The sequence below is a fragment of the Leopardus geoffroyi genome, chromosome E2 (assembly GCF_018350155.1).
Source record: "Leopardus geoffroyi isolate Oge1 chromosome E2, O.geoffroyi_Oge1_pat1.0, whole genome shotgun sequence".
Taxonomy (NCBI): domain Eukaryota; kingdom Metazoa; phylum Chordata; class Mammalia; order Carnivora; family Felidae; genus Leopardus; species Leopardus geoffroyi.
The window spans coordinates 20,863,629-21,007,807 of NC_059335.1; the positions used below are offsets into that span (position 1 = coordinate 20,863,629).

General features: G+C 47.2%; 1 long non-coding RNA gene and 1 other non-coding gene across 3 annotated transcripts; one reads left to right on the forward strand and one right to left on the reverse strand.

Annotated features, from left to right (window-relative positions):
• Window positions 1-17,563: 17,563 nt before the first annotated feature.
• Window positions 17,564-103,284, forward strand: LOC123579067. 2 transcript variants are annotated; one of them, XR_006702609.1, is made up of 5 exons: window positions 17,564-17,817; window positions 80,817-80,921; window positions 85,891-85,943; window positions 96,420-96,490; window positions 96,724-103,284. It is a non-coding gene; the product is annotated as an uncharacterized LOC123579067 (long non-coding RNA). The 2 variants fall into 2 exon arrangements; XR_006702608.1 differs by lacking the exon at window positions 85,891-85,943 and having other exon boundaries at window positions 17,566-17,817.
• Window positions 67,233-67,395, reverse strand: LOC123579499. The gene has a single exon (XR_006702803.1). It is a non-coding gene; the product is annotated as a U1 spliceosomal RNA (small nuclear RNA).
• Window positions 103,285-144,179: the final 40,895 nt, after the last annotated feature.

Here is a 144,179-nt window from a genome sequence, read left to right on the forward strand (position 1 = left end):
GCAAAACAAATCCCTGATTCTTGAAATCTCCAGTGCGTTCTTCCCCCATCTGCCCCATGTCAGTAAAGGGCAGCTCTAGCCACCCAGTTGTGCAAGCCAAATGTCTAGGACCTTGCGTGGCAGGCGGACCGTGTCAGTGGCCCGCGTCCTCACCCGTGGCCATCCACCTTGGCATTGTTGCTGCTGCTCTGACTCCTGGGCCCGTCCTGTGACTTGCTGTCACCTGGCGGTGTTAACGAACAGGATGGAGGCAGAGGCACACAGACACGTTTTGATGGGGCTCGTCTGCTTTTTGGCCTTGGCCTTCACCTTGGGACCATGCCCGCTGGCCTGAGGAGGAGGAGAGCCAGCTAGCCCCTCTGTCCCCATCGTGGTCGACGGCCAGCCCACTGATGGATGTGCGAGCAAGCCCTGTCATGACCAGAACTGTCCAGCTCAGACCCGTGAGCTAGACAAACCCCCGCGGTTGGGGTCTTCTCACCCAGCGTTATGGTGGCAAACTCAGGCACCGTCCTCGATGCCTCCTTTCTCTGCAAGGCCCGCCTCCTGCCACATCGTCCCTATGATACCCTCTTCTCTTCATCTCCCCTGGTCCCCAAGCTGCTGTCATTGCCTGCGACTGGTCACCTGTACCCACTCTTTCCCACTCACGTTCCCTTGGCCCACCTGCAGCCCGAGGGGCCTTTTTGGCAACAGTCATATTGCTCATCTGCTCGGGACCTTGGGAAGGGTTTTGATTCATTTAAAACATCATCTGTTGACCATGGCCTACAGGGCTGCAGGTGGTCGGTTCGCCCCCTCCTGTGATCCTACCTTTCTTGCCCTTACTGAGCTTTAGCCACAAGATCTCCCTTCTGTGCTTTGAGCACACAACTCTCCATCCTGCCTCAGGGCTCTTGCACTTGCTGTGTCTGGAGGACGTAGGCTGCTCCTTGTCACTGGTGTCTCTGTCCAAATGTCTCTTGCTTGGAGAGGCCTGGGCCCAGGAGATGGGGGGTAGGGGGGGATGGGGAGCTCTCTCCTTCTAGCACAAGCCTCAGAGGCACTCTGCTTCTAACATCTGTCTGATAGCTCAAACTTCTGATTGGTCCAGCTGAGACTGGACCGTGCTCTAGGAGGATTCTCCGAATAACCAGGGTGAAAATCCAACTCACAGCCACACACGGGGTGAGGGGCATCCCATGGATGGCAGAGCGTTCTCTGGGGAAACCGGAGCCGTTGACTGCCCTCTCTGGAGCCAGTGACTCCATTGGGGGGGTCTGGCTGTCTGGCCGGGGGTGGGGTGGGGGTGATGTCGGGGCTGCTCTTAAAGCCCCAGTGAGAGATTCGGGGCTGAAGTCCTGGCCTGGGTTTGGATTTTCCTTTACTGATCAATCCTCCTCCCCCTCCCCCTCCCCCGCTCTAGATTTCATGCTCCCGGACTCAGGTCCACCTTCCTGCAGCTCCTGGGACCCAGGCTACGCAGCGTGGCGGTGTTCCCTGGACTTCAGCCCCGAGGAGTGCCCTCCTCTCAGCACGGGCTTCGCTGTGTGGCGGACTGCGCCTTCAGCCCTGTGCTGGCGCGAAGCCACAACTCAGCAACGGCAACAGGATGACGTTGTTCCCGGAAGCCCCGTTATCGCTGAGGCCGCGTCTTCCGGGGCACACTGAAATTTTGGGACCTAGCTCTAAAGACACCAGGCGAGTCATCAAAATCTTTGCGTCAAAATCTTTCCTTCACTATTGTTGGGAGGTGCGCTTCCTTGGGAGGAAAAGCCTAGCTCTGCACTCGGTGGTTGCAGGGTCCTGGAGCGCCTCGAGTGGCATCAGCACAGCGGAGCCTGGGAAGGAGGAGGTGTTGGGGGGTGGTGTAGGGGTGAGTGTGTGCCTCCCTAGGGGAGGCTCAGGGCCAGCAGTCTGGGGATCGAGTCCTGACTACGCGTGTCAACTTTAGCAAGTCCTTTGAATCTGTGGTTCTCAAATGGGGGTCCTTTGGGCACCCCCCGCCCACCATTGGACATTGTCTGGAGACAGTTTTGGTCGCCACCGTTGGGAACTGGGTGCTACTGGGCATCAGAGGCCAGGGAAACGGCATGATGCACAGAAGTGCTCCGCGCACTGGAGAATTTTCTGGGTCAAATCGCTCCGCGCACTGAAGAATTATCCGGGCCAAATGTCAATAAGTGCTGAGGTCAACCCTTCCCAGCTGCATTTCCCTCACCGGGGGATGCGCTTCGAGGGGTGTGAGGGAGTGAGGACGGGGGTTTGTGAAGCACAAATGGCTGTAACGTCTGCACCGCCGACTCCGGATCCTCCAGCCACGGAAACACTCCACCCAAACAAACAAGCAAAACAAAAAAGAAAGGAAATAGAAACAAATATGGGGTGGTTCCACTGGTTTCACCCACTTTCCACCCACTTAGTGTTTCCCCAGAATGATCTTTCTGGAGGGAGGAGGTCAGAGCGTGCAGGTGCCCTCTGGGGGTCTCGGGTCCTCCTGCCCCTCAGAGCCAGCCCCTTAGCCCTTGGAGGGAGGTCCTCGTGGTTATAAACATTTATAATTTACAGGTTTCCTGTGGGCAAGTCGGCCACGTCACCTGGTGCTTGAGGGAAGAAATAGAGGTTCATCCCAAGGCTTGAGGGACACCTGTTCAACAGGCACTGAGTGAGGGGCGGGGTGCTCTTCTGTGTTCTAGAGAATTCCCAGGGGCTTCCAGTTCAGCGATGGCCCCATAAGGGACTTCAGAGTTGTACCCATCCACTGAAGCCACGTAGGGGACAGGTCTACCAGCCAAAGGGAGGCTGGGCCGGCCAGGGTGGGCACGGGTTCCAGGGAGCTGGCTGTGCCCAAGAAGGGTTGTCACTGGTGTTCAGCTTGGGGGTGGGGGTGGTGGTGTGTGCTTTGTCCTCGAGGGCATGCAAACTTGGTTCTGCCCTGGGAACTTCAGGATCTAATGAAAGAGCAGCAATTTCACAGGCAGAGGAGTGCCCTTGGGCTGCTGGCCACCTGTCCCTGTCATCTTCTGGGGCTTCTCCTGAGCTCAGAGGCACGAGGAGCCCCTCGTAAGCCACTTCCCTTTTCTGTCCCCGCCGCTGCCATGGCTCCAGGCCCTGGTGCGGGGCTCTGGGCGTGGATGGGTGCTTCTTCCTCGTGAGGCGAGCTGCACCTGTGCAGGGAAGGCGGGACACAGGTGGACGGGGACACCTCCCCAGGGCCTGTGAAGCCGGCATCTCCACTGGCTCCAGCTCCTGGGGCAGGAGGGTGTCTGACCACCCCAGGGGACCGGAGAGAACCGGGGATGCCATGGGACCGCCCCCTCCCCCCCCCACAACTAAGGGCCACTCTCCAACAGCTCTAGAAGGACGGGAGGAAGCTAGCCCCTTGGTGCGCAGGTGCGTCCGGGTGAGGTCTTCCGACGAGATTTCTGCCGGACTCCTTTTTGTGTCTCTTAGTGCATAGAGAGGAAAGATTTCCACCAGCGCCTGTAGTTCTGGGAGGCGGTGTCCAGATAGTTTCTAATTTTTTTGACTATTCAGTAAGACCAAGGCAGAAAAGGAGGGGGTGGCCTGGGGTAAGCTGTAAGCTGAAGGTTAGAGCAAACGCGCCGTCTGGGCGCGCCCCAGACCTTCTCCCTCCACGATAACTACAGGGGACGTGACGACAGGCTTTGGAACAAACAAATTGCGGTCGTGTTGATTGATGTGGGTGGTGTAATGAAAGTTGGAAAAACCCTGAGTGAGTTGAACTTTGTACTTTATCTGGTTTTCTGCTTGGAGCTAACAAATGCTCTCTCCCTAACAGCGCTGGGTAGTTTCATCACAGGCCAGAAGCAGGGTCACTGCGTTGCGTGCGCGACCCGCGCAGCTGGGAAGTGTGTTCTCTTACTTTCTCTATTCGAAGAAGACTTACGCTTTCCTCTGGTAAGCCTAGAGAAAATACCGTAACCCCTCAGACAGTGACATTACTGTCACCTGCTTAAAATAGTATGACGTTCCTCAAGTCTTAGAATACTCTCCAGGGCTCTCTGTTTTCTATGAAAGCATTTATTTCAGTCAAAATCCTTCATGTTCTGCTCTACTCTGACACTTCACCAAAAAGAGAAGATAGCAACTCAAAACCACAATGTCATTTTTAAAGGGACTCTCTCTTCTCCACAAATAAACCTTTTTTTTTGTCCCCTGGGGTATTGCCGGTGGGTAGGTGTGGCCTCTCAGCGGTCCCTATGACCGCACATGCCTTTGGGGTCAGGAGCCTGCCTGGGGGTGGGGGGGGGTGCTCCAGCAGCTGGTGGGGACGGCACCCCCTCACCCGGCCCCAGGTCACCGTCACTGCCTGCGTCCACCTGCGTCTTTCTTCTCCCCGACGGAGGATGGGGCCAGGTGCTCGACCCCGGCCCCCCTCCTGCCTCCCGCACGTCTCATCCTGGAGGGCTGAGGGGCCGCCTTCATCACCCGCATGATGAACCTTTTGAATATTCGGACGTGGGCTCCTGGCTGGAGATGTCATGTCTTCCCTTCTGTTGTTAGTCCGGAGACAACACGGCCTCCCCTGGTTTACCTGTGTAGTCCCAGGGCGTCTCAGGTGCCAGGAGCCGCTGCCGTGATGGCCTCGTCTCCTGTCAGATGTGGTTGGCGAGAGACGAGGACAGCATGACCACTGGGCACCGCGCACTACAGAGGTCAGCTTGCAAGGACAGCGGGACGGCAGTGATGTGGCCGTGACTAGTTGTCAAGCGAGTGGAGAAAAAAATCGGGAAGGGGGGGGGGGACGTGGCAGGCAGGGCGATGGAGGAGGGGTGGGGGGGCACCGGGAAGAGAAAAGTCCTGTCATCCCTGATGAAATATTCAGTGTTATCGGTGGTGTTCCATAACGCTGTTTCCCCCAAGGGGGTGGATTTCTAGATCATTCTTCAGGCCCCTTGCAGGCGACTGGAACACTCTGTTTAATAGATTGGCGGTGCTCATCAGAGACATCTATAATGCATTACCAGCGGTTTAATGCTGGGGGACGCTGGAAGGTCCGAGTGGGTTTTATCGTGCGTCAGCATCACGCACGCGCACGCGCGTGCGCCAGCAGCCCCTCGCACCCGGGACATACGTGATCTCTGCCCAAAATGACTTTTGCCTCCGGCACGCCACCTTTTTAAGCCTATAGAACTCCGAAACCGCCGTATAGTAACAAGTTTGTGAGATTTTGGAAAGGAAAGCACGGTAATGATGCCAGTTCTTATGATCATAAATAATCATAATTAACAGGACTGCTGTATATTTATGTTGGTTTGTTTTCAGACACTTTTCATTTTATTTTGAATTTTTTCATATTGTGTTGACTTGAAACACTTCTGTCTATAGTGTGGCGTGCTCTGCAGAACACTGGGGTAGCAGCATGCTGTATTTGTCCTCGGAAACAGACCACAATGACGTGGTGACTCCTATCTGCTGGCAGATAGGCAGAATGGAGATATTAGTCTCACCGAGACTGCTGCGTATTAGGGAGAGAGGATCAGAGCCAACGGTTCCGAGGTCACTCTCGGCCCAATCACGTTTTTCTGACTCTCCTCATGCATCTAGGAGGCTGCTATATGCATATTTTCCAGTTTAAATTCTTGATAAGCTCGGGTAGGATAACTTGACTATGAGTAATTGCTCTGTGACTGAAGGTGTATGATGACTCATGGTTAAAAGCCTGGGAGGGGGAACGATAGCTCTCACTGTGACACTGAAAGAGAGGCTGTGGTCTGGGTCCGTGGTGATCAATAATCTATAACCCATACATTGATCCTGGGGGGAACGGCGTGGCGAAATGCTCAGAAAATATAATGTCGCGTGACCGTGGAAGTGCTCCCCGGGGTTAGAAATGAGACCTCACTCTCATCAATCTGATGCCAATAAGCATTTGATTGCTTTTCTGGGGGCAGAGCACATCCCCCGCTGTGGAGGACCTTTTTGGGGTTGCGAAATTATTCCTGGGTCTTTCTCCCTCTAAATTTCCCCCTCTGAGGAGGGACGGCCACCTGGACACTTCATCTGTGACAGTCACCCCCTCCTGACTCCCTTGCTGGGAGGGAGCGGCGGGCTCCGGCGGGGGGACCGCAGACAGCTTCAGAATGAAATGATCTCGCCAGCTAGAAGAAATGAAACAAAAGTTTGTTTTTCCTTCTTTCTCTCTCCGGCTTTCCCTGGGTTGTGATTTCAAACTTTTAATATGTGCATACTGGTGAAACATTGTCCCTACTTAAATTATTTGTCTCCCTGTATGGCAGTTTTGTTGGGAAATGAACTATTCATGTAGCTTTTAGAGTCACCATGGGTTTACATTTAAGCCTTAGGCCAGGTCTACACAGGCAAAGACCACAGATGATTATGATTATGGTTGCAGGCTCGCCTTTCTTGTGATTATCAGGATATTTCATCCAGAAGCAATAGCAATTTTATTCTTTTTGCTAAATTTGTTAATTCCGCCTCCTCTGGCCAGTGGGGGCCCCCTAGCCACAGCCTCAGTGGATGTCGGGGTGCCTTGCTCCATAATGTTCTACTGTTGAGCGCACTTGGGTCCCAAAGTGCAGGTGGATAGTGGAAGACCCCAAAGGGGGCCATTCGGGGCAAGGCAGGACGGGTGGGGAGCGAAAGGGAGGGTTGTTGAGGGATGAGAAGCGGCGAAGAGAGTCCCAAGGGTCTGGGTGAGAGGGAGTGGCTGAGACCCCGCCTCCCCTCCCTCGACACTGCAACAGGATCCTCTCTGGCGCCCCCTGGAGGTCTGGGGAGAGGGCACAGGCAGCTACCATGGAAACACCCACTGGGGAGCCAAAGACAGGACACAGGAGTGGTGGTGGTGGTGGGGGGGTGCTGTGTGGTGTGTGCAGCAGGTTGATGGAGTGATGTGTGTGTTTGAACAAACCTCCCATTGAAGACTTCTAGGAATAACTGGGGGAGGGGGTGCTCTGCGGAAGGCAGGGTGTCGGGGGAAAGCTAGGATCCAGAATCGAGGCAGTGGGAACCACAGGTCATTGTGTTTTGGTATTTAATGTCAGCGTGGCCCCATTTCAGCCTCCTGGCTGCCGGGACATGTGGACGTACAATTTCCCAGCCTCACCCAAGGCCAGGCAGCCCGTTCCGCTCCCTGTCCCCGCAGGTGTGGGCCGCCGTGTCCCCGGGGCAGTGCCAGGTTGCATTTCCACTCTTCACGAAATGATGGAAGGAGCTTTGCTCTCAGCTGACTCACTAGTTCTCTAATCAAGTTGGATCCCAAGTCCCAGTGAGCGATGCATGTGCGGTGTCGCTGAGAAAATGCCATTATCATTAATCCGGATATTCTGATGAACTGGCAAAAATGGAAATTGTCTTCTTGCTTACTGTGTCAAGCACTTTACATGCTCTGTTTCCTCCTCCTAATGGCTCTCGGAAGCAGGGGAGTTTCTTCGTACCCATTTTACAGATGAAGACATCGAGGCTTGGAAAGATGAACCGTCTTGCCCCGCAGGTGCAGCAGGGGTTTGAGTCCCAGCATTCAAACCTGTTCTCTCGGTCTCTTTACGCATGGCAGAGACCTCACCCCCGTGTATTTTCACATGGACCTTGCTCGGCTGGGAGATAAGGACACTGGACTACGAGCCAGGAAGCTTCATTTCTTTCATCTCTGAGTTGCTCTGTGGTCTTGAGTAAGTCACGCTGAGTAAGGCTCTTTGGTTCTCAATTTCCTTATCTGTCAAACCGAGGTGTGGACTGGATTGACCCTCCGAAATCCCCCCGGTTTCCAGGTCAGGATGTTCTCCTGAAAATGAAATTCTAGGACATGACCGGGGCATTTCTTGAGTCCTTCCAGGACTCAGCAAGCATTCAGGTGCTCCTGGTTGCTGTGGCGTTGTAAAAATTGCCCCAGATGTCATATTTCTTCATCGATGCTTCGGTGTCAGAGGCCCAACAGGTGGTACTGAGGGCCAGGGAGCCGGCTTTGGCAGGGACAGAACTGGGGGCAAGTGCTCTCCCTCCCTGTGGATCTGCTGGCCTCTGACTCCAGGGCGGAGGGTGGGTCCTGCCTGCTGAAAGAGCCCCGGGGAGGGATCCTTGTGCAAAGTACTTGCAGAACTCTTTGCAGGCAGATGAGTTTTCTCTAATCTACCGTTGACTTTTGCTTTCTTGGATATTGAACTTTCTTAAGGTGCAGTTTATTAATCAACGCTCTGCCTAGAGCTGCATGTTCCTTTTTACTCAGTGTCAGGGGCTTTGTTCATTGAGGGGAGCTGAATTCGGAGGCGTTTTGAAAACTCTTTTTCAGAGAGCTACCGCATTTTTCATACCTCGGGCTGAATGGAGATTTTGACCCTGTTTGAGACCTCTGTGCTGGTGGTGATTGCCCCCAGCCCTATCCATTTCCAGCCTTCTCGGCCCTTCCCGGTGCCCCCCGAGGCTGTGTGCATGGGCTGCCCTTGCTGGCTGATTCTAACAGGACTTGGCCATCGGGAGCCCCGGCAGGAAATCAGAGGCAGGAGAAAGAATGAGGCGGGCATGCTCAGTATTCCCTGCCTTGGGGCACCCCACCCAACCTCAGCTCTTATCAGGGAGTCGTCCTCTGAGGCTCCTGTGTGCACTGGCTCTGGGAACACTGATTCCTCCCTGGTCCCTCTGGGGGCCCCACTGTCCCTGGTTTCCTCCCTTCACTGAGCCCACACTACTCGGAGATGACTTCCATTTCCTGCGGTGCCCCCCACCCCCATCAGCCTCTCTCACCTAGCGGTGCACCTGCTGATAATCATACTGCAAGGGAAGCAGGGCAGGTAAGGGTGTTCACCGAGGCAACTAAAATCCCAGCTTGTGCTGATGGCCAAAGTCCCAGAACAGTTCTGCGCTCAGCCGAGTCACAAACTAAAGTCTCCTTTCTCCAAATTCGGTTTTATTTCCACAAGTCTTCCCACCGAATTGTTAAGCTAACTAAAAACTTCTGAGTGTTCGTGACAGGAGGGCTTTCTTAAATATTTAGCTTGGCAAATAGAAGCCAACCGGGCATATAATTCACGAATTTTCCAATTGTTTCCCCTGCCAAAGGCAATGACCCTCATTCAGTCTTAAGTGAGAACCTATAAATTTTAAAGAATATTAATGATATCGAGATACCTAGGAAGATGGTTATTTACCCTGTTGACCAACATGAGAATACAAAGTAAATGATTAGCGAAAGACAAGCGGAATGTGTATTTACATGTTATGATATATGCAGGGCTAAAATGAGTGGTACAAATGTATTTTTAATTTGAGTGTATTTATTACTTGTGAAAGTGAAGACTAATTATGCTGTCTGGATTCTGGCATCTGAGAGGGGCTCCTGCGGAAGCTCACCACCCCCCCTTGCATTGCTTCAGACACCGAAGGCTGCTGCTCTGCTGGGGTGGGTACTGGGACGGGTCTCCAGAAGGATACTTGAAGGACGAAGGGGAGACAGATTTAGCTTCCCTTCAAATTGCCCAGCCAGGTCCGTGCATAATTGCGACTTCCTCCCGCAACTTCTCAGTCTCACATCTGAGGCCATAATTCAATGCCTGCTCGGTGGACATCAGAGGGGGCAGCCCACCAGGAGAAGCACGTTAGGTGTGGCGAATCTGTCCACCGAGGTTTTAAATCACTGGGCTAACGCCGATGTCGTTGGAGTCCTGGGCTGTGGGTAGGCCCCGTGTTATTGGGAGTCATGGTGAATTCTAATTATCGGCTCCAACTGGCATCCAAAGGCAGTTGCAAACTTCAGCCAGGGCAAAGGATGCCCGATGAGAAGGAGAACTCAGAAAAGAGGTGGAGAAGGATGAAGTGGGGTATCCCCTTGGCGGAGGTCATGCCCCTGTCTCTAGAAACTCAGGCCTCCAAGTGGCTTGCTCCTCCTCTCTACCCTCTGGTCCTTATCAGACCGAGATCTCTGCAGATATGTGTGAACCGAGGGCTTCAAGGCCCTAGTCAGGGTTCACAGTGCACAGCAGAACCATCTGGGGAGCTTTGGAGAACCCCAAAGCCTGGGTGGTACCCTGGATCATTTATATCAGAGTCTCTGGGATGAGGTTTAGCTGATTCCACTGTGCAGCCACGGTTGAGAATCACCATCCTAGGTTGTGGCCGATGTGCACTCTTGCTTGCTGTCTCCCCTTAAGGAGGAATTTTACTGGGGCCTGGTGGGGGAGGAGCGGCACTTACCGAAGGCAGCTTTTCTAGGGTGGCATTTGTAAGCTGGAAACCTTATCACAGGTTTGATTTTCAAGCCCACAAATCCAGAAACTAGGCTTTATTCAGATTCTGAGAGGGAGCTATCTTTTGGGTATAGACTCACATTAGTCAAGGTCCTGAGACTGATGTATAAACCCAGAAACCCAGTGTGTTATGTAACAGTGACAAAGATAATGGTACAAAACCTGGGCTTCTTGCATCAGTATGCGCTGGTCTTTCTTGGAGCCAAGCTATTTTCTTGCAGCCGTGTTTTCTATCTTCCCCCTTAGACAGGTAGTTGCCCCCATAGGTGAAGTGGGTCAGGCTGTTTGTCTCAAACAACATATTCATTCGGGTAGGGCCTTTCCGGAAGAGTTTGATTTTTAGCTCTGCTTTCCTGCATGCCTGATAAACTCAAATTTGCTTAGGAAAAATGGACTGTGCTGGTTTCCTTGGCCCTCCAGGCTGCTAGGAGACTCGACGTCTCCTGGATACCTCCTTGAACAAGTGGCAGAGGAAGGAGAAGGGGGAAGTGGGAGAAGGGCGATTCCCTGGTGCATGTGGATATTTTCTCGGGCACTGCTGTTTCTCGGTGTGGGAAACCACACTGAAACCGAAGGCGGCGAAGAAGCCACACAGGTGGACGGGGCCCATGGGAGGTCACAAGGAAGCGGGAACTTGGGGAGAAGCTGAAGCTAGGAGGCAGAGAAAGCATGCCAGCACTTAGAAGGGCACTGAGGAGAGAGGGGGTCTCGTGAGGACAGAGCTGATGTGCAAAATGGCAGGCATGCTCTGCTGGGTCAGTGGCACTGTATCTTAGACCTGGCTCTGGAGAGGTCGTTCAATGACAGACAGCACATTCGCCCCACAGCGTGTGGCTCAGGGACGAGTAGGAGGGCCCCTCCTCTTGGATGGGGAGCTCCTTCCCCAGAATCTGCTTTGTGTTTTCCTGTGTTCTATCGGGACTGCCCGTGATTTCCACTGTTCCCCCTCTGGACTTGGGGGTGAGCCTGGGCTGTGCGCAGGGCTGAAGGGGGCCTGGCCGGGCCAGGCGTGTCTGCTTTGCATGGTCCTAAGCTGCTTCCTGGGGGATCCCTGTTGGAGATCCCCACAGCCAGCGGCTCCCCACAGAACAATGCTGGCCGGGATGGGGTGTGCTGGCTGCTTTAGAAAACAAATAAGAAAAGCTACCTTTTGCATTGTCTACACCAGTCCTATTCAGTCATAGCTATTACTAATAGAATAAATGAAAAATGCATTCCTTTAACACCGTCAGCTCACGGTGATGTGCATCTTGAGCTGATTTGCAAATGCGAGGTTCTAAGTGGCGCGTGGTTGGGAGCAGTGAGCTTCTAATGTTATGCTGCTGCATGGGCAGCAGCCGAACCTATTAATGAACTAATCCTAGACTCTCCAGCGGAGGCCGTGGGGGCTCCTCGGTGCTGCACTTTGCATTTCAGCTAAAATCAACAATGTTAAAGAAAGAAGAATTTAAATGGATTAGGCTGCTGATCTCCTGAATCAGACACTGTGCTCGGCCCCTGCGGAGGAGGGGGACGTGTGTAGAAGATCTCTAGACTCCCGGAAAGAGACGAAAATTTTGCTCGCCCTGCGCGGGGCAACTTGCCCGATCACTCGCCAGCTGGGGGGGGTCAGAGTTTCTGACCCTGTAGCCAGACCTCCCTGTCCTACCACTCACTCGCTGTGTGGTCCTAGGCGAATGACTTAGCCTCTCTGTGCCTCAGTTTTCTCATCTGTGAAATGGAGTAGGGATAAAACTCATATATGATGGCTGATCTGAGGGTCCAAATGAGTTATTTCAAGAAGGACTTGGAAGTGCTTGGCACACAGGACACATTCTGTAAAGGTGTGTTATGACAGTCCGTGAATTCCACAGATATTTATTAACTATCTGCCATGCACCAGGCAAAACTCTTAGTGGTTGGAATTTAACTTGAGCACGTGTGAGTTCTTGTCCACATGGGGTTTACACTCCAGTTGGCATGATGAGAAAGAGGTGATTTCGGATTATGAAGAGCAGTCTGAAGGAACTCCCAACCTTAGAGAGACGGGTCACAGAGGACCCTCCTGCGCAGAGGACGTCTGAGAGGAAGCCCGGGTGTGAGTCCCACTGGGGACTGAGCGTGGGCTGTCTAGGGAGTGGTGGGAGACTGGCATGAAGGGAAAGATGAGGCATCAGGGCACAGTCATGCTGGAGAGGCAGGGGGGGCCCGGGAGGCCCCGGTGAGGTGCGTGTGGGGTGCCCCTGGGTTCTCTTCCTTTCCGCTTCGTCTCGGAGTAGAAATAGCCCAGCAGACGAACCCTCTGAGAGCTAAGCACACTTCCAGCTCTGGCTCGGGGCCAAGGAACTGCCGGGTAAAATTGCCTTTTCAAATTATCCGTGGGCTTCTGTGGAGTGACGTTTCAGGAAGTGACCTGCCAAACGCATAGTTTAAAACCTGCTGTAGTTCCGTGGTGAGGACATTGTGCACTGCTCTGTTCCCTCGGAGGGGACCCACCAGAGCCGTGTCTCTTAGGCCTCAGCTGTAGAAGAAGCAGGTTCGCAGCTTTTTTTGGTTTTTATGGACAGAGAGTTCTCCTTGATGGCTTTTGTTTCCCTCTTCGCTCTGGCCGCCCGGGGAAGCTCAGAGCCACATTTTCTGTTCCCGTCTGGGCGCTGCAGGTCTGTGTGACTATGTGTTAACCTCATTTCTGGCTCGGGCGCTGACTTCCCTACTCCTCCGTTACCCAGCTCCTTCATCCACTTCCTTCGTCCTTCTGTTTTGTGGACATCTTTTTGAGAAGGGAGTGAGGCAGAGAGGAAGGCAGGGGCACCTGGCTGGGAATGCAGTCAGGAGTAAGATGCTCCTGCCATGAAGGTGGATGCCAGGTGGGGGCGCTCATCTTCCGGGGAAATGGCCTGGTGTGCACGGAGTCGGGGGACGGGGGGTGGGGGGGGGGTGGGGGGGGGACCCCTGGTGGGGGGACCTGCCCCGCTTTCCCTGCAGCTGGTGAGCCTTGGCAGCTTGTACTGGGGCCTCTGACAGGTGCCTTTTGGAGTTGGAATGGCTTGCTGTGTTTAAGGGATTGTTCCATGTTTAAAAGTACACATTAAGGGGCGCCTGGGTGGCTCAGTCGGTTAAGCATCCGACTTTGGCTCAGGTCATGATCCTGAGGTTGGTCAGTTTGAGCCCCGGGTCGGGCTCTGAGCTGACAGCTCAGAACCCGGAGCCCGCTTCTGATTCAGTGTCTCCCTCTCTCTCTGCCCCTCCCCCCCTCATGCTCTGTTTCTCTCTGTCTCAAAAATAAATAAACATGAAAAAAAAATACAGCATGGCCTCCAAAGCTAGCCAACCACTTCATCTGGCATTCAAGTGAAGAAAGAACGTCCACCAAAGATGGCGGAAAGGCTGGCCTTGCGGCACTTACCTGGAGAGGGTGGGGTGGTCTCCAATGCTTTCCTGACTTAGGGACCTTCGAGGATAGTTTCGACCCCATCCCAGATTCCCTCTGCATGCTGCCGACTTTGGGACCTAAGTGCACATGAGTGCTGACCCCACTGTCTGGGTAGACCGGGGAGGACGGTAGGAGGGTAGAAGGGATGCCCAGCGTGTCACAGCCCCGCTGGGCTTTATTATCCCCCAACGGAGCTGCCCTTAGTGGACCCCTTGGTTGAGTGACGCTCAGCCCTTGCCAACCAGGCTCTGACACCTGCGGTCTCTCCTCCCAGGGCAGTGCAGGCTGCTTCTCAAGCCAACCTGGGACAGCAGGGCATCGCGGGCCACCTGTTGGAAGACGGGCTTGAGGCTGGAGGCCGGAGTGGGTTGTCTTGGCTACAGGTTGTGGGTCTGATACGGCTTCCTTCTACTGAGGGAATTCCGTTATTCCTGTTCCCCGGCTGTGGGTCATTTCAGAAAAATCCCTTGTGCTGTCAATGCTCAGGCCTACCTGATGTCAGTGCAGAAATGGCTTACAGGGGCACGTTCCCACTGCTGGAGGCATGCTCTTCCTTCCCAGAGGAAGGAGAGGTCACCCCTTGGGTCTTGGAGCCCACGAATACAGCTGAGGCCCGGAAAGCCCAGAAGTTTGAGTGTCTGAAGATGGGCCCATCAGCCTTAATTTGCACTGCATCACATTTGCAAGTTGCAAAATGGAATTTGCAATTGCTTTTTGGCAATGTTCAAATTAGCACTTCTTAGCATATTAATGAACTACTTTTTTTTTTTTTTTCATTATGTGACCAATTTTAATGTAAATAGCGGTCTCAATGCAAGGATTAGGTCAGTGTTTCGGGAGAATGGAGTTCCAGAGCTTTCTGTGGAGGCTAAGAATCTGGCTTGGGGCGGGCATGGCTTCAGCGCAGAGTGTGTGGATTTTTCAGACCCCCTGTCTGGCAGGTGTAGGTCCCAGATGAGGTCTGCGGCTTCTGGCTCAGGCAAGACACAGGACAACCATGAGAGGGGGTGCAGGGCCCGGGCCCGAAGAGGCTGGTGACTCAGCTTGTAAGGAAGGAGAGGACGCTCATCTCCATGTCCCAAACAGAGGTTAAATGTAGGCCGCGTGGATCAGATCACTTTCCCTGCTACGAAGGGAGCAACTTTCTTCCAAATAGGTGAAAGTCAGCTATGATGGGGTTCTATGCGAATTCCCCTAAGATGTTTTCCTGTATTGATGCTCCTCTGGGATATGCTTCACGTAGTTGGTCCCAAGTCCCGAGAGCACACTGTCCATAATTTCATCCAAGCGTTTTCTGGAGCCATGTCAGGAGACACTGGAAGAATCCCTCCTTCCCAGGATCTCGTGGCTCTGGGGCAAGAGCAGTCCAGGGGTGGGGCCCAATGCACAGAGCAGAAGAAACCAACAAATGGGGCGTTTAACTATGTCCGGAGACCACAGAATTGTATACTGACTATCTGTCTGCAGAGCCGGTGGTCAGAGAAACGGGAGGTCTCAGTATGGGCTCCCAAAACACTGGAGCCAGACAGACAATGGAGCCCGAGACTTCTGCCTGGGCGGTCTTCAACTGGCCACGGGGCTGACTGGAGACTGTGGCCTGGGCCCTCTGGGAGGGACGGTGAACACAGCCGCACCAGGCTTTCAAAGGCCAGAATGGACCCCAAGTTTTCTAAATGGCAGCGCTTTCCTGGTTCATTATTCAAAATGAACTGATTATTCATCCCCAGCTTGAATTACCAGCTAAATAGTATTTTCCTGCTGAGTGTACATTTGTAATGCTATCCATTTCATCCTGCGTGATAGTATTACATTCCAGGGGCTTCAGCTACCTATTCTCTACTATCTATAGATGGGTGCGTGGGTGTGCTGATTGCATTTTAAAAACAAGAGTTTGTGTGTCTGATGGATCTGGAAATAATCAGTAACTAAGGTAGCAGAGGGGGGAAAAAAAAAAAAAACCTCCAGCTCTTGATGAGTAATTTTAAAACTGTGAATACTTCACAGCTTGATAGATTCCCAGAGAATCTATCCTTCAGTCACAATGCCTCCCAAAATGTAACCGGGCCAGTAGGTGCCTTTTTTTTTTTTTTTTTTTTTTTCTGCCTCCTATCATTCCTGGGACTTCCCAGTAAGCTTTATGCGCCCATCAGTCTGTCAGTGAACAATTTGCCTTAGCCAAGCCTCACTCTTCCAGGAAAGCCCAAGTCAGTCAGGCCTGTCAAACCACAGGTTATCGTGGTTCATGTAACTGAAAATCCCAGGGGGCCGAGCTTCAGGTAGGGCTGGATCCAGGGGCACGAACACTCTCAGTAGGGTTTACGTTTGATTTCCTCTCCCTTGACTCCATTTCCAGGAAGCTTGGCCTCTCTCTTTTTGGTGGCAAGATGGCTGCCAGCAGCCCCAGACATTTAGCTACCGTCTCAGGAGCTCCAGTGGAAAGAATCTCTTTTTACACAAAGACCTATTATTGAGTCAGGCTGGCCCTGAGTGGGTCCTACACCCGCCCCTGAGCCAGCCACAGTGGCTGGTGGAATGTGATGTCCTTGTTGTCGCGGTCTGGGTCACCCGCCTATTCCTGAAGCTCCCGGCGGCTTCGGCTCTACCCAAGACCACACGGATTGAGCAGGGGGGAGGAGAGAGTCCTCGGGGAAAATTGGGATGCTATTTCCAGCCAAAGGAGGAAAGCGGCTGGGCAGGCAAAAACAACAGATGCCCACCCCAACAGCTTTTCAGTTAACTATTCACAGAAGTCCAGGAGCAAGTTATATCCAGAGAACAGAAAAGGAGTCTGATTCCACTGATTTAACTCTATTTTCTCAGTGAGTGGTTGGCCCACAGTCTGCGGGTTTCCTTTTATATGGATGCTAGTAACTTTCACCCTTATTTGCAAGCCCATGGCATCTGCTGGGCTCACCTGGCGGAGGCTCAGGAGCTCCCTGTGCTGGGGACAGATTGGATGGGAAACCTTGCTCTGTCCCTGGCTGGGGGGTCAGGCCGGGTGCCTCCACCGGCTCCTTCCCCTCCAGCCTCCTGAGTGCGGAGTCCGAAACAGGACTCTAGGAAGAGTCCCAGACGTTGGGTGCCGGGATGATTTCTGGAACATGTGGCTCCTTAGGTGGCTGTCCAGCTAGGCTTTTCTCCTTGAGCTCTGGCAGCTTTGACCATCTGGGTCCTGGAAATGCTGGAGGAAATCACACCTCGGATCTCTCCATTCAAGGGCTATGGCTGGGAGACTGTCTCTCTGTGTCTCTTCTCTCTCCTGCTCCAGTCTTCGCTTTCTCCTACCCACACTCCCTTCTCTTCTCCATCCTTCCCTCTTTCCTAAGCACCTCCATCTACAGGGCCTGGAAGGAATCGCTGATGGCCTCTCAGCCCCTTAACTGGTGCCACTGCTCTGTCCTCACTGGGCGGCCATGGGCTGGGGTGCAGCACAGTTGGGTCTGGGGCAGGGGTGGAAGGAAGAGCGGTGGGAAGGAGCCAGAGGCCGCCCTCCCACTACTGGGACCCCACAGTCCCAGCCCGTCACCTCGGGACTCCTGGACGAGTAAGCCTTTGGCCACATCCTGAAGGGCTCACTGGGCCGTTGGTTCGGCCAGGAAGCGACCTGCATGGTGTCTGACCTCTCTTCCCTGCTGCCCGTTCAGGGTTCCTGTCCCCTCAGAGGCCGGGCCGAATCCCGTGAGGACGATTCACAGGCAAGGGGCCGTGGACACCTCCTTCCCACTTATTAGGGCAGAATCGCTCTGATGAAGCAGCAACACCCCACCAGAGCCTCATTATTTTGGGCTTCATTGAAATGCGCAGAGAGCCGTCCTAGTACTTTATGTACTAAACTTAACCACAGTAATGTATTCAAATCATTCTGAATTTATCTAGACTGAGCACCCTTTCATCGTCCTCCTCCTCCTCCTCCTCCACATTTTTTTTTTTTTTAAAGATAGCAAATGTGCTTTTTGAGACAACAGCTTAGGGCCACCTACTCTGCACGGGAGGGGACAGGTGGCCCCTTCCAGCCCCCCTCCTCAGCAGTGGCCACCCAGGGCTTACCTCATGGCGTTTGGGGACCCGTGGTGCTCTGTCCTGGGCTGTGTCCTACCTTAGTCACTTCTTCCCCACATCCCTGCCCTTACCGGAAACCCGTCTGTGAGAGAAGAGAGTGCGGAGGGCAGAAGAGCCCAGAAGACAGACTGTGCCTGGGAGGTAGGAAACCGGTTCTCACCCCAGTTTGGACGCTGATTTTTGGGGGGATTTTGGGACACTCTGCCCTCTTTTCTGGGCCTCAGTCTCCTTGATATGAAAACTCACGGTGGTGGTGAGGGTGGTGTCTTACAACCGGTTCAGGGGCTTGTAGGCTGGAGTCCAGGCGTGACCCTGGGGTGGTCCATAGACCTCTTGGAATTGCAAGGGATGTTGTGCTTTCTTCTGGGCGGGGGTGGGGGGTAAGTCTCTAGTTTTCACTGGATTTTCAAAAGGCTCTTGTCTAGCAAGGGACTAAGATGTCAAATATTTATAGGCACTCGGACCCAGGCACCTTCGTGTGCCTCTGTCCAACGCCCTGGGTTTACAGAAGGCACCACGGAGGCTCGGAGAGGGGATTGGCGGGAAGCTGGGCTCGGTTCTGGGGGGCTCATTGGAGACTGATCCTGGCGGAGACCCAGCTAGGCCCTGCTGGACTCTCTCCTAGAACCTTCCAGAGGGGCTCCGGGGGTCCCAGGGGAGAGGGGATGAGAACATGAGTGAAGTAGGAACCACGTGCACACCAAAGCTTTTGGCCAAGGGGACCAGAACTATGTGGAATTGGTCAGTGGCCATCGTCTGTGGTGGGTTTTGATCTTCAGGTCTGCCTCCCAGCCACAAAACGGAAGCTGTGGTCCATCCGCCAGGGCACTTGGCCGTAGCCGAGGACACGCGGCCACCCCTGGGCCTTCTCTCTCTGGATGTGGACTGGACTCTTCATTTCCGTTGCTATCAGCTCCTCGACAGCTCCAACCGACTTCGGTGTCCCAGGGTCAAGCCACATGAATACGTTGAGCTTCCTTGAGTTGATGGCGGGGAGGCACCTGCTCTCCCCGTCCCAGGCAGAATCGTTTGCTGTTCGTTCAGCTGACTCTGGAGTTTTCCTCCTGCTCTCTGTTTAACCGTATCTCTCTGGCTGGAGACAGACCACTGTGGGCCACGCTCTGGGTGGTCTTGTGGCTTCTTCTGATGTAAAACAGCTGAGCCCCCGGGCTCCTCCCGACCTGAATCTGTAAGTGGCCCTGCTGCAAACACCCCATGGCAATTGGTGCAGCTGGGTCTGGAGACCAACCAGGAGGGTTGGTCCTGGGTCCCAACCAGGAGACCCTGCACCTGTCACCATGCCTGCTTGTCTAGAAACCATGCTTCTCTGCGGCCTTTGCCAGCCAGAAAGGCCTTTCTAAGGCACCTTTGCTTAGTATTTACCTCCAGTCCTTGAGCTAAATCATGCTTCGCTCTCCAGTCATGGAGGGAATATTAATATAAAGGGTTTTTTTTTTTTTATAATTTAGTTAAAAGATATAGTCCTACTGTCTTTCAAAAGCCAAAGGCGAGCTTGCTCTGGTTATGGAGGTGTTATCCTCTATAGCCGAGGAAGAAGTTCTGTGTGCTCACCATTAAATACAATTTTATAATGAAAATTTTGTCTTATGAAGGTGAAACTTTGAGAACATATTAGAATTCTCATTTTTTTATGCACAGCAATCAAATGACCTTTCCTATACTGCCACATAAAGTATGGATTTAAAGTTAAATGATCCAGTCAGCCATTGAACATTTTCTTAAAGAGTAATTTCTTCTGTAACTATGGATGTTTACATATGGTTTTCTTTTTGGTATTTACCTTTTAAGAATTGAAGAAAAACTGACATTCTTTTTTGGAACTGTATTTTAATAGCCTTTGTTTATTTTTAATATGTGGTGTTCCAGGCCCTTGCTCTAATGATTTTTTTCACACTGCATTGATAATTAAATTCATTCATTTTCCCAGCTGCACAATCCCTTTAAATAAAAAGTTATGGGTAATAACACCTCTTACGCTCAAAGTACAGAGGAGAAAAGGGCATATCAGGGGCTCTCTGTCGAGGGGAGTCATGCACACTACGCGGGTCACGGGTCATGGCGAAAAAAATACGTGCGGGTTCTCAGTTGTTCGAGGTTTTCTTAATTCCCAGATGATGGCCCCGGGGGTTTTGATTATATAAAACTGGCAAATATGATTTTTTCCCCTTTATGTTCCCAAAAATGTAATTTATCCCCATGTATCCTGTTCAGATTTTTCATCCTTCGTTGTATCAATCACGTCATCAAAAGCACTAAACGTGTTGGTTTCTCTTAAACGGTTGGAGACAGTTTGCTTGCTGTAACCAAGTAGCATCTATAGAAGGAGGGCAGTAAAAGTGAGCTGAGATATTTAGTGACATAAAAAGAACCATGTAGATTTGTGAAAATGTAAAACTGTGATCATGGAACAGGTTCTTGAAGTAATGAGAGAAATACTTCGTCCCTGGGCTGGCGATCACTTGTAGCCTCTGTAATTTCATGGACGCTATAAGGATTTGGTTTTTACACATTTTAATTTAGTCCAGAGATGTTCCTATTTTAATTATCCATACACAAGGGCACAGTATCTTTCTACGGTTATTGCTATATGTTACATTTATATACAGCAATAGCAATTTGAAAAAAACCCCAACAAAATGCTTTCACCTAGATGACCAAAGGGTTATATACTCATTCGTTTTAATGACACCGTATGGACCTTTGCATTCTTAAATAGAATTTTTAAATACACGGGATGCAAACACTCACGGATGTTCACACAGACAGTTTCACACAAGAGAAGAGAAAGAGAATTTGTTCAACATCCCTTTTGTGAAGGGGTGGGAGCCGCAGCCCCTGAATCGTGATGCCTGGGGCCCCCGGCTTTCCTCGTTGAAACCAGAGGGCACAAGATCGGGGAACTTGAGAGCAAATTGATTCCCACTGAGCTTCCCGCTATCACCTTTCAATAGAGAAAAAGCCATTTGGAGAAATGTGATATTTCAACTATTGTATTGGGCTCAATCTGTAGATGCAAGGAAAGATAAAAGACAAAAAAATATAGATAACGCATAAAATAAATACGTATATAAATATATACCTCAATGTATTTATATTTATGTATATTTATAATATACAATAAATTATATGTGTATAAACGTTATATACAATATATTAAAAATATATCTATATAAAGAACAATCTGATGGAAGCAAATGTTGACAAAAGCGAAAATTCAAACCACCCAGGTCACATGCTATCGTGCTGCTGTGAAAAAGTGATTCCCTTACAACCAAGGGGTAATTCTGCCTCCTTCCAGGGAGAAACAGCAAGCAGAAATGGGTCACGTTTAAGCGAATCCCGGCAAACCCTTCTCTCCCGAGAGGTTGTGGAATATCTTGCTGGGCTAGAGGGGGGATGCTTCCTCTTCTGGCAATTCTGCAGGAATTGCCTGCGGGCCCTTCCCAGAAACCCTCCCCTCCCCCCCATTGTCACATGCCCTGAGGAGAGCCTTTGGTCCCACGGGCCAGCCCCAGGCCCCCAAGACAAACATGGTTCAGCCTCGCCCTGCTGGAGACCATGCTGACCTTCAGCTTAACCCATTCGTCTGTTTAATGGAGAGACACCTGGCTTGGGTAAGGGGAAGAACAAAAGAGTTCATATGTGAGCTTCCAGGATCCTTGGAGGAAGATCCTAAGCCAGGATCAGAAAATGGGCATCTGGGGGTGGGGGGTGGGGGGTCCTAATCTACCCACAGATGTGTTCTGCTTGGTTCTCAGATTATTGAAAACCAACACGACTTTGTTGCTAACATTTAATAACTGGAGATTTTACACAATTATCTGGATTTCGTGCTTCATTTGAATGTCTGGACGTGTCGGGAACCTTGGGTCCTTGCGTTCATGCAGAACAATCCATCAGAGCTGACCATCTACCCCTTCAGACGGCCTGGACCCCCCACCCCCACCCCAGGCGTCCACAGCCCCTGTTCCCTGGGTCTCGCACCCTCGGGCTTTCCCACCTGGCTTATCTGTCTGGCTTTTCTGCCGCTGCAGGTATTTATAAAACACCGGTGTCTGTGTGGGGACGGTTGGCCCCTGCCTCGGATGGCCCTACCTCCCCTCCCCTCCCTGTGTAGCCAGCTGGGATTTGTAACCAGTGACAACTGGTCTAAGAGTGTCAGCCATGTTGCTCAGAGGTGGGATCTTTCAGATTGTCCCCTGAGACCGTGCTCTTTCAGCGCAGACACAGCCATGCTTCTGAGGACACGATCCTCAGAGCCTTCTGGAAGGCTACGGAGGTTGACGTGTAAGGGGCTTACAGCACAGCTCCCTTGCAGTCTGAGACAGCTGCGGTGTAAGGTTAGATCCATGCACCTGCCTTAGGTACGAGGGCATTCCTTCTGCGCTTAAAGATGCTGCTGCCCTTGGGGCACCTGGGTGGCTCAGTTGGTTAAGCATCTGACTCTTGGTTTCGGCTCAGGTCGTGATCTCACGGTTCATAAGATTGAGCCCCGTGTCAGGCTCCGTGCTGACCGCATGAAGCCTGCTTAGGATTCTCTCTCTCTCCTCTCTCTCTCCCCGCCCCCCCCCCCCCCACCTTACATACACATGAAATAAATAAAATAAAAATAATTAAAAAAAAAGATGCTGTTGCTTCTGACATTGGCACTTGCTGAGGTCTGGGGTCTCACATGCTGTTCGCAATGATTTAGTTTTTTCTTTCCCTCCAGTGGTGGCACAAGGTACCTGCATGCTCAGGGCGTCTCCGGGTACTCTTGTCTGGGGTAAGGGGAGGAGCCCAGGAGTGTGATGGCTCTTTGCAATGCCACCCCAACAGCTAGCATATAGCTTGAAGGTCCTGTTTATGGTCACTCTGTCCTGCTGGCCTGGGAGCTCCTGGAGGGCGGGGCCTGTGTCATTTTCATGTTTGTATCTCCAGCACAGACTCCTGTAACTGGTGCCGACTAGATGCCTGGATGGATAGGTTAATGGTGAATTGCTTTTGTCTTCTCTGTGCAGTGGGGGCAGGATGTGGAAGAGCAGGCTTGTGAAGCAGGTGCACAAGTGGCCTGTGCTGGGGGAGGTGTGCCAAAAAGGTCCAGGGACCGGGGTCCTAGGCTTAACGCTGCCACTTCTCAGCCACTGCCCCTCCTAAAAGAAGGAGGGACTGAATCGGATTGTTAAGGTTCTCCTGCCTTTTGAACCTCTTCATTCCCCTCACCTCTCCACGGCCCCTCTGCTGTCTGGTCAACATAACTGCCAAGTCGGACCCTGGAACACAGTTTTCTTGAGGGCCTCTGAGACCTCACACGGACTTGGGCTGGAGGGACCGTCACCTACCTGTCAGTGGGGGCTACAAAGCCTTCATATCAGTGAGGACTGGCTATCCCCAAAGCGGACACGTGGCCTCTACTCTTTCTCTGCCTTCTCCAGGAAGCACCCCCACCTGAATCCCACAGCAGCCGTTGTTGGCGGTAGGACCTGGCTCCTGGGCAAAGGGGCCTGGACCTCAAGGCTCCCCTGTGCAACTCCACAGCGAGAAGGTGTTTGCTGAGGTGGTAGGCCCCCAGGAGGAGCCCAGGCTGGCTTTGGTTTTACCAGAAATCCGCCTTCAAAGGCTTTGTTTTCTGTACCTTGTGTCTAAGGGGAAATGAAGAGCCAGTAAGGACAGGGGCTGTCTCGTATCACGTTCCACAGGGTCCCGTTCAGGCTACGAAGGAAAAGGATTTGGAGTGGGTTTTGAAGGGACGCCCAGGGCAAGGGAACAAAACCCTCTGGCCGAGGAGCTTTGGACAGAAGAAGGGTAGATTCCCTAACTGCGTCGACAGCACAGGCTTTCTGAGAAGAGGGAACTGGAAAAAGCCGAGGACCGGAATGCATAGGATGACTGAAGGAGTTCTTGGCTAAAGGTCTTGGGGGAGAGGAAGCCTCTTCTTGTGTTGAGACTAAAGGCTTCCTGGAATGGTGTCAGAATAGAAGTTGGAGGGTCACAGACTCAGGTGCCAAGGCAGGCCAGATGGGATGTAGTGAGGACCCCAGGCTGGCGGTCTACCACTCTCCTGTCTCTGCCTGGCTGGGCTCTACCAGAATGGGAACCAAGGGAGGGAGGACCAGGCACAGGCCAGTCTCTACGTGTCCTGGGAGGCTCACCTAGACGCATCTCTCTGTCATCCCCGCCCCTGCTACCCCTCTTCCCAAATTGTTGCTGCTTAACTGTGCCCATGTCATGCTCCCATCCCCCGAGAGCCCCTAGTTAACCTGGAGTCGTGTCCGTCTGGGCATCTGGGTTTTTCTTGCCTTCTGCTGTCAAGAATTTATGTGTGTTTTCTCCTCCGTCCCTGCCGACAGGCAAGCATTCTGTGCTGGGCTCCTTCAAACGCCCAATGTCTTTTGTGGCCAACGGTAAGGCTGAAAGGCAAGCCCTGTGGGTGGGCCCATGCTGCCCAACTCTTCTCCAAGTTGGGAGAATGGGGCCCGACTCTCCACTTGACAAGAGAGGACACGGCTCTTACATTCTGGCTCTGAATCCCCACAGCGAATGCCTAGGTAGAGAAAGTGCCAGAGGATGGGAATAGAGACATTGATGGCCCAAGTTATTCACTGAAGATGAGGACAGCATAAAGCTGACAGTGAAACGAGTAGCTAAGCTCCTTCTGGCCCCACAAGGGAGGCCAGCTCCCTCCCAGCTCCTCTGGACTTGGCCTCTGGGCAGAAAATCTGTTCCGGGCACCTTCCAATGCCTTAGGCCTCCCTTTGTCAATATAGTTAGGGAAGAAAAGTCTCAAGGGGCCCCATTGCTCAACCCGTCCCTGAGGAAGTTGAGCTCAACGCGATTGTCTAGTTAAAAGCGGAGATCTCTCTTGGAGACACTGGCCATGGATATCTCACAGGAAAGACCTAGTTTGAGAAAGGGTAAAATGGGGGTGCCTGGGTGGCTCAGTCGGTTAAGCGTCTGACTTGGGCTCAGGTCATGATCTCACAGTCTGTGAGTTCAAGCTGCACGTCGGGCTCTGTGCTGACAGCTCAGAGCCTGGAGCCTGCTTCAGATTCTGTGTCTCCCTCTCTCTCTGCCCCTCCCCTGCTCATGTTCTGTCTCTCTCTTTCTCAAAAAGAAATAAAAACATTAAAAAAATAATAAAAAAAAAAAAGAAAAAGGGCAAAATGATAGACATGGATATGTGGAGTGCCAAAGTTCTTATCAAATGAGAATGGACTAAATCTGAGAATGAAAAAAAAAAGAATTTATGTGTATTTTGCTCCCCACACTTCCCCCCCACATGCACACACACGCACACAGACTGAGCAGACTGTAACATATCCCAGGGCGAGGCTGAATACTACGGTCCCCATGCAGTCCCCGGGACTGGGCAGTTCAGCAAGGACCAGTGCACCCACCTTGCAGGTGACCTGGTGAGCTCGATGAATAGTTGACCTCCGAGATTTTGCGGGCCTGGGATTCTAATTGTGAGGGCTAGGCAAGACCCATGTGGGACTGTTATAAATATATGGTCCTGAATTTGAAGCAAACATTGGGTCTAAACAGTCTGGAGGTGGTTGGAGCTCCAGCCTCTCGAAATCTGGCTGTAGAATTATGATTTACTGAAACACAGGAATGTTTCGCTTTTACTGCTCAGAGCTTTCCATCCCTAGCTATTTGTTTTACACATTTTCCCCATTAGAAAATGAAGCAATTAGAAGACAACCCGGATTGTTTTGCATTTAGGGGTTTTCACGTATCTGCTTGGTAATTTCATATCGGTAGCAGTTTGGGCTTAACATCTTTAAAGAGCCTTGTTTGGATTTGTCTGGGTAATGTTTTCCAGTTCAAAGTAATGTTCGAGCAGTAAGCAAATGCTTGGCAAAACTCACATCTATTAGCCTTGCCGTTCACACCTGCAGTTTCTCTCCATCCAGGTGTGGGGTTAACACAAGCGCCTCAGGTATTTGCAAAGATTCTTTAGGTAAAAAGAAAAAAAAAAAAACCGAGATCTTCATCAGAAATTACCTTGCTAGTAGTAAAACCTAAATTCACAAGGATTTATAAAAAGAGATGTCTTTTAAATGCCAGGCAAGAGATTTGGAAGCATTTTGGCAGATCGGGATGCATGAGACCAACCTGTGCCAGGTTCTTCTTACATTAATAAATATTCATTTTGTTTTGTTGGGGGGGGGTACTCCAAGTACTTAGGCAGAGGGTCCTTTTTGTAGAAGTAAGATCTATTTCTATAGCGAAAATTGCAGGTTCTTCGGTATCAGGTATTCTTTTCTAAAAATGTAACTCTTTCCTAACAATTCAAATCTCTGATGGGATGGGTTCTGTTACGGCCTCTTCTTCCCGCATGGAGCAAAGCAAAACCAGGTGTGAAAACGTACACTCTCTCCTTCTCAGCCACCTTGGTTTCTTTGGAGGGGCACGCAGAAAAAGCTTCATTCAATATTGATAGTGTTTTGATATGTTAAAATCAACAGCAAGTCAGGAATCTTAGATAAATTGTGTATAGATGGCATTTCCCCCAATTTCATCTCTTTGGACCGGAAGAGTCAATATTTTACAGGGATTTTCTTCTCTCTTCAAAGCCTGCGGTCAGTCTAGCTATTACACAGAGCATGTCCAATTGGTACCAAAGTGGTTCCTCCTGAAACGTCCATGAAGACGACATTATTATCATTTAAAAAAAAAAAAAGGCTATTTTCCACTTGTGTTCAATTTAGCAAATTTGGGGGTTGAAAAAAACCCTTAAAATAATTCTCCTTCATCTGGCCGAGAGTAACATTGCTCGTAATAGGCAAAAATAAATGCTTTGTCATTTAACAAATATGTTAAACCAAACCAGCAGATATATTCCAAATATATTTCACTTAAATTTATTGGAAAGGCAGAGAGAGAGAGAGAGAGAGAGAGAGAGAGAGAGAGACATATGGAGAGAGAGAGAGAGTGCGCGCCTTAGTTGCAGCTGTCTCCAAAGAGTTTGGGCACAAATATTCTTTCATTCCTTTGCATGATTTCGATAAAATTAGGTCAAAGAAATGTTCATTTGAAAACAGTGCTTTGTCATATTATCTACAACACATGTCTAGCAAATTTATGAATCCAGCATTCATCGGCGTGAAGTTCCAAATCCTAATGAATGGTTTAGACAGCATTGTCATCAATTTTCCGCAGGTGCAGCTGAGGCAATCAGTCACTTCAATCAAAAGCCTCCGTCAACTTGCGTGGCGCTGTCATTTTTTACACTCGGATTGCTGAAATTAACAAAAACGATCCCTCCCTGGATGCCGGTACACCCTCCCGCCTTTGGGTGGCGCTTTTGAGCAGCGCTTTGCTGCAAGCCAAGCCGAAGATTTCACAGCATTCTTTTCTCCTTTTTTTTTTTTTTTTTTGTACTTTATACTAACATAATATTTCTTTTGTGATATTATGGAGATAAAATTGCACTGTGTGTTTTAACACACATTACAACAACCTCTTAAGGCAAAAAAGTAAATTCATGCAAATAAGTTATAGAAAGTGGAAAGATTTGTTGCAGGGGGGTGGGGAAGGGGGTGGGGAGCCCGGTGAGAGCGTGCTGGGAAGGCTCCGGTTACCTCCGCAGTTGTCGGGATCTGAACTTCCCTGCCAAATAGATTGTAATTTGGACTCTGAACTTGGCAGGGGTTGCTTTAAGAATTAAAATTTAGGAAGCAGGCCACCTTGTATTTCCTTCTGAGTTTGCCTTTTCCCTTGCTTCCCACAGTGTCTGGACCTCTTCTCCAGGACAGACTTTATTGGCCTCGGGAGAGGCACCTTTTATTACACTATGGGTGATGCGAATTATATTCCTACCTTTGCAACTATTGACCTGCTTCTCCTCAAAGGGTTAACTGCGTCTTCAAATCGTCTCTCTTACTCTAAAGGACTCCGAAAGGATCCAAAGAAGGGAAAGCTTTGGCTTTTTATATCATTGAAAAATAACCTTGTTTCCAAAACTCTACAATCCCTGCAATATAAAGAGAGAGCAAGAGATAACTCTGCGTGTGCCAAAGAGCAACACTCCTGTCTTTATCCCGAGAACACCACCAGGTGCCTTCTAAATCTTTAAAATATATGGACAGACAGAAAGCACTTAGCATCCGATCCTCCGTGATGAATAGAGTTAACCTTTGTAGTTTGCCAAAAGTCAGTAAGTTTTTCTTTCCCATTTGTTTCAGGAGAATCAGGAGTACGATTGCAGGTAGGACCAGATAAACTCACATTGTCTTGGCCTTTTTTGCTTCACAACAGCAGTCAGATTGCTCACAGCAGCCGGTAGGAGATGTGCTAATATTAACTTATTTAAGTCATCGGGTTACCTTTATTGGCAGAAGCACTGTGTACTTATTAAACTGGCTTGAAAAATATTTAGGCGTCTTTCCCTTGCAGATGTCACCGATGGTCAATTACCCCAACATTTCTGCGGCCACGTTGAAAAAGACACGTGGTTTCTGAAGAATGCAAATTCTAAGGTATATAATAAAAATGTACTTTTTAATAACTAGTTGTGTCACTTTGCAAATAGCTTTGATGTAGGATTCCTGCCTGCATAAAGTTGAAGTTACATCTGTGTCATCCTTACCTGCGTTTATGATACCTTCCCTGAGAGAGCAATTAGGGGCTGGTGGAGGCTGGAGTGTTAGCTAATATTTGAAACTACATGTGCGTCTGCAGCTAAAGGGGGGAGAAAGGGCTGTGATCATCTGTGAATAGAGAAGAGAATTCTAACAGCTCCCACCTTTTAGACACTTGATGAAAAATGCAGTTGGGGGTGCCTGGAGAGTCTCGAGGGGGTGGCTTTTCCGCTGAGAAATGAGGACTAGCACACGCAGCCAGCCGGGCTTGCTGGAGGGGAGCCTACCTTGTGGCTCCTTTTGGTGGAGTTTGAAGTTAAATGGTCCTGTCTGCTTCTTCTCTTGTTGTGTCACTTACTAAAGATCCCTTGAAATGCACCGTTACGGTTTCCTTTTAGTTGATTAAAACAGAACCAAACTAGTCAGGGTGCATTTTAGCTACCTCTAATTTCTTACAAGGGCCTATGGAATAGATCTCTTCTTTATTATTTTTTTTTATTACCAAAATATAAAAACATTTGACTCGCTATCACTCTTAATGTAGCTGCGGATCTTGTCATAAAAGGTGACGTGAAATCGAGTGTCCATAAATCAAGCAAATGGATGCACAAGAAGGAATCAACCACACATAGAGTCGCAAATACGTAGCGTCTTAAAGGAGATGCTTTTGTACTGTGTGTGTGTGTTTTAATATTCTGCTTTCCATTAGGATGTCCTCTGTTTCTACAGAGAAGGCGAATATTTCCATATTTGATTTTTTCTTTCTCTTACAATCCAGAAGAGAATTTCTTTGTTGTTGTTGTTATTTTCTTTCCACAATTAACATTGCTCCCCCCACCCCCCATGAATATATGCGGTGAAGAGATTCCAGCGTGTTTTGACTAAGCATGCAAAATGTTTTATTAATCAGAGCAATAGCGTAGAAATGAAAGCACTACGTCTTTAAAAGTGCCTGGGCGTCCAGGTACACGGGGAGATGGGTAAAACCGTTGACCAAGCACAATGTACGTAGACAAATGTCTTCTCATTGTGTGATGCGTGAAGGCCATGATAGATGGCTTCTAACAACAAAGCGTGGCCACCGAGACAAAATTAGTGTTGTTTTAATTACCAGTGTCTGTAATGTTATCTATCCATAACTGCCTGAAATAGACCGTCACAGAGGGTCAGAAGGCGACCCCAACGAACACTTCCACACTGAGCTTTATCGGCTCTCCAGTCACAGCGGCGCGCTTAGAAAAAAGTTTAATGCTTCACTCGAAACATTTACTTATGGCAAAAAATTGTTTCTTGTTTAGGAGAAGTGCCTTTATCTTTTTCTTTCAAAGCGGAGAAACAAGCAGATCTTATTAAATGCTATTTGGAGGTCAGAGTAATGGGCAGAAAATGGAACTGGCCTTGACATTCTTCAACGAAAGTTTACACTCTTGGAGCGGTGTTTTTTGTCAGTCACAAATAGCATTATGACACTAATAGGAAGGAAGATTCTTTATTTTTGAAACCTCCTTGAGCTGAGATGGGCCGCTCTTCAGACATTAGTAAGTGTGTATATTGTGCAGATGAAGTATCCCTTAGTTTCTGAGCTTGTGGGACATGAAAGATAGGCCAGCTTTTGAAAATGGCCTGCGTGGCACATGCTATAAATGAGCAGGGAAAGCAATCGAGCTAATAGATTACAGTAATTATCCAATCTTTGGCTAGTTTGTATTGGCAAACTATAAATACAGTACACATTAGAACAAGGTGCTTACAGAATGTACATGAAAGGTCATTGTAATTTGCAAGTCGCTAGTCATTAGAATATGCTAAAAACCATTGCTTCAGGGCTCAGATTTTAATGATGAATACATTGATTATTAAGTAGCAGAGGAAAAATGTACAAGAGCTGCTGTGGTGTAATGATAGGTCGCTTTATTTTGGGAAGGAAATCAACTCAGCTTCAGAAGGCATGCATTGAGGAATATAATTGCAGTGAGGAAAATTCCTCAGAGGAGCTTGGCACATATTAAAAGCAAAAACTTGAGACATGTTTGTGATAAGATTACTAATAAATCTCTGGTAAGTCTTAGACTCCTGACAATAATACAGCAACAGAGTACTTCATCTTCTCCAAGCTTTAGAATTTAAGATCAGTCACAAACAATCTAAATTACGACGGATGCTAGGCAGATGCAGTACTGGACGATGTTGCTCGTCATAAATCTCTCGTTCCTTATATGCAAATTAAACTCCATTTTAAAAGATAATTTTTCACATGGCGATCGCCTTTATTTGCAAAATGCTGGTGATTTTTAATGGGCAGAGGAGAAGGCCAGGCTCCAGATCTGGGAATGATTTCGTGCGAGAGGGGCGGCAGGAGTTCGTCACGTGGACACTTCAGGTGGGGCACCGCCAGAGACTTTGGGGAGAAGTTACCAACCCGGGGTGGCTTGCACACCGACTCGTCGTGTCCGACAGCTGCCTCGGCAACTGACCTCTGGGGGCTCCCCGGGTTCCACCCACGCCGCGAGGCTTTCGGACTTTATTTTTTTTTCCTTTTTGCATTGCAGAGTGGGGTGTCAATTCCCGCGAGTGGTGGGATGGGGCCGTTTTCTCCCACAGCCCCCTCCTCCCCCAGCGCTAGCTCCGCCCCGCAGAGCGCCTGCGCCCTGCACCCCAGTCTCGGTGCCCCAGCTGGCGCGTGATCGCCCACGTGGCTTTCGTAAGCATCGTTTGCACAAAGGGAAGTCGGCCTGGAAACGGGCCTGTGGTCCTGAGCGCTGTGCCAACATCTATTACTTTCTTTTTTTTTTTTTTTTAATATATTTTTTAATTTATTTATTTTGTTTGTTTGCATTTTGGAGGGAAAGCAGATTACATCTGTGTCGGGATCGACAGAGGGGGAATGGCGCGTTTCTGCAGGTCACAGCCTGTACTCTTGAAATGTTTGTCTCTCAAGCACTGACTTTTTACTGTGGGGAAGTTGGTGGGAAACTTGGAAAGAATAAAACTAATCGTAGAAGAGTGGAGAGCGCCTGCCTTTTGTGGGGTGTGGCATTCCACTACGTCATCCATCGATGCCTCAGGTTTATAGGAAATGCTGGGCTCCTGGGGGGAGCCAAGGGGCAGTGAGTGTGGAGGCCTCTTCAGGTCCCCAGGGGCAATGATGCTGCCTGGCGTAGATCTGGCAAAAGACCCAAGTCAGGGGCTTACACACCCCACCGGGCTCGCCAGGGCAGCTTGGTAGTGGGGTGCTGGGGACAGTTTCATTCTTCAGGCGCCTCCAAAGAGATATCAGGACAGAGGCACGAGGTGTCCAGCGTATTCCCTTCCAGGCAGCCGCGCCAGGCCGGAAGGCTGGGACGGTGCCTGTATTTCCCTGGTGCTACGGGGAGGCGGGGGGGGGGGTGTCCCACTTATTTTTCTGTTGTTTTCTTGGATATATACTGGCAGGTCCCAGGGAAGTATTGTGAAGTCTTTGTGCATCTCTTTGTTTATCTGTCATTCTATCCCCACACCGTGCGTGTACACACACACACACACACACACACACACACACTCACTCTTCAAGTTAACGGACTTAAAACAAAAACCAAGTGCTGTTGATCAGCGCTGATAAAAACCCTTGCCAGGGAGGAAGGGACCGGCGGCTCCTCAGGGGCGGATGCCGTGAGAACCAGGTGGCGCAGCACATCCCTCTGGGTCCTGTGTAGCCCGTGATTTCATCAGCCTGTGCATTAAGCGGCAACACCGCACAAGGGTAAGAATATAAATATGCTTTACAATTCTCAGCTCCCTATCATAAGAATGCTTCCTGAGTGGATGTAAATTTACAACAGGTGCTTATCAAATGTGAAAATGCTTGCAAATCAGAAACAAACTTTAGGGCTGTGAACATATTTCAGTGATGGCTTTTGCAAGGGCTATGCTTGATGCTGAGCAATAATGTTGTCCCTCTTTAGTTTCTACATGAAGTGTCTTTCCATGGTTTGCCACAGGGAAAATTATGATGGCTGAGCCTCAGATTCTGGTGTTAAGATGCAGATTTGTTTAATGAAATCCGTATTTACACTGGGGCACAAATACAGCCGATATGTCCTGAATTCACAGGAGAGAAATTTACTTTGGGGACTAATATTTTCATTAATTGCATGTTTCTACCAGAAGGCAGGAATCCTCTAACCATCTCTACAGAGTCCGTGATAGAAACGTTTTTCAACCATCCCGTTCCTGATGACTAAAATGTGTTGTCTCCATAAAACAAGGGGATGGCTTCTTTTCCTGGCTTCCCTGCTCTGAACAGTGAATTCCTCAGTATAATTGGGCTTTGCATGTTTTTTTTTTTTTTCTGAACTGCACTTTTTTTTTGTAGCTTTAAAGGAGTCCCCACCCCTTTGCCCCCCCCAAATCTTTAAGGTTTGCTTGCAAGATGTGCTTGTTGTGCACAGAGTAATTAGCCTGTTACGGAGATATTAATTAACATGTTGGAAATGTTTCCTTTATTAATGAGAAATTCACACATTCTATTTAAATTAATTTGTATAGTTTCAAATTAATTTATTGTGGCCTTTGATGACCTCAAATCTACTAAGACAAAACTGGAGTATTGTACTAACTGTTAAACCATTCATTAAACATTTTATGCAAATAGTGTTTGTTTATAAACAAATTAACTGCAAGGATTTTCAAAACAGGTGCTGTGTTGTGAATGCGTACTAAATGATGTGGTACTGAAAGAATTAATTAGACCTTCAGATGTAATTAGTTGCAATAATTTGCGTGATTAGCGGCTTGGTTAAGAAGTAAGACACACGCATTGTGATGCACGGGAGAGTCACTGCCGTGGTTTTGTCTTTCATATGGTGAGGATGAGCCTTCCCCATGTTTAGGAAATTTTTCAAAAAATTGCTGACATAGCTGGAGTTAATTGCCAAGTGTCCTGTGGGGGAAAATGCTTTTTTTTTTTTTTTTCTTCCTCCCCTCTTTCTTCCTCGGCTCCTTGCAATGTGTACCACTGGATGCATGGCTGTTTGTTCGCACCTTTATGAATTTTTAAAAGAGAAAGTTGTTAACCCCAGATCTCTTGCGCCCCAGAGGAAATGACGACACTTAACACTTTGAGGGTTAAAAGATAGAGCACGATAATTATAAGCAAATGAAACACGTCCTGCATTTCAAGATCGGCCGTTGTCGCTCAGGGAATAGCTGCGGTTATTTTGTTGACGCCGCTGTGGAAGCATCTTGCCTTTCCTCCAAAAGACGGGCCGCCACTGCGAACAGTTTAGTCTGATGGGCCGTGGAAACTGGTAATCGTCACTGCTGATGGCTTGTTTACAGGATGCTCGTGTTCTAGAGGCAAAGCCACCGGGATGCCCGGACCGTAGCATTCATCTGGGTTTATTCTCTGGGGCCACGTTGCAGGGACATGCTTCTCCAAGTGTCGGGGACCCTCAGACCCCTGTCCTTTCTGCTCAGGGTTGTTACATAGCGCGATCTTACTTTGGAGAATCCTGGTGAAAAAAACAGACTAAGACTATTTCATTCATTCATTCATTCATTCATTCAAAAATATTCTCTGTGCGCTCTGGGGATGCAGTAGTGATTGATATAGATTGAGATAGTGCTTATAGCTTTTCTTGTGGAGCTTCATGGAGGGTAGAGACAAACAAATGGACGATATATTTTGGCTAAGTTCACCTAGGATGGAAATATAAAGAAAATAAAACCCAGTGATCTGATGGAGAATGATTAGGAAGGAGTAAGACTAAGTCTACGTGGGTTCTGGGGTTCTGAGCGCATCCTACTTGCTTGTAGGGTTTGATCCATTCTGTTGCCATAGGAAACCTCTATAACCGTAATATGTGTGATATTACTTGTGTGTGGGTGTGGTCAATGACACCGTATATGCAGAAATACCCAGCATGGGGCCTCCTGGCAAATAGTAGGTGCACAATAAATCACTGATGGATATGAATCTGGATCTTGCTTGCTCAGTCTCTTGGGCACATTGCTATGATTTCTACAAGTTCTGGAGAAGAGCTTGGATGACTGCTTCCCTTTAGATCATACAATTCCTTTTGCAGCGGCTGTCATTCCCATGCCATTTCCTAGGCACTGGGGCCATCCTATGCTGAAGGAGACAGGATAGAGGTAGCGGGTGATTTGTGAAGGCGTGGGCCTGGGGTCTATTAGTTAAATGTGTGCGTGTGTGCACGCGCACACACGCACGTGTGCACGCGAAAGGTGTACCCTGCGATTCCCAGACCCTATTAAATGGTAGAAGGACTTTCACATTTTATGGAAGGCTCCTTTAGCAAGGGAGACTGTGTTAGCTAGCCCCTCCACTACCAGGCTGAATGGCCTTGAGCAGGGCTGGGTTGATGTCCGAGTTCCCTTCCAGCTCTAGGAATCAATGATTCGACCCTTGACCTTGGAAAGATTGAAGATTGGGGGACAAAAACTTAGGAGTTTCCCTAAGACCAAAGCTTTCCCTCCTCGGAATTTCTTGGTGGGTTTGATTCATCCTCATTTTCAGCTGGCGTTTGCAAAGCAGCCTTTTAAATAGGTCCTTTTTGGATGATGTTTGAACTTGAACAAAATTAGCATTTGTGTGTCATCAGTAGCTGCCGTGCATCATTCTGGGCAGTGAAGGATGAAAAGTCAAAGAATGTGGGCCTCTTGATTAAAATGAACAATCAAGGAAAGTTCTGGAAGATGGATACGTATAGCTGGCCTGTTAATTTATGTGGACTCGATTCCAATTGCAAAGGGACATTTTTTTTCCCCCTCTGAAACTTTTAAGAAATTAGGTTTTAAAGCTGAACCGGTGCACCACTCAACTTAAAATAGAAGAGAATTTGATTTTATGTGGTGCCTTTCCCATTCCGGTACTCTATAATATTGCACGTCGAGAGCTCCTGGTGGCAGGGAGTTGGGGAGGCAGGGCCCTTTTGAATGATTCCTGAGAACAACCTTTGCTCAACACTTGGAGAAGCACTTCCTGTGGGGGTTTTATAGCTTGTCTGGTCTGGGCCTTTGTACCTCTGTCCTACCCTGGCCCCGCGATCGCTGACAATCATTTACTGAGGTCTTAGAAGTTCTGCCCCGGAGCTGAGTTCTGTCCGCAAATACCACCCCGTCCTGCAAGATTCAACCGGAATGTTGTCTCCTACCCCACCCCAGGTATCACTAGTAATCCCTCCCTCTGAAATAACCTCTGTGGCAACGTTTGCATATGATCACCTTTGTGTCTGTCCTTGGGAGAGTAGCTGGCCTTTACTGCACCTGTACCGTCCACGGCAGTGGGACTGCTATCAGGATCACCTGAAGTTAGAGAGAAGGGGAGCGTAAACTAAGTGCCCAGCACGCAAGCACTTGACGGGAGGAAGTCGCATGCCTCCTTGCTCCTCCTTGGGGAGGAGAGCTGATTGGTAGACCCCAGACAAATGAAACCCATCTCCCTCCCACGGGCTTGCCTTCATGTCTTTCTCTCCCAGACTTGCCTTCATGTCTTTCTCTCCCAGATGGGAGGAAGGCTTGGAGCCTGTCGTGGCTGGTTCTGATATCAGATATTCTAGAAATTGCATCCGATTGCAAGAGCTACTGCCTTTTGAGAACACAGACATTGTTCACATGCTACAGGGGAGACCCAAAGACTAATCCTAGCCATTCTTAGTGATGTGTCACTTCTCTGTTCTGAGCCTCAGTCTCCCCCCTTGGAGAATGAGCAGTTCTTGTGCGTTAGAGTTCCTTCCATTTCTCTGATACTTTATGGGCCTATATTTGGTTTGAAACAACTATAGAAGATAGGAGATAAATTTATAGGAGATAGATTAGCCCAAGGTATTTCCTTTGCCCTCCTTATGTCCTCTCTAATTTTGGGTAACACATTTATTTTGGGTCATTCTCTCTCTCTTTCCCCCTACGTGTGATAAATGAAAAAAAAAAAAAAACCTGTTTAAAATAGACTGTGTAGAATAATATTTGGATTTGAGCAGAATTCTATTCAAATTGTGTGCTCAGGTGATTCCTGCTTAAGCATGTTTGGGGTGAAAAAGATTTAGAAGGGGATATTCCCTCAGACTTAGGTAGCTGGGGCTGGAGAGAGGTTGTAATAAAGGAGGTGAGTATCCAGAGAAATCCTGTGCGTCGTTTAGGGTCTGGCTGCTCAGGACACAGAAATGGTGACTCTTTGGTGGGAGGTCTTGGGTGATGTTAAAAATGAGGAAATAATCTGAAAAACTACAATGATTAATACTAACGCTCGTCTTCACAGAGCCATGAGATCTGTAGTATCTACAAAATATATGAGGCTTCGGTTGAAGTTTTTATCGGAGAGATGCATCTGGGGCTCTATTTAATCTTCACTCAGCTGAAGGCAACCTTGAGGGCTGGATGGAAGGGGGTTGAGGTAGGCGGAGAGAGGGCTGATGACAGAGAAGCAATATTCTTGCAGAGGTGTCTGGGAAAACTTGGCGTCCTGTCTTGGCTTGTGGAAAAATGCAGTAGGTGAGGCTGCCGGCTTGAATGGCACCAGTCCTGAGTGTTCATCTCACCTGGACTCCTTACTTGACTGGTTGACGTCCCTGTGCCTCCATTTGCACACCTATCAAGGGGGAATGATGATCTCTACCGTGAAGGATTGTTGTGAGAGTGGAGAGATTATGTGCAGCTGGTACGTCACAGGTGCATTGTTCCTAAATGGATTCGTATCATCTCCTTTGGTGTTCAAATGCCCGTTCCAGCTGGGGTTTGTCCTTTCTGGCCTCTCCTCACACTTTTTTGCAGTGTTGGTTGCTTCGGAAAGTGCCATGGCTATCAGTGGACTGTGTATCTAGTCCGCATCTAGTGTAGGTCCCAACCTGAACATCTCTGGGTTAACACTTTGGAAAAGCAAAGAGAAGGAGTTAGAGGTTTGTGGAGTGTAGCACTGAAGTCAATGTCAATGTCGTGAAGAAGCCAAATGATGCCATCGGTGTAGGAATTCACACATCTTGGCCTCGAGACGGGGTTATGGGCAACGTCCAGACAGTGCCCTCACCAGGGGCTTTGTTTCTGCTTTTCTGCCTGGAAATTCTTTCCACTTCTGAAGCATGAGAAAGACTCCCTTAACATTGCCTGTCATGCAGTTTCCTTTGCAGCAACTCTCTCTGGAGCTCATGCCCCACGTTTCCTACCACTGGCGAGATGGAGGGGTTGCGGGAGAAAAAGTTTCTCTGGTTCCTAAGCATCAGCAAATTTGAGTACGTGTCCAAGGTAATTGTATTAGGCAACGTGCTGGTCCTTCTCTAATGGTCTTTATGAGCCCCAATGATAAAGTGTGTATGTTCCAATGATTATAGGAGTTTTATTTTCATCTGTTTTTTTTTATTGCTATAAATATTTTGCATTTACCAAATAAAGTGGTTGCTATGTAGAGATCATAACTTCTGGGACCGAAATTTGCTTCAGATGATAGGCAAATTATAGACTACAATATGTGATCAAACAGCAGTATGGGGAACTTAAATAGAGTGAGCCCTGAGGACGGAGGCTGCTTAAAACTATGGGGGATGGAATAAATGGGAGTTTTAGCAAAGCTATCGCTGATTCCAGCAGATAAATTATGCTCTGCCTTTTTGTATCTCTTTGGGACTGTACTACATAAATTATGACCAAATATAATTTAGGCTATCAGCCTATATTTCTGAACATCCATCTTGTACATTTTAAGTACAAAATTACCATTTTGCAGAAGTATAAAATTGAGACAAATTTTTTTCCATCTGTGCATTTAACTTCTGCATACTTTATAGCAGCTAAAGGGTTCGAGAGGACCTCATTACCATCCAGAGGGGACGTTAGCCCCGCGACTATATAACTGTATTAAGATCTACATAAACGGGAATAAAGTTCGAGGGACAGTGGAATGTGGAATTATATATTCTTTCTTAAATGGAGATGTAACTTTTACATAAAACTGCTCATCTCTGCTTTCCTGAATAAGGGTAACTGTTTATAAATTCAAACTTGCTGATGAAGGAGGCTGTGTTTGTGAAAGCCCCTTCAGAACATACAGAAAAGGGCAGGCTCTCGGTGGCTAAGGGGGCCCCCATGGGGGTCTTCCAGAGACTTCTAGGCTATTGGTCTGGACTTGAATTCTAGTATGGTCCACGGAGATGGCAGGAGCCGCCTTGGAGCCCTGTTCTAGTGTCCCCAAACACTGCCTACCTCAGATTTTTGAGTGATGTCAGTTGGGGACCTCGCATAACTTGTGCCCATCCACCAGGGATGAGGCTCTGGGCTCCTTGCTGTGGCTTCTCAGGAGGCTGGGTGGGGGGCTGCACTTGACTAAAAGCAATGAGGACAGGAGCGGGGCCGAGTTAGCTCCCTTAACTACAGGTCTTCCGAGGGTGCCTAGCAGATCTCTGGCCAGGCCAGAGCAGCATACCCCATGATTTCCTCAAAACTCTGGGTGACCAGCTTGGATGACCATCATTGCATTGGAGGATGACTTTTTTGGTGTGGGACTGCTATCTGAGCTGGAATGGAGCTTCTTAGGGCATGCACCATGGATGATGGCAGACAGGGACAAAGTAAGACTTTAGATCCTTCAGGCCAAGTGGACAGCACTGTTCAACCTTTACTTCCTTGCCCTTCACTCCCTCGGATACCATAGAGAGTTCTCTTTGAAAGATCTTAGTGAATTTTCTCCCTTCATCTTTCTTGTTTCCGTATAGGACTCCTTGACTTTTCACCTCTCTTTCAAAGCAGTTTTTCTTTATTCCCGTGTCTTTTCTCTCCAGTTCCACTTTGTCTGTCACACTGTCTCTCTCTTTCGTGGCTTCTCTTCTTTCCCACCTTTCTCCCGATGGCCAAGCTGCAGAATGAATGTATATTTCATCCAGATAAGGTGGATCATTGGTCTGTTCAGCGCTCTCTACAAGCGAGTTCTGTTCAAGGTGCCGTGGGAGGTATCCCAACATTAGTCCTCAGAGGGCTGCGTGCAAGTGGAGAGAAAAAATGGCCAGGAGGCACAGAGAACAGACAGTAAAGGGCTCTTGTGCAGCAGGAGGTTCGGGTGGAAGTCCTCTGGAACATTCAGACCCAGAACAATGACCCTGGGCACTGGTAGGATTTGTTGCACATGCCAAATAACATATTAGAGTCCTCTTTCCTCCCGAGTTTGGGGGGAATCAAATGAGATCAAAGGGAAGAAGGGCTTTGAGATGAGGCAGATACCTGGCCCTGCTTTGTAGGGGTGGTTTGGGGAGGGTAAACGTTCCAGCTGCATTTGTGAGGGAGCGCACTGCTCCAAGAAGGCATCAATAGAAAATTCTTCAGGGATAAGGTCTGATCGTATCTAATGTCAAGGATTTCTCACTTTCCACAGGGGACATAAGCTCACAGAGGTGCTCAGGGGACTGGATCCAGGATGACTCTTCTGAAGGGGCTTGGGGTCCGCTGTAGGACCCCCAGCAAGTCTTGGGTTCTGTGAGTTCAAAGTGGAAATGCATCCATCAGGGGAGCCCCAGGTTTTACCTCGTGGATGAAGTGGTTGGAGGAGAAAATGAAAAGAAGCAGAACTGGCTGAACCCTGAGAACCAGACTCTTAAGAGCCCTGAGGTAGCCCGAGCCTCAGGCAGAGGATGACAACTGAATTATTCCTTTATTCCCTATTGAATGAATGCTAATTGAGGACTTTGTGCGAGCCAGGCATGTGCGACCTCAGCAACGAAGTTAGATCCAAGAGATGTAGACCATGAATAAGAGTTAGGATAAAGAAGTTACAAATTCCACGTGGTGATAATGGCTGTTCATGTTTTCTTTAGAAAACGACACAGAGAAATCATTTAGAAAGTGACAGAGGGTGGTGACTCCCCTAGAGTGGGTGGCAGAGGTTGGTGACTCCCCTCTCTGAGGAGGGGACTGGTAACCTGCAGCCTGAAGATGAGAAGGAGGCAGCTGCGGGTGGCTGACCAGCAGAGGCCTCATGGGGAGGGCCCAGGTAAGGACTGTGACACCCTGTCTCAGCTTACTCATAAGAGTTCTGATGACAGCCACATTAGAGCCTTGAATGAACCCCACCTTCCCAAAGCCACACAGATAATAATAAGTGACAAAAAGGGCATGTGGAGGCAAGCTTCCTGGTTCACACTTGCTTCCACTGCCCTCTCTGTGGGCAGACAGAGCTTGTAGGAGGTATGGCAGAGAAAAGCAATGACTGTGCATCATCCCCATGAACTTTGACCGCGGAGTGACATCAAACCCCTTAAGGAGGGCACTTCTTCCAACGGCCATCTCTCAGCACGTTCCCAGGGCTGTGACATCGCATAACTGCAGGGCTTGCCCCATCCCCAGTGGAGTGGATGTGAATGGGGGCCTTCCCCGTGCAACAGGAGTGGAGCCACCCCATGGCTCACGTGTGCCCTGGAAACACCGAGCGCAGAGAGCCAGAGGCCGGTTCTGCTCATCCGTCAACATTCAACTCCTCTCTAAATCAATGGCTCAGACCCAGAATCAGTGCAAGTGGAGATCAGCCTAGAGAAGGGCAGGTGGACATGGCCGTGCTGATTGTGGAAAGGAGGGTGGCTGACTCAGATCTTCCCTCAAATGCCAGGATCTTGCCCTTGGCAGAGGCTGGATTATCAGAGCTGAGATGGACTCTCACCTCTCGTCGGAACTGGGGGAATGAACTATTAATTTGACAGGAAACATATAATGACCCTGACCCGGAGACGTACCCATTGGTGCTATCAGTACACTCTATCTCCATAGTCAATCACTCTCAGAAGCCAGACTGTAATCTGAAGCAAAACTCATGAAATCACCACGAAGAAAAGTCCTAGACATTGTCCTTATGGTGAGCATATTCTTTTGTTGAAGGTAACTGGAGATGTCCAGCCAGTTTGGACCTTCGCCTCAAGTCTGGGAAGAATTTGGGCTGGTGCAGGGAGAGAGGGGAGGGGGAAAGGGTGGGAGAAGCAAATGGAGTGGAAACCTGGGGAGCACCAAAACCCCGGGGCAGGTTGACAACTAGGATGCCACAGGTGGAACTGAGCCCAGTGGTCAGGGAGGGAAGAAAACCAGAGGCCAGGGGGATAGATAGTTTCAAGATGGCGGGAGTAGTTACCAGTGGTAAGTGCGCTGAGATGTCAACACTATAAGGATTCAGAAGTGTCCTTTGGATCTGTCTGCAGGAAGGTCATTGGTGACTTGAGCAACTGAAACTACACGCGGTCGAGGGTGGCTTCTTTGTTTAGGGTGGGAGAGCCTTGGCCAGTTATGATGCAGAGAATAGAGAAGAGGAGAGAGAAAGGACTGTGGGAGGCAGGAGAGAGCAGGGTGGGAAGGCTGGTCTTCAACAGAAGGATGGTTGGGTGGGGCTGATGGGAAGGAGGAACAGCCATGAGCTTTTCTAAATCTGCAGGTGGAAGAACTGGAAAGGGTCACAGTAGCATTGGGAGGAGTGAGAAGCTGTTGGGAGACAGAGGTGGGAAGCTCTGTTGGGAGCATCGAGGGCAAATCTGAGATGGGAGGCAGGACGTCACTCGGCATGGTGCCGTGACTTTTATCACTACCGCTCAGCCGTATGGGTTTGGGGAAGGGGAGGAAGATTCAGCAGGATGGAATCTTCAGGACGAAGATTCCACCTGTGATGGTCAACAGGAGGGAGAAGATGGAGGAGGTGAGGGAATGAGCTAAGGGCTGAGAGTAGTGACTTTAGACCAACCAGGCGGACCCTGGGCTGCGCTGGGCAGAGCAGTGGCGAGGAGGAGCTGCTGAGGGAGGGGAGAGTGAGAGCAAGTTCCCAGGGCTCTCCAGGAAGTCAAAACCAGGGTGTCTGAAGACTGGGAGGCGAGCAGCTGCGATCCGACAAGTGGATGCGGGGGTGAGAGCAGCCTCCGTGTGCTGACCACACCCTCCCGGGAAACTCTGGGCCGGTGGCGGTGCTGGAGGCACAGTCCAGCTCGAATCCTGGCTGTCCTGTGTGAGCTTGAGTGACATACTTCACCTCTCTGGGTTCCCCCTGCGAACAGGAGTAGACATGGTGCAGCTCCCATGATGGGCTTGCAAGTTGCCATAATGCACAGCAGAAACATGTTGGGATTGAAGGAAATGACCCGTGAGTCGGCCTCGGGACAGGGCTTGGGTGTGTGATACTTGAGAAATAGTTGCTGCTGTTAGCATCATCATCATCGTGACATGGAACCAGGGTTCTGGATGGTTCTGTGGCAAGGGCTGGGAGGGTGCTCAACACCGGGAGAATGAGGAGTGGGGAGGCACAAGGCAGTGCAGGGGTGGGAACAGAAGGAGGTTTAGGGGCCGGGGTGTGGGGAGGAGGGCTGACGGGTCCCTCAGGCTGGATGTTACAGAGATGGGAGCTTGCACGACCCAGGGTGTCTGGTCGAGGCCCAGCCGAGGGTCTCTTGTAGAGCCTGGCCAGGTCTTAGGGAGATGGGCAGGGCCCCATTCCCGAGGTGTCTGGAGCACGGGTGGGCACATGCCCGAGAGTGTTGTGAGGCAGAGATGGGCCATGGGGGATTTACTGTCCCTATAGACCCAACTGTTCTTCCTTCCTTGCCTTGTGCCTCAGTTTGCCCATATGTGGGATAAAGAATTAGAGAGGTGGGGTGCCGGGGTGGCTCAGAAGATTAAGTGTCTGACTCTTGGTTTCATCTGAGGTCATGATCTCGTGGTTTGTGGGTTCCAGCCTCGCACTGGGCTCTGCACTGTTGGCACGGAGCCTGCTTGGGATTCTCTCTCTCCCTTTCTCTAAAAAAAAAAAGAAAAAAAGAGAGAGAAAATGAATTGAAGAAGGTGACTGACTTCTTGTACTTCATCCTCTGATTCTGTCTTCCAGTCCTGGTGTTTTGCTGAAAAGCCACTCTACCTGTCCTTCCTGCAGGGTGGGAAGCTCCCGTTGACATAGTCACGTGGTCCCAGGGGCAGCCTATGTCTCTCCCAATGGAAGGATGGTGCTTCGTGGCCAACCATGATTCAACTCTTTGCACAGATCAAGGATGCTGCGGTATAAAGCACAAACATTTTTGGAGAAGACTTTCCCTGAAAGAGAGATGACTCTATGGTGAATTAGACCCACAGGACAGTGGGGAATGTTATGTAGATTTTCTGATGGCTCTTGGAGCAGGGTCTGTTAGTGCTCTTACCTGACAAAACCAAAGGGGCTGGGGAGGGACGGAGGGCCAGTGCAGGGTGTGGCCTCACGGTCCAGGCTTTTTCTTTCAGTGTCCAAGACCTTGGCCTCCGCTTTCGATGGCAATCTTGATCCTATGCTTCCTTATCAAGTGGGATGTTGTCCTCCTCATACATGTGGGGACAGTGTGGAGGCTGGGAGGTCATTCCTGGCACCTCCCAGCAAGGGGCAGGGAAGTGAAATACAAATTGAAAATACTGGGGTGCCTGGGTAGCTCAGTCGGTTAAGTGGCCGACCCTTAGTTTCAGCTCAGGTCATGATCTTACGGGTTTTGTGGGTTGGAGCCCCACATCGGGCTCTGCACTGACTGGGATTCTCTGTCTCTGCCCCTCCCCTGCTCATGCTGTCTCTGTCTCTCTCAAGATAAGTAAACTTCAAAAAAAAAAAAAAAAAAAAAAAAAGGAAAATAACAATTGCCAAAGCCAAATTCTTTGGGGCCGTGTGGACTGTGCCTGAAGGCTCCACGTGTGCGGGCTAGCACATGGAGGGTCAGTCTGTGCACTCATCCAGAAACCAAAGCCCTCTCAATGAGGATGAGGCTGGCCGGCCTCTTTCTCCTGCCACGCGACTCGGTGATTTTGTCTCCCATCCTGTGCTTTGTTGTAGGAGAGGGGGCCAAGTGGAGCGGGGAGCCCGCAGAGGAATGGCATCTTGCCCTTGTTTGTCGAGCACCCTGTTTGTTTCCCACACAGAACAATGACCTCTCTCGGAAGCCCATGCTTTCCAACTTCACCGAGGGTTACTTTGCAGCCCTGATTCCTCCCCTGATTATCTTGAAGCCTGTCAAGCTGTAAGGTTCTCCCTCTCCTCTTTGCTCTTTCTTCCTAATAGACATGAAACAGTCCAGTCAATAATATTTTACTTGTCTTCCCACTGCGTGTCTCTTCTTCTGATCAGTTTCGGCGGGTTTGACTGCAGAAAGTCAGAAGGGAGGTTAAGATCTGAAAAGTTCAGCCAAATGTTATCAGCCTCAGAGATGTTGCTAAGGGAAAGGCCCCCCAGCCCTTGGCGACCGGAGCCAATAATAGCTGCGATTCGCTGATAGCATCAACGCCTGTCAAAGAGCCAGGCGTTTGCGGTTCGTCTGTAAACGCAAACACCTGTATCCAGTCAAGCTATGATGGTTATCCGCTCTTTCCCTGTCATTCCCATTGGTTCCTTGAAGGGGCTGCCAGGATGTTCTAAGCTGTGAGTTGATTTATAAAGTGAAGGGTCTCTCCGAAACTTTGGCACGGATGGGGAAATTGACTAACGCGCGCCTCTCCTTCGGGGGGTGACAAGGCGTTTTGACAACGGTTAAATCGACAGTCTCTTTTAATTGCATTTTTGAACCCGTGGCACCAACCGCCCGAGCTGTGGGAAACGGGGGCTGAGGCGGCTTATACTGCCCCAATAGGCCCCCCTCCAGAGGACGCTTGGTACTCGTTTGAGATCTTTGTGTGTGATGAATTAGATCAAAGTGACTAATAAATAGTGTCCGTGGAAGCTCTTCAGAGCACAGTCTACACATAGCTGAGATAACTTTCAAGATTGAACAGGCAAGGTTCAAACTGTGAGATGAAGGCACAGACGGCCATGTGTCGACCCATCCAGCCGGGGCGCCAGGCCATCCTCAGTGGAAGCCTCGTTGGCTTCGGTGCTTGGGTCATCAGCCACGGTGACCCGGGGCCAAGAGAAGCCTCGCGGTCACGTCGCACCACCTGCAGGCTGCGCCCTCCGCCCTCCCACGCGGACGCTTTCCCGGGACGCACGCTCGCCGAGGAGCTCCGCCCACTTCCGCTCGCAGGGTCTGAGCGCGCATGCGCTCGGGTTCCACCGGGGTGAGCGGCCCCGCACAGCGGGGGGTGAGGGCGTGGCTGTCAGTCGGCTCCACCCTCTCCTCCACGTGGTCGTCTGCACGTGACTGTTCGTGTGGCACATCCTGTCCCCTATGTTTGCTCATCGTGTGTTGTCCTCAACTCACTGCTGGGGAGGGACGGGGAGCGGATAAATGATTGGGGGACTGGGTCAGAGAGGGGCATCCAAGGATCGTGGCTGAGGGCAAGTCTCTGGAACAGGCTGGCCTCTAGCTACCATGTGCTTGATCCATGACCTTCTCACACCTCGGCGAGCTGCTGCAAAAAATGGATAAAGGTGGTTGGCACTGTGCTTGTTGTGAGGATTATAGGGGCTAATGTATTAGGATGAATAATAGAAAAAATGGACCCACAAAAGTGGCAGTTTCTTCAGGCAGTCATACGGGAAGCATTAGCAAGACACCCAGTGCTGGTATTAGCTAGCGGTTTGTCCTCCACCTGATAACTGTCACCGTCCATCTTCCAGCCTAGGCCTCCAAGGGACGAAAACTCTAACTTGGACCTGAGATTCATGAAAGACCTCAGCTGTCCACATGACATCAATTTGGAGCAAGAAGAAAAAAAAAAAAAAAACAAAAACAACCAACAGTGAGTTAGTTAATAACATCCAAACCAACTCACCTGCATAACACTGCACAGAGGCATCTCAGGCTCCCCTTGAAAGCCCGGGGCAGGTGGGTGGCTAATTTGACCAACCTCAAGGCCGGCTTCCATGCTGTGTATCCTTTGGATCTGTGTGAAGGTGCCCATGATACTCTATGGCTTGTTTTTATTTATTTATTTATTTATTTATTTATTTATTTTTGAGAGACAGAGCACATGAGCAAGGGAGGAGCAGAGACAGAGAGAGGATCCAAAGCAGGCTCTGTGCTGACAGCAGAAAGCCTGATGCGGGGGCTCAAACTCATGAACCGTGAGATCGTGATCTGAGCCACAGTCTGATGCTCGACTGACTGAGCCACTGAGCACCCCATCTGTGTTTTATTTATTTATTTATTTTTTTTAACGTTTATTTACTTTTGAGACAGAGAGAGACAGAGCATGAACGGGGGAGGGGCAGAGAGAGAGGGAGACACAGAATCGGAAACAGGCTCCAGGCTCTGAGCCATCAGCCCAGAGCCTGACGCGGGGCTCGAACTCCCGGACCGCGAGATCGTGACCTGGCTGAAGTCGGACGCTTAACTGACTGAGCCACCCAGGCACCCCCCTATCTGTGTTTTAAAGGATTGCAGGCATGATGCTTCTCAGGGCTATGAGGTAAAAAAAAAAAAAAAAAAACCCAAAACTTTGATTTTGGTTTTTTGCTTACGAAGGTCAGGGTATACTGGTTGTATACTTTAATTGTTCCCCTATATTTTAATTAAAAATACAAGGACTGCCAGGGGACTGTGCACTGGCAACATAGGCTAGGGGGGTGGATGTCATACCATGTTGGAGATTCAGGTGAAACACTGTTTCTGGGGCCAGCTGGGGCTGACTGGCAAACTTTGTAGAAGTTGCTGGATTGGAGCTGTCTACCATACCTCTGTGCAGGGAGGGTTTGCTCTCTCTGCCCATTGTTGTTCGATCCCTTGACTCAGGCCCTCATTATTCCCATTAGCATCGTCTGGAAGCCCTCAGCCTCCTGGTACGAGGTGGATTCGCTCTCCACTCTAAAACTTTGAGGCTGTTGGATTTGCGTGTTTTGGGAGGCTTAAACTAAAGACTTAAATGTTAACGGCAGTGACGGACTCGACCCCTTTAATACACACAGTTTCATTTCATTCCAGACGAGCATAATTCCTTTACAGAAGCATGATTTGAGAGGGAAGGGCCGGGAATGTTCCAAGCTGTGGATTTGCTGCACGAGGGTGGATGTGCCTGGGAGCAGCTTGGAAAGTAGGTCTCTAGGGATGGGAGAAGGGGACTTTTGACCAAGGCGGGTGCCCCCACTCACGTCCAGAGCGAGCCAGCTTCCCGTGAGGGGTGTATGTAAGTGGCAGGACAGCCCTGCCTTACGTTAGCTAATAAGGGGGTGACGGAGTATAGCAAGAACAGCCCATATTTGAAAAATATTTTTTCATACTTGAAAAATCGACTTTTATTTTTCAGATCTTTCAATTAATACCAGTTTCTAAAGCTAACCTGGAGCTATAAGTAATTAACACATCATTAATATTTATTCTGTGGCTGATAATTTTCTTATTTTTTTTTAAGTTGACTCTCGGGGGAATTTCAAGCCCAGCCCGGGAAGATTTGCCATGCAGGTGAGGGACCACACAGGGGCGGCCACCTGGAACCTCCGGGCCACCGCTCCTGCTGTCGCCTGCTCGCAGGGCCTCCCCCCGCCCGGAGGATGCAATCTCCCACGCCAGAGTGGAAGTCACAGCGGCTGCACAGCACCTTGGCGGACCCTCCCACAGCTGTAGAAAGTACACGGCTCTCCTTCCCAGAACCGGTCTCCTCGAGAACTGACCTTTGAGACCACGTGCTCCGTAGTGTCTCAGTTTTGCTTGGTTAAACATGGAAAAATGTGCCTTTGGATAGAAGCGGCATCCCGTCTCCGATGCATTGCTGGCCGGTTTACGGGCCTCGTGGCCCTGCGTTAGGAGTTGAGTGATGCCTGCTGGTGCACGAGGCACCGCCTCCCTAACCACGAGGAAGGGGCACCATCCCCTCGAGTCCCCCGGCATCTGTTGGGAAATAGCTTCCTTTGTGGCAGACGAATGAATGTTCTCCATATTTCTCACAAAAGGAAAAGGGTTGCATGACGGAGGTTAACATAACAATCTTCTCTTATTACAATGATTTATGTGTGCATAACTTCAGCGGCGGAATGTCATCTAGGAGGTCTTTAATTGGCAGACTTCAGGGACCACAGAGGGAGATGACAGAGAGAGCTCTGGAGAAATGAGAGTGTCGGCTGCCATTCCTGGCTCATCCCCACGGAGAGGTCTAAATAAATCTCAGGGGGAAGGCAGTCAACTTTTAAACTTTTTATTAACCTGATCCCTGCTAATGAAATACAAAGGGGAGGAGATGATCTCCGACTTCAGATGATTTGGGTCTCGTGATGCGGCAAATGACTGCCTAGGGTTCTCGAGACGACGGAACATGAGTCCTCTGGCAATTTTCGTTCCAAGACAACAATACCTCAGTTTGCAGTGATTATGACTTCAATGAGTCACTGGGTCTCATCGTGCCACATAGGATACGATCCTGTATTTTGGGGGGATGTCAAAAAATGTATTTTCTCTTGTGAAAATATTGTAAGCCCTTGGAAAAAAGGCGGTGTTTCAAAACAGAGTCGTTTGCTGCCTTTGGCCCTGTGGGGCATTTCCGGGAGGAGGCTTGGCCCCACTCCAGGGTTGCTGGCTGGTTTGGAGGTAAGGAGGCTGCAGCCCCGGGGAGGGGCTTCGTGGACAGCATGTTCCAGTGTCCGTGTCACTTTTAGGAATGCTGTGGTCTTTCTGAAATCATGATGGGTGACTTTGTTTTTTTTTTTTTTTTAATTTTTTTTTCAACCTTTATTTATTTTTGAGACAGAGAGAGACAGAGCATGAACGGGGGAGGGTCAGAGAGAGGGAGACACAGAATCCGAAACAGGTTCCAGGCTCTGAGCTGTCAGCACAGAGCCCGACGCGGGGCTCGAACTCACAGACCGCAAGATCATGACCTGAGCCGAAGTCGGCCGCTCAACCGACTGAGCCACCCAGGCGCCCCTTTGATGGGTGACTTTGGAAACATCTGTGTTTATATTCCCTCAGAGGTTGCCGGGGCCTTTCTAGGCACTGAACTCCACCACCTGTGACTCGGTAGTTCCCAAACCGGGGGCCAGGCTCCTTCATGGAACACCGGGCTTTTGACAGAGGTCTGACAATTTATAAACTTTCACTCCCCCCCCCACCCCAAATCCTAGTGTGCCAAAAAATACAATGTCTTCAAGATGGATTTCCCCCAAAGCCAACCTCATTAACAAAGAACGGGAGTGCAAGCTGTTTATTCGACTGGTGATCCCAGGACGCCCTGGCAGGTAGAGGTAGGGAAGGGAGGCGTGATGGTTAATTTTATGTGTTCACTTGGCTGGGCAAAGTGCCCAAATATTTGCTCAAACGTTATTCTAGGGGCGCCTGGGTAGCTCGGTTGGTAAAGTGTCCGACTTCGGCTCAGGTCATGATCTCACTGCTCGTGAGTTCGAGCCCCGTGTCGGGCTCTGTGCTGACAGCTCGGAGCCTGGAGGCCGCTTCGACTTCTGTGTCTTCCTCTCTCTCTCTCTGCCTCTCCCCCACTCGTGCTCTGTCTCTCTCTCAAAAATAAACCAACATTAAAAAAATTATTCCGGATGTTTCTGGATCTTTACTATTTAAATGTGTGGAATTTGCGTAAAGCAGACTACCATTCATAGTGTGGGTGGGCCTCATCCAATCAGTTGAAGGCCTTGGGTACAACAAAAGACCGAGCTCCCCCAAGCAAGAAAGAGTTTTGCCAACAGGTGACCTTTGAACTTGAGCTGCAGCACTGGGTATTTCCTGAGTCTCCAGCCTGTCAGCCCACCCTGTAGATTTTGAACGGCCAGCGCCCATACCACAAGCCGATAAATTTCTCTCTCCACATATACGTACATATCCTATTAGTTCTGTTTCTCTGGAGAACTCTGGCTGATAGAGGAGGTTGTTAGTCCTGGTCTCTGGCCTGGAAAGGGAAGAGAGGGAAGCCGATGCGGGCTAGGTTAATGAGCAGGTTTCTGCTTTGGGCAGTGGGGGCTCAGTCAGATGGGAACTCCAGGAGAGTATAAAACAAGCCTGAGAGTTGTTCCCACTGAGTGGGGAGATGGCTGGAGTGTTAACCCACCAGCTTCTATGCCATTGGCAGAGTGCTGTCCTGGGAGCATTAACTCTCTGGCACCTGCTTGCCGCAAAAAACCCTTGGCCCCCGTACTAGCACTGTGACCACCAAGAAATACGGCAGGCCACGGGAGAGCTACGTTCCAAAGACGGCCGTGTTGGGTCTATAAAGCTTGATGCTCAAAAAACCTTTATCCTTCAAAATGATCGACTTCTACCTTTGGTGGTGGTGGCTTCTGCAGTTCAGGAATGCAAGGAATGTATTACTCGGTATATCTTTGTGATACGAAAGATTCCATGTGTGACTTTGCCGTAGCTTAGTTTTGCCTCGATTTGGCCCGTTGGTCAGTACGCTTTGGATGCAGCTGAGTGGGAGGGAAAGACAGATAGACTCTGTTGATGATTCATCCACATGCTTGGCACGTGTGAGGACCCAGAGAAGGGTTAAACCCAATGTTGTTTGTATCTAGAGGCCCCGGGGCGCATGTCTTGAAGGGTATAGTCCTTGGTTGAAGGCAATACTTAGTTTCTTCTCTGTAGGTAAACTGTTTTCCTGCTGTTTTCCAAATACCTGCAACTAAGTGAGCTCGGGCTCCACCATCTCTTAAACTGACTCCTGTTTCTCAGTCCTGCGTTTCTTTCCTTCCCCAAGCCAGAACCCTGGGGCCAGCTCTGACCCTTTCCTGCCATTCTAGAGAAGCAGTCATAGCATCCCAGTCTTTCTTCCTTTGAAGGCTCTCTCCATCCTTAAGAGCCTTGACTGTTGTTACTATTCGAGAGGAAGATAAGGCTGCTAGCCCACGTTGTGCATTAAAAAGGTTCCTTTGCCTGTAGCTCAGATGTTTTAGGGGTCTACCACGGGGAAGGTAGGCTGTTTGCCTGCCCGCATCTCTGGGGTAATGGCTATACGGTGCCTACCTGTGAACCACTTGAAATAGCTCACGCATAATAGCGGGTAAAATGCACCCAGAGTAATCATTTCACATGTTTAACAACCGATGTGCCAACAGGACCGCCAGGCTCTGCCTCGACAAGCTCCAAAGGGTGCCATCTTTTCATGATCTTGCGGGCTGGGGGAAGGAGCCCTTTAAAACTCAAAGTGGTTTGGGTGTTCTAATGGCCCTTGCTTTCCTTTTGTAAAAACCCGTGTGTCTGTGGGGCTCGCGTGCCAGTACTCACAGGGTGACAGCAGTGATCAGAAACATAATTTTCAATATTTATGATTGAAAATGTAATTTAGAAATGAAGGAAAGGTCACTTGTTCCTCCTTAGCTTGAAGTGAAATCATTGTTTTGAGACGTGTTCGCTATACAGTTAATCTGGCCAGTGTAATTTACCACACCGTGGCTGAATTGTAAGTCTGGTGCTCTATTCATCAAATAAGAATTATTTGTGCAAAATGCATATGAATTAGTAGGCGTTGTGTGGAGCCGTGGTGACTTAATTTTAGAAATCTGGAAACGGCTCCACGGGAGGGAGTTTAGTGAGCTGAATCTATGGCAGGTTCCATCAAGGGTCACCAGGTTAGCTGACCAGAAGTGGGGCTCACATATCAGGTCTTTGGAACCTTCTCTCACCTGCCTGTGAGGCACAGCTGCCCCTAGCCTCTTTGGACTTGATCACGGGATGTCAAGAAACTTAAAGGAGAAAACCTGTGTCATGCTGAGGCATGCAGTTTTGGATTGCACTCTGTGTGTGTTTAGCTTTTTATTCTGAAATAATTTAAGACGCACAAAAAGCCTAAAAACGGCAGTGTCAGTCCCTGTGAATTCTTACGCCAGCTTCCCCCAACGACGAGATCTTATGTGACCACGGTGCATTGTCAAAACCAGGAATTGACAAGGGCACAACGCTATTAACTATGCTGCAGACCTTGCTTGGATTACCTGTGTAGGTTCTTAAATTGCACGGGTCGCCAGCATTTCACAGTCGGGGGAGGTCACACGGAAGGCAGACTTGTGCACACTGAGCCTGTGTTCTGCAAGGAGACAGCCAGCAAGAGCCGCGGACTGGTGGCCCTTCCTGGAGAAGGTACTCCGTGATTTCCTGTGGACTCACCACTCTGTGCTGCATACGCCCTACTTCCTTTCCTTTGGTCATTTACTCTGCCGTGCAGGCACATGAGCTGGTGACCCCTGTAATAATTGTGGCAAGCCCCCCAGCGGGATGCTGAGATGCCTTACTACTAGAGGAAGGCTTTCTGCTTTAAGGTGCCTGCTCCCTAGGCTTGCTCTATTTGAAGAGGAGCAGGCTTTCTGTCCACAATACACGGATGTGGTGGACTGCGGGGCCACCTGCTCCCAACGGTGAGGGTGTTCGAGAGACGTGGCGTGCTGGTGGCCAGAGGGCAGATGCAGAGGATTTTCGTTAAAAGCTCCGGGTATTGCTGCAGGAACGCACACGTTTTGGGCGTTCGCAGGATCCCTCCCGGGGCGTGCTAGCCCTCTGACGGAGCTGCGTGGTGTTTTGAGGTTCATGGCCACCCTTTTGCAAAGCAGTGGGATAGCTTTGGGGACAGGCGCACCCTCTCACATCTCTCCTGCGGTGGGCTTCAGTCCGTAAGCAAACTAGGCACTGGATTTTGGTGCCAAGGACACTTTCCTGCCTTTCCGAGGGCAGGGAAGGTGGAGGATTTGATGGAGGTGCCCCGGAAATGCTGTGCCTGGAGAGGTGTCAGCAGAGCAGGGACCGTTGTCTCCTCCCCAAACTCAGTTTGGCCAACACCTGTGGATGCCTGTGATGTACCAGGCTCAGTGGCAGGTGCTGGTGTGGTCACAGATGGATAAGGCACAGCCAGTGTCTCAGAAGGGCTCTGGGAAAGATCCACCTCCGTCACTAATTAGACCGACAACAGGGTACGGTGGGCGGCTTTTGACCAGGACCCGGCGAATACTGCACGACGTCAGCGTCTGGGGCTCTGCGTCCAGCCGGCACTTGGAAAGCACGTGCCTTCTGCAGCACAAAGAAGGGTAACGAAAGCGGCAGGTATTTTCTAGCAGGCTGTGGGGGAAAGAGGCTGGGAGGACGGCGGTGGTGGAAGTGGAGAAGGAGATGAAATGAACATCTGTAAAGCATGACACACAGAATTTCCTTAAGGGTGCCCCCGTCTCCACAGAGCTGCTCTTTCTCCCTGGCCTCACGGTGTTAGAGGATTAGTTCTGGATTCTCTTAGTAATTAATAGCATTTAAGTTCCAGGGCAGTCAGTTTTGATTAAGCAAACATTAAATTAATCCAATCTGCAAACACTTACTCTCCAAGCACTACTTGGGGAAAGAGGCGGCTGGATGGACAGAAGGATGCATCCTCATTGGATTGCTGGCCACCTCCGAGTAGTTACAGCTGGATCAATACGGCTCCTAGAGCTATAATAAAATGGCTTCGACATGCTCATCTGTGGCTGAGAACACAGTATACACATTGATTTCCTGGCCTGATCTAACCCATTTACCTATTCAGCTACTCCGTTCAGGAAGGTGGAGGGGTCCCAAGGCCCAAGGGAGCAATGATGCCTGTAAGTAGGTTAGCAGATGCTTGGGAAATGTCTTAATCGGCTGCACGGCTCTTCTCGAGGAAGACGTGTTTCCTTGAAAAGAAAAGGCCTCCTTAGGATCATATTGGCTTCATCTGGGGAAACGTTGGGAGTCGAGGTGTCACCTTTCCCGCTTGTCAGGATTTGCCCTTCTCATCATTTAAAACTTGGGTTGTCGAATGATTGCCTTAGCTTTGTGGAGCGTCGGGGGGCTTAGGCTCAAGCTCATTCCAGGCACGTCTTCGAGTCTGACTTAGGTGAATTTGGGGGATCTCCTAGAAAATGCACCCGGGTTGCTCGGACAGGAAGCGTGTCTTCCTGTATCTAATTTTGCTTTCCAATATGATGTTTGATGTTTAAAAGACAGAGAGGCTGTTTAATATAAATTAGTGAGACGGCATGGTGCATCGCATTTAGTACTTAATGTGCTTTTGTTAAATAAAGAGACTTGTACTTTAAAACCAGTCAATGGGCTCCTATAAATAGTCCCGTTATCCATAATACTCAATAAAACAAAGCTATTATCGTCACAGGCATTTTTAGACCTTCAGGGATATGCCTGCTTTTAAGTGGATGCCTTTGGGCTGGTACGATTTTATGCTTTGAAAGTGTTCAGGTGGGTTTCAGGATGGCCCGAAGTCATCCTGAGCCTCCTGTGTCCCCCGGCTGTGGTCAAGTTGGGTTTGGTCGCTTTGGGTGAGACACAATTTCCTGGAGAAGAGAACAAGATGGCTTGTGGGCCATAGTGGTTTTCTTTTGTCTGTCGCAGCATCTGGCAAGTGCCGTAGGGTTCCCACTTAGCAAAACTAGCTGATGTTTAAGGCCCGAGGGTGGAGAAAGGGGCTCGATCGTTGCGCCAGAGACCCACCCGGTCCCTGGGCTCCCCATCTGGGATTTTGTGCAGGTCTCCTGAGCGGTGGGGGTGAGCCTGAGGATTCCACGGAGGAAGTGGAGCTTAGTTTGAGAGCCATGTGGGGCGCCTGGGTGGCGCAGTCGGTTAAGCGTCCGACTTCAGCCAGGTCACGATCTCGCGGTCCGTGAGTTCGAGCCCCGCGTCAGGCTCTGGGCTGATGGCTCAGAGCCTGGAGCCTGTTTCCCATTCTGTGTCTCCCTCTCTCTCTGCCCCTCCCCCGTTCATGCTCTGTCTCTCTCTGTCCCAAAAATAAAAAAATAAAAAAACAAAAAAAAACAAAAAAAAAAACCGTTGAGAGCCATGTAGGAAAATCCACAGCTTAAAAAAAAATCATCACTGGCTACAAATACCTTCAAAACCACGCTCCCCCTGAGAGATCAAAACAAATGTCAAGTCTGTACCATTTCCATTCCTCACCTGACATCCTGAGCAATCTTTGAAGATCTTTTCCTTGCACTCAGGCTTCCTTTTCGAGTGTGTTTCTTCATCTGAGCAGAGCCCTGCACTTTGCCACTTCAGAGTCTGAAGGTGGCTCCAGGGTCATCCCGGACATGTTCCTGCTTCTGCTTTGGCCACATGCTAAAGCTCTTGACAGAAGTCCAGCCCTAGAAGCTTCTTGCATGGGCTGGACATCTGCAGTCTTGTTTAGCTTGCCATTGCCAAATTGTGTTCAGGTAATGGCGGTCAGTGGTGAGACACTCACCACTGTCACCTGTTACAGCTGGGGAGAAGGAGAGACCGGGTCAACTTTCTTTACCTCCCTTAACCAACCAGGTAAGGTTTTGTTCCCTCTGTGAAGCACCTCTTACCTCCTCATTGTTTCCTGGAATAGAGTTTGGGAAATGGTGGTTTAAGATGATGTCAAATTTATTCTTTGCCCTCATGATGAGGATTGATCATGTGCTGATTTGCATGGACTAACTCCTTGACTCCTCACAAAAATCCTAGGAGGCAAGGGGCCGAGGGGCTGTTATTGCGTCCCCCGTCACACTGTGGGAAGTGGGACTCTCAGAGGTTGGCAACGTGCCCAAGGTCATATGGCAAGGGCATGGTAGAGCCAGGCTTTGGCCCGCGCACTGCCCCCCCCCCCCAATAGGAGGTCTTCTGTATAGCCCAAGCACGTGGCCACCCCACTCTTCTGCCTCCAAATGGGCCATCCCCACTCATTTCTACATCACCCGACAACCTAGGTTCTGCTTAACAGGCTCCGGACACGAGGCTGAATGGCTGACTCGGGAATGCTATTGACACAGGTCCCGAATACCACGTTCCTCCTTTGCTTCTAGAAGCCTCCCAAGATATACTGAGTGTCTTTGATCGCTGCCTGCATTTGTTCATATTCTCAGAAATAGCTAGGCCAAGTGAGGACAACACGTATGCTGCCGTAGAGACCTCACGTCTCCACAGTACGTGCAACCCTGCTCTTGTCCCCTGGCTGTTCAGCTTTGTCCTCAGGGACAGAGGCAGTGAGTGAAACGAAGGCTGTGTGGCGGATCAACCTTACACCAGCTCCTTCCATCCCTTAAATGATTATAGTCCCTGTTAGATGTCAACTCCGGCTTTTGATGTGGCATCCTTTTTATTAGGCTATATAGAATGCAGCTTTTAATATCAGCGTGTGTCTTACGTATATGTTCTGAGACCACATAACGTTAGAAGGTGCTGGAAAGAAAAAAAGACGCCGGGATCTTAAATGCGTCCAAGTGCCTTTATGAGATGCAATCAACCATGTATTAATTCCCTCTATCCATCATTAGTTGAGTGGTGACAATATATGCAAAAGAAAAGCAGAACCTGGGTAGTAAGGTAGCGAAGAGGTTTTATAAATTAGATTATTTGAGTATATGATTCCTCAGATAGAAGGATATTGTCCAAAGGGCTCTTTAATTATTATTCACTTCCTTTGGTGCGTGAGAGAATATTGTCCGGGCCACAGGAGCACTTCACTGCAGCTGGATTAAAGGAATGACTGGTCCTAAGGCTGCGTCCACACTGGCACAGTAGGCTGCGGGGAAGGCATTTCTACCACTCAGTGCTAGGTGGGTGCTTTCGAAGGGAAGAGGTGTTTGCTGATGTGGTCAGTGCCCATTAATGGCTGGACGATTGTCCTGAGCATTCTACCTCTGCAGGTGCCCGGGGCTGCCCTGAGTCCCAGTCTGCCTCTTCATTAAGGGCATGTGCTCTGGCCAAGTGAGCTAACACAACCATCTCTGCCTCACATTTAGCCTGAAGAAGCCCAGCCATCCCAGACAACTTTCCACTTTTAAAAACATGTGAGTTCTAAGAATAAAACCCAAAGAAAACAGTAACAAACAAGAACACCCTGATTTCTAGTCCTTAGATTCCTGCGGCAGGTGACTGACTTACTGCTCGTGTTTGCTTAAATGCAAATACATCGGTGACGGAGTGCTGGAGTGCCGTGCTGGGGTGTCTGGGCTCCCTTACTTGGAATATTTTAAGAATGTGCCCACTTTTTCTGATGATGTAGGTTGTGAAGAAAAGCTGAACTGAGAAGTTTTCTCGAAGGGGCGGTGGGAGATAAGACCGTTGCAGTGTCACGACTGGGCAACGTGCCTGAGAGCCCTCAGAGCAGCAGGAAGGGGAAAAGCAAATTTGATAACTTTAAAACTCGGAATGGACCTCATGGGGAAAAATCTGGTACCCTTTTAGGACTCCCTTGAACTTAATGCATGTTTACTATTTAGAGTTTTAATTATGCATTGTGGGGGAGGGAAGCTGGGGAGCCCTGTTCTCTTTCCCATAATCTTTCTGGGGCTCAGACATTCCGAGCGTCCATCTGACACTGGGAGAAGCTGCCAGAGACGTCCCTGCCACACTCCCCCCTCCCCGCTGCTCCCCACCGGGCCCTCTCCTACTCTCTGCTTCTGTTTGCAAGGGGTCTCAGGGCACAGCTGGCCAGCTCCTACTGCTCACTGGGAAAGAAAGAGAGAGTGAAATTTCTGAGTAAGGTATAGACATGTTGGAACACTCTATTGTACACCTGAAGCGAATATAACATTGTATGTTAATTCTACTTCAATAAAAAAAAAAAAAAAAAAATCTGATCAGTGGCCGTGAAGAAGGAACAACAAAATACCGGGAGATTTTACTTATTGTAACTGAGCGCCTCCATCTTTGTTCCGGGTTTTTGGTTGCCATGTTTACTGACCCCACCCATAGGGGTCATTCATGGAAATCCTCACCCTGCTCCCCACTGGCGTTCTGGGCGGGGCCTGGGGACTCCATCGGAGGTCTCCGCGTATGCTACTCCTGAGCACTGTGATTTGGCCAAGGAATTATCTCTTTGATGAACCATCTATGTTAGCCAGACAGGTGAGGTATTAATCTATCTTATTAAAAAGGATCCTCCCTGCCGACATATGGGGTAAATGGGTGTTGGATGAAGAGGGGCGGGAAGCAACATCCACTTTTGCCACCTGCCCTGCCCCCACAGCTTCTCCGCTGATGTTCTGTGATCCTCGGTCTCTCCTTAAAAATCAACATTCTTGATTATGCACGCTCACGATGAAAAATTTAGAACATACACCTAAAGAAAATTATAAAATTAAAATCATCTGTAATCTCAGCATTCAGAGATGGGAACTCAACCTTTTGAAGTACATCATTCCATTGTTTCCTATGCACATAGGAAATGTTTCCTATGCACATGTTTCCTAGAAATAGAGATATAGCCACGTCTAGATTTCTGTTTGGAAATGAATCACAGTTTGTATTCAGTTCTATTATGTGGACTTTTCATTTAATACTTCAATGGCTTCCCTTGCTATGTTCAAATTCTTTTGTAATATATATTATATATTCACTCACTATGTCATGATTAGGATTTTGGTCACAATCAAAATCATGATGATTATAACATTATTTTTAATCGTTAATAGTTGCCTATTATGCGGAAATGCCTTCTGGTTGGACATTATTATCATATAATAAATTTTCTTTGATTTCGAAGAGGTGGACTATTTAAAATGTTCATTGGACCCTTGTGTTTCTAGTTTTGTGAATTCCTGTCTTTTATTTGGCAATTATTTTCCCATGTGATTTGTAAAAAATGTTATGTTTTACAAGCATAAAATTTTTTTTTTAAATTTTAGAGAGAGAGAGAGAGAGAGAGAGCGCGTGAACAGCCGACAGGGGCAGAGGGAGAGAAAGCCTGATGCCCAGCATGGAGCCTGATGTGGAGCTCGATCCCACGACCCTGGGATCATGACCTGAGATGAAATCAAGAGTCGGACACTCAACCAACTGAGCCACTCAGGAGTCCCACAAGTTAAAAAAAAAATTTTATGTTGCAATATGTTTTTATTTAATGTTATCAAAACTTTGTTATAGCCAGATAGAGCACACATATAGAAAAGTACACTGAGTAGAAACATGCAGCTCAGTAATAATCCCACGTGAAAACCCATGTAGCTGCCACCCAAGCCGGTGATCTGAAACCTTCCCATGTTTCTTCCTGCTCATTGCCCTCTCTTCTCCAGCAAAAGCAAAGCAAAGCAAAACAAAACGCTATATTAACTTTTATGGCATGAAGTTCCTTGTTTTGTTTTACAGTTTGCCACTCAAGCATGTATCCTTAAGGACCTTCAGTTTTGTTAGTTTTTTGAACTTTATAGAATGAGACCATGCACTGTGTTCTTTTCAGTGTTGTTGGGTTTGTAGATGTAGATCCTTCCTTTTCATTGCCCTGCAGGTTTCCTTTTTTTGTTTTTTTTTTTTTTTTTACTATGCCACAATATATATTTCCATTATTCTGTGGATTGGACATTTAGATAACTTCCAGTTTTTGGTGCAATGGCTGATGTGCCCATCAGTATTCTTGTATGTGTCTCTTGGTGCACATACGTGTGCATTTCTTTTGGGTGTGTAACTAAAATGGTGCAAAAGCATGGGTGAATTCAGCTTGGGTATATATTGCACAACCATTTTTCCAAAAATGGTTTTCCAAAATGGTTGTGCAATTTATACCCCACTCAGAGTGTATGAGTGTTCCTGTTGTTCCATATCCCCAACAAAACATAGTATTGTTAGTTTTTTTAAAATTTTTAAATTCTATTCATTGAGGTGTGTGTCTAGTGGTATCTCCTTGTGGTTTTAACTAGCATTGCCTAGATGACTGATGAGGTAGGACACCTTTTCACATGTTTATTGGCCATTTGGATATCCTCTGTTGTAAGAGCCTGGTCATGTCTATTCTGGCTTTCCTTTTTCTTATGGCTCTGTGCTTTTGGTTAACAGTTCTCTGTTAGTGTTATGTATGATGGATACCTTCTCATGATCTATTGGTTTTCTCCCCTTTTGGTGCATTTTGATTAACAGAATTTCTTGTTTTAATGTAGTAAAATCTATCGTGAGGTCCTAAAGACACTCTCCTATATTGTTTTTCATCAAGCTTTATCAGCTTGCCTTCTATCTAGATCTACAGTCCTCTGGGAATTGCTTTTGGTGGATTGTATGAGGTAGGCATTAATTGTTTTCCTTAATAAATATCGAGTGGTTATATTGCCATCTCCCTATGACTCTGAAGTACCATTTTCCCACAAAACAAAGATTTCTAAAAGCATGGATCCATGCATGTTCTTTATTTTGTTCTCTTGATTAATTGATCTGTCCTTGAACCAAGGCCATGCTGTTTCAGTTAGTGTAGCTTTATAATAATATCTTGATATCCAGTAGAGCAAGTTTTTCTTCCCTTTATTCTTTAAGACTGTCTTCTCTATTTGCATTTTCAAATACATTTTGGGATTGGAATGGTGGGAAGAATCCTAAAAGGGCCCCAAGATCTTGCTTGTGATATTCACACCCTGTACAATCTCCTCTCCTTGACTGTGGTTAATAAAATATGGCAAAGGTGATGGGGTGTCACCCCCATGATTAGGAAATACCTACACACATAACACAGTCTTTTTAAAAATTTTTTTTAAAATTTATTTTTGATAGAGAGTGCACACATATGAGTGGGGGAGAGGCAGAGAGAGCAGAGAGAGAGAGAATGGCAAGCAGGTTCCACACTGTCAGCACAGAGCCTGACGTGGGCCTTGGTCTCATGAACTATGAGATCATGATTTGAGCCGAAATCAAGAGTTGGATGCTTAATCAACTGAGCCACCCAGGAACCTCTGGTCTTGCTAGCAGAAAGTAGAAAGGCTCTTCTCTTGGCCTTGAAGAAACAACCTGCTATTACATGAACTGACTATAGAGAAAAACATGTGGCAGGAAACTAGGCAGCCTCTAATGAGCTTGGAAGAGAACCCTGATCTCCAGATGAGGACACATCCTGGCCAGCACTTAGACTGGATCCTTGTGAGACCATGAACAAAGGCCCAGCTAAGTTGTGCCTGGACTTCTGATTCACACAGAATGTGAGATAATGAGCATGAGCTTTTTAAAGCCTCTGATTGTGTGGTAACTTGTTTCATGGCGATAGAAAATGAATACAACCAGCTTGTCCAACTTCTAAAACAACAGAAAAACTAACATGGTTGAATTTTTTATTGGGATTGCACTAGATACACATTTTGGGGGAAGATTGACATTTCTGAAAAATGGAATTTCTAATCTATGAACATGAAATATCTCCAGCTTTTGTAAATTTTTTTTTTTTAATTTTTTTTTTTAACGTTTATTTATTTTTGAGACAGAGAGAGACAGAGCATGAACGGGGGAGGGGCAGAGAGAGAGGGAGACACAGAATCAGAAGCAGGCTCCAGGCTCTGAGCCATCAGCCCAGAGCCCGACGCGGGGCTCGAACTCACGGACCGTGAGATCGTGACCTGAGCCGAAGTCGGACGCTCAACCGACTGAGCCACCCAGGCGCCCCAACAGCTTTTGTAAATTTTTATCAACAATGTATCTTAGCTTTTTATATGGAGCTTGTCACCTTTTTGTTAGACTTATTACATTTGATATTTACTTTTATTGAGGTTTGTTGTAAAGGATGTTTATTAATTTTGTTTTATCTTTGTGACTTAGAAATAAAAAAGCAACATTTTTTATCTCGAATGTAGCGATGTTGCTAAATTCATGTGTTCATTTTTACCAATTTGCAGGTTCTTTTGGATTTTCTGTATCCACAACTATTTACTTACTTTCCAACTCATGTATTTTTTTTCTTTCTTGACTTACTGTCAGTTTTGGAAACAACCTTTTGAAAGCTGGTTCTTCCATCCCATCTTGCTGAGTCGTGGGCCACAATCTTTGATTGCTCTCTGGGCCTCCGTTTCCCACTGGTCATGGCTTAGTAATTCTTCACTATTTTGTTAACTTTGTGTTTCCTTAGTTTTCATTTTTTAATACACCACCTAGTTTTTCTTGTTGCGGGAGAGACTGTAGAACAAATAATCTATTCTACCATTGTCAAAAGTGGAAGTGTCACAATAATTTAAAAAAATGTTTACCATCCTATTGAGGTATAGTTTATATACTGTAGTATCTGGAGATTGTAAGTGTACAATTCCAACGGGTTTCAGTAAATGTGCAGAGTTGTACAAAAATAATCACAAGCCAGGGGGCACCTGCGTGGCTCAGTCGGTTGAGCGTCCAACTTCAACTCAGGTCATGATCTCACAGTTTGTGGGTTTGAGCCCCGCGTCAAACTCTGTGCTGACAGCTCAGAGCCTGGAGGCTGCTTTGGATTCTGTATCTCCCTCTCCCTCTGCCTCTCCCCTGCCCACATTGTCTCTCTCTCTCTCTCTCTCTCTCAAAAATAAAAATAAAACATTAAAAAAATAATCACAATCCAGTTTTAGAACATTTCTATCACACATGACTATTTGCAATCAAATCCTCATCCCCAGCTTTCAGTCCCAGATGACCACTGACACACTATCAAGCACTAGATTTGCATTTTCTATAAGGTCCATTTAAATGGAATCATACAACACGTAGTCTTTTGTGTCTACCATCATCTCACCATAATGATATTGAGGACCCTTCATGTTGTTCCACATAATGATTTGTAGTTTTCAGGGTCCACGTTTTGTAGTAATAGTTTTATAGTTCCAGTGTGCAAATCTTGCACTTCTTTGTTTATTCCTAAGTACTTGTTGTGATACTATTATGAATGAAGGTTTTTTTAAAATTTTATTTTGGATTTTTTATTGCTAGTATATAGAAATACAGTTGATTTTGTATATTGATCCTGGATCCTGTGACTTTGGTGAGCTATTTTATTAGTTCTAGTAGCTTTTAATGTTTTTCTCAAAGAGATTTACTCCTTCCTTCCCAATCTATATGCATTTAATTTTCTTTTCTTGCTTTATTGCATTGGCTAGTCTGCTGCAATGGTGAGTAGAAGTAGCAGTAGACATCTTTGCCTTATTCCAGCTCTTAGGGAGAAATCATGAAGTTTTTCATCACTCATTATGACATCAGCTATAGGTTTTCATAGATGCCTTCATTGGGATTAAGGAAGTTTCCTTCTATTCCTGGTTTATTGACAGTGATTATCATACATGAATGTGGATTTTGTCAAGTTGAGGAAATTGGGTTTTTGTTCCTTTATTTTATTAATATTAATTGATTTTCAGATGTTAAACCAATCTTGTCTTCCTGGAATAAATACCACTTGAAACGTTGTATAATAATCCTTTAAGAATGTAGATCAGTTAATCAAGGATTAATTAATATTAATTTCCACCAAGAGTTTTTTATACTTTTATTAGTAATATTGATCTTTAGTTTTTTTTTTTCTTGTGATTTTTTTTCTGACCTTGATATCAATGTAATACTGGCTTCAAAGAATGAGTTTGAAATGTTTCCTCTTCCTATATTTTCTGCAAGATTTGGTATAGGTTGGTATTGTTTCTTTAATATTGGTAGAATTCATTAATGTGGCCATCTGGGTCCAACCTTTTACTTGTGAGATATTTAAATTATTAATTCAATTTTTTACTTGTTATAGTTCTTTTTAGATTTTCTCTTCTTCAGTCAGTTTTGGTAATTTGTGTCTGTCTTAGGAATTTGTTCATTTTATCTAAGTTGCTTAACTTTGTTGGCATCAAGTTGTTCATAGTCTGTCTTTGTAATCCTTTTAACTTTTATAGGTTTGGTAGTTATGAAACCTCTTTAATTTTTTGGTAATGTGTGTATCGTCTCTCTTCTAATTGGCCTGTCTTGATAATGGTTTATCAAGTTTGTTAATCTTTTTAAAGAGTCAGCTTTTTATTTCACTGATTTTTTAATATTTTCCTCTTTTTCCTTTTCCTTGATTTATGCTCTAACATTTATTATTTTCTTTCTTCTTGATTTGGGTTTAATTTGCTCTTCTTTTCTAGTTTCTTAAGGTGGAAACTTGGAGTCTGTATTTGAGGTCTTCTCTTTATTATGAACTTTTAATGCTATGAGTTTACCACTGTTTATTACTTGCATTCTACACATTTTATAGCTTTACTGAAACATAATTGATGTGTAATAAGCTTCACATATTTAAAACATGCAATTTGATATTTTGACATGTGTATAAATATCCAAGAATCACATTCAAGATAATAAGCGTTTCTGTAACCTTCAAAAATTTAGTGGTTCTTTGTAATCCTTCCACCCACTCTTCCTTGTTGCTTCTGATTTTTCTGTCCTGTTATTCTATTATTTAGAGTGAACTATTGAACTATCCAACTATAATTACTGAATTCTCTATTTCTTCTTTCAATTCTGTCAGGTTTTTCTTCTTGTGTTTGGAGGCTCCATTATTAGATTCATACACATTTACAACTTTTATACCTTCCTGATGTAGTAAACCTTTTTATCATTATGAAATGTCTCTTTTTCTCTAGGAACATATCTTGTCTTCAAAGAGATTTTGCTTGAATTAACATAGTCACTTTAATTGTATTGTTTACATGCGATATCTTTCTCTATTCTTTTACTTTGACATATTTGTATTTTTGAGTTTAAAGTATGTCTCTTATATATAGAATATAATAGAATCTTGCTTTAAAAATCCAATCAGAAAATCGCTGCCTTTTGTTTAGAATTTAGCTCTTTCATATTAATATGATTATTGATAAGGTTGGATTTACATCTTCCATTTTGCTATTACTTTTCAATGTCTCATATATATTTTTGTCCCTACTCTATTGCATTATTTTGTGTTAAATTAGCATCTTAGTGTATCATTTTTATTCCTCTGTTTAAAAAAATTTTTTTTAATGTTTATTTATTTTAGAGACGGAGAGAAAGAGCACAAGTGGAAGAGGGAAGAGAGAGCCAGAGACATAATCTGAAGCAGGCTCTGAGCTGTCAGCATAGAGCCTGATGTGGGGCTCGAACCCACAAACCGTGGGATCATGACCTGAGCCGAAGTCAGACACTTAACTGACTGAGCCACCCAGGTGCCCCTCCTCTGTTTTTTTTTTTTTTTTTTTACACTATGTACTTTTTTCAATAGTGGTTGCTCTATGGCTTTAAAATACACGTATTGAGGTATCACAATTTATTTTAGGCTATATTCATTATTCTGGACTCCGCATTTCTTCCTATAGATTTGAATTACCATCTAAAATCATTTCCTTTCATCCTGAAGAACATCTTTTAGTATTTTGGCAGGTCAGCTACCAACAAACTTTCTTAGTGTTTATCTAAGAATACATTTAGTTTGCTTTCATTTTTGAAGCATTATTTTGCTGGATATAGAATTCTTGATTGACAGCTTTAATTTTCCCCTTAGCACTTTGAATATGTGCCTTTTGGCTTCACTGCCCCCTGGCTTCCATTGTTTTGGAGACAAAGTTAGCTGTTACTCATTTTGTTATTCCTCTCTACACGCAGAGTCATTTTACTTTGATACTTTCAAAATTTTTTGTCTTTCAACAGGCTTAATACAGTATATTTATCCTATATTTGTTATAAGTTTCTTGCATCTGTAGATTGATCTTTTTCATCAAGTTTGGAAACTTTTTGACTTTTTGGGAACTTTTTGGAACTTATTTCTTTGAATATTCTTTTGTCTGTATCTCTCTCTCTTCTCAAGTTTTGAATTCCCATTCTGTGTCTGTTGGCATACTTGATGTCCTACAAGTCTTTCTGTCTATATTAAAAAATTTCTTTGTTCTTCATGTTGGATAAGTTCTATTTTGCTATTTTCAAGTTTACTGATTTTTTATTCTGCCATCTCAGATGTGATATTGAGCCCATTTGATGGATATTCATTTGATTATTGTACTTTTCACTATAGAATTTTCTTTCATTTTTATTCTATTATTTAAAAAAATTTTATATTCTCTCTTTTGGTTCTTGGTTTGAGTCATCGTATTTTCCTTTAATTCATCAAAACAAATTTTTATTGAGATGATACTCACATATGTAAAGTTAACTATGATACTCACATATGTAAAATTAACTATTTTAAAATATACAATTCATTGGCATTTAGTACACTTACAGTGTTATTACAAAACATTTCATCACTCCAAAAAGAAATTTTGTACCCATTATGTGGTTGCTTCCAACCTAGTCCCTGGTAACCACCAATCTGTATTATGTTTCTATTAATTTACCTATTCTGGGAATTTCATATAAATGCAATCATATACAATATTTTGTATCTGGTTTCTTTCAGCGTAATTTTTTTGAGGTTCATCCATATTATATTTCATTTCTCTTTGTGGTTGAGAGATATTTCATTGTGTGTATATATATATATATATACGTATATATATACATATATATATATATATACACACACACATATATATCTCACAGTTTGTTAGCCATTCATTCATTGATGGACATTTGGGTTGTTTCCACCTTTTTTTTTTTTTAATGTTTATTTATTTTTGAGACAGAGAGAGACAGAGCATGAATGGGGGAGGGTCAGAGAGAGAGGGAGACAACAGAATCGGAAGCAGGCTCCAGGCTCTGAGCCATCGGCCCAGAGCCCGACGCGGGGCTCGAACTCACAGACTGCGAGATCATGACCTGAGCCGAAGTCGGCTGCTTAACCGACTGAGCCACCCAGGCGCCCCTGTTTCCACCTTTTTATTATTGTAACTATTTTTTTTTTTTTCTTTCTCAACGTTTTTATTTTTATTTTTGGGACAGAGAGAGACAGAGCATGAACGGGGGAGGGGCAGAGAGAGAGGGAGACACAGAATCGGAAACAGGCTCCAGGCTCTGAGCCATCAGCCCAGAGCCCGACGCGGGGCTCGAACTCACGGACCGTGAGATCGTGACCTGGCTGAAGTCGGACGCTTAACTGACTGCGCCACCCAGGCGCCCCTTATTGTAACTATTATAACTATGACCGTGCATGTCCATGTGTTTGTTTGTATATGTGTTTTCAATTCTTTGGAGTATACTCCTAACAGTGGAAAATGCTGGGTCATATGGTAATTCTAGATGTAGCCTTTTGGGGAATCACCAACTATTTTCCGCAGTGGCTGTACCATATTACATTACCATCAACAATGTATGAAGATTCTAATTTCTCTACATCCTTGCCAATTCATCTTAATTTTTATGTGAAATGTGAAGTGTTACCTCATTTGCTGTTGAGCTGTAAGAGTTCTTTATATATTCTGAATGCTAGAATATTATTAGATATATGATTTGCAAATATTTTCTCCCATTTTGTAGGTTGTCTTTTTTCTTTCTTTATACTCCCCTTTAATGTACAAAAATACTGAATTTTTATGAAGTCCAATTTACCTAGTTTTTTTCTGAGAGAGCACAAATGCAGCCCCCACTACCCCAAATTATGCAGTCAAGTTTCCCACATTTGGGACAATTATAAGGGTCAGCATATCTGAAGTGCACTGGGTAAGCCTTGCCCTGGGAAAACCACCTTCCTGATCATGGAATCTCCCCTGCCAGGTGGGTGTATCTATTTATTTATTTTTTCTTTTGCTGCTCATGCCTTTGGTGTCCTATCTGAGAATTCAAGGTCATGAAGTTCAAGATCATGAAGATTTCCCCTGTGTTTTCTTCTAAGATTTTTATGGTTTTGCTCTTATTTTTAGGTTGCTGGTCCATTTTTGAGTTAATATTTGCATATGGTGTGAAACAAGTTTTTCCTTTAATTCTTGGAACATAGTGTTCTTTAATTCTTTGAACATATTTATTATAATAGCTGCTTTGAAGTCTTTGCTAAATCCAAATTCAACATCTGGGCCAACTCATCATTAGTTATAATGATTCTTATTTACTCTGAGTATAGTTCATGCTTTCCTATTTTTTGACATGTCTTGTGATCTTTTGATTGAGAACTGGACATTGTAAAAATTTATTGTAGCAACTCTGGATTGGGGTTTTTATCCTGAAGGTTTTTTTTCTTTAATAACTTGTCTGAACTTAATTGGTAGAATCTGTCTTCTAAGCATGTGTAGCCAGATGTACCTGCTTAGGTTTTAAATTTTTTTAATGTTTATTCATTTTTTGAGAGAGAGAGAGAGAGAGAGAGAAGAGAGGCAGAGAGAGAGGGAGACACCGAGTCTGAAGCAGGGTCCAAGCTCTGAGCTGTCAGCACAGAGCCGTATGTGGGGCTCGAACTCATGAACCACAAGATTGTGACCAGAGCCGAAGTCAGATGCTTAACTGACTGAGTCACCCAGGTGCCCCGTTTTTTAAATTCTTATTTATTTATTTATTTATTTATTTATTTTTTTAGCTTGGCTTCCCAAGAGTAGCCACTGTATCTGTGTCGATTCGTAGTTAGCCAATGATTAGGAAGATGACCTCACATGTCTTGGGCTCTTCCCTACACCACACTCTGCTGACTGATTTGTACTTAGGTTGGGGAGTGTATTTCATGTCTAGGCAGTTTTCAACTTTGTCTTAAGGTTTAGTTTTCATTTCTTCTGCGTTCTCTTGAGTCTTACCTGCACATGCCAGTGGTTCTTCAGGCAGCCACAGATGTGTGGGTAGCTTATTTGGCTCTTCCAGTACCTTCCTCATTAAATTTTTGGCTATTTCACCCGTCATCTCAAGTGGGGTCGCAACCTTATGTGAACAAATCTGTGTTTATTCCCCCATTAATTTCCTTCTGAGTTTGCACTTAAAAATTGTTTTAATGTTTATTTATTTATTTTGGGAGAGAGAGAGGAAGAGAGAGAGAGAGAGAGGACAAGTATAAGTAGCAGAGGGGAAGAGAGAGAGAGAGGGAGAGAATCCCAAACAGGATCCACACTGTCAGTGCAGAGCCGGATGTGGGGCTCGAACTCACAATCCGTGAGATCGTGACCTGAGCTGAAATCAAGAGTCAGACACTCAGGTGCCCCCTGAGTTTGCACTTTTACTGACAGTACACCAGGTACAGGTTTGCCTTCCACTCCAAAACAGGTCAGCCCCCTTTGTCAGAAGGGATGATGGATGATGGTTTTCACAGCCAGCTTTGTCCTGAGAAAATTACAGTGCTGACTGATGTGGGAAGGTGGACGGGGGAAGCCCTAAGGAAGAAAGCCACAGACTTGCACTGACTCAAAGTTCTAGCAGGTTTTCATGGAGACCCACTTCCAATTAGTCGTTTATCTTTGGTCAGTTCCCAGAATCCTTAACAGTTTGTATTTGGTGACTTTGTCCAGTTTTGTATTTGTTTTATGGGGGCAAGAGATTGCTGATATCTCTTCTCCATTGCGGCTGAGGTCCTGCTACCACAAATGTTTTTTAAAAAAAAAATTTTTTTTAATGTTTATTTATTATTGAGAGACAGAGAGACACAGAGCGTGACGGGTAGAGAGAGGGGGAGACACAGAATCTGAAACAGGCTCCAGGCTCTGAGCTGTCGGCACAAAGCCCGACGCGGGGCTCGAACTCACGAACAGTGAGATCATAACCTGAGCTGAAGTCAGTCGCCCAACCAACTGAGCCACCCAGGCGCCCCAACACAACTGTTACTTGTAAGTTTGACTTATTCATTTTCACATGGTCAGATATATCAATGTTTTTTCTAGTGTCATACTTAGGATTTATTTATCCTGAGATTATGTTGTTAATTAACAGAAATTTTATTCTACAATATCATGGCTTAATTTACCATTCAAATGTTTAGTCCTTCAAATGTATTTCTTTCTTCATAAAGAAATAGGGCTCTAGCTTATTTTTCTCTTTGTTGTTAGTTAGCTGTCCCATCCAATTTTTAAAATAATCTCTTTTTTTTTCCTGCTGATTTGAAAAACAACTGAGTATTTGAGTGATATGTTTGCTTACTTGACTTTCCATTCCATTCCATTCATTCATTTCTGTTTAGAGTCTTGGCTGAAAGTGCCCCAGTTTTAATTATTACACCTTTAGAATAGATTCTAACATAAAGCGTGACGAGATCCTCCTTCCTGCCTCCTACATTTCTGGTCGTACAACGGATTCGCATTTTTCACACTACAGAATTAACATGCATTCATTCATGCACCCGCCCTAACGTGCATTCATTCATGCACTCGTCCTAACGTGCATTCATTCATGCACTCTTCCCAACGTGCATTCCTTCATGCACTCGTCCATTCTTTCATCACACAGCTGGGTTTCGAGCTCGCGTTGCACGGGGCACCTGCCATGGTGCCAGGCAGCGCAGCCACCAGGGATGTGACGGGGAGCCACAGCAACATGGTTTCTGCCTGGCCGGGACTTGCCTTCTAGCATGGAGGCAGGGAACAAAAGTAAACAGACACATTAAGAACATAACTGAAAATCACAACACTGACTGCGCAGCAAACATCCGAGGCGGGGAGGTGGAGGATGGCCGAGGGAGCCTGTGCTCGCTGTTATGCCTGCAGGTCTGGCAGCAGACACGCAGGAGCTAAACGTCGGGTTTTGTTTCCGGACACTTGTCCGTTTGTCCCGGCACCGTTCATTCTAAAATGTCTCACTTTCCCACGTGGGTGGGGGCGAATAGTCCGAGCGACGAGAAGGGCAGGTGCATGCACACGCTGCCGTGGAAGAGAACCCGAGGAGCTGCAGGAAAACCTGCGTGGCCGGTGGCTGGCACGTGGGAGGGCTTGCGAAGGGGCAGGAGGTAAGCAGGCGACAGGTCTTGCCCGGCCTTGTAGACCAGAGAGGGAAGTTGGGAGTGCGTTCTTAGTGCAGCGGGAAGCCCTTTAAGGTTGTCTGCGGGGCAGTGATGCGCTGTGTTTTCGGAAGCCCTCTTCTGCGGCGAGGGGTGGGGGGTGGGGGGGAGGAAGGGCTGCAGGAGCAGGGTGGGGGTGGGCGGAGCACCAGTGAGCAAGCGTGGTCGCCAAGGGCCAGTAGAGGCCGTGGCGGTCCAAACGGGGGGGGAGGCGGGGTGGCGGCCGGGGGCTGGCTAGCAGGTCCCGCTGCTGAGCCAGACGTGGGGCAGATGGAAAGGCAGGTGAAAAGCCTGGGGACAGTTCTGTCCCCCTGCAGCTTCTGGGAACGGGCCTTTAGCTACAAACTGGAAAAGGACAGAGGAAAAACTTCTGCTCAGGCGGGCTGCCTTTTTTGCAGGCAGCTTCCACCCTGAGGTTGGGGTATAAGCTGCGTCTCGGGGGCTGACTGACGCGGGGATGTGGCACACTTCATTGACGATCCGCCCATGTGGACGGTGAGGGAGCGACTCTGAGCCTCTCAGTAGGCCTCAGGCACCAGGACCGGGAAGGGCCAAGAACGTAAGCGAAAAGCCGATCGGTGTGCGAGGAAGATGTAAACAATTGACAGAATGTTATGGGCTGCACAGAAATGTCAGGGTATTCAAGTGGGTGTCTGGGAAAACAGAAAGTTGCAATCTGAAACGATGAATAAGCCACTGACAGTTGTCACAGAATGTGTGAGAGCATGTGTGAGCAGCGAGGAGGCCGAGCTGAACTCTGGGCGGCAGGCAGCGGTGCGCGTGGCACCCAGCCAGGCCCTCCCGCGGCCCGGGATGGAGCTGAGATGCTTGCCCACGGTGCCCCCGTTGGGAGGCCGCCACCTTTCCGGCCCCGTGTCAAGGTTTGCTTCCCCGCTGGAGTGGGAATGCCATCAGGGCAGTGTGCCACGTGGCCCCGAGATTGCTGCCCCGTAAGGGGTTTGCGTGTGCCCTGTGACCCTTCCCTGTGAACGTAGGGTGTGTGTGTGTGTGTGTGTGACCCCTCCCCGTGAATGTAGATGTCACTGTGATGTGCTGTATGGAAAAGGTGAAGGGGTTTTGCAGATATAACTCTGGTCCCACGTGACTTGGTTGTGAGTTAATCACAACGGAGCTTATCCTGGGTGGGCCTGACCTAATCAGGTGAACCCTCTAGAAGAGGGTCTAGAAGTCAGGGACTTGAAGCAGCAGAGAGAGGCTCTCCCGTCGGTCTTGAAGAAGCGGGCTGCTGTGTTGTGAAGGAGGGCCACAGGGCAGGGAATGTGTGGTGGCTTCTAGGTGCTGAGGGCCTCAGCCCTACAAACACAAGGAGCTGGGTTTCTGCCGACACCCAGTGAGCTGGGAAGAGGACCCTGGGCCTCAGTTGAGGTCACAGCCCCGGCCATCACCTTGACTGCAGCCCAGTGAGACCCTCAGCAGAAGACTCGACTGAGCCGTGCCCGGAGTCCTGACTCAGGGGAACGTTGAGATACCGAATGGGTGTTTTCATCTGCTCAGCGTGTGGTAATCTATGTGAAGTGACAGACCGTTCACACAGGCAGGGACTACCTTGCCTTGTTCGTTGCCATGACCTAGAAGCAGGTAGATGGCCTGGCCCGAGAAGGTATTCAATACCTGCTTGTTTGATGAATACGCGAATAGACGGAGGTTGGACACACAGGAGCTTGTGTGTGCTCTCCCAGACGGGGGTGGGGGGTGGTGTGCATACCCAGTAATACCGGGGGTTCTAGCTGCGTGTGAGCTCAGCAGGCATTCCTGACACGCACTGTTAGTGTGCAACTCAGGTTGCATTTGTGCGGGTCCGGGGTCCAGGGTCCAGGGTGAGGAAGGGTAACCTTTCCCATCAGGGCTGCAGTGAGTGAGTACGAAGTGGGCGTGAATTTTGCGTGCGGTGATTCACGAGGCCCGGGCTAATCTGGGGGGATCGGGAGAGGTGCGCCAGACTGGCCTAGGGCATGGACACTTCATCTCAAGGTGTGCCGAAGGGGACCCTAGGTTGGGAGACCCAGGGGTGGGGGCATGATACGATGGCACCGGGCTGGACTGGGGGAGCCGGGCTGCTCGTAGGAGTCTCTTGTATGGGGACGGGATACGTACTCTGAGTCTGCCAGGAGCTGTTTAAAATATTTTGATGGCGGGGCGCCTGGGTGGCTCAGTCGGTTAAGAGTCCGACTCTTGATTTTGGGTCAGGTCATGATCTCTCAGTTCGTGGGATCGAACCCCATGTCAGGCTCCTTGCTGAGAGCAATGGAGCCTGCTTGGGATTCTCTCTGTCCCTCTCTTTCTGACCCTCCCCTGCTCTCTCTCTCTCAAAATAAATAAACTTAAAAAAAAAATAAAATCTTTTGATGGCTTCTCAACGCGTTGGAATAAACCCCACTCCTTCTACCTGTCTGTCAGGCCTGACATGCTCCCACCTGGCCTTTGGTCCTGGCCTCGTTTTCTCACTCCGCTCTGGCCATCCTGGCCTTTCTCTGTGTCCCCCCGATATGCCAGGTTCCTCCCTGCTTGGCTGTTCCCTCGGCCCGGGTGCTTCCCTCCGGCTCTTCTCTGAGGTGGCTCCTTGCATCTCCTCTCCCCAGAGAGGCCTATTTCGACTTGTGTCAGAAGACAGTCCTGCCCATATGCGCACTCCCCGCGGGTCACTCGTTATTACAGTGACTGTTTGGTCTCCTGCACGACAGTTACCGCTGGCTGAAGTGATCTGGCTGACTCACGATGTACTCACTTGTCGGCTGTGTCGGCTGCTCGAATGTGAGCTGCGACCTTGCCCGGCCCGCCTCCGTGCTCCCGCAACTTAGCGCCATATCCTCGGTACACGGCAGGCGCTCAGATAGCTGTGCGGAGACAGGTTGTCTTGCTTTGTGTCTTCGTGTCCCTGCATCTAAACAGCTTGGCTTGTCCTCGATGACCTCAAAGGGAGACCTCTTCTGTGGACGCATTTTCTTTTTTTTAAAGTTTATTTATTTATTTTGAGAGAGGGGCGCCTGGGTGGCTCAGTGGATTAAGCATCCGACTTCGTCTCAGGTCCTGATCTCGATGGTTACTGAGTTTGGGCCCCATGTCGGGCTCTGTGCTGACAGTTGGGAGCCTGGAACCTGCTTAGGATTCTGTGTCTCGCGGTCTCTCCCTGCTCCCCCTCCCCATGCATACTCTGTCTCTTTCTGTCTCTCAAAAATAAATCAACATTGAAAAAAATTATTTTGAGAGAGAGAGAGAGAGCACACAGGGAAGGGGCTGAGAGAGAGGGGTAGAGAGAGAATTCCAGGAGGCTCCCTGCTGTTAGCATGGAGCCCGATGCGGGGCTTGATCCCATGAACCGTGAGATCATGACCTGAGCAGAAATCAAGAGTTAGATGCTTAACCAACTGAGCCACCCAGATACCCTGGACACATTTTCAAAAGTGGACTGTGGCCATCATTGTAGAGAAGAAGATGGAAGGAAGTCTGGTAAGGGGGTGATGGCACATTTAGCAGCAGGGTAGAGGGTGGTGGAGCTGAATATTCCCCAGGGCACTGGGTACCAGCCCCTGTGCCCTTGACCTGCAGAGCTCACAGCTCTCGTTTCGGGGTGGGGGGGGGGGTGTGCCTGGGGCAACCGTCTCAAATCCCTGAAGGTTGCCACCTTCATAGGCAATGATCTCATTTACTCAGAGAGCTAAACATGTTTGCCAGCAGTATTTAATGCTGTATGGTTATAGGACAACCAATGGTTTGGATAGGTACTTGGATTTTATTACACAGGAATTTAATTTCACGAAGAGAAAGGTTCTCTTGCTTCCCTCCAGGGTCTTGTGATAGAAGACCGTGAAATGGGACAATTGATAAAATGTTTCAAAATCCTCCTGGTTGAAAACACCATGGACTGCACCTGTGGCTAATCATGTGGGTCACTCCCTGGGCCAAGAGTCCTCAACTGACAGCAGTACCTTGTTTTATTTTATGCCAATGTTCTTGGGTGGTCCCAGGGAGGTCAACATTTTACATTGAGTTAAATACACAAGTGGTGCTGCGTATTTTTATTTTTTTATTTTTTTGGTGGCCAGATACATTCCAGTGGGAAACGGGAATAACTCTGGATATCTCAAGGAGGAAGAGATTTCATATGGGGGATGTGATGCTTTGCCGGCCCCGAAGGGCTGGAAGAAAGGGCTGGAAGAAAGGCGGTCTGGGAAAGGGCTCTGGCTGTTGGAGAGTCGAAAGTGCTCGGTACCACCGGCCGTGACCGCAGGTGCCTCCGGCGCATAGCCGGGCACTTTGCGAGCTGCTGCGAAAGTTCTTATCTGCACAGTCCACACACCTGCCCAGTGCTACCAGACGAGCAGTGATAAGGCTTCTGCCTTCTAAATAACTGGGCGAGTTTTTCTCATCGGCAGCATCCAGGAGGTTCCAGAAAATGTAGTTTCTGGGTTTCTAGCCTCCGTGATCCACAGGAGAGCATGGAAGAGGGGGGATAATGGTGCTGTGTTGCCAGCGGATGTCATGGGGTCCTGAAAGCCACAGAACTCTGTAAAGACCCAGTGTGTGCTTTGTCACAGAGAATGCAGTCAACGCCAATCATCTTTAGGCTCACAGATTAGGAAGTACCCGTTCATTTCTCTGGTCTCATAACCAGATGCCAGGGAAACCAGCGTCAACCCCCTTGAAACACTGAGGAGCTCAGGAGGGCGTGTGATTCCTTGTAAGTGTTCGATCAGATCCCCCGGCTTCATTTCTTACCCAATTTCTTTGGCCCCACAGAGCCTTCCCTGTCACAACAGGAGAAAAGGTGGCAGTCACAGGAATGGAGAGTGGGGGGGGGGAGCTGAGAAACATCCAAATGGAGACTGTATGTGCAGTGGACAGTGGCCAAGTGCGCTTATATGGCACCCGGGGGGAATCCAGAGAAAGGGATCCTCGAGTGAATCTCGGACAACCCTGTGAAGTTTCAGAGGCGTGATCTATAGCTGTGTATGTGTGTGCGCACCTGCCTGTTTGTGTGTGTGTTTGTGCACACACGCGTGCACATTTTAAGTAACATGCACAGTGCAATAAGGGGAGATTTTCATTGGGTGGCCACGCCCCATCCTCCAGCCAACAAAGACTGTTCCTACATGTCAGTCTCTTCCGCTTGTTCGACTCCTGATTTAGGGTCTGCCTGCTTTCTGAGAACCCGTGAGGTCATGCTGGTGGGTGTCCAGGAGGAGTTCAGTGTCCCAGCCAAGTCCACACAGCTCAGCACCGGCTTCTGCCAAGCACATGGCCCTGACCTAACAAAGCCCTCAGGGAGGGCTTGAAGTACTTCAAACTCGAGTTCAGGTTGGCTCAAACATGGAAGCTGGCTTTCTCCTTGCCCAGACACATGAGCCTGAGTTTCTGCTTCAGGTCAGAGGCTGGGGCCAAGTGAGGCGCAGGGAAGGTCTGTGTGTTCCCCAGACCACAGGGAGCTCTATGGGGAAAGGCTGAAGCGGGGAGCAAAGGGAACCCAGAGGGCCTTCCCTTGGAGTCCAGAAGGGGCTTCCGCAATCTCCTCCATTGAGCCACCTTCTTTCTCCAGAGCAAGGTTGCAGTCACTGAGCACAGGGTTGTGTGCAGGCAGAGGAGACAACATTCGAGTCTGAGGGTCAAAGCCATGCCCCGGTTTTGGACTCCTTGCGTGTGAATTTGACTTCAGGATGGAACAGGTGGTCAGACAGACTGACCAACCCACCATGCCTCTATCACCTTGGTACACAGCCCACCCCGGGGAAAAGGGGGTCATGAGGGCAGAGGTATGGAACCCACCGCATTTGTGAACTGTATCGTTTCGTGACTTCCTTTTTAAAAAAAAGTCATGCGAAGTTTGCATTCTTTGCATATATGTCGGTATCCGCTTTAATGTGAAAGACAATGTGTGAGCCTGATTACATCATGCAAAGTGATTTCGAGGAAGGTTATGTCCCTTTCACTCTGTGGCTTTGTCCCGTGCCTCTCTCGCAGCTCCAGGCATACCCCCCACCCAGTGGGACAAGTCCTGTGGACTTGGAAGGGGGACCCCTCCCTCCCTCCTTCCAGCAAGGTTCGCAGTAAAGGCTCTGGATGTGATTTTTTCAGGGGAGGGGTTGTGTTAGTTGGGGTTCTCCAGGGAAACAGGCCCAGCAGGCGACGGCTGACCCGGGAGGAGGTCATGCTCTCATACAAAGGCCGTCAGGCGGGAGACTTCTCTCTTCTGCTTGGGGAGGGCCACCTCTTCATTCTAGCCAGGCCTTCAGTGGATTGGATGAGCCCCCCCCCCCCAACCCCATATTAGGGTATGTAATCTGCTTTACTCCATTTCTTGATTTTAAATGCTAATCTTGCCCCTAAACACTGTCCCAACCCCACCCAGAATAATGTTTGACCAAATATCGGGGCACTCTGTTTGACCAAATAGTCAGGTTTGGCAAAGATTAACCATCACGGTGGTGTGGAGGGCAGGAACTAGGGATGTCAAGAGTTTCCTGTGGATGATCGTTGGGTTTTACTGGACACTAGAGTCTCAGCCTCTCGTCTCTTATGGGGTCGATGGTGAGGTCCCGTTAGGTGAGCTACATTCCAAAGCGCCTACCTGGCCTGGTGAGTGACAGTGTGGGTGTGTAAAGATGAAAAGAAAGGACTTCCTGGTTTCTTCTCTGTCCAGGTGGATCAGGCCTGGCCTGTCCCTGGGTCTGAGCGGGGTTCACAGTCCAGAGCCTGAAGCCGACTGCTCTGCTGTCTCTCACGTCCCACAGCAAGTCACGCCCACCCCTGACCCTGACCGAGTCCTGAGCCCCATCTTCTCCCACGCCCCTTAGCCCCGGCTGACTCTGGGGGGGCTTACCAACCCCTCACCCCCATCTGTACCGTTGGCCTGCCCTGGGCCCACAGCAGCTCCGGGAATCAAGACGTCGTGGTCCCATCTGGGCCTGGTCCCCGCAGGGCAAGAACGGGGTTTGGGGACCCAGCCTGGCAGGTGGACTCAAGTAGGCAAGTTACCTGAGCAACGGAGCAGTGAACATGACATAATCAAATGGGTTCTTTCTTTCCTTCTTCCCGGCAAGAAGAAAAGATGTTTCTTTCAACGTGAACTGGGATGGTTTTGGCCTCACACTTCATGTAGCAGCTGGTTGGGAAATAAAACCTCTTCCATTTCGATAAATAAACAACAACAACAACAGTCAAAAAATTAATAACCAGAAAAATACACTCATTTTATTATACTGTTTCCGGAACAAAACGAGACTCAGGCAGACTCGATATGAGCCAGGCCTGTGTGGGGGAGTGTGGACAGGCCCTGCTAGGGTGAGCTGGGGGGGTCCCCGGGGCAGGTGGGGCAGAGGAGACACTGATGGGGATGGGGAGGGGCCCCTACTCATCAGCTGCCCCTTGAGGGCTCTGGGCCAGCCGGCCAGTGGAAGGGGATGGGGTGAGGGGAGGGTACCAGTCTGCGAAATGGGCTGGGCCAGCCCTCCCGGCCCGCAGAGCCAGCCTTCCAGATCACTGTGACCCAATCCTCCCCCTAGGACTGTTTTCCCCTGACACGTGGCCCCTGGGAGGTCGATCTTGCTCCTGAGGTTCTCAGCCCCTGCACATCCAGCCACTTTCCCCACCCCCATTTCTGGCACTGTTTTCCGGGCTCGTCTTTCCCCGGGGCATATCATGATGTTCACGGGTGCTTTCTACGTACCGGGCTCTGTGAGCAACAGCTGACATGTACTGGCTCACTGAAATCTCACAGGCGGCTGCTGGTGTTATTATCCTCATTTTATAGGTGAGGACAGGGAGGCCCAGAGGGTACCCAGGGGACCCGAGCTCCAAACCTGAGTGTCAGGCTCTGGCCAGAGGCTGCCAGCTACTGGGTCAGGGACAGAGGCCTCAAACAAAGTTAAACAATAATAATAATAATAATAAATTAAACACGAGGGGATCTCAAAATGGGATTAAACACACGGCATATTTGATATGATTGCCTTTAAAAATAGGGGCACTTTTAAGGCACAAAACCTTAATCCCACTCGCAGGATAATGATTAGATTTATGGGAGTAATGTTGCTTCGTGGGGCACTCACTCCCAGGGATGTGGTTCACGGGTGCCCTGGAAGCCAAGGCTTGTTGAGTGCCTTTGCCTTCCGGGGTTGTCTATGAGCTACAGTCTGAGTGACCGTACCGCCTCCTGGAAAGTAGCAAAGAAACTCCCTGTCCTGCCCCAACCCTGCTCGTCCTTAGCTGCAGACACGCAGGAACTCTGTCCACGCCCCAAACCCTCCACTGCCCTTCCCTGCCCCCACACCTTTCCTACATGGACCTCTTTCCCACCCACTGCCCCTTCCTTTATCCCCCAAAGTGACTGTCAGCATCTCATGGCATCTTACCCGCTCCCAAGTCCTGCTGGAATCCTAGCCCCTTTCCTGACTCTGACCCAGGGTGGCACTCCCAGGTGATGTTTTTCTCCAGTGACCAGGCCTGTGACCTGGAGGCGATCACATCAGCGGGGCTGTCATCTCCCGGAGGGCAGGGGCAAGCACGTGCCTGCCCGTGTTCCCTACAGCGCTCAGTGAAGGGCCCTGCACACGTGGGTGCTGACCAGCTGGAGGCCTGGGTGCCCGGCTGGGTGAGAGCCCTGGGACCAGCCCAGTGGGGACTTGTCGTCATTCTGCAAAAGTTCTCAGAACTGAGACCCTGTGCCCGGCCCTGGGTGAGGGCTCTGGGGAAAGGGAAATAGATAAGGTGTTGGCCCCATCTTCGGAGTGGGGGTAAGATATGCACACCCATACCTGGGACAGAAGGGTTCTTTAATGTTTGTGAAGAGGAGAGACTCGAGCCACGGGTGTTCAGAGCAAGGAGGTCCCAGCTGGGCCAGGAGGGGAAGGCTTGAGAAGGCCTCAGGTAGGACCATGGAGGACGGGGCCCTGGGTCTCCCTGGCCCGGGGTGGTCAGCAGGCAGTGCTTACAAAGGTAAGGCAGCATCGGCCGCTCCTTTGGGGCAAAGGCAGGAGGGGACTCGTACACTTGCTCTTGCCATAGCAGGTGGGGTGACTTTCCTGTTCGAGGGAGGGATCGATAGTCCTCAGCTGAGTTCAGGAAGACTGTGGGAGAAGGGGCGTGAGGGGAGGGGTAGGAGTGAAACTTCAGAGATCTGAGTGTTAAATACCCACTGCTTTAGCTGTAAGAATCTGGAGGCAAGGGGGATGTCTGGGGTGAAGGGCAAGCTCAGGGACCACGAGCAGTAGGTTGAACCCTGCAAAGGTTTATTATTTGTGTCCTACACGTGAGGCAATCAAGTCCCATGGAGGCAGAGACCCACCATTGGGAAGGATCTTACGGCCAGTGGGCAGAGATGTCAGGCTTCAACTGCGGTCTGAGTGACCCCTAACTTGGTTCTCTTGACCACGGAACCACCTGCACATTAATGCAGCTCTCCTGCCCATTTGCAACAGGCCAAACCACTCCCCACCCTGAGACCTCAGTGTTTGCTTACTGTTTTTCTTTGTTGGGGGGCTCCCTAGAAAGGGTAAGAGTAAACTGTCAATATGTTGGCTTATGGCGTTCATTGCCTGTAATGGTGGCTCTCAGAGCATGACCCCACAGCCTTGGCAGTGGAAGTGCCTGGGACCTTCAGGAGATGAGCATTCGTGGGCTTCACGAATGCTGAATGAGAAACGCTGGGGCTGGGGGTTTAATAAGCCCTTCGGGTGAGAATTTGGGAATCAACTGCCCATGAGAATTCAAGCATAGCCCTCCGTCCTCCCTGCATCGCCCTCTCTCGTGGCCCCAGTGGCCCTGAGGATGGGCAGGGGAGGAGGGGGGGGAGTCTTGATCAGCTGTGGCCCTGCACCGGCCATGAGGGACGGTGTCAGTGGAGAACAGCCTGGCAAGAGGCCACGGATCACTGTGTGTAATGGGGTCCACAGAGCTGCCACTGAGCCACTGTGGTGCGCTTGAACTTAGGAACCATGAGATCATGACATGAGCTAAAACCCAGAGTTGGATGCTTGACTGACGGAGCCACCCAGGTGCCCCTTCTCACTTTTCTCTTAAATGAATTTTTTTATTCTGGAATAACTTTAGAGCTACAGAAAAGTTGCGAAGGTAACACAGGGTATTCCCACACGCCCCCTCACGTTAGCAGCTGACCTTCCCGGGGCACATTTGCCAAAACTGAGATACCGGCATGAAGTGATTACTGCTTCTCCACTCCTGATTTCACTGGGAGTCTTCTAGTTTTCCCACTAGCGTCCTTCTCTGTTCCAGGAGCCAGTCCGGGATCCCACCTGAAAGGTAGCCATCGTGTCTCCTGGCCCATGATGGTTCCTCACGTTTCCCGTGACTTCGACCATCTCAGCGAATCCTGGCCAGGTATCTAGAATGTTCTTCCTACTTTCCATAGAGGCAAGAGTAGGTCTAGAAAAGTTTTTCATAAAGATGGTATATTTTCAGGTGGTGTTTCCCAATTTTTGAATGTTACTGGGTTATAAATGCTGGTCACTACCAGGTAGGAGGTCTCACTTACATCGAGCCCATAGACTCGAAGGAACGCTGTCCTTCTCAGGTTGGACACGGTCGTCAGGGAAGATCTGCGATAGCAACCGATGAAGTATTTTTATTTTTAATCTTTAAAATCCAATTTAACTTTTAATTATTTTTATTATTATTATTTTAAAATTTTGTTTTAATTCCAGCAGGGTTAACATACAGTGTTATTTATATTAGTTTCAGATGTACAATATAGTGATTCAACACTTTCCATACATCACCTGGTGCTCATCATGGCATAAAATTTTTTTCAATGTTTATTTTTGAGAGAGAGAGAGAGAGAGAGAGAGCGCATGTGAGCAAAGGAGGGGCAGAGAGAGAGGAAGAGAGAGAGAGAATCCCAAGCAGGCTCCATGCTGCCAGTGTAGAGCCTGACTCGGGGCTCGATCCCACGAACCGTGAGATGATGACCTGAGCCGAAATCAAGAGTCTGATGCTTGACTGACTGAGCTGCCCAGGTGCCCCAAGTGTTTTTAAAAACTTGTATGCCGCACAAGTCAAACCATACATGCCCACAAGCCCTGCCCAGCCATGTGGCCGTGGCCCATGTGGTTTCTTTGCTGGAGGAAGTTTGCTGGCTACACAGGATGACGGATTTGGAAAGAAGTGACATTTGCAGGTTTTGTGTGGTTTCCCCTCACTCACGGGGAGGTTTACTGTTGAATCACTGTTGGCTCTGTAGCCATTTTCCTGGCTTTCCCTGGTCCCACTGACCTTGACAGGGAAAACTTCTGCTGAGATTCTTTTCCCCGGATGTGGCCTGAGCCGGTGCGTCTCTGCCAGGTTTACAATGAACCTCGATCCCTCAGGGCAGGAGTCTTTTTGGAAAACGATCCTGTCCACGACTGGTTTAAAAGAGACTTGCTTTTAGACAAACCAGTGGAATGTTAGTGGCGCGTTTCCGAGCACATCTGCTCACCGGTGAGAGTTGGAGGGAAAGTTCCCTCGGTCCCAAGCGTCACCAGCTCCTGTCACCAGGGCATCGGGCATGGTGCTTGGCACGTCTTTACCGCTGCCACTCTCACCCCCTCCTCTTTATGGATGAAGGGCGCCGGCCCACGGTCACGCAGCTGCTCGATCTTGGGCCCGAGAGCCGCCCCCATCCTGAGGTTAGGACTCAGACTCATCGCCCCTAGGCTCTGCTGGGGATCTTTGTCACTGCGGTGGGAGAACGCGGAATGTGTCTAGGCAGATGCCCGTGTGGTCCGGCAGAAGGTGGTGTTTGGATGAACACCTGGTGTAGAGTTAACACGACTTGGAAGGCCCTTTTGCCCAGAACGTTCCCAGGTTTCGTTTGCGCGAGACTGGTCCCGTGGGACGATGTGCTGGACTCGAGGGCTTTGGCCACCCAGCTCCGCACCCAGCGGTGCCAGCCAAAGTGCAGAGCAAACAGTGAGGCTTGGTGTTTCTGTGAGAAACCAGCCTGTGGAAGGCCCTCTCTATTGGCAGCCTCTGCACATGGCCACTCTTCGGGGCGAGCACTTGCCCTTGTGGCGGAGGCACGCGGCACGTCCCGGCGGGGGGCTCTGGGCTCTGGGGCTGTGTGCAAAGCCCCTGGGAAGTGGGGTGATGCGCGATCTGGTCTGCAGCCTGAAGGTGCTGTTTGCTCTGTGTGCTGTGCTCTGCGTGGCTTGCAGATACGTTACAGTTGAAGCCCCATTTCCAGGCCTTCTGGCGTGCCGTAGAAATGGGACAGTTGTTCTTCTCCTTATCTACGTGAACAACATAACTTTGTCAAAAAGTTGAAAATGCGTACTTTGTCCCATCAGCTAAAATGGGCTGTCAGATAAGGGTGTGTGTGTGTGTGTGTGTGTGTGTTGCATCTGATGAATGATGTAAATGGTTTTTGGCTTCAGAGTTTTTTTTTTTTTTTTTTTTTTTTGCCAGGCACTCGAGTAAATGATCAGAGTAGTAACATTTTTAACCTTATCTATCATACTGAAACATTTTTTCTGCCTCCAATAAAACATGTCAGAGTCGATTAAGGACATTTTTCAATGAGGTATAATTCACAGATTTTAGGAGCGACTCCGAGAGTGCTCAAGTATTAAAGAAGCTGTGGGTTCTTCGTTACGGGCACGTTCCCAGCCTACCTTTTGCCTGAATTCCCTTAACGCTTTGGAGCTCTGCTCTGAAAGTGTGCGTTTTGTCTGCTGGCGGGGTCGGAGGAGCGGCAGGTAGGATGGCCGGGGATGTGTCACATTGTATCTGGTGACAGGGCCGTGAAAGATACGGCGGCTCGGTGCGTTCGGCGGTGCTTATCTGGTACATGAGAGCACATTACTTCCCAAAGACCGGGATCACTTTGGACAGTATCATTAAATGCCACGTCATTACCTGTTATGGAGCAGTGCTGTACCTTCAAGGGCCTCCTGGGACACGCGCAACAGTCGGAAGAGTGATGGGCAAAGACGGAGCTGGCATTAAATTTTCAATGGAAGCAGTATTGGCTTTGACTTTCCAGAAGCCTTATCTGTTAGATGGTGTTTGTCACTGGGCCGCGGAGCTGTGGATGTTCGTCAGTCGGAAGTTGCAGGCAGTTGAACGATATGGACAGGTGAAGGCTCCGTGGGGACCGGCCGGCTCGCAGAGAGCTGGAGGGGGTAAATTGAAGGTTTATTTATCCCATTCGCTGTCAAGGTCAGCTTGCTAGAGAGCTGTCCTATGGATGCTTACAAATGCCAAAATCCTGGCAAATTGTCGGAAAGAGCCTCCAAATCACTGACCTTTGTACAGCTCCCATCAACGTGCCCGTGTGTCTGAGCGGGGTCCTTAGAGGGAGTTAAATGGTTGGTAAAATGAGGCTTATGCTGTTGCTGTAATGTCAGCCGAGCTGCTACGTATTTTTTATTTTTGTGTTTTCAGCAGCAAGGATGAAGTTAAAGATATGACTGATGGGAGGCGGGGGTGTGCGTGCAAAATAATTATGCCGGCGTGGGTTCTGGCAGACGGGTGGGTCTGCGGTTCTCCCTTTGAGCACATTTCAGGCTTTGAGCCCCGAGGCATTTCAGCGTCCCCATTGTTATGCTCCCGGCTGGGAAGGGGCATCTGAGGGTTCCTTGCTGTCCCTCCTCCCCACCCAGGGCTCCCGTGTAGCCGCAGGGTCTCACGGGGGCTGGCCGCTCTGAGCCATGCGTTCTCCTGCTCAGGACTTGTGATCTGACTTTGCCGTGACAGCTAATTTAAGGAGGCACGACAGAGCCAATCATGTTGTCTTGTCTCCCTTTGGCCAAGGGTGGGGATTTACTAAAGCAACAACCGTGACAGTGAACTGAAAGTAGAGGTGATCAGTCGCCTGGGGATCGAGGAACACCCCCCACCACGGAATATTATGCGTCCATTAAAAAGAATGTGCTAGAGCTGTACCTGTTGGCCTGGAGATAAATGCACAGAGCCCTGAGAGAGAAGTGTGTGAGCGCTGTCGTCAGATTTTACAAAAGAATAAAACCACCCTCTGCCCAGAGCTGCTAGATAAAACACAGGATGCTCAGGGGGCGCCTGGGGGGGTCAGTCAGTTGAGCTTCCGACTTCGGCTCAAGTCATGGTCTCATGGTCTGTGAGTTCGAGCCCCACATCAGGCTCTGTGCTGACAGCATGGAGCCTGGAGCCTGCTTCGGATTCTGTCTCCCTCTCTCTCAGCCCCTCCTCTGCTCACGCTCTCTCTCTCTCTCAAGAATAAATAAACGTTAAAAAATTAAAAACAAAAACAACAGGATGCTCAGTAAATTTGAATTTGAATTTCAAACGGTAAATATCTAAAAATAGCTTAAAAAGTGATTTGGTTGTCTGAACTTCCAATGTAACTGTATGTCCTGTATTTTTATTTGCTAAATTTGGTCACTCCTCTCCCACTCCCCAACCCATAGTATGTGTGCACACGGTGTATTTGTATGTGGTTTTGCAGGTATGAGTAAATAAAGAAACACACATCCTGGATCATTCACAAGGGTTTTCTGGAAGGGGCTGCATAGGGGTTGATATGAGAATGTGGGGTAGAGGACGCGAGTGGAGAGGAGAAGGAGAGGGTGAGGCAAAAAGGAAGGACTTTCTAGATTTCCTGTGTCAGGGCCTGGGCTGGACAGCGAGGGCTCCGGGAGGATGTGGCAGGGGGGTCCTGGGCTGATGAACTCACCTCCCGGAGGGCAAGGCTGACCGGGGGGCAGGCTGTCACGGGGCGAGGGCTGCTAGGGGCCCTGTGGGGTTCCCAGGAGGAGACTCTGCTTGGGCTGGGCGGTCAACAGTTCTTGTGCTGTTGGTTTGGGATGAAAAATAAAAGGTTGCATCTCGTCGGGTCTGCTTCTCCTCTCTGGGAATCGCTCCTGGTCTGATCTTCCTCTTTAACCCGACGAGCCCAGCAGGACCTCCTAGTGCACTTCGGGGGCCCAGTGGCGGGTGAGAGGGACGCCACGTCCCCACCTCCCTCTGCCTCATGCTGTAGGCAGTCACCACGGAGGCCCATGCATCCACTATTTACAAGACAGTTCAAAACTCTCCTTCTTATTTCCAAATTCAATTAAAGAGCCGCTAATACGTCCCAGGTTTGTTGTAACGAGCCCATAACAGAAACTGACATCATTATCAATTCAAACAAAACACAAACGCTTCATCTTCTGCTTCCTCAGGGAAACCCCCAACTTCCCGAGCCGGTGCCTCCCTGGCAGGGGAGGCCGGGAGCCTCACCTGGTCTCTCTCCTGCACAGACGAAGGGAGGGCCCTCTCATCCTACGGCACCCGACTCCCTTTGGTCAAAGGAGCCTTACATAATTGTGATTCTGGAATGTTCTTTCTATAGATGACGTCCCTTTCCAATCTCCTTTTGGGAGAGGAGCAGCTGTGCAGAGCCTGGTGAGTGGGTATTTTCTGTGTCCTTATGTGGCCCAAATCTCTGATGTTCTGATGTGGCCTCGAATATCAGCTTCTCATGATGCAAGCTATTTGAGGCTCCGACATCCACTGTCTGGAATGAAGAAGAAATGGGCCAAGAATCCTATCTGGGTGGTAACGCAGAGGAGGATCATGGCGTGGAGGTTGTGAGAGGGGACGGGGGCAGGACAGGGGCAGAGTGGATGACTCAGGGGGTCCCGAAACTTCAGCCAGGGCACAGTGTGTCCAGCCAGGCTCCCCCTTCAGATCTAAGGACTCATGGGGTTTCTGCTTTAGAGCGAAGGATCTAAAGATCTAGGGACTCATGGGGTTTCTGCTTTAGAGCGAAGGATCTAAAGATCTAGGGACTCATGGGGTTTCTGCTGGCCGGGCCCTGAAGGACAGGCCCACGAGATGCCGGGGAGAAGCAACACTAATAGCCCGGAACTCAAACTGAGGGCCAGGCATCGCCGAGCTCCTGAGGTAGGTGACCTTGTCCACTTTTCTCAACAATCCACGGGCATAGGTAGTGACTGCCTCAGTATTTTAGGTTAGGACACCGGCTCACTGAGACGTCCTATCATTTGAACCTAGTAAGTGGTTCAACCTGGGTCCAGAGATCTGGGTTTAACACTTCCTCAGCGGCCGAGAGGCATGGCGGACACCTCACCCAACAGGTGTCCCTGTGAGTCGTGGACTCCTTCATCGGGGACCCCCTGCGAATGCACAAGGCCACTCCTCCTCTGGCCCCCTGGGCCCTTGGCGGCTTACACGCAGAGCTGTGGTCGCTCTTGTGGGGTCTTTCTCTGCATCCGGAATACCTTTCTCCTCTGAACGGGCCCCCGTGTTCCAGAGTCTTGCAGGAAGCTCTCATGGGCACTGGGAATCGGTCCCTTGGCCCTCGCACGGATTCGGGGTGTATGCCAGTTCTGTGAGGCTGTGAGCCCGAGCCCTGCCACGCTGACAGCGAGCACTTCCCGCGTGCCGTGGGGTTGACACAGTGGCGGGCAGCGTGCCTTGGCCCCGGCTGAGCCGTGTGTGGCAGCCTTCCCTGGGAAGCCAAGACACAGGCTGATTTCCCGAAGGATCTGGTGCCTGGAGGCCCGGCTGAAAGACCCCCGGAGCAATGCCTGGGCAGAACCTTCTGTAGCACTTGTAATGGAGTGAGTGCAACCATCCTCTCCGCTGTGACCACCAGTGGCCCTGCTCCAGCGTCTCAGGGACCCTCTGTGCAAGCAAGCCCGGACCATCCCTAGCGGAAAATGACTAGTGTTTTCTGCACAGAACCCATTGGCTCTGCCCTGGCTGGCTCCCAGCCACCCGAGCTATGTTTCCCATGCTGTTTCCGCAACTCCAAAGAAGGATGGACAGCCATAGTTTCCGCTGATGGGCGCCCAGACCCCAGAGAGGCCAGACTGTGCCTTCCCCTCACCCACCAAATATTCCTTAGCTGTGAAGGGTTTACCATTAGCTGACATTGTCCTCGTCTCTGAAGATGGTGGACAAAACACACAAGATGCCTGCGTTCGTGGAGGTTGTAGACTTTGGGGGAGCAGGAGAGGAACCAATAGACAAACAAACAAGCCGATTTCAGAGAGCGGGAAGTGCTCTCTAAAAAGAAAATACCACAGGTGGATATGACGGGCGGCTTTATTTAGGCTTCCGGGATCTGAAAGCCAGCCAAGGGAAGGCCTAACAAAAGAGCATTCCTGACGCGGGGGCAAGTCGCAGGCAAAGGCCCTGGGGTCAGAGCAGCTGGTGTGATGGAAGCTGAGAGAACGCATCTGCGGTGGTTGGAGAGGAGTCAGATAGGCAGGCCTAACCGGGTGGCGCAAGGCCCTGTACCTGGAACAACGGTCAGGTGGCATTGTTAGCCTCTCACGCCTGTGACTTTCTTGCGCTTCTCCCTCCCCGGGAAAGTCTCCTCTTCTCCACCCACTGGAATCGAACTTTTCCGAGATGTGCCCCATCCCGCACGGGATCCAGAGCTGTCACTAAACAGCCAACGGGAAGGTGTGTCTTTCTCACCACGGGCAATCAGGAATTCACTCGTCCGTGAGCAGGAGTTGCTGCTGGGGACAACTTCAGATAAGTGCTGCGTGGAACCCTGTGTCCGCGCCGACCCCGGGATCCGGGCACCCTGAGCAGGCCCTTGGCCTGTGGTGGGCTTTCTGCAAGGTGGCGGTTCTGTTTGAGTGACGGCTGCTCTGGGTCATCTCTAAGCTGGGAGATGTCCCCCGGGGGCCCGCGGCAGGTGGTGTTTCTGTGATAGTGACTCCATTTACTCAGGGGGCCCTCCTGAGACGGGGTCCGGCTGGGGCTTCCCTTGTGTGCCGCCCTCCCCACCTCTAATGCCCTCGCTGTGGACAGGCTCAGCCACCTGAGCCCGTGGTCTGCTCCGACCGTCCAGACCTGGTGGGACCCGGGAGAGAGCACACTCGGCCCCCTGAGGTCTGCTGGCAGGTGTCTCCCCGGTACCCGCACTGTCTCTGCTCAGTTCCGGGGTCCCCCTTCTCCTCGGCCCGCTCCCACCCACCAGCAATATGTGCTCTGGGTGGGATACACGGACCAGTGGGGATCCTCACTCTGCCCCTGGAGAGACAGAGAGGACTGTCTTCTTCTCCTTGGGTGACCCGGCCTCTTTGCCTTCCTCCTACTTTTTGGAGTCAGATGTGGTTCAGTCAGATGGCAGAGAAGGCATGATGATTGCAACCATATATCCTTAACTCATTTTGGGCCGAGAGCTAACAAACTTCCCTCATGCGTGATGGCAAGGGGTGGGGAGCGGGGAGATGTTTCGGCTCTGGCGTGGAATGATCTTGCCACAGCCTCCCTCTGCCCCAGCCGCCGACTCCTTGTGATGGCCGAGCATCAGGACCCGGGACCAGCATGCTCCAGCAGGCTCTGAAACCCCAAGCCCAGCACCGAACCTGGCAGTGAGTGACTTTTTTTGAGAGGAGATGTTCTCTCTCAGCAGTCAACTTTGCTAAAGGTGATAAAACTGTGACCTTGACCTTGAGGCAGTGCCATCATCAACAGAGCCTCAAGGCTGTGCTCAGGGCCGCCTACCTGTGCCACACCAAGTTGCAAAAAGTCTTAGGAATATTTACAGTTGGTCTTTAAACAGCAGTGGCTATGAATAAAAGAGCCATATCTCACATCATTAGTCCATAAATATGCAGTTTGGTTTTATTTGTCAAATAAAATAACCTGAGATTGAACTGCCTGGTTGAAAGACACAGACATACATACACCTGTCTCCTTGCTCTGCCCCCTTCCCTGTCTTCATGTCTGCCACCCTTCGGGAATGTTCTTTGCCCAAGCACATCCTCCTTTCTCCCTTTTCCAGGATTCCTGGGGATGGTTGTTCGGGCAGGTTTCTCTCCCCCTCCCTCTTGAGGGAAGCCTGCTGAATGCCCGGACTGTCATAGTGAACCCCCCCCCCTCCCCGGCTCAAGCTCTTCAGGGAAGGGGCAGTTGGAATCCCCTCACCCATTTCCCTTATTTAAGGGAGCCTCATTCATTTTCAGTTTATAAAAGGCTTGGAGCCTGTGCCAGGCCGGAAGTTGGCTCTGCTGGTGGTGGGAGACTCCCTGCGGGAGCAGAGTGGCGAGGGCTCCATTACACCCCGGCCTGGGGCTCAAGCTGTCCCAGGTGGGAGTGTGTAACTGGCGAGGGTCCTGGAACAAGAGAGGGAAGGCAGGAACACATTTCCCTGGGGATCTGGGACTTCAGGTCGTGGAATGCACTTGTGACAGCCTTGTGTGCCCTGCTCTGTCTGGCTCTGGGTACGAGAGACCTGGGGGGCAGGCGTGCTCTGGGCGTGGCTGGTGGAGTAGGCCGTGTGCCCCGAGTAGGTGTCACAGGGAAAGAAGGATGGTGTGCTGGGTGGGCACCGGGGCTCCTGCTCAGTGGGTGTGGCTGGGTGATCCGGCATGGCCTCTCAAACAAGGCTACCTGCCCGCCCTGAGTCTCCTCAGAGGACCCTTGAACTTGATCTAACTTGGCTCCTGCCCAGACAGAGCAAACCATGTTCTGATCTGAACTCTAAGGGTTGTGGGTAATTTTGAAAGCAGGGATACTCACGACCACTCATCCTGTCAACACACCATGTCACTACGACTCAGCGCACTAAATCGGAACTTTAGCTCAGAGTGCCGGTTCTTCTGCAAAAGAGACTTTGACTTTCAAACTTGCGTTCACCTTCTAGGCTCAGAGGCTGAGCTCCATCAGGGAGACTGAGGGGCGTGATGGTGAGGTGTGAGGGTCTCACGTTCAGCCGCCCACACTCAGGGGGCTGCAGGGTCCAGTGCTGGAGTTGTTGGTGTTGCCTGGACAAAACCTTCTAGGCTCAGCTTTGGCTTCTCCTTGGGTTCCGATGGTAAAATAATTGTGGATTCTAGACTGGTGGTCACCAGCACCCTGTAAACATGCAGGGCTCCGACACACAAATAAGCCCTAGTTTTCAGTTAGTGTGACTTTTTCTTACTGTGCCTCTTCAAGATACTTTTTGTAGAGATTTTATTTTTAGGTAATGTCTCTACAACGTGGGGCTCGAACTCACAACCCCAAGGTCAAGAGTGGCACACTCTACTGACTGAGCCAGCCGGTCGGTAGCCTCTCTGAGATATTATGCTCATAGATGCCATGTTTATTAAACAAGCCTGTGTTGTGTTTTTAAAAGGAAGTTGGCCATGTGATGAAGTTCAAAGCCATTGTATTTTTTCCCCCATCAGAAATGCTGTCTCTGAAAGGTACTTCAGAGGCATAAGGCTTCTGTGCTCCAAACTGAGAAGTGATACCCTGCACCGAGAATTCATTCTTTATTTTTTTAAGTTTATTTATTTTGAGAGAGAGAGAGAGAGAGAGAGAGAGCGCGAGCATGAGCAGGGGAGCGGCAGAGAGAGGAGGAGAGAGAGAATCCTAAGCGGGCTCTGTGCTGTGGGCACAGAGCCCAGGTCGGGGCTCAAACTCATGAACTGTGAAATCACGACCTGAGTCATGAAACCAGGAGTCGGACGCTTAACCGACAAAGCCACCCGGGGGCCTGGAGAATTCATTCTTCTTGAAGATCCAGAAGTAAAACAGAATTAAACGAAGCATAAAAAGTGGAAGAAGGAAAGAGGTTGTCCCCGGTCTGGCTTTCCAATCAGTTTGCTGTGGCCTCAGCGTGTGTGGAATTGCCAAACACCATCCCTGGGCCGAGTGGTTGGTGTGAACCCCAGGGAGTTTGATGAGAGCGGAGCAATTCCGACGTGATTTGTAGGGTGGTCTTCGGGCATGGGAGGGGCTGGTTTCTCCCGAGGCTCTTACCCTTTTGGTGTCCTTGAGAGTTTCATCTTTTAAAGCGATGGTCATTTTCCTGGTGCCAAGATACTGTTTTTGTGCTGGAACACTTGTCAGAGACTGTGACATAAGACAGAAACTTACACTACTTGCCACGAACAGAAAGGAATGTGTCTTGTTAGCGGCACAGGCAGGATACACAGCCCAGGCCAGTGGCTTTTATTGCTTTGGCACAGGAGACGAAAATATCATCCAGTTCAGTGATGCTCTATCCTTGAGGGAACAGGCAGGGTCTAACCCGAACCACCAGAACCATGGGTTTCTGATGGGCCATCCCGGCCGACCCCAGACACGTACCGTGGGGCCTTGTGCTCAGACTCTGGGGGTGAGATAAATAGCACGCAGCACTTTGCCGCGCCGAGGGTCAGACCCGGGCCAGCAGCCTTGCAAGGTACGGACGCATCGGTGGGGCCTGCTCAGTGAAGCCACTTCAAGGCCAGGGCGACCCCGTGAGGTCTTTCTTCTTGGCTGAAACAGCCCTGGTGCCGTGAGGCATGGAGGAGTGGGGGCTGCCATCGTTGGCCAGACGAACCGGCTGAACCAAGAAGGTCTGGTGTCAGTGTCCTTGTTTCACACGGACACAGCGGAGAACATTTTCCCTCAAACGCTTCATCCGGGCTCACCCGAAGCCCGGTGCCAGAAAACAGCCAAACAGAAGTTCCATGAAAAGTATTCTCAGGGCACCTGGGTGGCTCAGTTGGTTGTGTCAGACTTCAGCTCAGGTCATGATCTCACCGTTTATGAGTTCAAGTCGTCGGGCTGTGTGCTGACTGCTCAGAGCCTGGAGCCTGCTTCGGATTCTGTGTCTCCCCCTCTCTTTGCCCTCCCCGCCCCCCCCCCCCCCCCCCCCCGCTCACAGTCTGTCTTGCTCTCAAAAATAAATAAACATTAAAAACAATTAAAAAAAAAAGAGAAGTATTCTCAAACGTGGTTGTTGACAGTAAGTAAAAGAATAGTACAAGGTTGAAAATATAAAACCCCTGTAGCCTGAGTTTGTTGTCTATAAGGTCCCTCTGGGGCAACCTGATCTTTGTCGCCCCCATTCTCCAGGGCAAGCTGACCTGTGTCCCCCCCCTTTCTCTGGGGCAAGCTGACCTGTGTCCCTCCCTATTCTCTGGGGCAAGCTGACCTGTGTCCCCCCACCAATCTCTGGGGCAAGCTGACCTGTGTCCCCCCCCCCATTCTCTGGGCAAGCTGACCTGTGTCCCCCCCCCCCCCAATCTCTGGGGCAAGCTGACCTGTGTCCCCCCCCCCCAATCTCTGGGGCAAGCTGACCTGTGTCCCCCCACCAATCTCTGGGGCAAGCTGACCTGTGTCCCCCCCCCCATTCTCTGGGCAAGCTGACCTGTGTCCCCCCCCCAATCTCTGGGGCAAGCTGACCTGTGTCCACCGCCCCCCAATCTCTGGGGCAAGCTGACCTGTGTCCCCCCACCAATCTCTGGGGCAAGCTGACCTGTGTCCACCCCCCCCCAATCTCTGGGGCAAGCTGACCTGTGTCCCCCCACCAATCTCTGGGGCAAGCTGACCTGTGTCCACCCCTCCCCCCATTCCAGTTGACAGACAGCCCTGTCCTGGGCACAGGAGCAAGGGTGTCATGACTGGCCCTGCTTGACCCACAGGCCTGATGTCTGCAGAGAACAGGACGGACTCCCCAGAGGAGAAGGGAGCAGGCTATGCCTCTGCATCACGTATTTAAAACATTTATACAACATCCTTAAACTTCTTCCAGGAACGAAAGTTTTAAATGAGGGAGAGAGCCTCCGCTATTTCAAGGTCTTGGATTCCTTCCCTTCCTGGCAAATGTGAGGAGCCATGCAGATTTTGAAGTTCCCTCCAGAAATGGAGGAAGACAGATTTAGCAAGGACGCAGAAGAGCCCACGGGTACGAAACACCTTGATCCTCTTTGAGCTGAAGCCCTTCTCACGAGGACAAGAGTCCTCGGGTCTGAGGCCCGACTGCGTCGTTCCCAGCGTATTTCATGATCCTTTTCTGCGTGGGTTACTAGTGTGGCAACGGGACATGGGCATTTAGGAATGAGACCAAATGAAGATATGGGGGCCCCAATCTTTGCTGCCTTTGCTCTGACCCTCGGGTGCTTAGTATCAGTTTCTGTTAACCCGCAGGACTTCCAGAAAGGCCGGGCAGTAAATGTGTCTTGCTCTCACTGGAACTCCTAGGGAGGGGGAAGATATTTTCTGTTTGCATCTCCAGCCAATAGCTGCGAGTGCTTGGTTATAAAGGTTGATTAATGGATGCTGATTGATTATTTGGTTCACTTTAATTGGCTACCCTCTCCGCCCCATTCCCCCGCCCCCAAATAAGACCGAGTGAAGGTATGATAGGCAATGTTCGGATGGCCAGATTGTAAGAACATGGAGTATAGTTTTCATGAGAACCTCAGTGCTTTTTTTCTTACGTTTTCTGAACAAGCGGTCCACAGTGACTGTGCTGCTAATAATGCATGCCTTCATCCGAGATTGAATTCAACCACCACCTGCTCTGGGAAGTCTTCCCTGTGTCCTGCAGGGTGGCTCTGGACCCACAGCACACATGTCGCAGGCTGTGACGGCTGAGGGGCATCAGTAGGAAGGAGACCAGGAGGGCAGGTCTGGTAAGGGAGGCATGGGCAGCTGGAGGAAGTGGGCGAGGGTTGGGGCAGCTCGTGTCTGTGGCGGAGAGAGGGAAGGGGGTGCTTCATTTTGGAAAGACAAGCGGTATGAAGTCAAGGGAACAGTGACAAGGAAAACCTATTTGATGACTGGATTCCAGGATTCCAGCCCCAGCCTTCCATGACAGGGGCAGCCAAGGCTGTGCATTTATGTGTATCAATTAAACCAGGAGGGAAACTTCAAAAGGAAAGTCATTCCAGTAAAAATCTAACAAGCTCGGGGCTGACTTTGAGGATGTGTGTGCAATCACAACAAAACCATTTTCTTTTTCCTCTGGGATAAATTATTTCAGTTCTCGGTGGGTGTTTGGAGGTGGGCTGGTCTTTCCCCCTAAAGATAAAGCCTGGAGTTACACAGAGACCCTCAGAAGAATCCAGAGGGAGAGACCTTGGAGGGGAGGCCACCTTGGGTTAGGGGGTGTGCCAGAAATCCCAGGGCTCGCTCAAGGTCCCCAGTCTCCATGATAGGAGGATGATGTCACCGTGCCACACAGGTTAGGACAGAGAGCGTTAGGAACCTCTTTGACCATCAAGCACAGTTATGTCTCAGTGATCCTTGGCAGGTTTCCGTTGAAGAACAAAGTCATCAAAGCAAAAATGTCAAATAATAATAACAGTAACAAAAATAGTAATACCAGAAGAGAGCGCAACACCATTGGTTAGATTCCCAGGGCACAGCGTCTGCTGATAACATCAACGACACAGTGCCAGTTTTTTTTTTTTTTTTTTTTTTTGTTCCAGGGACAGATAAAAAAGAAAAAAAAAAATCACAAACTGCCTGTCCCCTGATAACACAAACACAACTGCAAATAAACATATCAATGTCTCCACACAATGCACATGTATGCAGAATCCATACTCCTGGCGATTCCCCCGTTATCAAGCAAATGTCCTTTGGAGGTTAAGACACGACACCGTTAATTCAGTCTCGGGTTTGGGGTGAAGTTTGACCGAATAAAAAGGTGAGGCCGATGAGATGGTGTTTTCATTGGGGATTTGGGAAAGAAGAGGCTTTTTGCAGGGAGGTCATTATATCTTCATTGACCCTCACGTGGCTCCCCCAGCCCGGTGTCGGGGTCTCTCTGCCTCGCCGTGCGACATCTCCTTTCGAGATGAGCTGCCGTCACCTTGCGGAGGCCCCCTCCCCGGATGCATTTTCTAATCAGTTCACATGATTGAGCTTCCACCAAGTGATGCTTTACTTAATTCCTTTCCGCCTGTAGGGGTGTGAGGCTTGGAGGGCCTCTCGTCAAAACTTTGGAGGGCTCTGTCAGTTTGAAAAGAACATGACCTTTAAATTGTATCAGTATGTTTGCTGGTGCATAAGGGAAAGGAAAAGGTTTGTCCTGATGGAAAACCACGCCGAGACCAGGGAGTAATTCAGAGGGAACCAGCCCAGGAAGTTAATTTGTTTATACATAATTTGCTAAGTGGGGGCGAGAATGGGGTCCACGCACCTTCTGGCTGCAAAGAGCCCACAGCCCGGGTCTGGGGACGGTTAGCCTGTTTAGACAATTTTTCTTCCCGTTGCGTCTCCCCTCCGAGCCACCACTATCATAGAACAGGTCAACCCATATAGTCCCGTTGCTTGTGATTGAGGGACAGATTGTAAGAAAGAATTTTCTCCTATATGGCTGGCAGCTCTGGGGCTGAATTATTAACCTCCGGTGAGATTAGCAAGGATGCTGTGTGACGGAAGTTGGAAGGTGAGGACTGGTTTTGAAAAAGTTCACTGAGAGACTGCTTTTTAGACCTCAAGGCATATATTCTGATTTTATTTATTTATTTTAAGTTTATTTATTTGTCTTTGAGAAAGAGAGAGAGACAGAGAGAGAGAGAGAGAGAGAGAGAGAGCATGAGCTGGGGAGGGGCAGAGAGAGAGAGGGAGACACAGAACCCGAAGCAGGCTCCAGGCTCCGAGCTGTCAGCTCAGAGCCCGACGCAGGGCTCGAACTCACGGACCGCGAGATCATGACATGAGCCGAAGTCAGACACTCAACCAACTGAGCCACCCAGGCGCTCCTAGTCTCATTTTTTTTTTTTTAAAGTGTTATTAGAATAGGAAGCGTTCAGGAAGCCTATTTGTTTTACACACACACACACACACACACACACACACACAATTGCGTGCATACTTTTGTACGCTGTGTGCAGTTTTCATTGTTTATTTGTGTGATTTTCTTTTCTTTCTTTCTTTTTTTTTTTAAGTTGTGTGACTTTGAATTTAGCAAACCTTTAAGTCTGACCCTTTGTGCCAGGGTTTGCCGCTACTCTTCTCTTTCTTCCAGTTAAAATATATCGACATGTGATGCAGAAATAATCAGAGGTGACGAAAACGGGCATTGCCCGCTTTAAAGCGGTGACCAAAAAACAACAAAATTTGAGGCGGGAGCAGATGTATACTAATTTTAATTGTTTCATTTGAAACATGTTCATCTTTCAGAATCGAGCAAGCTGCCTGCCTTGTCATTCCCGTCCTCTGAGGGGAGAGAGACGGTCCCTCGCTGGAGCCGAGTGAGTGTGCTTATGGAGATGGGGAGTCGGGAAGAAGGGCTGGGTTGCTTGGCTCTGAGGTTGGGATAGAGCCCCTCGCTTTCTTGGGGAGGGTTATATGATTCCGGAGATTAAGAATTTCGGAGGAGAAACACAAAAAGGTGCCTCCAAAGGCACTCACATTAGGAGTAAGACGTGTGGTGGCCTCTCTCTATAAACACATTGTAACCAGACAATATGTTTGCCCTTTGCAGGGAGAGAGAGCAGCGAGCGGGTTCCTGACTCCGAGCCCCGTTTGTCCTCGTGCTGTGAAGCATAAGCATTTGTCAGGTTAGGTGAAGCCCCTGTGCCCGACCGCAAGCCACGGTGCTGTGAAGGATTGTCTGAGTCTAGGTTCCTAATGCAAAATGCAAAATGGGAATTGAAACGTACTTGATGGAATTAAAACATTAGTATTGGCTTTCAGTTCTTGCCTCGCTGGCTCCCGTAACAAATGTAGGGCATCTTAAAAATAAAAGCCAACAAACCAAGAGGAAACAGCCAGACGCCTTTGCAAGACAGAGGAGGCACAAAACCTCTCTGCGAGACTTGAGAGTTGATCTGCCCCAGTGTGAACTCTGGCAACTGTTTATTCTCTAACTTGGACATATACTTTTCTTTTAAGTAGAATGCTTTTATTTTTACTACGGGTATGGGAAGACACTGTGACGTGTTGATAAATGAAATAATCCCGATTACCACGTTAAGCCACATGTAGGGAATTTTAGAAGGAAAATGCCGTTAAGGAACCCAGTGTATGTATGTTTACCCTCGTGTCGATGGTTAAACATGTGTATACACCGGGTCTCTCCAAAGTGGGGTTCGGTGACTGATCTCTTTCAAGAAAGTTCATGGGGCATTTAATCAGAGTTGGCTCCTATTGTCTGCGGACTGGGCGTGGTCCCTGGCATCTGGTCCTTTACCAGATAGGTTTGGTATGCATCAAAATGGCGGAACCAACATGTGTGGTTCTCCACCCCTGGAGGATGTTCAGGCTTATCTTTAATCCCAAATCTTGGAACTCTAAGTAAACTGGGACAAGCATGCCTTTTAAGCCCCGGTGAACCCAGATCCAGTGCCTTAATTCTAGTTCCATGAGGCTTGAGGACATCTATGTTTGGGTTACCACCCTGACGCTCACCAAGGGGCGGGACACTTGGACCAAGGAAGCAAAATGCCCCAAAGGGCCCCGTCTGGGCTCCAGACATTTCCATTCACTTATGTTCATGACGTTTCCGGCAATCTCAATGGAAAGCTAAGAAAGCCATGGTAAACTTCTCTAAGGGGTTTCTTTCTCCCCACCATCTCGAAACCTGGCCCTTCAGACATCTGTCTGGTGAGGAGCCACGGTTCCCCAGTCTCCATTCCTGCTAAATCTCAGTTGGTCCCTAGCCCCGGGAGAGTGAGAAGGTAAACGGGGGAGGTTCAGGAACCAGTGGGGACGCTCATCAGGCCCTAGTCGGTCCACCCAGCCCACAGTTAGGGAAGGACACCTCCAGCACTCGCTCAGCCTCCACGTCCCGTGAGTCCTGGGCTGGCTTGGGGATGGCTTATGCTGATGTAACCCCAAGGTTTTGGACTCCCCTTCATGTCACAAGTAGGCTGCTCCTCCAAGGAGCTGAAGAAGTGAGCTTCTAGATCTGCCCCTTTTAGTCCATAAGATTTCCTTGGCCTCACACACTCGTTCACTCCAGGTTCTGGACCCCCGGGTTTCTGGGATGGTGTCTCACACCCCAGCCCTCTCTCTCCTGAGTTTGTTTCCAGGGCGTTGCAGAGGGAGGCCCTTGACTTTGCCCTGCCTCTGTTCTGAAGAGCTCGGGGTAATTTCTGGCTATTTTCCCAGAGGTGTGGTGGTGCGGGCTCCCTGGTTTGGCCCCTGTGGCCGGCACACCCCGCTTTGGGTTGAGACTGAGCGGCTTGGCCCACGGAGCTCGGGACGTTGTCCTGGGGTCTGAAACTTTCCTGAGACTTGGGCCTGTCTAGGCGAGGTGAATCTATGACTCTCCAGACACGTTTTGAGTGAATTGGTTTCAGCTTTCACAAAATGCTAATGTTGATATTGTTTACGTCTGGCTGCATTGTTTTTCACTTTAAAATTACAGCTTTAGTACATTAAGCTAATTTCATAATACTGTATTAACTTAATATTCCATAAATCACACATGTCAGATTGCATTGTTACGGATGCACAAAACCCAAATTTACTACTCAAGCTCTCCAAACACATGTATTCATAATTTGCTCCAGCGAGCCCTGTGCTGCCATATAGGGTTAAGGAATTACACGTTCCAATGCCAGGCACAGATCATGCTTCTCTCTCTCTCTCTCTCTCTCTCTCTGCAATTGTTCTCCATACAAATTGAAACAATATATTTCCAGCCATTTTCGTAGTTGTAATTACTAGCAAAAATCGTAATACCGCGAACATATTTTAAACACCTGCACTTTTGGTCCAACTCATTTTTTTTTTTTCTTCTTTCTTTTAAGCTGAGTGTTTCCATTTGAATAAGGTTGAGAAAGCTCACTGGTGGTAGCAATCTCTGGGTATGTTTCCTCCTGGAGGAAGATGATGACTTTTGACTTGGAAGGGAGAGGTAGAGAGAAAATGGCAGAAGGAGTTCTGGCGGCACCCTCTCTCTCCATTCCCCTCTTTGCTCTCTCTCTTCCTCTTCCCCTTGGGGAAAGGGATTTAATTGCAGCGAGACTGGCTTTCACGCGTGCTGCCCGGCCCTCTTGCAAGGGTGCAAAGTTCTGTGCCTAAGCCTGGCTGGCTGGTTCCGGGAACAAAGGGATGCTCTCTGTGGGGGACATGGCGCTGGGCTGGGGCACAGAGGAGCCTCTGTAGGTTTTTAACCACACACTGTCTAATCGGGCTCTGACAAGCCCATTGTAAATCAAAGGTCTGGTAAGTGGGGATGCCAGAAATGTTTGATCTCCTTCCAAGCCTTGAAACAACTTGCTTATTTTTTCTGCAGTTTGGCCCCTCACTAAAATAAAACATTGAGAGATGAATGTTCTGACGGGTCATTGTGTGTCAAGCTGTCACTCTGTAATGGTTACATATTTCAGCTGGATTGAGGTGGTGCCGGTTGGGGGAGGTCTGTGAGAAAGAGAGAGGCAGAGAGATAGGGTAGGGAAGGAGACAAAGGGTAACAAGGTTTCTGCTTTCTCCTTGTGGCTGATCTTCATTTAAACCAAACACTTGTCATGTTCAGGGGAAGTTTTATAAATTTTTAATGATATTGGGTACAACTGGTGCTTTGAAATTTGCTGTACTTTAATTTTTTCTTCGTTAGCAAAGGTTCACTAATGCATTGAAGTGCTAAGAGCGTATCCTAGGGATGCCACGATAATTGTGTTGTTAATAATATTGTGGCACTAGTAATGTTCTCCTGGTAATCAAGGCATGAGATTTTTTTTTAATATATTCAGTTATTACACTGCATCTCGTACAAATCATGTCAATTACAATTGCCAGCCTGTGACAGTTAAAATAATTGTATACGTTTTCTAGAATTTTCCATTGGCTTGGCTAATCAAGCTAAAAAAAAATCAACACATTATTTGCATTAATTTTGTTTCTAGTCTATTCCCACTCCTAAATCATTTGTCCATCTACTTCAAAAGGCAGAACAGTAAGTATTTTAATAATAAATATACGCACACATTCACACCAACCTAATTTAAGAATACTTCTATAGGTCTGGCAAGACGGAATCATCCGGTAGGGATGTTTTGTGTGACTGGGTTTATGACTTTCAGTGGTGTGCGTGCATGCTGAGATTGAGTTCACATTGCCTACACTTGGGATATGTGGAGTCTATGTTTATATAGACAAACCTTGTAAGAACATTCACTTTAGCATTTTCTATTTCTGTATTCAGTCCGTAGTTCTGTCTAGGTCAGGGAAATTACACGATTTCGGTCTTTCCTTTTTGGCTTCACTGAAATAGCTCAATATTCCTCTGCACCAGGAAATGATGTATGTAATGCTTTGCAGAATAGCACTGCAAATTTGCAGCTCGAACACTCGTCTTCCACTTCTGTGAGCTCTGCCTCCTGACCGGCACTGAGGCTTGCTTTATTTGGAACTGAAATAGCTAAACACTCAAAAAAGTACTGAACGTGTGAGACCGGCTGCACACGGAGTCCCCTGCAGTGTCTCAGCAAATCTCCCCGGAGCCTGGCCTCTCTCTCCATCACCCAGAGTATACCACCCCCTGTCACGGGCAAGAACGGGGAGGCGTTTTGGTGACACGGAGGCATTTTTGAATGAGGGCCCCGGGGTGCACGGGAGGAGGAGACGGGAGGCCGGTGGGGGCGCTCTTTGCTGCCCGGCTGCCAGCAGCCCCACCGCACACGGGGACGGGGCGAGGTGTGTGGCTGGGGACCGCTCTCAGGCAGACCCTGAAGAGTGGGTCAGCCTGGCCTGTTCCATCTGCGGAAGAAGGAGGATCAGAAAGCAAGCAGGAGCATAGCAATATCACGAGGGGCCCTCCAACGGGGAAGAATGGCAGATCTTGCAAAATAATAGTGGCAGAAGGACCCGAAGAACGACAGGTGGACAGAACAGAATTATGTGAGCGGTTTTCCGACAGCTCGGCGATATTATTTGGACGATAATAAATAGGCTCCCCAATTTCCGAGGCCCTCCACACCCCCCTCGCTCTCTGTACCCTTCTCGGCCGGGTCTGTGATGTCAAGATTTTGCACGAGGGTCAGTGGCTACAGGTTGTGAGGGTCACGGCAACAAAATATTTTTTCCCTTTTTAATGCAATCATATTCTCTTAAACATGGCTTGAACAAATCATCTCTCAAAACGTAGAATTTATTTCTCAACTTTGCCTGGAGGTACAGCAGAGAGAACAGATTTTTTTCCTCTCTCTGGCCCTTTGAGTCCTGACCATGCAGAATGGATGGCTTTAGAACTGTACACGGACAGGAAAATCAATGCGTCATACCAGGAGGCTTCAGGGGTTAGGTTCCCATGTCCGTGTCAACAAGGCTATTGGTTTTTTTAATGCTCCAAAGTTATCACTTCCCGCCTGCAAGAGCCACCACTGTGACTTGTGTGGTCAAACCTTAACAAAAGAATTTCCCTTTGCCCACCGCTCGGTGGCATGGAATTTAATTACTGCGCGGGGAGAATTTTTCCAAGTATGACAATTGAAAACAAACAGGCAGGCCCCCAACGGCAGACGTACCCAGGGCACCTGGCTGGTAGGTTTCGGAGGGGGTCATGATCTCGTTTGAGGCCAGGACACCATGTCTGCAGCGGGCCTTAGCAATATGGCTCGAAGGCGGGGGACGCTGTGGGTCTCTCGAGACTCCTGGAGTGCAGTTTGCTGGGAAGGAGGACACCCCCTTCCACCTTTTGGGTGGATCATCCCGGTGTCTGTTGGGATTTGGGGGTGTAAGGACGGGGGGGGGGGCGTGGGCCTCTCTCCTGCTTTAAAGGCCGCTGTTCCAGGAAGGATGCTTCCATTTGTCAACAGAATTATGTGCCATCGGGTGGAGACCACGTTGCTTCAAAATAATGCTTGTTGTCATTAGATTTTAAACTGAGTATCCGAAAATGAGGCCTTGGTTAAACCTCTGTCAATTTAATCAGTCCGACGACGGCGTTTGGTTTACTGAGCCGGGAGGAGTCCCGGGCCCCGACAAGCAGACCCAGGATTTTTCAGATTCACCGCGTTTGCAGCCGCACCGGGTCCGGACGCCTCCTAGATGCTGGGCCGGGCAGGCCCTGTGCCCTCCGAAAGTGGCCCTTTGATCTGGTTTTCGTCCTGGCCGCCCCCTCCCCCACCGCTTTTCCCTAGGCTGTCCTGTCGGCAGTGACACAGTGCTAACGCCCCAGTGCTGGAGGCCACCGTGAGCATTGCTCACTTGCAGCGGGCGGATGAAAAGGCAGTGCAGATGTAATTTGTTTTCAATGGCTGTTTCAAAAGAATAATTGTGGTGACATTGCGGGATCAATATTATAGATTTTTGTTTTCAAGTACACTGTATGTGTGGTGCTAAGGGGAGGCAGGAAATACAACCCTGCAGCCTGAATACAATAAAAATGGATTGAGGTCTGCGGGTATTTGTCGGCTGCTAGCCATCACGGGTTCGGAACATCATTGGTGGGATTACCGAGTTTGTCCTTTGGGTTGGTATTTCATGGTGAATGTGTGCACATTTCCTGTACTTTCCGTCTCTTGCTTCTTTGGGGACCTGTTTCCTGAATTCGTGCAAAGTAACTGGAGATGCGTTTCCGGAACCCCAGGCTTGGTTTCGCTTGCTACCGAGTGCAGGTGGCCGGGGCTGGCGTGTCCCCGTGTGCGGCTTCCCGGGTGAAGATCTGCGGGGGAGGCTGGACATTTCCACGAGAAAACGTCAGCTGCCAGCCCAGAGCAGATGTGGGATGATTCTGGCAGCAATGTGTGTCTCCTCCCGCTCTTCGTATAGGCCCTTCTAGAGGACAGGCCTCCTGCCGGCGTCTGTGGGTCCCGGATGGAAGCAGGGGGTCTCTGTGACCGTGGGAGCACGTCCCCCAGCTGCCCTTCGGATTGCCGCTGGTTGCAGCTTCGTCCTTGGACAGCATGCTCTTCGGAGAAGCACTTTGCTCAGGAAGCTGATCTTATCGCTTGAAAATCCACGAACACCGGAGGAGGTGATCGGGGCCGCCTGCGTTCAGGCGGGTTTCCTGACTTGGGGTAACTAGACAAAAATGCAGATCCCGGGGTGGAAATTATATGAACAAAGAATTAGTAATAAAGCTGAGTAAATGTAATGAGATGTGAAAGCGAGCATGGTGTGCCGTTTCCCCCCTGTCTTTTGTAATTAGCCCTTCAAAGAAATGGAAATTCCGGCGAAATACCTTTCTCCTTGCTGGCTTCAAACTGCAAATGAACATGACCTGTTCAGAGGTGAGAGAAAAAGCAGGGTTCAGAAGGACACCCGGGATAGGACAGCTGGAACATCTGGCCCAATCGGCTCATTTGACAGATGGGGAAACTGAGACACGGGTATTCCTGGAGCTCTGGCTGGTCTTCCAGCGAGATCAGAGAGGCTGCCTATTCTGACTTCCAACCCAGAGCTTGCCAAAGCCCATGAACTTGGCTCTTCTGTGGGCTTATTTTATCTGGAGAGCGCAATGTCTTTTTTTGTCCTCTTTTTCTTTTTTTTTTCTTTCTTTTTTAACATTGAGGATAAATATAAAATGGAGAGAGTCCCATATAAGCCCAGTTTTGCATTCTTTTTGACAAATCCGAATATCTAGCCGCACCGGACCCGTATCCTGTGTGAGTCCTTGGTGCCTCCTTGGATGGGGCCGTCTCACTCTTGTCACACTCAGCCCAGTGAGCATTTGAGTTCCCTGGCCCTGTGGTGGGGCCGTCCTGCAGCGTCCGTGGGAGCCGAGACCGATCTGAAAAACGTGTCAGTTTGGCAGAGTGAAGGCCAGGGTAGTTCTGCTAAGAAAGAAGAGGCTTCCCAATATGAACTGATCAGCACACTTGGACCCCGTGTTAGCACTGTGTGTGCCTCCGTGATATTAACTGTCCGGAAGAAATAGAAACCAAGGGTCATCTCACAATAGGCAGATGCTTACCTTCACGCTTCCTGAGGATTTCATCCAATCAACATTTGCCCAGCCCCTTGCTTAGCGTTTAGATAAGAGGGAGCTCCTTCTCTCAAGGAGCTCACAGTCTAACAGGAAAAAAAAAAACCCAAAACCAGAAATATGTACTAACTGCTTAAGATGCAAACATAAATTCAGGTACTATTTACAGAGCGCCTGCTAGGTACTAGGCCCCGGGATTATCTGTTAAGTCACCAGGCAGGGAAACTACCTGTACAAGACGGCCTCCAGTGAAAAAGGCTGCATTGGTGTATTGGGTTTGAATCTCGTTTAACGTGGGATTGGTGTCTTAATTTAACAGATGTTTATTGTCGGCTACGAGTTAGGTTTTGTGCTAGATGCTGGCGCTATAACGATGGGCAAAATAAACAACAGTCAGATGATGACACCAACATATAATTCAAACTAAAAAGTGTCATGAGGGAAGACCAAAGAAGATCGAGGGCTTCTTGAGATGTTTGGTTTGAAGTTTGAAGGACGCATAGAACAGAAGACCCTTCGGTGCAACGGAATCAGCACGTACAAAGACTCTGGGGCAAGAGAAAGCGTGTCATAACTCAGGAACCCAAGGAAGATCAGTGCAGCCGGAACACAGAGAGCAGAGAGGAGATGTGTATAAAGAGGAGCTACAGAAATGAGTTGGTGGGTCGCAGACCAAACAGAATTTTATGGTCCAGGGTAAGACATTTGGTCTTTGTCCTCAGCAGAACAGGAAGTAAGAATAGTTTAGGCAAGTGTGTGTATATATACACATGGTAATGCAAACAGGTCTGTATTTTAAAATGAGAATTTGTCCTAAGTTGGGTTTCCCAGGAAGCATCTTCTGAGATTCGTAGGTTTGTGTGTAGAGTGTTCACTGGGGGAGTGCTCTTAGGGAACAACACCCGTGAAGGGTAAGGAGGGCAATGTTGGGCAGAGGGAAAAGCTAAACCATAATATAGTTGCAACAGAGGCCTCAGCAAATCCGCTGGAGCATTCTGGAGCTGGAATGGCTCTGTAGGAATGTCCTTATACCACTCCTCTCATCCCACCAGCCAGTCACTGGATATAAGCTGCCTGTTGGGAAAGGGTACAATCTTGGAAAAAGCTTGGGGAAGTTCCAAGCAAGAGGACAGCTTCCAAAAGAGGAACCCAGCTAAGAGCTGTCGGCCACCAATACTCTCAGGAGTGGGAGCGAGTAAATCACACACAGACCACGACAGTCCACCCCTCGTGTCACGCAGATCCACCTGTTTCATGGAGTGTGTTTTATAAACAGCTCTTCCAGGATCTTTCCTGGTCTCTCTGCCAGGGGACACTTAGAAGAGAAGAGAGTGGGACAAGCTACAATCCCCACCACTGAAGCTGGTCTTTGGCCACTTCTGTCACTTATCATATCTGCCTTCTACCACCCGTTATTCTTCTCCTTGGCCAGCACTCCTATTGGTCTGAGTGACTCACCTTGTGCAATGACCATCTCTAAAGGGAATGGCCCTTCAGTCACCACACCCATTTCCAGCCACAGCTGCTGCATTCATCCATGTGTTTCCAAGGTAGGACTCTGGTGACAAGAGATGTTCTCTGGATCAGCTGGCTGCCTGCATATCATGTAACAACAATCCTAGATCCTCCTCTCCTTCCTTGCTGATGCTTAGCATAGGAAGCCTAAATAAACAGGTGACAATTAGAGCTAAAAATGTAATGGGACTCTTGCCAAGTTCTCTGGTCGAAGAGTTCCTGATCTGGGAATCAGGACCTCTAGATACAGTGGGCTTAGAGTCACAGGGACAGCAAGCACAAATTCCCCAAGTTCATGCCCCCCATTAAGAGGGACTTCCGCCTTTGGTTCCTGACCCCAGGTATGCTACCTGTTGGAGAAACAGAATCGTATAATTTTCAATATTTTAGAGTGGAGATTGAATTCTGGAGAGGGGCATCCTATTCTTTTAGGATGCCACCTCCAAGCTGGTGCCTGGACTGAAACTTCAAAGGGCCATTCTATTCCTCTGTCAAGCCAGCAACTTCCTTTGAGCTGTGGTAATTGAATTTTTAAAAAAATGTTTATGTACTTTTGAGAGAGAGAGAGAGAGAGAGAGAGCAGGAAAGGGGCAGAGAGAGGGAGAACACAGAATCTGAAGCAGGCCCCAGACTCCAAGCTGTCAGCACAGAGCCTGACGTGGGACCTGAACCCACGAACCTCGAGATCATGACCTGAGCTGAAGTCAGGCACTTAACCAGCTGAGACCCCCAGGTGCCCCTGTGGTGTTGTAATTGAAAGGACCAGCGAATCCCATGGTCTGCTCACATTATGTGAGATCCAGTATTCACGTAAACCCTTGGATACTGGCACTAGCTGAAGCCCTGTGGACAGGAAAGGCGAACTTTTATCCAGAATATGTGTCAATTCTGGTTAAATTGAATCACTACCTCTTTCAGGGTAGACACAGTACAACGTAATCAAGTTACCCCTAAGTGGATGGTTAACTCTCTTGTGATATAATGCCATGTCAAGGATTCAACATTGGTCTCTGTTGCTGGCAAGCCGGACATTTGGCAGTGGTAGTGGCTAGATTTGTCTTAGAGAAATGGGATCCCATGATATTGGGCCCATACATAATCTTTGCACGATCATGTCTCTCCTTCATTCAGAGGCTGGCTGACATCTCCTGGCTCAGTCATTCATTCTACTTGATTGCTTAGTGCTTCTTTTATGCTTCCTGGTGGGCATTATCATGCAATACGAATATCCTCACACTCTGTGCTGTCCCATAGATCCATCCTTATGTCTCTCTTCCTGGTCCCTTTCTCCGTAGTCTCCCAATTGTTTTCCTCCCAGGCCTCTTGACCGACCAACCAAGCCGTTCACCCCTGTCCATGATTCTATATATAGTACTAGGTCAAGCCACTTTTTCCTCATCTACAGAGTGAATTACCAGGTTCACCACCTAAATCTCAGGCTGTTGGGAAGTATTTCCCTTCCTGCTGTCTTTTAAGGCCATCGCTAAGTGGGACTGTGGTGCACCAGTGGTATATTTGAAGCTTATATTCACATACTGATCTGCGAATTGAGCTCATACCTTTTCCTTCTCCGTCAGCTGGTCATAAGGTCTCTGTGATAGCAGAGGTATCAGCTGGGGGAGACACCAGCACAAGCGTGGTGGATGGCACAGGTCTGGGATACCAACTCGTGCAGCTTACTTGTACCCTTTGGCCCTACTTTTGCCAACCCTTCATGAAATCCTTCCATCTCACAATGGATTGCTGCCGAATTTGCCTGAACTTATGATCTGGTAGGTCTGACGAAACCTAGTTCACCACGGGTAGCTGTGACTGCACGGGAACTTGTCTCTCCCAGGGCCCAGGAGGACATTTGCGTTGTTGTTCGTATGGTGTATAGTTCCTGGCTGTGTCAACTCTGCACAGTCTTTTCTCACCTCAGTCACCTCTCATAACACTGTGTCTTCTGGGTCGCCGGGGATCGCCTGCATCCTGGACCTGCTGCCGAGCCCTTTCCTGATCTGGGCCCCTCTCAAAGTTGGAAGACATTCTCATCACTCAGTAAATGAGTTGAAGCAATATTCTGAAATGTGGACTAACTCTCTCTAGAACCTGGGGTGGGGGTGGGGGAAAACTGATAGAGTGTTTTATTTTTATTTGTAAGAAACGTGAAGTGCAATAATTTAGCCTGGGTTGTCCCTGTGTGTCTTTGACCACTGGATCCCAAGTACGGTCATTGATTTGATGGGTCTCTGAATTTTCTTAGGGTTTATCCCCCACCCTCTGGAGTGCGTGCATCTTACGAAGGCTGCCCATCACCATCTTTCAGGATCTGTCTGATTTCTGTGGGGATCAGACTGGTGAATTAAATGAGAGATGACAGGAGCCATACCCTTTCATCACACACACATTTACTCTCTTGGCTGGGCACAGGGAGCAGTTTCAGAGACTTCCACTCGCCTTTCGGAACTATGATAGTTCTTACCCAAAGGCCCCAGGAACCAATTTAGAGATTTAATAACTTCCAAGTATGTCCATTTCAATTATACATTTGGGGCCTTGGAGATTGCCACTGGGTGGACCCACCTACCCAGAGCTGGATCTGGGCCAAGATTTCATTTTTCACCTGGCCCCCATGTATGCACACTCAGGTCATTTTGTTAGGAAGCAGAGAGGGTGATTATAGAGAGAAGCTGGAGATGTTGAGTGCTAGGGGCTGAGTCCGATTTGGGTCCTAGGCTGAGTAGGTGGTGAAGGTTTGGTGAAGCAGCTTGTGGTTTCCCAGTGTGTGGGGTATATGAATGGTATTAAATAGTGTAAGGGCCTGGTATTAAGTTAAAGTGAGTCACAAGGTGGGTAAGTGATTCCTTTTTCAATTCAACAGGCTTAAATATTTGCTGGTTCCAAAACGGACAGGTTGAAGCCTCTGGACTGGGAGTTGAGACAAGAATAAACTTCACATGCAAATATGGCATGGCATTTGGCTGATATTTGTAGCAGCGTCTTTCCTCCAGCTCTGAAATAGGACTTATTCCCTCATTCTGAGACAAGAAATATTAGCGAGGCAGCTTCCTGCAGAGGAACGAATGAGCTTTGCCCTCTCAGCTTATTTCTCCAGTCAGGTCCCCACCTTGGACGTGATGTGGTCCCTTCTGGGTCTTAAGGACCCGTGTGACTGTGTGAGATGTGAACTCAGGGGAGTCACCCAGATTTCTCCAGTCCAAGCAGGAGGGAGAAGAGTTCACCTTCTGGTAGTGAAAGTTTTAATTCATGTGTAGTAGAAAATACTTTCTAGGGTTTAAGTGGATTAAATATTGAGCTCTCTTGGGTCAGAATATCCTTTCTAAACTTGGCATATCCTCTCTGCCACCTTCAGTTACTGTGCTCAGCTTAGGGTAGAGACCCGCTTCGCTGGAACTCATTTATCTCGTGCTGGAGACCACACGGGGCATAACCTTGGGACTCAGGGTTTTCTGATCAACACTTTTTCTTTCATTTGGGCGAGACATCATAAGACATGTATTACTTTTCTATTGCTGCTCTGCCGAATCACCACGCACTCAGTGGCTTAAACAATAAAGACAAACGTATTATCTCAGAGTTCTGTTGGTCAGAAGTCTGACACAAGTCTCACTGGATTGAAATCAAGACATTCCTTTTGGAGGCTTTAGGAAAGAATTCATTTCCTTGCATTTTCCCAGCTTCTAGAGGCTACCCTCATGCTCTGGTTCATGGCCCTCCTCCTCAAAGCCAGCAAAGTTGCATCACTCGGGCCCTGTTTTCTTCCTCAAGTGATCAAAGCCAGGAAAGATTTCCTTTCCTATCCTTTCCCTTTCCCTTTCTTTTTCCCTTTCCCTTTCCCTCCCACTTCCCCTTTCCCTCCTCCTCCCCCTTTCCCTTCCTTTCCTATCTTCTTTCTTTCTTTCTTTCTTTCTTCTTTCTTCTTTCTTGACTTGAAGTGGTTAGTTTGGGCCCACTAGGATAATCCAGGATAATCTCCCCACCTTAAAGGTTTGTATCCTTAATCCCATCTGTGGAGTGCCTTTGCCATGTAAGGTAGCATATTCTTGGTCTGTGGGCTTCGGAGGTGGACATTTTGGGGGGGGTCATTATGAGGTCTATTACAAACCATAACATTTAAAAAGGAATCTTAGATTCTAATCTCTGACCTCCCGCTAGTTTGGAATTCCTTCTGAAGCATTCCTGATAGATGCATATCACCCTCTGATTGCACGCCCAGCTACAGTGAGCCCACTGCCGCTCTGAGCTATGAGCTCTGAAGACGCTCTGTTTCCTGTTCCTTCAACGTCTCTTTACATTGACGTGTCTGTTTGCCTGTCTGTTTGTTTGTTTCAGTCAGGCTTGGATCTGGAATTCTGTAGAACGAACTCAGTAGAAAGCTGCAAAAGCCAACAGGACTTTTGATTGGCTGTCCAGAGCCGTGTCACGAACGTGATGCTGGGTGCACAAGTAGGTTCTGGGTATGGATTTGGATTCTTCCTTCCGGAACACAGAAGGCAGGGGATGTCTTTTGGCAACTGGCACCTGCTTTGAGCAGCCTCTTGGTCTCATGAGAGCCTGGGAGTTGACAGTGCTCTGTTCACAGGGGTCCATCTATTTATTTATTCACAAATACTTATTGAACCATTGCTGTGTGCCAGGCATTTTTCTGGATACCGAGAATGAGCAGTGGACAAGGCAAAGTCCTTTCACTTGCGTAGCTTCCATTCTAATGCTGGGGGTGGGAGGAGGTGAGAAACAAAACCAGGTAAGTCCGTATTGTAATATCTCATAGAAATAGATGCTAAGAAGAAAAATACTGTAGAGGAAAGGGAAGGGTGGAGAGACTGATGGGGCTGGTCTCTATGACACGATCAGAAAGCCGTCTCTGGGGAGGAGGCATCGAGCAAAGCAGTGAATGGAGTCAGTGGTATCTCACCCAGAATTAGGGAGACTTGTGGAATGAAATTCTGAGACTTTAACCAAGGTCTGTTTCCATCCCTTGTTTCCTTACATGTTCCCCTGGCCCCCTCCAGGCCTCCCTCTAGCTCCGGAACTGTGGTATCCTGCCACCCTACTTCCAGGAAAGTTGCCAGGTCAGAGCCCAAGGAAAGGAAAGCAATAGTTTCAAAGTTTCAAAATAAGTTTTACAACTCATGGCAAAGTTTTCGCTTTGTCAGAGCCAGGCTTTGTGGACAACAGAGTCCTTAAGGTCTCAGGGTTTCAAGTTGGTATCCTAAACGGAAGGTCTGGAAAGACAGAGAGGCAGTAGATGTCTTGGGTTCCAGATGAATGTCCCATGGCATGTGTGGGAGGGTAAGCAAGGGCCGGGAAGAGTTGGGCTATGTCCCCAGCGGTCCATGACAGTGACGTACTATAGCTATTTTTTAGCTACGTCTTTGGGTAGTGCTGAGAAAGGAAATCTCTCATGGAAGGTAATGTAGCCAATACATTGTGTAGTTAAGGCTCTGGTGCTGTCCTCTTTGCCCCAGGTCTCTGAGCCCAGATTCTAGTACCTCTGAGTTTTCCCTTCATTTCTTCATTAGTATACACACGGTGCTTTGTTCCCAACCTTGACCCCTGAGGACCCCACGCATCCCACGTGCCCTAAGAGAAACATCAGGATGGATTTGAGCCGATGGACTCTGGCAAACGGGTGGTTTCAGATGGCCTGGTTCCATTTGTTAGCTCATCACCTAGTAAATGCTTCGGAGACATTTCCTTTGGGCTGGTTAACTTTAGAAACCAAGGCGCTCATTGAATAGGAAATACCTGAATATACCAATTTGGCGTGTTCCCCGTGCAGTGGCCCAGGAATCCCGAAGCATGGTGGCCGAGCCCCCAGGGAACCCCTTCCTGATCCCTCTAGTGGTTCTGCTTCTCTGCCTCACTTCTTGGGAGTGAGGAGAGCTTCGCCCAGAGCGAGCTGAGCCAACCCCAGGTCGAGTGCGAGACAATCAGCCTCACCGTCCGGGCAGTGCGAGACTTTGCTTCCCGAGCAAGTTTCTAATATAAGCAAGCAGCAGAGCCTGGGCAAGGCTGCTGCCGTCCTGACTAATAAGGATCGGATCCCAGCGTGGCCGTCAAAACAGCTGGAAAAAGCTGTAACCCCTGTTAAAGGGGGAATCGGGCAAACATCTTGACGCAGAAAAACTGCGTGTGTGCCCGGGTAGAAATTATACTTTTATAGTTATTTTTACCTCCCAACATTCCTCTTGGAGGGCCGTCATATTTTATGAAAACTTTTATTAACATTTCAAAATGACCTTACCCTCATGGTGAGGCTATCAGTCCCGGGAGCCATAACCTATTTAAAACATTTTCATCTTTACAAACACAATAAAGTAAGCTGTCTTCAACATAGATTTGTAGATCTCATTAGAGATACTTTTTAAAAAGGTAGTGTGTCTCTGGGGAACGTAATGACAGGTTGTAATCTTTGCGTGCAAAGTTTTCAAACACGGACACTGAGCCAATGGGTTGTTTCATCTTTGGGGCATTGTTGCCTCCGGATCTGCTTTGTAATCGCTTCGGTATTCGGTGGGGATGGCTGCCCTCACGGGGCGGGGAACGTCGGGTGGGGTGGAGCTGGAGGTCCCCACAGGGTGGCTCCAGACTTGGTTGGCTTGGCCTTGGAGTCGAGGTGAGGGGCTGGGGGCCCCAGGGTGGGGGGGGGGGTGCCGGAGCGCTCACGCAGAGACCAAAGACAAACGATGCCTTTTCTTTGATTAAAGCCTGCTTGGTCCTCTAGGTTGTAAATGAGGCCGCCCCCATGGGTAGTGACTGGCTTAGGTGGCAGTCGAGGGGGTAATTTTTCAGAAAAGCTGCCTCCAGCGGGCCAGTGTTCTAGACGCTGCCCTGCTTAAATGGTCTTTTTATGCAGCGAGATAATGGCAGCTTGCACACTGCTAAATCAGGCCTATTTTCTGAGGAATGGTTGCATTCAGGGCACTTCTAATTTGTCAGAAGAAATGCAGACCGTCTCTCCAGGAGTCTGCTGAAGAGACATCATTTCTCTGCGAGCTCTGCCTTGGGTCAACGTGCGGCTCGCCTGGCGTGCCGTCTCCTGTTGCTTCTACCTCCCAGGGACACGCTGATTTATTAGGATTAAACAAGCCGTGTCCTCCTCCTGACTCAATCTATAGGATGAACATTGCCTCTTTCCCCCTGCTCTCTTGCCCCTTCCCTCCAGAGCCACAAGACAAGGGGAGGGCCATTTTCCAAATGCTCCCCGTGTCTTGGGGGAAGGGGTGCCAAGGAGGTTCCGCTCTGCTGGGGCCGGGGGTAGTGGCTGAGGGGCACGGCTGGCCCCCAGGGAGGGCCAGGCCACCAGGCAGCAGGCCCTGGGAGTGGTTTGCTCACCGGGAGACCACAAGGCTTTGCAGGCTGGAAGGATGAAGCCAGAGCCATTGGTAATTGAATGCAATTATTTTCCCCAGTGTCCAACTGGGGAGCGGATCCCAAGTGAATCACGTTGCTGATGTCCTCGAATGTTTATCTCGCGACCATTTTCATTGCATTTTCATTTGCGCCCCTCCCCACCCCCATCTTCCATGGAGCTCGCTAAATGAGGCACTGTTCTGGCTTGGCATCCATTTGAAAGGGTTTTGTTCGGCATGCGTTTCTGTAAGCAATGCAGATGGGGTCCGACCCCCCTTGGGGTCCAATCTCCGTCATCTCACCTCCTTGTGATGGCCTCCATCCTTGGACCCCCGGACACCCCGCTCTGTCTCTCAGCAGCTCCGTGGGATACAGGGTGGTGGTGAGGAGTCAATGAGTTTCCGCACCTATGACCCCAAGGATGGTGCTTGGCACGTGGGTCACGTTCTCCATAAGCAGAAGCGCTATTCTCGTTGTGGTTTCCTGGGCTCTTGCTGACCCCATCGACTTTTCTGTCCTGGAGGCCCTGACGGGCTCTTCTGCCTCTGGCAGGGTTCCGTCTGCTGAGATCCCGGGATCTTTCTCTCTCACTCAGGCTACGTCACAGAAGTCTCTGTGCATGAAGCACCCAGCCACAGGAACAGGTGGGGACCGTGGAGGTGGGTGGGGCTTGGGGTTTGTGAGCGCTCTGCCTTCTCTGCATCGAGAGGTATGCCCTGCCCCATCAAGCCTGCTCTCCATTCTGCCCAGGGACAGGGAGCTGTTGGCCTTTGCCTTCAACGCAGGCTTGGGTCTGCATCCTCTGACCCGGGCCCTGGTGCCCTGAGCAGCCCGGCATTCCCAGTCGCCCAGTAGCTGGGACCTGCCCAGTAGCAGGACCTGCCAGCCTGCAGCCTGATGTGTTTGGAGACTCAGGTCCTCCTCGATCTCTCCCTTCGAGGGGTGTTGCTTTACCTCCTTTTGAGTCTGCTGTATCCAGTTTCCCAGTTCATTCACCCATGTGTCGTTGGCGTATCCAACATCCGAGTCCATCTGGAGGGCCTACTGTGAGTATAAGGATTTGGGAGGCAATACCTAGCTGCTTCCCATTTTTCTTTTATAGGTGGAGGCTGGCAGAGAGCGGGGACTTGTTCAGTTAAATCTCTCTTCCTCCGACTTTATTCATTTTGGCTAAATAATGAGTTTGACTGAAGCTTCAGTCTTGTTAGGAAGTACCTGTACTTGGTCCAGGTGCAGAACAAGAGCACGAGGCTCAATTCCTACGTTAAGGTCACGAGAAAGAATATCGGAAAACAATACGCACCGCCCCCCGCCCCCGCTGCCGACATTTTTATCTGTCTGACAGCATTTCCAATGGAGAAGTTGGATCGAAAGTTTTTGACTTGGTTTTGTGAGCCAGCAGCTGGAAACCATTGCTCTCCTCAACCCGGACTCATTTTTCAACTCCCGCATCCTGGATTTTGCCCCAGCATATCAACCCTAATGCTGCACGGATGCAGGGTGGCCAGGGTGGCTCTGGCAAGGGGTTGGAGACAGAGATAGGTCCTTGTACCCGGTTATGTGAGTGTGGAAGCCATGGTGATGGCACAGAAGGCAAGAGGCTGTCATTGCTCACATCAGAAAGAGCAGAGACACCTTTCTCGGGAAGAGAGCTGACAAAGTTCCCCTGGTGAGGGGGGGCATCCTTGGGAAGCCACAGGATGCAAGGCTCGAGCTCGCATTGATCACAGCCCTTACGATGCTCCCAGAATTGTGCTGTCTAGGAAACCATTTACACTGGTGAGAAGAGAATACAGCATTTGACAATGGTTGTTTTGTTTTAAGACACATGCATTAAAAATACATCTGAAATCCAGGGCACAAAGAATCCAAATAATGTTATTAAATTTCTTGTTGAAGAAGGTCCCTTGGGACAGCTGGCTCTGCTCTTTTACTGAAAACTTGCAGAACTCAACTTGTTGCATGAACAAAGCATCTTCATTTCTTTCTGCTTCTCTCTCTCTCTCTCTCTCTTTTTTTTTTTTTTTTTTTTTTGCCTTTTCCACTTTCCTATTTCTCCTGAGGAGACAAACAAATCTCCGAGGGACTATTAAGCTGCAGATACACAGGAGCCAAAAATAGAAGATGCAGCCTTATAAACATTTTGCATATTTTGGTGTAATTTGTTGAAAATAGCACAAAATATGCTCACAGTTGGCATCTAGAATGCAAATATTAGGAATCCAGTCCCCTGATACATTATGGTTTTTCAGCAGTATGGTGCGGGCTCGTCCAATAGCTATTGTGTGGCTTTGTAGTTTGTTGGGAGTGTGAATACTATCTGTGACTTGTGTATACAAGCAGATGAGAGAGATACGTGTTGCCGAGCGATATTAGCTGCTTGAGAGGTTCCAAGGGACAAGAGCCCAGGGTGGAACTCAGAGAAAACCAGATACATATATTTTTTAACATCCCTGATGCTATTTGTTTCTCTGAGCTCTTTCCTTAGAATAAAACCCGGGGCGGGGATCTGAGTGCTCATGGAGGGGCTAGCCGACACATGGCCATTCTCCTTTCGTGTTCCAGAACATGCGGGTTAAGTGGCCAGGCTTTCAGGAAGCAAACCTGTAGTTTGTGTGTGAGCGGGTGAAGTCTCTCCCACCCAGAGCCGAAATGAGGCTGACTGGTTTTACGGCCGACGGTAAATTCGTCTTCCCTCTCCTCTGACAGGTGAGAAGCCGTCCTCCTTTGCATGGGGGCCCCCCCTGTGCATCTGGCACCCACCTCACAGGTGAGCCTTCCCGCTCCTACCTGATGACTGGTAAGAAAAACAAGATGTCTTTCTTGGTTATAAATTTAACTCTTCTATGATTAGTCTGGGCAATTAGGACACCCCTGGGGTTGAGTCTATGGCTGAGGCACAAGCTGAAAGTCTGATTAGCTCAGGTCTCTTGATGCTTGTTCCTGGTAGTAAATGCCTGGCACAAATAGTATTGATTTTCATTTAGATATCTTAATGTTTCCAGACAATCCCGGCAGATGTGGGCTGAACTCAGATCGGCGGGAGCGCCGGTCTGCAATCTGCAAACATTTTTCTTGCCACTTTGTTTCATTTTTCCTAAACTTAACTGATTTGGAATCGGGAGATATAAATGAAAAATGCCGAGTTGGCCTATCAATCACGGCATGCACAAACATGGCCACTGCCCTTTCCTAACATCCTATTACCACCGGGTAGTTGGCTAGTCAAACAGGAATAAAAATTACACTGCAAACATCATAAGTTAGGCTTGATTTGTTGAGCAAGTAGCCTGACAATTCGGTAAGAGTTATATACCTCAGCTTCGCTGAAAATCAGGCTTGTTATGGCTCTGGTACGTCTATAAAGATTGTTCATTTCATATAAAACAGCTACCTGCACTGAACGCCCTAGAAGGAAGAATGATGCGGGTTATAAATATAGAGGAAAATCTATTTGTCTGCCCCTTCATGCTGTTAGCGAGTCACATGGAGCGGCCCTTCCGTGTTTGTGGGCGGCAGGGGGAGTTCTGCACAGCCACCTTCCCCTGCGCCGGCCTGGCCCGGATTGAAGTACATCATCTCTCTTTGTCATATGAGATAAAGCAGTGAAGTGTGACCGGTGCCACCGCCTTGCTCTCTGCCCACCAGGGGGACGCTAATGATATTGAAAAACTAGACGGCGTTGCATTTAAGCCAAATGTGAGGGGAAGGCTGTCTGTTGGCCGGCCCGGGCTGGCTAACAGTTAACGTCAGGAAAGATAAATAGAAATTATTAGAATGGGTTTGGAAGGGATATTTTATAGGGCAGGGTTGTGTTCGTTTAAAGATACATTATTGGACTGTTATATCTGATTTCAAGCTGCTGGGTAATTAAAATGATTAACATCCCTTACTCATAGGGTTCAATTCATTAAAGTTTTAAGCACCCATTGTGCTCAGAACGGAAGGATAGAGCATTCGTGTCGCCTCCCGCCGGGGATCCCTCGGTTCGGCCCCGTGTTTATCTTCCTGGATCTCTCAGGCCACTGTGTCCACTTCTCGGCTGGGGGAGCACCTGCGGGAGAACGAATCGGCCGGGAACACTCACCCCTCTTGCTCAGAGAGCAGGAAGGCACAGAGATCAGAGAGACTGGAAAACCCTGCTAGGGATGCCCTCCTCACCGCTCTTTCCGGCTGCTGGCGTCCAGAACCGGTGCCTTGTGGGGCTCAGCAGCGGCGGCCCCAAGGCGTGTCTCGCCCTCAGGTTCACGGCCTCAGCAGTGGTCTGGGCAGGACGGCTCCAGCCCACTCAGGTGACGGCTGAATACAGATGCTGTTGCCTTTAGGGTGCGCACGTTTTTGCCACCTTGCTCCCCCGTGTTTAGGGAGAGAGAATGACATAACCCTCTTGACTCGCCTCCTCTGTAAACCTTAACAGGCAGCGGGGTGATTTACAAGACCGCTTGAGACACAAACTTATTTTTTAAGGCGAAGATATGGCTTGGAATTTATCACCTTTTGGCAGATTCTGGGCAAGTCAATACCAGCGCCGCCCAGCTGTGTGACCTTGAGCAAGAGAGTTAACCTCTCTGAGCCTCGGTGTTTTTAACTGGAGGATAAGATAAATATGTAGATAAATATATCTTCTTTGTAGGACCGGAAGGATTAGAGAGTGTCATAAGTGAGTGCCTAGCATTACGCTTAGCCCACAACCCGGCCTTCACGAATGGTAACTAGTATTCTTAGCATCCGATACGACGTGAATAACAGTATTATTATTTTACGCCTGCCTGGGTATTGTAGCTCCTGAGAACCACAAGGAGATACGCAAATCAGAGCCAGGCTGTCCTAGTCAGGGGCCTCCGGAGTGTGGCCCATATGGTGAGCTGTCATTTCCTTAGCTGGTTAAGAGTTCCCCAGCCATCTCTTCGCCGCGACCATTTGTTGACTTGGAGAAACTAGAGATGGTCTGCGCGTCATTTAAGTGACGTCAAAAAGCACACGTGTGCATTCAAGAAAGAAAGAGAGAGACAGAGACAGAGAGAGAGAGACAGAGAGACCCCGAGAGACAGAGTGATATCATAAATATGGCTCCAAAAGTGAGTTTCGAGTCACTGTGTAGGGAGACAGGCCGCGAGAGGGATACCAGGGAGTGTAACGTGGGTCCTCCCTTGTGTTAGGGTCCCAGGTAGTCTCCAGGACTCTCCAATTACTCTGTTCTCCCTGGAATGGGGAACTGGAAGCTGCTGCCAGCCATCCATGATTAAACATTTCCTACCTTTTCCCCTGCATGGTAGCCCTGAGTAAAGAGGTTGTCCAGCAGCTTGGTGGAAAGATACCACACTACTGATGCTCCCATCTTGTTTTCAGGTAGGATGGCCATCGACCAGCCACTGGCCCAGGTCAGTCGTGGTTCCAGCCTGTTTCCCCCAGTGTAACAGTGCCCCTTTTAATCTGCAGAGTGGCCCAGTTGGTGTGATAAATTATGTAATCACCCTAGGCCAGCAGGGTGTTTAAGGGGACAGGCATTTGAGACGTTGCCCTAAGTCACTTGGAGGGCCTCCTAAAACTACAGATCCAGAGGAGTGAAATCAAAGAGTCTGTCCCAAGGTCGTCTGTGTGAAGGCGAGGAGATGATCATTGACTTGCTCAGAGGACAACAGTGGTGACGCATTTGCTCCCAGGAACCCGTGCTCGTCACAAGGGAAAAAGGAATGTTAAAGAAAATGTCATTTTGAGTGTTGGTGACAAGTGTTTACTCCTGCGGAAAAGCTCATTTTAATTCTTGAGACCAAATTATTGGTCAAGTTTTTTTTTTAAAAAGTCAAGGCTCCCATCCATTTCATGACTTGTGACCCAAGTGGCTCGGCTCTGAGACTCTTCAGAACAGCTTTGGTGAATGTCAGATCAAAGTCTAGTGTTATTACATCAGGGCAACTGTTCTCTTTTGGACCTGGGAGGCGTCTAAAAGAATCTCAGAAATTAAGAAGGGGAGCATAAGTAAATAATGATGGTCTTTGACCCTTTGGAGGCTTGCTGGTTTACTGATTATTTATTTATTTATTTATTTATTTATTTATTTTTTTATTATTATTATCTGTTGGCTGGTTGGTTTTGTTTTTTGTTTTGGGAAACGTGTGCGGGTCCCATACTGGTGTCATTGTAATCAAAATCACAAAGTGCTGCATGTTGTGCTTTCAGAGTTAGTCTTCCAGAGAAGGACACAGTTGGGCCAAGGCTGCATGGGTGGTTGGCCATGGGGGGGATTTGTTACCAGCAGAATGAGGAGTGATCTCCCATGATGTGTTGGCTCTACTTCTCTTCAGACGCTTTTCTTTTCTAGAAGTGTTGGGTTTGTAGGGTCATTTCCGGTTTCGTGGTATCTTCTCTGGTTCCCTGAACATCAGGGGGTACAAACGGACACCGCCCCCCCCCCCCGCGCCCCACATCAGTTTCAATCAGAAAACACATTTGATTTGTGCACCACACACAGAGACGCGTCCACGCACGCACACGTACGCACGCCTGTGCGCACACGCATTTAAATGGAATGAGCTGCCTACATTTAAAAAAAGATTTCGGATCAAGCTGGAAATCTGTCTTCTTTGGGAAAAAGAAAAAGCAAGGCAGAGGAGGAGATAGCAACGCTGGACCTGTGTTTCTGCAGATGCCTTCTTTAAAGGGGAATGTGCTCTCCCTTCAGCCATGGCCCCACCTCTTCTTTCTTATACTAGGGCACCTGCTTTTGTTTATCTTCCCAGCCAGGCCCCTAGAGGCAGGGGTTCAAAACCCTTGCCGTGCCTAGTAGGTGCTTAATGAATGGTTAACAAATGAATGAGCGCACGAACCTACAAATGAATATTCTCCGGTGCTAGATAAGGATGCTGGAGTCCCAGCGGCCTCGCCCACTCATAATACAAGACAGATGACACCAGCCTGGGACTTAATAGCTGGGAGCATCAGTGCCCGTGGTGAGAAGCATCTGTCGGTGGCCCCACCTGAATCCTTCAATCCATACTAGTGGTCACTAAGAAGGGAGTGAAGACGGCCCAAGCCAACCTTTCCCACCTCCGGAGGAAGACACCAGATAGTGGGTTATACCATGCGTTCGTTCCCTTGCTCAACAGCGTCACTGAATGTAGACTGCAGAGCGCTCACTGTTAGATGCTGGGGTACAGAGATGTGGAGCAAAGGTACTACCCTCAAAAGCTAGGGGCAAGTGAAGACACACGTGATTGCTATAAATGGTGGAAGTGATAGAGTCTACAGCCGATTTCTTCGTTTGCCCATCCACATGGGTCCTTCCCTTGCCACCCTATTCTGGGCCTCAGTAGGCTGGCATGCATGCATTTTATCAAGGGGTCCTGTGTCCTCTGGATTCTGATTGGGTTCTCCCTGGAGGAGATTGGAGGGGGAAGGCTGGCGGGGAAACTGGGGTCAAAGTATTCAGGCTGCTGGGTCCCTCCACCTGTGGATGCTCCCTTGACTGAAGCTTTCAGCCATTCTCAAGACAACGCAGGACTCTGTCCTTCCAGGCACAGGAACCTCCCTCCCTCTACATTTCTTTAGGCCTAGACACTGGTTCCTACACTATCCGTTGAGGGTCCTCTAGGGCCACTTCCCGCTTTGCAATTTGCCTCTTTGTTGATAAACCTTCCCTGGAGCACGCTCACTGAAGTGTGCTGACCGCTCTCTGATGGGACCCTGACTGAGAGAAGGCCACGAGGGAGGCAGAGAGGTAAAACGCCCACAGAACATCTGAGGAAGGAGAGAGAGAACATTCCATTTGGAGGAAGCAGTATGGTGCCAGCACACGGGGCTGGGGTGGGGACAGGGGACATATTTTCTGCAAGAATAAAGAGGATAAACAAAGTGATAGGAATCATGATTGGAAAGTCAGGCTGGATTTGTTCTTGGAGGGACTGGTTTTTAAGTTAAGGACATTGTTCGCTATGAGCTGGGGAGGCCCAGAAGGTTTTGGATCAGGGAGGTGAAATGACTGTGGCTCACATTTTTTTTTTTTTTTTTTTTTTTTTTTTTTTGCGGGGTGAAAGGAGTTCACATTTTTGATAGAGAATATAAGAAACAAAAATTTCTAAATGTATATTTGGCATGAGGTTTTCCATGGAAATAGCCAAACGAATGTAAATATAGGGGAAAATCTGTGTTCATACTGGAAACCAGGGAAGACAGCCAGCCATATCACAACATTTTGAGAAGATTTCTGTGAAATATACAGCCAAGAGCACTGGTCCAAGGGGAGGACCTGTCCACGCCAGCTGTATGCAAATGAGCAGCTTATCTGGGAGGATTTTAGGAGGATCCCATAGGGGATCCTGTGTGTGTGTGGGAGGGCACGGAGCTGAGAGGCAGGAAGTTCGGAGCCAGTCTGGGTTCCCAGCAGTGCAGAGGACAAGACAAGAAGCTCAGAGTTGGATACCAGTCTGCCCACTTATTACGCACGGGGTTGGGGCAATTGCGTCTCTAACTCGGTGTCTCAGTTCAGCATCTCTAAAATGCAGCTAGTCACCGTCCCAACTTAAGAGGTGTGATATGGAGATTGTTGGAGGTGATCCTGAATCCCAGCCTAATTAGTGAGTAGAGTCCCACGGAGACAGCACCTCATGCCATTTTTGAACTTCCAGGGTAGACAAAGTAAGTTAGGAAGCAGGAAGAAGGAAGGAAGGGGAAACCCAGCTGCTGTCTGAATTTTCTTCTGCCAAACGAAAGGACCGGAAGGCGACAAAGGTGTTTACAGAGATTTGGACAAATAGGAATGTGCCTCCAACAGGACACACAAGTGGGCAAGCAGACATATCGAGAAGATGGTGTGTTGGCCCCGATCCGTGCAACAACCACCCCCATGAGAAAAGGGACCGTTTCTAGATCGGAGGTAATTTAAAGAAATAATCGTCTGGATTGTATCTACTTGGGACAAGCCCCCCGTGAAAGACAATTGGGGAAGTTTGAGTACAATTTGGGCGCTAGGTGACATTCTAATTTGATGCTATGAAGAGGTAAACATTTATTTATGGAATAAAAGCATGTTACCAAACAGTGTACATGGTCTTACTTGAATAGACAGACGTATACACGTATGTGTGTAGAAAAAGATCCGGGAGAATCCAGTGTAGGGTGTTAACAGTAGGAAAGGGATTGTTTCATTTTCTTACTTTCACTAGTCCATATTTTCTGACTTTCTACAGTGTACGTATACTGCCTTAGCAATAATAAAAGGTTATTTTGAATTGAAAACACAATTCTACATTCTCTCAACCTATCATCCCTGAGACAACCTTGCAGATTTGGAAATATGGAAGTACTTAGGAAATATACCACCCGTGTGCCCTTCATCAAAAAAATACTCAAAGAATTGCCCCAGCTGAAGAAGATCGTATAAATCATAAAGAACTCAAGAAGTGGGAAGGGGTAGGTGTCAAAGAAATGGCATAAAGCCCTGGAAAGGAAACATTTATAAAGATTAGTGGTTTAAAATGGGGTTACGGAGTTTACAACAAGGGCAAAAATAAGATTTTTAATGGAAATATTTAAGTCCCATAGTATATCAACTGAAATTGGGAGAGGAGATACAGAGAAGACGCATGAAGAAAGTGTCCACGGAATGTATCCTTAGATGCAGGGGGCAGAATGGATACTGTATCATTTTCAATACCGGTAGAGAAAAATCAAGGTATTTTCTCAAAAGTTCAGCCCACTCAACTGAGTATAAAAATAAGAGATTTAACTTTCGTGTCACTAATTATTCAAAAAAGAGCAAACAAAACTGGGTCATCAAACAAAAGATAAAAAGCAAAACACAAACAATAATCAGGAAACAGTTAAATAGGATGATGGAAAAAAGATCAATATTAGACATGACGAAACCCATCTCTCCGAAGATGTTTCCCAGTTGGATGAGAAGTGAATCAAAATCTGTGAGTCAGAAACAGAGAATCTGAGCTATAAGAATTGGCATCCAGTGAAATATTTAATTAAGTTGGTACAATTGTGGGAAATATTGCTTATAGGAAAAAAAATACAAAATAATATTTAAAACATAAAATAATTTAACAGTTGCTAAAAGCTGTGGCAATAGTTTGGGCCTAAATATTGCTAATTGTGTTAGTAAAATTAGAAAGAGTGCAAGGCAACAATGTTAATATTCCCATTTTACAAAGAGACCATTATAAAAATAAAGATGGGTGAGTTGTCTTTTTCTTTCTTTTTTGTTTGGCTTCATCCAAGTATCACATACGTGCAGAAAAGCGTTCTGTGTTCAGCTTGGTGAATTTCCACAGACAACCACCACTGTCAGTATGAAGGCCATGGCTAGACCCCAGAGGATACCTCCTGTTCCTTTCCAGTTACTGTCACTGGGAGCCCACGGGTTACCATATGCATTCTTCCTGCCGGCTTCTACTTCTCAACATTATCTTTCTGAGGTTTATTTGGGAAGTGTGGTTGTAGTGTCCCTTTTCTTTAGCGGGGAGCCTTTGACTGTGTGAATGCGTCACAATTTACTTACCAGTTGCACTGTTGATGGTGGCATTTGAGGAGTTTCCAGTTTTTTACTAATAGCAATGGCTCCGCCATGGATATGCCAATACGTGGGTTTTGTTAAAAAGATACATGCATTTTAGTGGAGTCTGGACTTAGAATTGCTGGGTCAAAGAGACACATATGTTCAGGTTTATTAGATACTACCGAGCAGTTTTCCCAGCTATTTCTATCAATATACATCACCAAGAGAAGAGCGTGAGAGTTTCTGTTGTTCTATATCCATTGGTGTTTTCCATCTTTTCCATTTCAGCCATTCCGTATAGCAGTTTTAACGTAACATTTCACAGATGACTGGTGAGATCCCTTTTCATCTGTTTAGTGGCCATTTTGGGGCATCTTCTTTTATGAAGTGACTGTTCCCGTCTTTGAACCATTTTTCTATTTAAAAAATCTTATTCTGGGGAACCTGGGTTGCTCAGTTGGTTAAGCGTCTGACTCTTGGTTTCAGCTCAGGTCATGATCTCATGATTTGTGGGTTCAAGCCCCAAGTCCGGCTCTGCGCTGATGGCACGGAGTCTGCTTGGGGTTCTCTCTCTCTCTCTCTCTCTCTCTCTCTCTCTCTCTCCCCCTCCTGTCTCTCCCTCTCTCTCTCTCAAAATAAATAAATAAACTTAAAAAAAATCTTGTTCTTATTAATTTATAGGAGTTCTATGTATACGTTTCAGTAAGAGACCTTTGCTACAGGTGGTGTGTATGTGTGTATTTTCTACCACGTTGTGGTTGGCCTTTTTACAATTTTTGTGTGTGAGGTCTGTTTAAGAATCTTTATCTACTCCCCATGCCTACAAGATGTAGCAGTATACCTGGGATTGATTTTTATGTATGGTGTGAGATAGGGGTCAAGATGTATTTTTTTCTCATGTGGATATTCAGTTGACCTGGCATCATTTATTGAAAAGGCTGCAGTATGGAGTCAACTTTTTATAAATTAGGTCACAGAACATAATGTGGTTTTTAGATTGTTTATTCCATTGAGTGTTTTGGTCTATCCTTGCACTAACATCCCAGAGTCTTGTTACAGCTTTAGAATAAGTCTTTCTACCTGGCAGTATGTCTTTCAATTCAGCTTTGTTTTTCTTCTTTCCGATTGCCCTGGCTCATGAATTTTCACAAAAATTTAAGAAACAGCTTGTAAATTTACACATACATGCATACATACACGCACAACTATGCTTGGATTGTGATTGTGATTATAGAAAAATTTTAGAGCAACTTGGGAAGATTTGATTTTATAAATCAAGTCTTCCATTTATTTAGTTTATTATTATTATTTTTTAGTTTCTCTTAATAATATTTTGTAGTTTTCAATTAAACTACACATTTTCCTATTTTCTCTTAGGTTTATTTCTAGGTATATGTTGCTCTTCGATGCTAATGTAAATGTTAATAATTAAAAAAAAATTTTTTTTTCAACGTTTATTTATTTTTGGGACAGAGAGAGACAGAGCATGAACGGGGGAGGGGCAGAGAGAGAGGGAGACACAGAATCGGAAACAGGCTCCAGGCTCTGAGCCATCAGCCCAGAGCCCGACGCGGGGCTCGAACTCACGGACCGCGAGATCGTGACCTGGCTGAAGTCGGACGCTTAACCGACTGCGCCACCCAGGCACCCCCAAAGGTTCCCTTTTGGGCACAGCCTCCACACCACTTATTCTCTTCTGTCTTTTTGACAATAGCCATTCTGATGAGTGAGAAGTGTTACCGCATAGTGGTTTCGATTTGCATTTCTGTGATGGTTAGTGATGTTGAGCATTTTTACATGTACCCATTGACCATGTGCGTGTCTCCTGTGGAAAAATGTCTATTCAAGCCTTCTGCCCACTTTTAAACCAGACTTATTTTTTTGCTATTAAGTTTTGTTGCTACTGAGTTTCTTATGATTCTTGTATATTAACCCTTCATCAGATGGATGGTTTGCAAATACATCCTCCCTTCCATTTTCATTTTGTTGATTTCATTTTCATTTCATTTTGTTTCACTTCGTTTCCGTTTTCATTTTGTTGATTGTTTCTTTTGCAGCGCACAAGTTTTTAGTCTGGTGTAGTCTCACTTGTTTATTTGTGTTTTTGGTGTCATATCCCAAAATTTTCTGCCAAGACCAATGCCAAGGAGCTTTTGCACTATTTTTTTTCCCCTGGTAGTTTTATTGGCTCTTATATGTAAGTCCTTCATCTGTTTTGAATTAATTTTTGTGTGTGGTATAAAATAGGGATCCATTTCATTCTTTTGCATGTGGTTATCAGTTTTCCCAGCACCATTTATTAAAGAGACTGTCTTTTCCTATTGCGTCTTTTAGTCTCCCTTGTCAAATATGAGTTGACTGTATATGTATGAGTTTAGTTCTGGGCTCTGACTTCTGTTCTATTGGTCTCTGTGTTTGTTTTTATACCAGCACCAAGCTGTTTTGATTACTATAGCTTTGTAATAAAGTTTGAAATCAGGAATGGTGATGCCCCTAGTTTTGTTCTTTGTCAGGATTGTTTTGGCTGTTTGAGGTCTTTTGTGGTTCTGTGCACATTTTAGGACTGTTTTTTCTATTTCTGTGAACAATGTCATTGGAACTTTAAGAGGGATTGCGGTGAATCTCTAGATGGCTTTGGGCAGTATGGACATTTTAACAACATCACGTCTTCTAATCCATGAGCACATAATACCTTTCCATTTTTTTGTTCTTTTTCCATTTCTTTCATTAGTCTCTTGTAATTTCCAGTGTACAGATCTTTCACCTCCTTGGTTAAATTTATTTGCATCTATTTTATTATTTTTGATAATATTATAAATGGAATTTTTTATTTCTTTTTCAGAAAGTTTGTTGTTCGTATATAGAAATTCAACTTATTTTTTTAATGTTGATTTTGTATTCCACAACTTTACTGAATTTGTTGATTAGTTCTAAGTGTTCTTTTGGTGGAGTCTTTAGGATTTTCTATATATAAGATCATATCGTCTGCAAATAGAGATAATTTTGCTTCTTCCTTTCTGATTTGAATACCATTTCTTTCTTTCTTTTTTCCTAATTGCTGTAGCTATAGCACTTCCAGGACCATGCTAAGTATGTGTGGTGAGAGTGAACACCCTTGTTTTATTCCTGGTCTTGGAAAAGAAGCTTTTGACCTTCCATCATTTATAGGCAGGTGTTTCAATCAATATTCTTTATCAGCTTAAGGAAAGTCTGGTTTTAGTTTGCTAAGAGTATTTTTTTTAAATCATCAGTGAATATTGAATTCTTGTCTTTCTTATTTCTCCCTCTTTTGATTAGAAGTTAAGGGCTCGCAGAAGAAACAAAAAAGCAAAAAGGTTGTGTATTTAAATAGTTAGAGAAAGTAAGACGTACAAGAATTTAGAATGGCTTGAGCCATGTTTGTTCTGTTCTGAATATCAGATCTAATACATAGTATTCCCCAACAAATATTTGTCAAATGAATGGATGGATTACACTCCTCAATGGTTCCAAAAATAAATTGATATTTAGGCTTTTTACTACTTAAGAGAAACACTAAAGTAAATTTTCAGAGAAAATATAAGAGTAAAGGGATTTTTAAGGATATGTTAAGAATATATAAATGAAAAGACAGCTGCATTGACCGTATTAGTATCAGAAAAAGTAAAATGTAAGATGACATAATTAAATAGAACAGTTGTCTTACTTTGATGAAAGGTTCACTTCCTCGTGAAGCTGGAGTAGTCATGAACTTTTATGTCCCAAATAACAACATCTAAGTATATATGTTTAGAGCAATTTTTAAAGTTGTTATTATAACACCAAAATTATGGTGAAAGATTTAAACAAACCATTCATTCTTCAACACAATCGAAAAGCGTATTAAATAAGGATATAGAAAAATTCACCTAAATTACACAGATTCCTCTTTGTTCTTACAAAATTAATCTCGATTTCCTTGACAAATGTGTAGAACTTGTGAGAGAGACACAGATGGTTATTGTGTCTTTGCAACAGTCCTCGGACATTTAAGGACACCTCGTCATTGTTAGCAGGAGTGGTTTTTGGTGGGCGAAAGACGAAAGGTGAAGGTGGTTTTTATTTGTGAAGGGAGTCATATCTAAGTGTTTACACTCTGTGCTTTCTAAGGTCCTGTGGTGCTGGTGGATGGAGGTACAAAGAAACAAATGAAAAACAAACGAACCAAAAACTCATATAGAAAGAAGCATCAGTGAAAGAGAGCAGGGAGCAGGGCTTCAAATGGAGGAAAAGAAATTCCGAATGATCAAAAGTGGGCAGTGTCGGGCTTGAGGATGACCTATTGCAAGGACGGCACAGACCAGAAGATGTAGTAAGAGGTCCACTGAGGAGGTGGGGGCTGGGTGCTCTTACAGATTCCTGGCTTAGCCCAGCTGGTCAGCCAGAGGACGGGGCAGCGGAGTTGGCCTAGGAGCAGGTGCAGTCCTCGGAGGTCACGGCATAGCATAAGGATGCTGGCTGACGACCTGATCCCTTTCCCACTTCTACATGCTGAGCTGAGTTAGGTTGCTGGAATTTAATTCTCCAGGAGGGGAGATGGGGGCCTTTATGTCAAATAAACAAATAAACAAACATAAGTATGATCTGGGAGATGCTGAGTCTTCTGCCTTGAATGATAATGCCTACAACTGGCTAGTCTCATTTTGGTAGGTATTAGGGTTGTCTAATACCCAACACCCCTCCTCATCTAATCCAAAGCCTGTCACTCCAATTTCACTGCCATTTTCTGCCTCTCAAAAGAACGCTAGTCGGAACTCAGCAGTGAGACAAGGGGGAAGTTGTGAGCAAACTCAACCATAAATATATGAATGGATAATGAAGGGTCACCAGGTAGAGGTGTGTGTGTGTGTGTGTGTGTGTGTGTAGCATGATAAAAAGCAAGATGTCCAAGATGTTACATTCAAAGAACAAGAACACTAGCTGAAGGACAAGGATCACTCAGAAAGTTAAGAAGTGTCTCAGAGAGGAAAAACATGATTGCCAAAATAAAAGAAGCAATAAAAGGTCTGGAAAGAGGAGAAATTATAAGATGAGAGAAAAGAGAAATAAAGGATCAATCCCCAAAAGGTCTAATCCCCGTTATTGGGACTATAGTAGCAGAGAACAGAGGAGGCTGAGACAGAAAAAAAGAAAATGCCTAGGAAGCATCAGAAGAAACTTCCCCCAAAGGATCGGAGTCTGTAGATTCAAACAGTTCTCTGAGTTTTTAGAACAGTAATGAAAAAGACATCACAACTGGATTTATCACTGAGAAATTCCAAGGCACTGGGAATATTGTACGTAGAACAGGACTTGGAACGCTAGAAGCTCTCAGTAATGGTATGTTAATATCATTATCATAAAAAATTAAAGAAAGAGGAAAAAGTCACCCTATAAGAAAGAGATTCACACTGTCGTTTGCTTTTTCATAAGCAGCCCTGGATTCTAGAAGGTAATGCTTTCAACATTTGAATTAGAAAAACCAATATGACCCAGAATTCCATACTCAGTCGAACCATCCCTTGGAAGTGGAGGTCGGTTTAAGGGCTTAAGAAAGCTTATCTGCTGGGCACACTTTTAGAAAATTAGTTTACTGAAGTAAAATTTGCATATAATCAAAGTTTCCGTATTTAATCTTATAACTCAATGAGTTTGATATATGCATGGCCATGACCCAGAGCATTTCTGTCACTCCAGAAAGCTCTCCCTGCCCCTTACAAGTCATTACCCTTCCCTCCGCTCCTTTCCTTTTCTAGAATTTCACAGATATGCAGTCATACAACATGTAGTCTTTTGTGGCTTCTTTCCTTAAACATAACACTTTTGAGATTCATCCGTATTGTTTAGTGTATAAGGAGCTCATGCCTTGTCATTTCTGTGTAGTATTTCATTGTATGAACACAGCCTATTGTGTTTATCGGCTCACCAGATGGGGGGGGGGTGTTTGGATTGTTCCCCGGGTTTGGATATCGAGAATACAGCTTCTGTAAACATTTTGTCTTCTAGTCTTTGTGAATGAATGTCTTCGTTTCTCTATACCTGGGGATAGTACTGCTGCATCATACAATAAGTGTATGTTGAACCTTATAAGGTATCGCCAAAGTATTTTCCAAATGGCTGTGCCATTTGTATCCCCATCATGGGGGTTCCAGCCTCTTTACCTTCTCAGCAGCAAATTCCAAGCCATTCTAATAGGTGCGCAATGGTATCTCCAAATCATTGTGCTTTTAACTGGCATCTACCTAATGACTAATGATGTGGAGCATCTTTTCATGTGCTTACTTGCCTTCTGCCTATATCTTCTTTTGCGAAACAGCTATTCAAATCCTTTGCTCATTTTTATCTTTTCGCAGCATTGGAGTTCTTTATATATTCTGGATACAAGTTCATTCTCAGATACCGTTTTGCAAAGTTTTTCTCCCAGTCTGTGCCTTGCCTTTTCCTTTTCATGATGGTGTCTTTGAAGCACAACACGTTTTAAATATAATGAAATCCAATCTATTATTTGTTTCCCTTCCAGGTCTTTTTTGTGTGTTAAGAAATCTTTGCCTAACCTAGGGTCACTATGAGTTTCTCATAAAAGTTTGGTTGCTTCCAGAAGCATACAGAATTAGTTATGTTTAGGTCTGTAATTCATTTTGGGTTAATGTTTGTGCCTGATATGAGGTCAAGATTCTTCTTTGTTTCTTTTTTCTTTTTCTTTGCATAGAATTGTTCAATTTTTCCAGCACGTTTATTGATAGGACTATCTTCTCTGCACTGGATTGTTTTGGTAATTTTGTCAGAAATCAGTTGACCATGTTTGAGGGGGTGTAGTTCTCAACTCTATTCCTTTCTGTTGAGCAATAAATTTATCTTTTCACCAATACCCACTGCCTTGACTGCTGCGGATTTACAGTAAGTTTTGGAATCAGATAATGTATACATTGTCCAACTTTGTTCTCCTTTTCCAAATGGTTTTAACTAATCTGGGTCATTTGAATTTCCATATAAATCAATACATATTTTCATACATAAACATTGAAGTCCTATCAATTTCTACAAAACCCTCTTGGGATTTTGATAAACATTGCATTGAATCTATCGATTGATTCAGCAAGAATTGACAACAGTGTTGTGTTAACACCGAATGTCATGGACACGGGATCCCTCTCCATGTATTTAGATTTTCTTTACCTTCATAGCCATTCTGTAGTGTTTAGCTTTTAGGCCTTGCCCATATTATGTTAAATTTATCCCTCAGTGTTTCACACTGTTGATGCTATTGTGTTTGATAGTCCTTAAATTTTAATTTTGACTTGTTTATAACAAGAACAGGGAAATCCCGTTGATTTTATGTACTGAACTTTCTTGTTGTGGCTTTGCTAGCTTACATATTAGCTCTGGTTCCTTTTTTGAAGATTCCTTAGAGTTTTCTATGTAGATGATCGTATCATCTTCAAATAAAGACAGTTATATTTTTACTTTACAACATGTACGACTACCCTCCCTCCTTTTCTTGCCTTATCTCACTGGTTAAGACCAATGTTGAATAAATGGTGATGTTCAGCACAATTACCTTTTCCTTCTCCTTACCTTAGCAAAAAAAATGGTGTTCACTACTGAGAGGTTGAGGAAATTTCCTTCTCTTCTTGTTTGCTGAGATATTATTATTATTATTTGTTTTTAGCATGAACAGGTGTTGGGGTTTATCATTTTTTTGCATGTATTAAGGTCATCATATAATTTTTATTTTTCAGTTTGCTGTGAATTACATTGATTGATTTAAAAATTTAACCAATTTTGCATTTCTGGGATGAATCCCACTTTGTTATGATACATTTTTTTTTTTGTATATTGCTGGATTCTATTTGCTAAAGCATTTATCACTTTTGAGTCTATCTTCATGAAGAAAACTGCCCTGTAGTGTTTTTTTTTCTTACAATGTTTGAACACTGTCCCTACTTCCCTTTTCCAGAAGGTATTTGGATATGTTCTCTAGGAGGGTGAGGGACTAAATCAAGAAGAGGAAAATAAAGGTCTAGGGAGTGTTGGCTCTCAGAAGGAAGGCACAGATCTGCTTTCCCAGGGTGGTAGCTGTGAATAGTCCAACTCAGCAAGTGGTTCATTATAGGGACCGAGCAGAGGGATCTGGGAGGGAGATGTTAGGATATGATAGTGTAGAGAGCGTTATTGAGAATTAAAAAAAAAAAAAAAAAAGATTTGATAAGGGCAAAACGTGTGTCAAGAAAGAAAAAAAAATGCAATTAGAAACTCTATGAGAGAAATATTAGACTTAAATAAAACAAGAAGAATAAAAACTTTGCAAGAATGACATGTATATCACATGAACTAAATTGCTCCCTTATTTTAAACAATTGATGCAAATAAACGAGACCCCGCTAGACCTTAATGCTAGGCAAATTATTCTCTGAGTGGCCCAGGAGTCCTGACACTGATGTTCTGAGAAGGACACAGAATTCTTTTTTCTTTTCTTTTTTTAAAGTTATTTATTTATTTTGAGAGAGAGAGAGAGAGAGGTCACGCTAGCAAGCGGGGGAGGAGCAGAGTGAGAAAGAGGGGAGGGGCGGGGAGAGAATCACAGCCAGACTCTGTGCTGTCAGCGCAGAGCCTGATGTGGGGCTCGAACTCAAGAGCTGTGAGATCATGATCTGACCCAAAACCGAGAGTCAGATGCTTAACCGACTGAGCCACTTGGGCGCTCTGGAAACAGACTTCTGGTGTATTCTGTGGCCAGCACTGACTAGTGGCACGGCAATGATATTGATGAATGGTTTTTAGGCTATGGAGGCAGCCTAAGGGCAAAGTGTAGAAGGCGTGACTGATTATAGCCTGACAATAGAAAGTCACAAAATAGTTGCCCCGAGTCGGGTGATGGAGGGGTGTGTTGGGGTAGGGGGGCTGGGGAGGAAGACACAGGAAGAAACGTTAGGCCATAACATCCTGACTTTATGAAGTAGGGACTCAAGAGATACCATCAAGCACTGATGAAATGGAAGGAGAAGTTTTAAATATATTATTGAAATGTCTAAAGGTAACCAATAAAAGGACCCGACCGCGATATAATAAATAATACGAGGAGAGTAAGAATGGTACCTGAATAGATTAAATTCCTGTTGAATGCTGACTAGTCGCAAAGCACAGCCTTTGACAACACAGATTCTGTGTCGTATGTTGCTCGTGGGAATATAAAATATTGCTGCCACTGGGGAACACAGTTGGGTGATTCTTCAAAACGTTGAACACAGACTTACCTTAGGACCCAGTCATTTTAGCCCAAAGTGCGTATCCAAAAGAGTTGAAAAAAAAAAATGGGTTCACTTAGACACACGTGCACAAATGTTCCCAGAGGTGTTATTCATAATAACCTTGCAATGAAAATAATCCAAATGACCATCAACTGGTAAGTGGATAAGTAAAGTGTGGTCTATCCATACAATGGAATATTATTCAGGCTTACAAATACAATATGCTACATATGGATGCTACAATATGCATGCTACAATATGGATGAATCTTAAAAACATACTAAATGAAAGAAGCTGGACACATACGGTAGGTTTCCATTTCTATGAAAGGTGCAGAGAGGGCAAATCCACTGAGAGGGGGTTTTGGGAGTAGGGGTTAGGACCGACTGCTCTGGGGTATGGGGTCTCTCTTTGAGGCAACGGAAATGTTCTGGAATTTGAGAGCGGTGATGGTTGCACCACGTTGTAAATAGACGAAGACTAATATAACGTTGTGTAGTTTAAAGGGGCAGATTTCATGCTATTTGAATTGTATCTCAAGAAAAAAATAATTTAAAGAAAAACAGAAACCCTGGAACCTGGGTTGAGGAGTGTTTCTGGATTTACTTTGCGCGAGGCCTGAGGCAGGTTAATCGGTCTCTGTGCCTCAGTTCCTTGTTGATATGATGAGGATGATACCTATGGCATAGGTTTTTGCTTAGCTATGGTTTTTGCTTACCTATAGGATGATACCTATGGCATAGGTAAGTAAGATGACTTACTATCTTTAAGATAGCACTCTACGCAAATTGTTATGTAAAGATTTAAAAAATAAACGGGCACACCTATCAGAGAGACCCAAATCTGGGACTCTGACAATACCAAATGCTGGTAGGAATAAAAAAAAATGGTACAGCCACTTTGGAAGATGATTTGATGGTTTCTTAGAAAACTAAACTTCCTCCTGCAGTTTAACCCAGCAATTTCACTCCTTGGTATTTACTTGAAGGAGTTGATGACTTATGTCCACACAAAAACCTGCGCATAGAGGTTTATAGCTGCTTTATTCATAATTGCCCAAACTTGGAAGCAACCAAGAGGCCCTTCAGTCAGTGAATGGATAAATGGATCCAGACACTACAAGATTCTTCAGCACTAACAAGAAATGAGCTTTCAAGCTATGGAAAGACATGGAAAGGTCTTAAATGCATATTACTACATGACAGGATCCGATCTGAAAGGCTACGTGCTGTATTATTCCAACTCTATGACATCTTAGAAAAGCCAAAGCTATCGAGATGGTCAAAACATCAGTGGCTGCTAGAGACTGGGGAGAGAGGGATGATGACACAGAGCACAGAGGATTTTTACACAGAGGTGAAAATAATCTGATAACCATAATGATGGATACACGTCATGGATATATGCTCGTCTAAACCCAGGAACGTACAATGCCGAGAGTGAAGGTAATGCAGATATAAACTTTGGGTGGTAATGATGTGTCAGTGTAGGTTCATCAATAGTAACCATGGAACTCTCTGCTGGTGGAGGCCATGCACCAGTGGAGGCAGGGAGTAAATGGTAAATCTCTGTACCTTCACTCATTTCTTTCTGAGAACCTAAACCACCCCAAAATAACAGAGTTCTAACAAAATAGTTTAAAAAGGGCCTAAGGGGTCTCAGAATGATGTAAGTCACAATTTAGAAGAAAGGAGGCATACTTGAACCTAACATGATCTTGTATGTCAATTATATACCTCAACAAAAATGATGCAATCAAAAATGAGGAACTGTCATGGGTGGTTATGCACAAAATTACAAAGTACTAATTGTACAAAGGAATAAAGAGAAATGGACAAAAGCACAGCTGTAATGATAGAGCCGAATGCAAATCTCTCAGCCTTTGATACATCAAGCAAATCAGCAACATTAAGTCTGTGTCTTGAGCCCCATATCAGTGCCTTGACCTCTACTGGGGAGTCCACTCCTTTCTCATAGAACACAAGTAAGCCATCAAAATGTTGGCTGATTAAAAAGTAGCTATGCTGTAAATTACATGCTTTGACCATCATAAGAATTGTATCAGATGACAATAGTAAAACCTTTTAGAATTTAAGACAGTAATACGCGTCGTCAGAAAGAAAACCAAATCAAACCATACCCTGGGGCTAACGATGAAGCCCAAACAGCAATTACAAACTATCTTCCTCTCAGTATTGTACTGAGAAGAAAATTCATATTCTTTACCCTTTAAGTTAAAAAAAATGAAAATAAATTAAGGATTCAACTCAAAAGCTTGATTAAAAAGCCACACATTAAACCCAAGCAAAAACACATTAAAACCCAAGCACATTAATAATAATAAAAGCTGAAATTTGATAAATTGGGAAGTGGGAGCACAACTGAGGCATAAAATAAAACAAGGAGCTGGATATAGTAAAATAGTATAAATAGGGAAATTTCTAGAAAACCCAATAAGGAAAAAAAAATGCTAAAGCACAGTATTAACAAGGAGAACACAGAGCGACAAACAAAATTGAAAGAATAGACCAGTTTGTAAAATTCTGATACAAAAACCTTGACCACATGGATGAAATGGATAATTTTATAAGGAGATGTGAAGATTAATCTTGATAAAAGCCAAAAGCTAATGCACAAATACTTGTGGCACAAATTGAAAACGTTGTGAAAGGGCCAGATAGTTATAGGGCAGGCACTCCCTTTTTTTTCCCCCACCCTGCAAAGAACATCTATGAAATCAAGAGTATTCTTGGTAACACAATGACATTGAATGTATGTATCCAAATCAATAGCTGGCATTGGATGAAATGGGAAAACCATCAAAACGTTTACAATAAAATGAGTAGCAGTTCAAGGGTGCCTTCTGGCACTCCTATTACTTAACCTTTCACAAAATTTAAAATGCTCCTCCTCCTGGATTTTCCCAGTAACCGAGACAAAGGAGCATCCTTCCTACTGGGTGAGAGTCTAAAAGGTTCTTTAAAATCAGTTACACCATGAGCTTGTGCTCAATTATTGCTCTTATTTCATATAATTCTGGAATTGTTGAGCAGTGCGATTAGATAGGGAAAGGACAGGAGAGGAAACGTTGAAAAGGAAGAAGTGTGAGTCACCACTTGCAGATGATAAGATTATGCTATTTTTTAAAAAAAGTTCTCTTAGTGTTTATTCATCTCTGAGACACAGAGAGAGAAACAGAGCGCAAGCGAGGGAGGGCCAGAGGGAGACGGAGACACAGAAACCGAAGCAGGCTCCGGCTCTGAGCTGTCAGCGCAGAGCCCGATGTGGGGCTCGAACTCACAAACCAGGAGATCATGACCTGAGCCAAAGTCGGCTGCTTCACCGACTGAGCCACACAGACGCCCCAGATTATGCTGATATTATGAGCACTTTGCTTTATTGTTTTTGAATCAATTCCCTTTGAGTTAAGTGTTTCAAGCACATAATCGTATCACTTGTCAAGCACTCGATTAAAGAAGTATTTGTTGAGCACGTACCTTACGCCCGGCCCTGAGGATGCAGTCATGAGCAGGGGGAGTCCCTGTCTTCGTGGAGCCGGGGGTAGGGACCGTCACATACGAAACGCAACCAGCGTGTAATAGAATGTCAGGTGTTGGTAGACGTGATGAAAGAAACCCAACCTTGGACAAAGCATGAATGATGGGGACACCACACTAGGTAAACAGGGCAGGGAAGGCGGCTTCCCCAAACTACCTACAACATTAACACAATGCTGACCAAAACCCCGATGGAACCCCATCCATTCCCTGTCACTCCCTTCCTTACTTCCTTCTGAATGTGACACAATAATCTTAAAGTTTATCCGGAAAAATAAAAGACCCAAAACTTTGACCAAAGACTAATAGTGGGGAGGGAAGGGAGGGAAGGGTATCCCATTGACATATTGTATAAATTATATTCTTAAGTGACAAATATCACAGGGGTGTGGTACGCTTTATGTATATTCAAAGTGAGATCAGTGAGATTGAATATGAGGCCCAAGTTTCTAAATGAACCGAGTATATAAAAATCTTGGTGTATTCAGGCGTAACAGAGTTTATGTTATTTCGGCAGACCGAAAAATGTTAATACATATGAACGCATTTTATTTACTTAAATATTTCATTTGAAGTACAATTGGCAATTTCGTATTTCTTTTTTTTTTATTAAAGTATAATTAACATCCAGTGTTATGTTAGTTTCAGGTTCCAATTTAATCGTTCAACAATTCTATGTATTTCTTCGTGCTCATAGTAGTATGTGTGTTCTTAATCCTCTTTATCTGTTTTACTTATCCCCTAACCCAGCTAGCAATTTCCTATTTCTCAAATATTTCACTTAATGAGTCCAGGATCCCATCCTTGAACAAGCAATATAGCGCTCTTTGAATTTATATACAAGTTTTAGGAGGCAAGAACACATTTTTTAAGAAGTCTGTCCTCAGAAATACATGCACAATGTATAATAGAATGTCAGGTATTGATGGAGAACCGTTACATATTTTTTAAGGTAAAATTTGGCGATGTGTGCCAATTTAAAGTAATACTACTGTAAAAATTGCAAAATTGATTTAAAAATGCTAAGTAAATAGTTGCAGAGAAATGTTGATGATGCTTTAAAAAAGAAACCTTATAATCTATTCTGTTAATGTCAACAAGCATTAAAGAACAGAGTTTAAAAAAATCTTTTATTCATTTTTGAGAGAGACAGAGAGAGACAGAGTGCAAACAGGGGAGGGACAGAGAGAGAGGGAGACACAGAATCTGAAGCAGGCTCCAAGCTCTGAGCTGTCAGCACAGAGCCCGACGTGGGGCTTGAACTCACGAACGGCGAGATCATGACCTGAGCCAAAGTTGGACACTTAACCGACTGAGCTACCCAGGCGCCCCTAATGAACAGAATTATTAAGAAACCTTTGGGGTTTTACGGTTTCCACAAATGAATGGGAACTATACTGAGGCAACCCTTGGGGGGAAATACTTAGTGTTTTCTATGCATACGACTGATAGGTTTGACTACCTAAATTTTTATGAAGTATATGGCAAACTGCGCTTAAAATGAAAATGTAAATAACAAACCGTGAACAAAAAAGTTTTCACAATAGAGAATAAACCACTAATAAAATTACTATCTAACGTGTTTAGTTGAGAAAAAGACAACACTCATATAAAGACAGGTCACAGGCGTAAACAAGTTGCACCGGATCATCTTTGGTCCCTTATTGCTTTTATTGGTTTTGGTTAATCAAATGTTTAAAAGCGGAGGATTAGTGGGGCGCCCGAGTGGCTCAGTCGGTTGGGTGATCGACTTCGGTTCAGGTCACGATCTCACGGTCTGGGAATTTGAGCCCCGCGTCGGGCTCTGCGCTGACAGCTCAGAGCCTGGAGCCTGCTTTGGATTCTGTGTCTCCCTCTCTCTCTGCCCCTCCCCTGCTCATGCTCTGTCTCTCGAAAATGAATAAATGTTAAAAAATTAAACAAAAAAAGCGGAGGGTTGGTAATATTGATTAGTGTTCTGTTTATATTCTGTGCTTAATTTTTTTAAATGAGTGTTACTTTTTTCTTATTGATTGATACGAGAAAGCTCTTTGTCGTATGTTGCAAAAGCTTCACGATTTGTCATTTTTAAAAGTTAGCTCATTAGTGTCATGTGCTTTAGAAAAATTTCAATTTTTTATGTGGCTAAAACTAATATCATTTTATGATCTGCTAATTTGAATTGTGTTTACATTTTTATATTAAATTTACGTACAAAACATATCCATTACTCTTACTTAGCAAAAGTAAGATTAAATAATTAAAATGGGAGAAGAAGTTGATTGTGCCATTTTTGATGGTTGTAATATTTTTTGTTTGTTTTTAAAGTAAGTATAAATCACAATTACAGAAAATAGACTGTGAAAGAATGACAAAAGGATCACTAAGAAGTAAAATTTATGGGATGCTGTCCCATAAGCTGAACTTCGGAAAATTTGTAGTCTGTATATTTCATTATTATTATTGTTAATTTTTTGTAAAATTATTTATTTTATTTATTTAAGTAGCCTTTACACCCAACATGGGGCTCGAACTCATGACCCCAAGACTGAGCCAGCCAGGTGCCCCTGTATACTTTATTATTAAACGTAAAAGGGTAAATGTAGAAGAACTAAGTATCAGATGCAAGATATTAGAAAAGATATAACAGATATTAAAGACATCTATTATAAAGATATAAAGATTATTAGAGAAAGGATATAATAAAGGTAAAAGCATTAATACATATTAAGATTTAGTATATATAATCAATATTTAATATGTACTTAATTAAAAAACTTTTACATGAGAGATATATGTACATATGGATTATACATATATAGATTATATATCTACATCTGTATCTTCTTATAAAGATAAACAAAGAAGCAAAGAAGATATATAGACCACAGGTCAATATTATTATATTACAAATTCTTTGTTTTAAACATTAAATTAACCAAATTAAAATAAATTATTTGTAAGAGCAAAAAAAAATGAGTAGCAGGATTAATGAAAAATCAAGGTTCTGTTTTTTTTTAAAACTATAAGTGAATTTCTGATATATTGAGCAAGCAGATGAGGAAAAAATTCCCCCCTCAAACACATAAAACAAATTATCAGAAAAATGAGAGCAATCAAATCCTATGAAATAGTTTTACTTTGCTCTAACAATAAATAAGTTAGAGAGCATATATATATATATATGAGAATATATATATATATATGTATATATATATATATATTTGGTTGGTGTTTCAGAAAAAACAAAACGATAACAAGAAACAACAAAAGACTATAGAACTCCTGCATAATTAATAAGATAGAAATGTTTAAAAGTTACCAGAAGTTTACTTCCAACGGAAGAACAAACATAAGATGTTTTTTATTGGAAGTGTATTTTTAAAAATATAAGCAGTTTTAGAACATCAGTAGCCCCTAAAAACATCACCTAATTCATGTTATGAAGCTATGATAATTCTAATACCAGAGCCAGGCAAAGATGGTTTGTAAAAGGGCAACTCACTTTTGAACATAATATGGAAATGTGAAATAAAATATAATGCATAATCTGTCAGGAGAATAAAGAATAATACTCTCTGACTAAATAAGTTTCTTTTTTCCATTGAGGGGTTCAAGGATAATTAATATATTTAGATATGTTAATATGTAAGAGAGAACATATATACACATCTCCTATTGAAATGGTTTATGAGCAAATTCAACACCCATTCTCAAGAAACAAAATTCAAAGTCTAATACCTGTCCATATAATAGAAACTACTCCTTCTTTATCAAGGAAGATGCTTTCACTTCCGAAACAGCAGCTGAATCACAGTTTAGAATGAAAAATTAGAGGCATTTCTGTTTAAGTAAGAAAGGATCCTCATGATCCGTACTTAATCCAGTTTTTTAAATTCTGACTAATGGAATAAAACAAGAATAAAAATTACAAGAGGTGACAATTTGAAAGTGGATGAGACAGTTATGGTCATTTACATGGGACTGAATTCTCCAACTGGAGAATCTAGGTGAGTATACTGAAAAATTACTATACTATTAAATGAGTTCAGTACCCAGTTTGATCGAAAGAAACACATAAATAAAAAGCTCCAATCTTTCTATGTGCTAGTGAAATGATGATATTAAAAAATACCTTTCCTGAGAGCGACAACACTGTAAGATATCAGAGTTAGAGTTCACAAGAAATGTGTAGAAATATGATGAAAAAAATAAGGACTATAAGTAGAGTAATGTGAATGGTATTGAATTAAAATAAAAAAGAAACGTAGGGGCACCTGGGTGGCTCATTCGGTTAAGTGTGGGACTCTTGGTTTCAGCTCAGGTCATGATCTCACAGTCTGTGGGTTCAAGCCGCATGTCGGGCTCTGCGCTGACAGCTCGGAGCCTGCATGGGATTTTCTCTCCCTCTCTCTCTGCCCCTCCCTCGCTTGTGCTCGTTCTCTCTCTCTCACTTTCTCAAAAAGAATCTTAAAAAGAGAAATACAGGGGCGCCTGGGTGGCTCAGTCGGTTAAGCGGCCGACTTCGGCTCAGGTCATGATTTCGCGGTCCGTGGGTTCGAGCCCCGCGTCGGGCTCTGTGCTGACAGCTCAGAGCCTGGAGCCTGTTTCAGATTCTGTGTCTCCCTCTTTCTCTGACCCTCCCCTGTTCATACTCTCTCTCTCTCTCTCTGTCTCAAAAATAAATAAATGTTAAAAAAAATTAAAAAAAAAAAGAGAAATACAAAGTTATCAATTCTCTCTATAGTATCTCGAAGTTTCATGGGATCAAAATAAAAAAAGACTTTGGAGGGCACAGTGCTTCATAAAATTATTCAGAAATTCATCTGGAACTTTAGAATTGCCAGGAGCATTTGACAAACCAGAAGGACGACAAGGGACTTGCACTAGTGCGTGAGCAACGTGCAAGGGCGTGCTTTGTAGCTCTGTGGACATCCAGTCTGGTTTAATTGCAAGAATAGACAGATTAATCAATGAAACAGTACAAAGAGAGCAGAAACAGCCTCATGTAAATATGAATTTCATAGAAGATAAATGTGGCATTTCAAATCAGTGGGGAAAAGATAAAGAATTCAGTAAGTCAAATTGAGTCAATTTGCTGACCACATGAAAAAAAAAAAAGATCTTTACAGTTAGAACATGCACTAACAAACTTCAGGTTGATAAAATATTTAAATATGAAATTTGAAACCATAGAAAGATTTAAAAAGTCATGAATATTTATCTGATGGCATGTGAGCAAATACTTTCTAAGAGTATATGTAAAGGCATGACCCGTAAAATAAAAGACCGACAGATGAAATGTTTTATGTCAAAGTGATCATGAATAAAACTGGATGTCAGGTCTCAAACTTGGAGTTCATACCCTTTAATACGAGTGCTCACTAAGCAGTAATTAAATGACAAACACAAGAGAAAATGGGCAGAGAAAATTAGCAGGAAGTTTTATAATGAAGTGGCCAATGAATGTGAGAAAAAAAACTTCAACCTCACTGGAAATTATAGTTACCATGAAAAGTAATAACATATGTAATACATTTATTTAAAAAATTTTTTAATGTATATTTATTTTTTAAGGGGGGGTGGGGAAAGGGCAGAGCAAGAGAGGGACACAGAATCTGAAACCAGTCTCCAGGCTCTGAGCTGTCAGCACAGAGCCTGACGCAGGGTTCGAACTCGGGAACTGGGAGGTCATGACCTGAGCCAAAGTTGGTTGCTTAACCGACTGAGCCCCCCAGGCACCCCTATGTATGTAATGTATTTAGCTCAGGGCCAGGAACATTGCAAGTTCTAGGCAAGAATGAAGTCTTTGTAACTTGATGAAGAGGAGGATTATAATGGAGATAACAATGATGATGTTTCCTTCAGATGATTATACTATCAGCATATAATAGTGGCATAGGGATTATTTTCTTTGTAGGGGAATACAAAATCATACATCTCTAAAGTCTGTTTTTGCCATGCATAACCAAAGTGTTGAACAAATATCCTTGGATAGATTATTCTCATTCACATATTTATTCTAATAACATCTAATGAAATCCTCTTTAAAGTTTTATTTCCAGGATGTCCATGGCAGCATTGATTATAATGGTTTCCATCGAAGCGGGTACAGGAGAGGACCAGGTAAGCGGAGGAACATCTACGTGATGGGGAGAATGAGGTGGTGGTTAGCAGTGACGTAGGGGACAATTTGCTGACGTGAACTTGGCTCCGGTACATCAGGTGAGGGTGGACATTGTAGTTACAGCATGTGTGTATGTACCTAGAAGAAACGTGCACGGGCATTTAAAGATGATCAGTGTTAGTACCATACTGTTCCTCGGAAAATTAAAAATAGAACTACCCTACGGCCCAGCAACTGCACTACTGAGTATTTATCCAAAGGATACAAAAGTGCTGGGTTGAAGAGACACATGTACCCCAATGTTTATAGCAGCGCCATCGACAACAGCCCAATTACGGAAAGAGCCCAAATGTCCATCGACTGATGGATGGATAAAGAAGAAGATGTATACAACAGAATGCTACTCGGTGATCAAAAAGAATGAAATCTTGCCATTGGCCACAAAAACTTTGAATAGAACTAGAGCGTATTATGCTAAGCGAAATAAGTGAGTCGGAGAAAGACAAATATATGATTTCACCCATATGTGGACTTTAAGAAACACAACAGAGGAACATAGGGGAAGGGAAGGCAAAATAAGATAAAAACAGAGAGGGAGACAAACCATGAGACTCTTAAATACAGAGAACAAACTGCGGGTTGCTGGAGGAGAGGTGAGGGGGGGGATGGGCTAGATGGTGATGGGCATTAAAGAGGGCACTTGTTGGGATGAGCACTGGATGTCATATGGAAGAGATGAATCACTAAATTCTACTCCTGGAACCAATACTACCCTGTATGTTAGCTAACCTGAATTGAAATAAGTACATTCAAAATAAACTAGGAACAAAAGAGATTATCACGGTTTACGTCTGGTGGAGGGACCGTGGTGATTTTGATTTTCTGTGTGTGTGTGTGTGTGTGTGTGTGTGTGTGTGCATGTGCGTGCATATAGTTTTCAAGATTCCCTGTAACGAGTGGGTAGTTGTTTGTAACCGGAATGATAAAATTCCCACTGGCAAGTACGACTTTTTCATTTTTGAGGAGAAAACCCCTGGGAACCTGAGAGGGGAGATTTGGAGCGACTATTTGGGGTGAGCTCTGTAAACGCCCCGCCATCGCCCTTCACTGACACCTCTGTCAGTGAATGGGAAGCGGCTCACAGGGCAGGGTGGCGGGAGCCACGCACGAGGCTGCCACCTGCCAAAGGGGGTCGGGAGGTGGAGTTGGGCTGGGGCCCGTGATAAGCTGCATGGCGGAGGAGCCCAGGGCATCGCTCTTTATTGGCGTCGTGACAATGGAAGCAGAGGCATTGGCTGTATCAACAGAGGGCTTGAGTGACAGCAACCTGAATGCTTAGCAGATAGGTCAGGAATTATATAGGGACCCACAGAGGACTCTGTGTAGGGCTTGTGGTCCAGCTCTCACATCTGCGGGAGTCTTCATTGTGATTCACAGTTTGTGCTCCCCTCCCCGGATGGCAGACCTACCCTCCCTGCGATCTCACCGATCTGCTCCCAGACGGAAGGCATGGAACCCCACGCATCCCTTTCTCTGCCCTGAGTGTTGCTCTCTCAGCGGGCGAGGAAGGTGCGTGGAGATACGTGCTGGAAACGGATTCTCTTTGAAGGCTGCCCTGAGAGCTGGCACCGAAGACAGGTGCCCGTGAGGTTGACCACGTGTGTTTTGGGTAACAGGATGAGGAAAGCCCTGGAAGGTGCCACCCGGCACCTGCCCCTTTTGTTTCTACCTCCTTTAGCTTCACAGAGAGCAGACGTGTGTGCCTGGCTCTGTGCCGAGAT